This window comes from Typopeltis vanoorti, chromosome 23 (genome assembly GCF_054136105.1).
Source record: "Typopeltis vanoorti isolate ZY-2024b chromosome 23, IOZ_Tvanoo_1.0, whole genome shotgun sequence".
Classification (NCBI taxonomy): domain Eukaryota; kingdom Metazoa; phylum Arthropoda; class Arachnida; order Uropygi; family Thelyphonidae; genus Typopeltis; species Typopeltis vanoorti.
The window spans coordinates 29,267,820-29,411,998 of NC_143571.1; the positions used below are offsets into that span (position 1 = coordinate 29,267,820).

At 34.9% G+C, this 144,179-nt stretch overlaps 1 protein-coding gene across 1 annotated transcript; it reads left to right on the top strand.

Annotated features, from left to right (window-relative positions):
- Window positions 1-5,365: 5,365 nt before the first annotated feature.
- Window positions 5,366-117,826, top strand: CCT2 (chaperonin containing TCP1 subunit 2). Its single transcript, XM_090413212.1, has 10 exons — window positions 5,366-5,476; window positions 35,425-35,571; window positions 59,489-59,603; window positions 62,101-62,290; window positions 72,281-72,483; window positions 72,699-72,883; window positions 83,355-83,502; window positions 92,017-92,369; window positions 103,065-103,164; window positions 117,210-117,826. The coding sequence occupies exons 1-10, from the start codon at window positions 5,474-5,476 to the stop codon at window positions 117,377-117,379; spliced, it is 1,614 nt and encodes a 537-aa protein (XP_090269338.1). The 5' UTR covers window positions 5,366-5,473; the 3' UTR covers window positions 117,380-117,826.
- Window positions 117,827-144,179: the final 26,353 nt, after the last annotated feature.

The window sequence follows — 144,179 nt, forward strand, 5'->3', positions numbered from 1 at the left end:
CAAGGCGAACGAGATAGTGCTCGGGCGAACCGAGCGCTACTTCGTTTGCCCGAGCTTGTCCAGAAGAGATCACGGGTATCATGTATTGGCGATCACTGCAGATGCTCAGTCATAGGTCGTATTCAATGCGTAGCGTCTATTCTCATATCGTCTACTCAACTCCCCCCCCCCCCCCCCAGAAGATTATATCCTGAGTGCGCCACTGATCCCAGTTACCATATTTGATTCTGATAGCCAGGTTTCACTAATTCCAACAATCTTAGGCCACATCATATTCAATAAAGCAACGAACTCAACCCCTTTGTTTCTGATGCTCCTGGCATATTTGTCTTTAGACATAATAAATTACTCCCTAGCCTATTTTTATAATTAGATATGCAATCTATTTGACCTTGTAGAACTTTCTTTTCCCTCCCAAGGCATACTTAAAAGGTCTGATATGCCTAAAAAAAAAACAGAGAGAGAGAAAGACTAGCTACAAGATGAAAATACTAGTGAAGCCAGAACATGCGAATGTGTAATTCTTGATGAGAGAGAAAAAAAAAAGCCTAGAAATTACGATTAGGAAATCAGATAATGGCAGTTGTCTACTATTTATGTATTGGTAGGATTCCATCATTCGCTGGTATCCTACCAATACCAGCAAGACTGAGTGCAACTAGCGTCAGGGACGAAAAGTGGAAACAAACTGCTTATAGATCCTCAAAAGTTAGAACTAAAAGCGCCCTCTCCCAGTGGAATGAAAAGGTGTTGGGAAAATTTTTTATTTTTAAAACATCATTAATTACTGTAATTATTTCACTGCAATTCACACTTCACCATGTGGGTCTACACGAATTATCCCAGGAGCGTCTTACGATTGTAGATGTGTGTGTGTTTTCATGGGACCGGTTTGTCTGTTCTAAGGGACAAAAAATCCGATTTTTCGAGTGAAAAAACCCTCTTCCCCCATATGAGCGCGGCTAACTTACCTTTAGTGAAAGAAACCAGATGAAATTTACTCGTGTCATGGACGGGAATCGAAACCAGGTCTTTCCGACAAAACGGTTTTGTCTATACCGACTGAGCTAAGGAGGTTCACGAGAAAAAACACTCTTTTTTTTTCTTTTTTTTTGTTGTTAAATAGACTTATTTCTAGGGCAGTTATGTTACTTTATTTGTAATAATATGTATCATTTATTTTATTGATTTAAATATTTTGCATACAAAAGTTCATTTTCATAATTCCTTTATTTTTTATAAAAAATGTCATAGAGGTTCAAAAAAAAAATTATGTAGCATTCCTCATAGAGCCTGTGTAGCTCAGTGGATGTGGCGTTTGCATACCACGGCGCTTGGCCGCACGAAGGAAGACTTGGTTTCGAGTCTAGTCGGCGACTAGAGGAAATTTTTCTAAGCCTTTTTTCGACCGGTTCCCGAGTTAGTCGATCTCTGGCACGGGCAAGCGGGTTTTTCCTCCCGGAAACTCGGGTTTTTCGTCCTGTAAACTCAAGAAAATCGACCGTAGAACCCACATTATTTCAGACATTAAATATATTGTGTTAGGGACCACGAGATGGCGGCACATTTGAGCCGTCTCTCTTCACTGTGTACCGTTTAATTAGTGATAGCCTTGGGCCATCTGTCTCTGATTGGGTACCAGTGGAGATTGAACTGCCCACTCAGTCTCCAAAAAGTTAGATAGGGCTAAATGGCCTCGCCTACTCCCGTATACGGGAATAAAAAGGTGTTAGCTGATTTTTTTAGCATTCCTCATTCTCAAAAAGTTTAAGAACCACTGCTCTATATCAGTAGTGTTCAACCCGTCATGATCGACAGGTCGATCGCGGAGCGATTTTTGATCGATCTCTTGTTTATTCCTCCTTACAAATTTAATTAAAACTGAAAACATAATATTTTATTTATCATTATTTTGTATTATTTTTTAATTTTCTTAAATGTATTGCTATTGTTTATTTATTTTTCGTTAAAATTGTCAAATCAATAATTTTCTTATAAGTCTGGGTAAATGAATTCATTTGGATCAGTGGAAGTCAAACAGCGAGCCGAGTGAATACGATTATAAGCAAAGCACATCGTTTGGGTTTCGTTTATAATCGTGTTTACTCGTAACTATATCACACACTTCCCACTACCCACTGTTAGAATTTCAGTTGCTCTAAATGTATCATTGGATTTATCATTATTTTGTTCGTTAATTGATAAGTTATAAACAGTTTTTATTTTAATAAAATATTTAAAAGTTATTTTTTTTTTTAATTTGAGGATAATCATGAGTGTATCAAAGAAATCGAAGACGTATCATTTTCACAAGGAATGGGAAATGGATTATTTCTTTACAATGGTAAATGGAAAATGTCGTTGTTTGATTTGTAATTCATCTGTAGCAATTCCAAAAAAAAAAAAAAGGTAATATTGAGAGACATTTTCGATCGCTACATGCAAAATATGACGAACATTTTCCCCAAAATTCCGAAGTACGTGAATCAAAAATTATAAATTTAAAGGCAGGACTTTCTGGACAACAAAATATGATTTCGAAAGTAAGAAATAAACCAATATCAGCCACTATTGCATCTTTGAAAGTGTGCCATTTATTAGCAAAAGCAAAAAAGCCTTTTACTGATGGAGAGTTAATAAAAGAATCGTTTCTTGCAGCAGCAGAATCTTTATTTTCTGATTTAAAAAAAAAAATGAAATCATTTCGAATATTAAAGATTTACAACTTTCCAGAACAACGGTTATGAGAAGAGTTGAAATTTTAAGTGCCGATCTGAATAGTTAGTTAATGTCAGACATTCGCCAGTGTGTTGCGTTTTCATTACAATTTGATGAATCAAACGACTTCACTGATACTTCTCAATAAGTCTTCCTCCCTAGTCCTTTCCAATAATGGTACAATTTTCAAAAGTTCTTCTTTACTTGAATAATCCTGAAATACCATGCGAATAAATACCATTTTTAAATGGTATTTCAGGATTAATCAAGTAAAGAAGGAATTTTGAAAATTGTACCATTATTGGGAAGGACTAGGGAAGAAGACTTTTTTTCGGCATTTGATGAATTTGTGAAACAACACAAACCGCTTTTAAACTTGTGTCTATTACTGCTAATGGTGCTCCTGCAATGATAGGTAATAAATCAGGCTTCATTTCATTATGTAAAAACGATGACAAATATCCAGATATTTTAACGTACCACTGTATTATCCACCAACAAGTACTGTGTAGTAAAATATTAAACACAAAAGATGTTTTGGACATTACATTTAAAATTGTAAATTCTGTTCGAGGAAAAGTCCTGCAACTGCGGTTATTTAAATTACAGGCAGATGATGATAGGGAACTTCTGTTGTTCAATAATATTCGCTGGCTCAGCAGAAGTAAATTTTTAGAAAGACTTCTTATATTAATTAACGATATAAAACTTTTCTTGATGAAAAAGGAGCTATTTATCCACAATTGAGTGATAAAAGATGGTTGTTACACTTATCATTTTTAGTAGATTTCTGTACAAAATTAAGCAATTTAAATTTAGAGTTACAAGGTACAGATAAAAATTTAATTGACATGTTAAGTTCAATAAAAAGTTTTTAATAATAATACTTACTTTTATAAAGAAAAATATAAATGACCACGAATTTTGACATCTCCCATATTTATTAAAATTTTTTGAACCAAATCAAGAAATTCTTCGATGTGATTTAAAAGAATTTATTCGTGAAATAGAATTAGTTGAAGGAAGAAATAAATTCAAGGTTTAAAGATTTTAATAAAACTGAAATGATTGTATCTTTTATCAGTAAGAAAACTTGAACATCACAGAAATTTCAAATAAAATTAGTGGGCTGTTTGATATAAACCAAGCTGAAGTAGAACTTGGGATAATAAACATTCATAACAGTTTACATTTGAAATCAATAAACAATGAAGTCATTTGGAAGTATACACATGAAAAATTTCCAATATTAACTGATATTGCGCGAAAAATTCTGTCGTGTTTCGGCATACTTGTCAAAATTCCCTTTTTCAAATATGAACGTCATAAAAAATCAATTAAGAAACCAAATTACAAATGATCATTTGGATGATTGTTAATTTACCAGGATTTCCTGTAACTTGTGAGTTTGTAATCAATCTGTTGTTTTTTCTAACTTTGGTTTCCAAAATAGAGAAATAAATATTTTATTCCAATATATTTGTTTTATTTGTTGTATTAAAATAATTAAAAGTGATAAATAAATTTTTAAATACACAAATAAAGTTTTTAGTTTCTTTAAAGTTTTTAGGGCTGGGAGAGTGGGTCCTCCGAAGCGAGTGAGCGCATTTAACTGCATACTTGTGCGTAATCAGATATCAGGTTGGGGGAACGTGATCTTTATAAGATAGTAGATCGCCGAATAACTTAGTATTGGAGTCATACCTCAGAAACCAACATACAAAAACTACAAAGAATCCAGAACAAGTGCCTAAGAATGATCCTAGATGCCCCATGGTATCTAGGATCATTCCTAGATACCATGTGGCATCTAGGAATGATCTAGGAATAGATACCTAGATGCCGCTCGCATCTCCACGACTTAGCTGAGAAATTCTTTTCCAAGGCAGCCCTGCACTCAAATCCACTGATCAAACAAGCCAACAACTACAGTGAAGCAATACACTGCAAATACAGAAGACCAAAATCTATTCTACTACACAGCGAACATCACTAACTTCAGGCCCCAACAGGGCGAGCAGGTAGCTCAATAATACCTCATTCACAGTATCACTTACAGAGATAAAGGGGAAAAAGAAAAGCATTTTTGCTTCACCAATCCAGCCAGTAACGTTACGCGTAATAACTTAGTATACAAAGTTCTATTCATAGTAAAAAAAAGGTTGAAACACATATGCGCTATAACGTCCACTCACATAGTAATTAGAATTAGAAACACGAGATGGCGGTACTTTGTCATTTTACTCTTGTAATTCAGTTCGCTCTAATCGGCTACCAATCGAATTAAAAAAAAAAAAAAATTAGGTCTAAATAATATTACTTACTCCCTTTGGGGGAATTATTAAAAAGCATACATATGGTTTCTTTTTTATTCCTATTTTTTGTGTTTCAAATCCGAAAATCTTATAATTAAATGGTCGTTTTTGTTAACTAACATCATTCTAGAATGGCTCCCCACTCTTATAGAAATGTTAAATGACCCCCCCCCCCCCCCAAACACACACACACACACACACCAAGATCTAGAAATCAGTCTTTTTTTTTTTTTTTTTTTGTATTTATCCGAGGTTGTTCAAAAATTCCCAGAAAAGTAAATTCTTTTTCCAAAATTGATATCTGCAATTTTTTCCCCTAATTACAATATTTCATTTTAATTGCTAAAGAGGACGCTCTAGGAAACATAATTTGTGAAAGGAGTGCCGGTGTGGCCTGTTCAAATTCTTCGTATTTCTGTTAATTTATTAAAATAGAAACCATGGTAAGTGTATTGATTTGCAATTTTTATCAGTACGAACGTATATTTTTCATTTAACATGAATTTTTTTTAATCTACTCAATCCTGAAAGCAAAAAATTCATCAGATGTATCGCGTGGTCTCTCTTAGGCCTAAGTTCTATTCTTATACATGTAGCACAATGCGTTTAGAAAAACTTGTGGATCTAATTGTGGAAACCTTTCACTGTCTGGATCCTGTTAAAGAAAGTTGTATTTTGATGGGCCTGAAGAAAGTCATTTGCGTGTTTTTCAGAACGTCCAAGACAATTTAGAAATTTACAAGAAATAATTTCAAGCACCACTTTCTCACCTGTATTGTTGAAATGTCAAATACATAATTTATGTATTCATGTTTTAAATTAAAATTTGCAAATAAAAACATTTTGTGCAGCCTAACTAAGAGGTGGGAAGCTGCCCTTTATGTTTCATCTTTAAAAAAAATTCTTATATGGAGCATTTTCAAACAATAATGGCTTTGGATTAATTATATTTTAGAAAGTAAACTTATACTGTCTTCTCCGGGAGTTCTTTAAAGAGGAAAATAAGAATAACCAGTACAATTCAGTAGTTTATGTGCATAAATGCTGAAAGTAAGGTTAAATACAATTATATAGAATAAATTATTTAGCAAATGGATATCAGTAAGTTTGATCCTACATTATCCATATATATGTGATTGGGAAAAAAAAAATTGCAAAGCATGTTGTCTTTGTTGACTATGGAAAGGTTTTGATACATGAAAGTATATACTTGCTGAAGTTGATTTAAATATACCAAATCATCTGTTACTTTTTGAAATATACAAGAAATAGGAAATGGAAGAAAAGAAACAAGTTGTGTTTTGTACATTCTTATGCATATATAAAGAAAAAAAAAAAAGCTAATTACTCTTAATGTATGTATAAACAACATGCTGGAAGAAAAAACAACCCCTACGAATAAATCTAAATCAGTAGACTAAAAGAAAAAAATCAGAAAATTACCTTGCAGAAAACTAAGCAAAAAAAAAGTGCAACACGAATTGTCAAAAGAAAGTAAGTACATAAAAATATGTAAATATGAAATGAGAAAACATATTCAAGAAAAAAAAAAATTCTGTAAGTAGGGACATTACAGCCAAGGAAATGTTCTAAATCAACATTTATTCAAGTACCACAAAAGGAATGTACAGCAGATAAAATATTTAAATTGAATGAAAAATAGTATTGAATATCAGAATTGACTCATTAATGTAAAGACAAATTTAAGATGACCAAGAGTGTCTTGAACAGGGGCCACCATTCAGCCTTTCTTTAGATAAAATACTTACTGCATTTTACAATGTAGGTCTATAGTGTCATTTAAGTGGAGAATATTTTCATCTAAGTTCTCATTGAAATATTCATTCTTATCATCTTGTAAGTTGAAGATAAAATAGTTTTTAACAGTTTATTAATAGTATATAAAAAAAATTAAAATCCTCCTTTCCATTTCAGGTGTTTACAAAAAAACATGTATCCAACAATTTTGGCCATTTTACTGATTTTGGAAGTTTATTTTCCTCTTGGTTAGACTATAATAAATTTAATTTAATCCTTTATCCAAGTGTAAGCAAACACAGTTTGCACCTGAAGTATCTTCAGGACTGAGGCAACTCTTAATAATGGTGGACCAAGCTCTCATCACTCCTTGTCTCAGTATCTCCCATAATGCAAAGCACACCTCCTTGCAGACACATATATAATGCTATGCATTAAGGGAAGGGCCACTACCCAGACCGGTTTCGACCTTTATTGAGGTCTCGTCAGCGAAAGCCAGACCCAGAAGTGGTGATATTAAAGCAGAAGCAATGGAGAGGTCATATTTACCTATATGAGTTGCCAAAAGGTTTACTACCTTATTATTAAATTACTCTGGATTTACAGAAAGATGTTGGAAGTTTATTTTCCACTTAGTTAGACTATAATAAATTTAGATTAATCCTTTATCCAAGTGTAAGCAAACAAAGTTCCTCAGTCCTGAAGATACTTCAGGTGCAAATTTTGTTTGCTTACACTTGGATAAAGGATTAAATTAAACTTCCAACATCTTTCTCTAAATCCAGAGTAATTTAATAATAAGGTGGTTCACCTTTTGGCAACTCGTATAGGCAAATATGACTTCTCCATTGCTTCTGCCTTAATATCACCACTTCTGGGTCTGGCTTCCGCTGACGAGACCTCAATAAAGGTCGAAACCGGTCTGGGTAGTGGCCCTTCCCTTAATGCATAGCATTATACATGCCTGCAAGGAGATGTGCTTTTCATTATGGGAGATACTGAGACAAGGAGTGATGAGAGCTTGGTCCACCTTTATTACGAGTTGCCTCAGTCCTGAAGATACTTAAGGTGCAAACTTTGTTTGCTTACACTTGGATAAAGGATTAAACTAAATTTATTTTACTGATTTGTTTACAATATAAAAGGTGCATAAAATTCGTGGCTTAATGATAGTTGTATTTGTGATGTGGTCCTTTTTAAAGGTTAAAGATGGGAGGACACAGCTGTTGAACATGCTAGCTCTTATTTTGATATCTAGCTTAGGATCTGTGATTATGGATTTGATACAGTTAAAAGGGGTCCATGCAGCTCTTTTCTTTTTTGATATTTCTTCAGAAATATCGTTGTCCATGTTTATTGTTTGACCAAGATCAAACAATAAAGTCCTACCTTTTAAGTCGATTTTCCTTCAAGTGCTTTCCAGAGTACATGTAAAAAGGTTTGGTGATGTGACATCTTCTTGTTGCTTACCTCAGTTTATGGTGATAGTTATAGGGTCGTTGAATATAGTTATTTGTGTGGCGCTACCAGTGTTAATTTCTTTAATTAGATTAATATAGACTGGATTGATGCACTGTTCTACTAGTGCCTGTAAAATTGCGTTATGTTCTATAGTGTCAAAGACGTTTTTTAAAGTCAATAAATAGAAAGCAAAGAGGGATATGTATTCTTTGCATTGTTGACTAAGTTGGGTGACTATGATCTATTGTAGAATAATCGTTTTTGAATCTGCTTGTTCTTTACTATTATTTTCTTGATGGGTAGTTTTCATTCTGTTTGTTTTAATTTTTGTCATTAAAGAAAAAAATTTTCTTGAAGAAAAAGCCTCCTGACAAAAAAGCTTGACAAGTTCGATTCTGGTTGCCGACTATGGGAACTTCTTTTGCCAGCCTGGTTGGCCGAGTGGTTAGCATATCCGCTTTCCAGCCAAAAGGCTGCAGGACCTTGGGCATAGATGTTTGTTATTGTCTGTGAAAATCTAGTGGCTGTGGTGGTGATGGGCGGTAGATGGCATTGGTGTAGATGATGATGGTAGTTGCGGAGAAGAGAGTTGTAGTGTAGGTTCCCTCCCTCGTTGAGTCTTTGGACTCCTTGGAGGTGTCATTAATAATAATAATAATAATAACTTATACATATATGATAGCAGACATATAGGGTAATTCTTGATGTTGAAAGTTTATTTTCCACTTGGTTAGAGTATAATAAATTTAGTTTAATCCTTTATCCAAGTGTGAGCAAACAAAGTTTGCGCCTGAAAGTATCTTCAGGACTGGGTTAAGGTGCAACGAGTTGCCCTGGTGTGTACCACCTTAACCCAGTCCTGAAGATACTTTCAGGCGCAAACTTTGTTTGCTCACACTTGGATAAAGGATTAAACTAAATTTATTATACTCTAACCAAGTGGAAAATAAACTTTCAACATCTTTCTCTAAATCCAGAGTAATTTATTAAAAAAGGGTGGCACACCAATTGGCAATTCCTATAGGTGGAGATGACCTGCAAATGCTTCTGCCTGATATCTCGACTTGGGCCTGGCTCCCACTGAAGAGACCTCAATAAAGGTCGAAACCGGTCTGGGTAGTGGCCCTTCCCTTAATGCATAACAATAGACATATCCGCAAGGAGATGTGTTTTGCATTATAGGAGATACTAGGATAGGAGTGTTGGTAGCTTGCTCCACCTTTGCAACGAGTTGCCCTGGTGTTACCACCTTAACCCAGTCCTGAAGATACTTTCAGGCGCAAACTTTGTTTGCTCACACTTGGATAAAGGATTAAACTAAATTTATGGTAATTCTTGATGTTTTCTATGTCGCCTTTTTTGAAGAAAAGAATTGTTTCTTATGTCTTCCATTTTTGACAGTATTTCTTTTAGTTACCAAGTAAATCTTTTGGCCAGAGCTTTATCAAGTTGTGATCCTCCTTGTTGAATATTCTCAATTTTCATCTGATGGAAGTTGTATTTGGTTTCGTGTTTTTGAGTGCATGTTTTATTTCAGTTGGGAGCACTTCTTGTGTGGATCATATATGTTATCAAGTTCAGATAAAGGATATTTTGAAGTAAAAAAGTTATTGTAAACTTCTCGTACTATCTTTTCCATTTTTGTTCTGTTTGTGTGTCTTCTTGAAAGGCCAATTCCAACAGCACTACTAGATCAAGATGGAAGTCCATCTTGATCTAGTAGTGCTGTTGGAATTGGCCTTTTTATAGTTAATTCTCTTTCGACTCTTTTTAGATTCAGCAGCATTTATCAGTCTTTTTTTTTTCCCCCTGTAGGTTGATAGTCCTCTGGGATTTTCTTTCTTAATACTTTGCAAATAATTTTATATTCAAGTTTTGAGTTTGGTGTATCTTTCAGTTCTTTTCTCTCTTTTTTTTTTTTTAAGTAAATTCAAGGTTTGTATGGAGAGTCTTTCCTTTTTGGGGTGTTCTTGATTGACTTTAGAATTTTCCAGGAGCGTTTCATAATCCTTATCAATGTTGGTAATATTTCATTTTATTTGACCAACAGATTGTTTAAGCAAATCAGGATCTAAATATTTGAGTTGTTTTGCATGGTTTGAAATTGCTCATATTTTTTCTTCCTTTTTTAGTCAATTTGTAAGATGGCTCATAGTGGTCAAAGCTCTTTTTTGAATATTAATTATCATTATTCTGTGACACCTTGAAGGAGTCCAAGGACTCATTGCAGGAGGGCACTTCTACTCCACACTGCTACACATACTACATATCATACTGATTATCATTATTAAACTGCTTATTCATTCTGATCAAAAATATATATTGCCTGTGTAAACTCATTACTTAGAAGTATTCATATGCAGATTTTTTTTTTTTTTGTGCTAGAAGAAATTTCAGTTTTTTATTTTTATTTTTTTTCATTCGTTTCTTTTTTTTTTTTCTTTTTTTTTTTGGCAACTTGTAGATGTCATAACAACAGAGACTGCATTTAAAATTATTATATTTTATCATAAATTTCAGCCAAAATTATTTTTTTCCTCCAAAAAATATGTTTTATCAGTTGACGATTCTGTATCAGCTTATAATTAAATTTGTTTTAGTACAGCCAAGGTTCCTAGGCTGTACTAAAACAAGATCCATTATGTAAAGGAGAATCTTAGCAGATTATAGGAGAGTCAGTATCACAAAGCATGATTACTGGATATTGAAAGAGTTAGCTAAGGCTCATATTCAGAGATTACTGGATAGAAATATGATATGCTGTAGAGAGCACCAGAATTGCTACTAAAGTAATAAATTACCTTAGTAACAATGGAGGCTTTCCAGATGAAATGTCTGAGAAAAATAAATAAAACAAAATGGACAGAAAATAAAATAAATGAAACTGTAAGAGAAGACCTAAAATATACAGACTTATTAATTGAAAAGATCAAAAGAAGACAACTTCAGTGGTACGGACATGTTGAGAGAATGCCATCAAAAAGATTACCCAACCTTGCTCTGTATGCAAGAATAAAAGAAAAAAAAGAAGACCAAGAACTAAATGGATAACAACAATAAAGGTCAACTCTGGATTACAAACATATAGACAGCTCACTAGCCATGCAAAAAAATCGAGACTCCTTGAGGTTGTTGTGGAAACATGGAAGACTCAATCCATCCCCGACGGAAGAGGATAGTAAGTAAGTAATTTATTCGTTCACTTTCTAGAATAAATTGGAAATTGAGTTAAATAAAGGAAATGGTTGTCATATTTGAGATTTTTTATGTTGTAATATAGGCATTTAAGAGACTTCCACATAGAGATGTATTATGTGAATTGTAGCATACAGATATGGAGATAGATGTGAAGCTGGTGATGAGTTGCTGATAGACATCTAGTATGTGGATGGAGCAGAGGTTAGCAGAATATAGGTGATTTGAATTGTCAAAGGGCTCTGTGCTCAAGCTGCTGCTTTTTAATTTGTAGATTAATTATATTGAGGATGATACAAAAAATAATATCCAGATGTTTGCTAGTAATACTATGCTTGTGAGAGCATAAATAAAAATGATCTATAGATCCTCTAGAAGCAATTGAATCAATTGACATGGACAAAGGATAATGGTTCCCAGTTCATCATTGCAGATTGTGTAAGGTTTTGCATTATGAAATGAAGATTGCACTGCAAGAAATTGATGAAGCTAGGATCTGAGTTATAGTAGACAAGGATTTAAAGTTCCACATACATATTGCAAAAGTAGGCAAAAGAAGAATCATTTGAAGAATACTCATGAGTAGTGTTAAGGAAGCTATCATCCATCTTTATTAAGACTAGATATGAGTGTATGTGAGAAAATTTGAGCATAGTATGTTGTACATTTTTTACATATATATTTCTGTTTTTATATAGAAAGTGTTAAAAGTAGAAGGGGGGAAATTGTGTTTTTCTGGATGATGAATCATTAAGAACTAGTTTTTTGTTGAAATAACATTAGCAAATATTAAATTTGTGAGATATTAATATAGTTAACAGTGAAAAAAATTTGGGCTAAATAGAGCCTGATATAGTTATGTAATGACAAAATCATCAATAAAAAATATGAAAATAGGCAGGAACATTGAAAACTTCAGCTGCATTCTCTGGAGAACTCTATACTGGAATATTTTACTTATATAACAAGTAATATTTCAGCTATTTAAGCAGAGTTTTTAAACAAATTAAATATATATATATATATATATATATAGAGAGAGAGAGAGAGAGAGAGACAACAGAATAACCAAAGTAGGTTTTGTGGGGAGCCAGATATCATAATTTTATATAAAATCAATTTATATAGAATAAGAGAGAAATTAGCCAAAATACTAAACTAGCAGTATACAAGACAGTGTTCAAACCAGTTTTAACTTATGGAATCTGTCAGTTCTGGTAGAAATAAAATAGTTCAAAGACCGGAGACTATAAATATGAGAGTTATGAGACAAATTAGAGGAGCAAACAAATGTCATTAATTGCAGAATCATATTAAAAATGAAAATGTTAGGAAAGAACTTTGTATTGTTAGCATTCAAGAATTCAAGAATGTGTGAACAGAAATAATCTGAGTTTTCATCAGAGATGTCGTGAGGAATTTTGGCGCCTATGGCCAGGAAAGAAAATTGCATTCTAAAAAAAAAAAAAAAAACTTTAAAAATTTCAATTTTTGCACCTATGGCTGAGGCCACATTGGCCATAGCCTCACTACGCCTCTGGTTTTCATTGTCATTTAAACAGAAAGAGGGGAAAGGCTAGCAAAAAGGTGGACTGATATAGTCAGAAGGGCCATAGAAGATGGAAATTTTAGATCTGACAATATTTGAATACTTATAAGTGATAGACAAATTTGGAGGAGATTGTCGACAGGAGATTAGATAATCTAACTTAATTCTGTAGTACTGTTGCTTGAGGCTATATATCAGCAAATTGATGTTAAAAACATGATGCAGATAACAAAATTTTGAATATCGAACTTAAAAAAAAACTACATAACATACATTGGATTACAGCTAGTTGTTGAAAGTTTTTTCACTTGGTTATATTATAAGTTAAAGATGCCAAGAAATTATATTTTTGGTTTCATCCTTTATCCAACTATAAGAACAAAGTTTGCATGTGAAGTAACTTCATGACTGGGATACTTGTATATAGAGGCTTCACATCAATTGCCTTGGTAGGTTGAGGTTTTAGTAATAAAGTGGTATAAGGTATAGTAATAAACCTTATTACTATACCTTATATAGGAAAATATGATTTCTTCATTACTTCAACCTTGGTATCTCTTCTGGGTCTGTCTCGCACTGAATGAGACCTTAATAAAGGTCAAAACTGATCTGGGTAGTGGTGCTTCCCATAATGCATAGCATTATACATGTCTGTAAGGATATGTACCTTGTATGGGGTACAAGGCAATCGATGTGAAGCCATTAGCCTCTATATACAAATAGTGCAGTCGTGAGGTTACTTCATGCGCAAACTTTGTTTGCTTACACTTGAATAAAGGATGAAACCAAGAATATAATTTCTTGGCATAACATATAATATAACACAAATCACATATGCAGGTGCAAATATCACTCATAACACCACACCCAGGAATAAAATGGAGAAAAAACAACTAATCCAACTAATACCGAGACAGGTAAAATGTCAATAGAATCTATTGCAGAAACAAATGAAATGAAGAAAAACTAAAACCTCCAGGTAAAGAAACACCAGCAATAGTGTTGACATCAAGAGCAATAAATCCTGACATTAACAGAAAGGATGACAAAAGTGAACATCATAGTTAACATCAGTAATAATAAAAATACTGACATGTACAAGAAAATCACAAAAATTTACCAATCGCAACATACCAATGCAGATATCAAAAATGATAAACATAAGTTTTTCAAACTCCTATTTCCACATAATTTGTTACAGAAAATTATTATTACCTAACACCTCCAGGGGGTTCAAGACTCATCAAGGGAGGGGCACCTACTCTACAACTCTCTGTCTCCACCACTCCACCGACTGCAGCTACCTTCATCATCGACATCAATGCCATCTATCGCAGACCACCATCACTAGTATTTTCACAGACCATCGCAAACATCTATGCCCACCACGGGATTCAAACTCACAGCCTTTTTGGCTGGAGAGTGGATATGCTAACCAGGCCAGCAAGTTAAAACACATAATAAAATGAGACATAAAAGCATAATTTAACATATCAAGATAACACAAAAACATATGCAGTAAAGAAACAATCACAAACATTATTCTAGTAGTAAGACTTATACGTTGGTTAGACATAACTGGTAATTAATTTACGGAATTGACAACGCATATAAAGTAAATTAATTAAAGATAACTTTAATGAATCACTTCTATATTTCGGCAATGTCACATTGCCATCTTCGGGAACATAAAGATATGGTATGTGCACTAAGGAACTAACAAAGCAAATGAGGAAGAAAATAAGAACTAATTTTGTTCCTAAAGTCCTAATGGTGCCCTCTTGCGGGCTAATTTGGTAGTCGGGCTGAAGTTCTCAAAATGAAAGTCTCCCAAATTTGGGGCAGTTTCATGCACCCAAATTTGTTGAGGTTAGGAACGTTTTTTAGAGCTGCTGAAGATTCTTTGAATAGTCTTTCGTATTTAAACTTGCTGCGATGGATTATTTTTGTCTTCTTCCAACTTTTGTCTTCTTCGGTTGGAAGAAGACAAAAATAATCCATCGCAGCAAGTTTAAATACGAAAGACTATTCAAAGAATCTTCAGCAGCTCTAAAAAACGTTCCTAACCTCAACAAATTTGGGTGCATGAAACTGCCCCAAATTTGGGAGACTTTCATTTTGAGAACTTCAGCCCGACTACCAAATTAGCCCGCAAGAGGGCACCATTAGGACTTTAGGAACAAAATTAGTTCTTATTTTCTTCCTCATTTGCTTTGTTAGTTCCTTAGTGCACATACCATATCTTTATGTTCCCGAAGATGGCAATGTGACATTGCCGAAATATAGAAGTGATTCATTAAAGTTATCTTTAATTAATTTACTTTATATGCGTTGTCAATTCCGTAAATTAATTACCAGTTAAATCACAAACATTGCTACCAACACCCATCTCCCCCCCCTCCCCCCACACACTAAACACCGGAGGCTCTTGAAAAGTAATCTGACCAATAAATCATCATCCCTTCAGAAACAAAAGCATCCACAAATGTTGTCACCAAAAACCATGGCTTGGGGGAAATGACTAACCAATAGCAGGAATTGTAATAGTTTATGTTTTGAATCAGTATAATTCCTGCACACCATTTTGCATGTACATGCAAAAAATTCAGTTCCATTCCTCTCGCTCTCTCTCTCTCTCACACACACACACGAATGCTACAGAAACAATGTCACAGTCTCCAAGAAAAAAAAAAAAGTATAATGAATACTGCAATGAATGTAGTATAATACTACGTTCATTTGTGAAGGAGAACTTTTAACCAGTGAAGCTTGATAACTAAATACTGGTTGTCATTTGGTTGTGAATATACATTTTCCCTATTCATCATTTCTCCATCCTTCATAAAAAATAGGAATCATTCATACTCATAAAAATGTGCTGCCTCATCCAAAAAAATAATGAGAAGAAAAATGAAGAACTATAACTTCAACTGTACCAACTCACCCTTAATAGATATCCTAAACAACTAGTAAAAAAATTTCTATACTTCATTTAATTTATAGTATTGGGACCACATGTTTCTTAAACATAAAACAGATTTATTAAAATAAATAACCATATGACCCAACAAGTTTCGTTTTTTTTTTTGGTCGCATTTTTTTCCCATAAGTCTTTCTTGTCTTTTTGTAGTGTAAGTTTTCTATTCCTGATGATGTAAGTCTTATCACTTATGAAACTTATTAGGTTATATTGTTTATTTTAATAAATCTGTTTTGTGTTTAGAAACATGGTCTCGATACCAGAAATTAAATGAAGATTTGCTAACCCACAGAAAAATTCGTTTCGTGTTAATACTATTCTCTTATACCACTCTTTAGCCAAATCCTGATATGCACTATAGAGACTCAGTTTCAGTCCTTTATATTGGTAGGTTTTCAAGCAAAATTGCTGATCTTCTCAAATCTCATGATATCAGAGTGACATACAATCCTATTCTCATTGTACGTAGCCTCCTCTGCTCTGCCAGCAACTCCCCTTCCAGAATTCCTTGTTCCTGTGGCATTTCTTACATAGGTCAGACTTCTTGAAGTTTTGAGATAAGTAGAAGAAGAAAAGGAACATCTTATGGACATCACGCATAATAGAGAAGAAAAGATCAGCTTTAGCTCATCACCCTTCTTTTACACATAATGACATCAAATGGAAAGCTGTATGCCTTGTCTGGAAGACAATTTCCTCAAGTAAAGGAATAATCATGGTAACTTTTTTTTTCTCACAACTTTGCCAGTTTTTTTATTTATTCATATGGAGTTTCCTTCCTTTTTCTCCCCCATCCCTATTAGGGCGAGTTGAGCCCCCCTCATGGGAGATTAAGTATATTTATGGCTGTAGATATGTGTCTTCACGGAGCCAGTTTGCCTGCTTGCGGGATGAAAAAGCCAGATAAATTGGCAGAAAAAATCCTACTGACTGTGCCCAAGACCAGCTAACTTGGCTATCGCTGAGGAAGATCCTCAAATTCCTCATGTCTTCGATGGGAATCGAACCTGGTACACTCCTTCCCCAGTCATATGGTTGCGAAGCGCACAGCCACTAGGCTAACCGCACGGACAACTTTGCCAGTAAGAACCAAGGACTGATTCTAAACACCATTTGGAAATATTCTATCAGATTGCTTCACATGTCAGGGTTCATCTTTATAGCTAATCATCTAAAAACAGTGCTGGCATGTTTTTAGTGCAGATGACTCGTGCCACTATCAGCTTCATTTGTTAACTTGTTTATATTTGCTAGCCATACATATATATTTTTTTTACCTTTACCCTGAAGAAGTCACTTTATTTATGGTGAAACTAGTTGGTTTATTTTATATTTTTGTACATTAACAACCAAATACAAACCCAGTTTTTTTAGTCATCAATACTACATCTTAAAAATTAATAAACTTTGATTGCTAATCACAAAAAAAAGCTTCACAAAAAATTAACCAAACACCATTCTAAACATTGAAAACAAAATCTCATCATCATCATCAAATTCCTGATATATACCCTCAAGGGGTGTGCAGGATATGATAGTACTACATGAGCAATTAGATCATTACTAAATTCCTATCTACAATTTTCCTCAATCAATCTGCTACCTGTCAAGACTTCAACATTATCAGATCTTATATTTCTATCTTCTAAGGCACTTTTTACTGTATCAGTCCACCTATATCTTGGTTTTCCTCCGGGCCTTTTACCTGCCAACCTGGCAGAGAACACTTGTTTTGCTAATCTTTACTTTCCCATTTTGATTTAGTGACCATACCACGTGAGATTAGCTCTGCTAACTCATTCCTGGATGCTGACAATGTCAAGTTATTTCTTAATATCCTTAATATCCTTCCTCAGGACTCTCATATCTGCGATCTCTAGTCTTTGGTCAAGTGTTTTCCTTCTGACCTCTCAGATCCATAAGTTAAAATTGGCTTGAATATTGTATACAGCTAATTTAGTGTTTTTACTAATTTCTCTCTTATTCTATATAAATTTTTTCAGTTGACTTCCTACCATACTGGCTTTGTTGATTCTGTTGTCTATTTCCATATTTAATTTACCATCTTCACAAAATTCATGCTTAAGTAGCTGAAATGTTTTACCTGTTCCATACATTCTCCATTCACAATGCAATTGATATTTTCAATGTTTCTGCCTATTTTCATTGTCTTTGTCTTTTTAATGCTGACCTTCATACTATATATATTACAACAGTTATTCACTTTAGTCAGGGAATCTTGCAGACTTGTAGTAGATTTATTTAGAAGTATAACATCATCTGCATAAAGCAAAGAGCTGAGATTAACATCTCCAATTGTGATATCTGGTTTAATACCACTTTTCTTCATGATGCGATTCATATAGATCAGCGTTTCCCAGATTTTTCCTATGACGGAACACTTCACAAATCCTGAAATTTTAACGGAACACCTTGGTTATTTTGTAATGTATTAATAATTAATTATTAATTATCAATTAATCAATAATTAATTAATTATTAATCCATTACAATATTAATAATGATGGCATAATCATAAAGAGTATTAGTACACTTATATATGCAGTGTGACATGTTGACAAATATAAAATTACATTTAAATCAGTTATCAATCACTGGACTAATGAAATCGTGTAGCATATTGTAGTTTCGTCAGGGCAACATCATTAAGTTAATTTATGCTGATTTTCATACATATCCCATTCTGATCACCAAAAATTTATAATATTATTATAAGTTCTTACGAGTGACTGCAGACTTTTTCTCCTGTGTGCTGGTAGTTTTCCCCTCCTTTTGTACATCCTAGAGATCGCTTTGTAGGCTGGAGGTGGATGAATCACTATCTGTTGCGTCACAAACACCTTCAATAAGAGATTTCTTAACACCAAAATTAAACAAAGTCCCTTGTCTCTTATTCATATTAAAATTTAAATCTGTAAGCCTATTACTTTTAAAAAATCATGGCACTATGGTTTCGAAACAAGCACTTTCAACCTACAATACGAACTTGCGAAGTAAGTATCAGTATTACTAGATTTGAGAATCGGATACAGCCTACCTTGATCTTCAGTTTCAGTGGAAAAATTTTCTTTATACTTCCTTACTGATTGGTCACTAACATTTGCAACACAGATGTTATTTCGTTCAGTTTTGAGAACAGAGGATATGCTGCCCATTGTAGTAATCGGCTTGCAGGCAAATTTTATGACCCATCACAAATAGCGGTATTCCCTTTCCCAAATGTTGAAAGATTTCGATGTGTGGAAATTAACGATAATTCATGAATATTTCCATGTTTAAAAATATGCAGCTTGGTCACTGACATTTGCAACACAGATGTTATTTCGTTCAGTTTTGAGAACAGAGGATATGCTGCCCATTGTTGTAATCGGCTTGCAGGCAATTTTTATGACCGGCCAAAAAAAGCGGTATGCTCTTTTCCAAATTACTTCCATGTTTAAAAATACATGGCTTAGTCACTGACATCACGGAACACTTATTCACTTTCCGCAGAACACTGGTGGTCCGCGGAACACAATTTGGGAAACACTGATATAGATAATAACAGAGGGGATAATGTACATCTTTGTCTGACACCAGATTTAACTTTAAACAACCTTCCTGTATTTCCTTCAATTCTAACTGCTGTCTTACAACTCAAATAAAGACTAAGAATTGCTTGATATAATGCCCCATTGACACCATATAACTGTAGCATTTTGAATAACTTCTCTCTTGTCACCTTGTCATATGCCTTTTCCACATCTACAAAACTTAAATACAGATCATTGTTATATTCCAATGAGACTATGTTATGATTTCTCAACTGTCTGTCATAAAGTGAAGATCTGATCCTGACAGCCTCTATTTGGCCTGAATCCGCTTGTTCTTCATCATGCTTTTCTTCCACAATCCTTCTCAACTGTTTCTCAAGTATACTTCCATATATCTTATCAGGAACACTCAGTAGAGAAATAATCTCCTGTAATTCTCACATTCAGTTTTATTTCCCTTTTTATATATGGTTACTATAAGAGCTTTACTCCAATCATCTGGAATTTGTCCCTCTGTCCAGGCCTTCTGAACTATGCAGTCCAGCCACTGTAAGACTTTTATACCTCCATACTTCAACATTTCTGGTGGAATATCATGTACTCCTGCTGCCTTTCCACATGTCAGGCTTTTGATGGCTTTTTCTGCTTGAAGTATGGATATGTATTCCTGACTGCCTGTTGAGTGTTTTTTTACCACTGCGCTATCACTGCTTGTTTCATCTAGCAATTTTTCGAAGTAATTACTCCATACTTCAAGGATATCTTTTTCTCTTGTTTTCATTTCACCTTTATCATCTCTAATTCCTTTTACAGCACTCTTTCCTACATTTCTGAGCTTCTCCAACAACTTCCAGAATATCTTGCATCTTCTTGATATTTATTTTCTATGTTCTTACCAAAGTACTCCAATGACTTTTTACTAGTTTTACACAGTGTTTGGCTTTCTTACATTTGTCTCTGTATATGCTAAGAACACAAGCTGACTTATTTGCCAGAAACCTTTGGATATGCTTTCTTTTTTTCCTTCACTGCCTCTTTAACTTCCTGTGTCCACTATGGAGTTCTGATTTTTCTATCCTTACAGACAACCTCGCCACATGCCTCTCTGGCTGAATCAATCAGTGTTTTCTTTGGGACTTGCCACTGAATCTCCAAGGTTTGGTTCCTCTTCTCAAACTCTTTCATTTTTCCTTCAATCATGTTTGTGTATTTTAGTCTACAGTTCACATTCGAGAGCTGCTCAACTTTTCTTTGCTTTAAAACTTTCTTACATGTTCTGTTTTTCAATTTGAAATTCAATTTTATCCTGCTCAAGACTAAATGGTGATCACTTCGAATTTCAAATCCTCTGTATAGTCTGGTGTCCTGCACCAGGGTGAAAACATCACTATCAACAATAACATAGTCAATGAGACTTTTCTTATTCCTTGCCTCTTCTCTCCATGTGAATTTGTGCACATTTTTATGTGGAACATTGTTAGTAATAACCAATCCATGTCCTAAGCAGAAATCCAACAAGTATTTGCCATTATTATTAGCTTTGCTCTTTTCTCGAAATTTTTCCAATATATTTTTGTATGTCTGACAATGAAATAAATATCTCTATAAGCATAATGTGAATCAATCAAAAACATCACTTCCATGATGTTAGTCCTTGGAGAATTTTGTTGATTTTCCTGTTATTTTGTTGATTTCTCAGTTATTAGAGAGTTATTCTGTCATGTGAGAGCATGCTGAATTATTGGAGGATGTACTCTGCTTAGAAAGAGGTTAATGGACAGCCCATGGGCAAGGTGCATCGTGCCATGCAATGAGTTGTGTTTGTATTCGGTATAAATTGAAGGAATATTATGACCCCCCCACTTTCTCAAGTTAGTGCAGCTGTGTCCAGGTGAAATGGCTGCTAGAAGGGAACTAAGAGAGTTTGAAAGTGGCATTGTGATAGGATGTCATGTTGCAGGGGCCTATCTGTTTCGCAAATTGGTGACAAATTATGCCATCCCAAGTTAACTCAGGTTAAATCAGTGATACCATGCTGAGATGGAAGTGCAGGGAATCTACTGCATCAACTAGAACACAAATCAACTTAAAAACATTCAGAACTGAGACTCACAACATGAGTTTCCATGGTAGGACTGCAATTTGCAAGCCTCACTTTACCCAAATCAACGTCATCTTCACTGGTGCAAGGAGTGTGTACAGTGTGATGTGGAAGCTTGGAAAACTGTGTTATGGAGTGATGCACACTGCACCTCTATTGAATAGATGAAGGGTGTGAGGATGGCAGATGCCCAGTGAGCATTTCTCACCAGAGTGCATAACTCCAACTATGATATTTGGAGGTGGCAGTGTGATGATGGTATGGTCCTGTTTTACCTAGTTTGGCCTTGGACCTCTGTTTGTGGTGCCACAAACATTGAACTGTGAGAGGTATCTGAATATAGTGGACAGTGCAATGCTTCCCACTTTCTGGCATTTTTGTGGAACTGACCATTGTCTCTTTGAGCAAGGTAATGCAGTGTCATAAACCTACTGCCATAACTGCATAGTTTGTGGACATGAATGTCACCACACTTGACTGGCCTCCACAGAGCCCTGATCTCAACCCTATTGAATATGTGTAGGATGAACTGGAGCATTGGGTGAGGTCAAGGGATGTCTGTCCCACAACAGTCCTGAATCTCATTACATGCCTACAGGAAGAATGGTCCAAAAATATTCCCATTGATCGCTATCGTATGCTTGTGAAAAGTATGCCCAGCAGGATTGCTGCAGTCATCACAGTGAAAGGAGATCCTACATCTTATTAAGGTGGATGCCATGGCTGTTCGTCCCTCACACTCTGGTGTCCGTTGACTTCTTTCCAAGCAGTGTATGTGTAAGACAGAAAAACAAGATAATATATTGACAGTTTTTTAATTAAAAACAATATTTCATTCTAATTAACATAGAATTTCTTCAGGTGTAAGAGTGAAAAATGCTAGACAAAAGAGTAGAAATTAACAAAGGTGACAACTGCTATGTAGTTATATAAGTTTGATGATATTTCTAATTGTGTGTTGCATTGTTGAGCATGTGTGCATGTTTATGTATTCATGTACACGCGTTTGGCTCGGATGTTTTCCAGCAAGTTGGTACTTGCATTTATATTTAGATATTTTCAATCCAGTTCCATTTCTTAGGATTTCCAAATTCTTCTCTTGGTTATGTCATAGCAATGGTATAATAGTTGATACTTATCCCATAACACTTGAATATCTCAATATCGAAGGGTCAGCTGAACAGATGGCATATGATGACAAAGCTGAGACCTCACTTCTTTGATATTCAATATCTGGGATGTGTTTTCAATGTGTTGCTTGTTAGATTTTTCTGTCTGTCCATGATAAGATAACCTGCATTCACATCATAGCCAGTAAAAATTGGGATATTTTAGTGGGCCATGTCGAGGTTTTGTGGATTGGAGTGGTGATCTCAAACTGAATAAAGGGAGTGAATACTGTTTTGATTTTTTGTTTTCTAGGCATTTCTGCAAGTTTTATGGAAATAGAGTTAATATATGGAAGAGTGATGAAGCCTCCGCTTTCTTTGATGTCAGAAATATCGCAAATCTCGTGCTGGTAAAGCAGTCTTGAGACAATGCATTCGCTCGAACCATTTTCTAGAAAAGTATTTTTGAAATGTTGGAGTTCTTTAACCAGTTCATCCTTGTCAGTAATGAGGATGTATTCTCTTGTTCCTAGTGTTGAAATAATGCCCAATTTTTGAGGTTGAGTGATGGGAAAAGGCATGTAGTTAGTATGTGTAGGTTTGCAAAATATAGAAACTTTTAATTTACCAGATTCTTTAGTTAGTCGAAGATCCATAAATGGAAGTGAACCATTAGATTCTAACTCATAGGTAATTTTTATGTTAAGAAGTTGGCGATTGAGGTACTCATGGAAATTCAAAAGCGAAGATAATCCATGGTTCCAGATTAAGAATATATCATCAACTTACCCTTTCCATAATTGTGGTTTATGATGATATTCTTCTAGGGCCTTTTTTTGAATGCTTCTATATAAAGATTTGCTAAAACTGGTGAGAATATTTTTGCCTATGGCTAAACCAGAGTTCTGTTTATATGTTGAGTTTTTGTATGAAATACCTAGAATGGATACAATGTTTAAGAAGTGCCATAACCTTCTCTGAGAATTTATCTTGTAGCGAGACAGGAAGATCCTGAGTGGGAATGCTCAAGTGCTGTGTTCATCAAGGATGATGTTGCTGATAAAATTAAAACAAAATACAAAAATTTTTAACAAAGGACAGTAATTGTCCTGTTAGTTCCTTTAGTAGTTTACCTTGATGTTTGGCAAGAAGTTATGTCAGAGAATCTGTTCCTTCAACCACTGGGCATACCTGCCTTTTAATTTTGGGAGTCCTGTATATAGGCATGGAGGAAGAGGATGCAAGACCAGAGAGCTAATCTAGTATCTCTGTTAAACTCATAAATGGCTTTTGAAAGGTTGCTGGTATGATTTTGAAATTCTAGTAGGATCATGATCCATAATGGAATATGTGTTGGTATTAAGAAGTTGTCTAATTTTGTAGTCATATTCATCTGAGTCAAGAGTAACTATCTTAGGTGGAATGCAACATAGGGTACATGAGGATCAGGAGTCTTGGATTTCATTATCTCATCAGAGGATGCTATTCTAAATTATGTCAAATTTTCATCCAATTGGTTAAAGTGAACCTGAAGTTATTACTTGGGGTGGTGGCCAGCCATATGAGGACTTCTGTGAGAAAAGGATATATGTGGAACTAGAGGCTAGTGATCATGAAAAAAGTAGAAGACAACTTGCATCTAAGTTATTATTACATGGGTATCTCCATAGAGTTCAATGACTCATCATCCTTTATACTATATACTAACCTTTATACACACAATATATATCATACCTCACCTTAAGCTTATTCACTGTCAGAGCACTCACAAGCAGCACTAGCAATCTGTTCTGCTCATTTACCACTCTCCAAGCAAAAAATCTAGTCTGTGCACTCCTAAACAACTTTCAGGGATTACCCCTATTTCACTGTCTCTCTCTCTCTGTCTGTTTGACTTATAAGTTTCTATCATGTCCCCTTTTTTCTCTCTACCAACTAAACTTTGCAACCCAAACACCTTCAACCTATCCTCATAGGAAGCATTTCACAGACCTGTCACTAACTTTATCACTCATCTCTGAATCCTCTCATCCACCACCTGATCCCCAAGAAACTTGGGTAACCAAATCTGTGCACAGGAGTCAAGATGCAGTCAAATCATAGGCATATAAAAAGGATAATAAAGTCTCTTATCTTTAGCATGTTTTTCCAACATCCAAATAATCTTTTGAGTTGCTAACATTTGCTGTATGCACTCTGAACTTCAACTGCTTGTCCACCATAACTCCCCCAAGTCCCTATCCTCATCAATTTCTTGCAATCCAATTAATACACAACATGTAAGCTTTTCAACCCAAAGTGCATAACTTTATGTTTTGCAACATTAAATTGATAACTAGTTTCCTTTGACCACAATATTAAGTTATTTAAATCATCCTTTAAGATATCTACATCACCTTCACCAACTATTGTCTTTCCCAGTTTTGCATTATCAGTAGGCAACCAAATATCCCCACTTAAATCATTCTTTAATCATCATCATCAGTAGCCAACTAAATTTCTCCACTTAAATCACTGCTCTTTAATGTGTATATCATTAATATACACATTAAAGAGCAGTGGCACTAGTACAGAGCCTCGAGACACTCCACTAGTCACTTTCATTCTCCTAGATTCCACTTGACCATATACTATTGTCTGGTGTCTTTTCCCCCTTCATCTATACCACCACCATCATATCTATTCCCAGTTTGCTCCAACTTTTGAAATAGTTTTCCATGTGGTATTCTGTCAAATGCCTTTGCAAAGTCTAGCAGAATCGTGGTGTACAACCATATCCCTTATCTAATTCTGCTTGCACTGTATATGGAATGAGGAATTGGATGGGAGGTTTAATGGAATATTTACAGCACTAGGAAAGGATTAAAAATTAATTTTAATGCTTCCAGTATTTCATTTCAATCATTGAGACATCTTCAGAGATTATAAATAACTTGTAACATACGCACAAAGACAACACAATACTAAGTGAAACATGTGGATTACTCTAAAGTCCTGTCTTACTCAAAAATATGTGGCTTTCCAACTAATTATAAAATATTTTCCAATGGAGCAGAAAGAAAGAGAGCTCTAATACTTGTGATCAACCCTGAAGTCGAGGCAATATTAATTTCTCAGCACACAGCCACGGGGACTCAGTACTTATCGAAATTACGTACAGTGAAATTAAAACTTTTGCTGTGAGTATGTATCTAGACTATCATACTGACATAAAATATGACTTAGAAAAAATGGGCAACATTGGATTTTTACCATCAATCACAGCCTAATTCTTGCAATGAATAGTAACACTCATTCAGTTTTATGGTTTAATGAGAGCACAAACAATAGAGGTAAAAATCTGGAAGCGTTTTTAGCATCAAATTCCCTACACATACTAAATGATGACTGTAATATCCCATCATTCAAAAATACTAGAGGAAGCAGCTTCATTGATCTGACAATAGCAAATGACGCTATTTTACCCTGGGTTTCTGAATGAAGATGTGAGGAAGAGAAAAGTTGTTCTGATCATTGCATAATAAGTTTCATCATCAGTAAGAAAAATTTAAATGGAAGACACAAGACAAAACTTGCATTAACATCAAGTACAAAGCCAATCTAGACATTTGTAAAAGCATTAAAAGAGAATTTGCATGCCTAATCTCAGAGCATCACTTTAATGGAATCAGTGAACAACAGCTTAGACAAGAACCTAGCCATCTGGACATCTGCACAAGCCGACATAGACTTCCTTGACTCTGTGCTTTCATCAGCTCTGAAAAAATCCAGTGATCAAATACTCAGAACAACCAAATAGCTAAACATCAAGAGAAGAAAATCAGTATCTTGGTGGAACGATGAACTAACAGTCTAAGAATGTGTGTCAATGCACTCAGACGACTATATCAAAGAACATGCAATGATCAAGGTAGAAAGAGTAGGAGACAGAACTACTATAAAGTTAAATATAGCTATCAGCTCACTAGGACTGTTGTTCGCAGGTCTGGTTTCCTGGTTTCCGTTGTGATTCTGATATATTGGAGAGAGTGCAAAGGTGAGTGTTAAAACGATATCAGGATTATGGAATACTGATTATGAAGACAGATTGCGAATTTGTAGACTGCAGACACTAGCAAACAGGAGAAAGGAGGGGGGGGTGATATGATTGAGACTTGCAAACTTCTGAAAGGGTCATACAGCATTTCAGTTGATGGAATTTTTCAATTAATGTAGGGTGGGGAAAGGACAAGAGGGCATCCTTGATAGCTGAGAATGAATGCCGCTAAGAAGGGAATGGGGGGCTAGATTTTTCTCTCATAGGGTGTTGCATGATTGGAGTGGATTGCCATTGGATAATGTGAGTGCAAGCAGTGTGAATGAATTCAAGAGTAAGTATGATAGCTGGTGTGTTTGTAGTATGTGGCCTCCTTCGATGAGTCCCTGACTCTCTGGAGATCTCTCTTAATAATACATGAATTTACTTTTGGAAGATACAACTGAAATTCCAACATTCATCCAGATTGCTATAAACGTCTGCTTTGCTGTAGTAGGTGGCCTCACCCAGCAAAGAAAACATATATTAAGTAGAAGGAAAGTGCTGACAGCAACGATTTCCCTATATACACTGACACAAGCAAAAATGAAGGAACGTCGGTTGTTCTTTCATTGCATATTACAGACAGTTTATACAAGAACGCTGCTTTAGACTGCATCCCTCTCTTCCAACAGCCAAACAGAACAACTTGCTATAGTTCATTCACTTACATATCTCCCAGAATTAGATTTCAACACCTCTCATCAAAAGACAAAAATAGATGGCATACAAAACCATATAGTGTTTGGTTTGGAATCTCACTTTAGAGGGATGAGAAATCAAGTTCTACTGGGTTAAGGTGCATACTGGGGTAACAGGAAACGAGAAAGTGGATCAGCTGGCTAAAGAAGTGGCTAGAAACAAGTTACCAAAAGTACTTGAAATATGCTATAAAAATGCTTGCAGTGGAAATAAGCTTAAACTTGTGGAAAAAAGAATGAAAAACATCAAAAAACTGATCAACAACAAAAGAATTTTTGCCAAGTATCAGAAGCAGACTTCTGAAAAAACATGGCATCTCACCAGGTTTATCCATGTTACTAATGGGACAAGGAAAATTAAGGCACCACCTATGCAGATTCCATATTCTGGAATCCCATCATGCAACAACAGACTGTTGATCACATATTTTTCTACTGTCAGCTACTGGACTCCATCCAGATGCCCCTAATACAATATGCCATCACTTCTGGAGACAAGGGTCCAGTGTCAAAACAGAGACTTATCCAAAAGTATTACTCAAAGTTAATTAATTTGGCCAACAAGATCAACTTCCAGTCATTGTAATGTAACATAATTTACTAATATTGTGGCATGAATTATATAGTCTAAATATATGTGTATATATATATATATATATATATATATAAAGATATAAATATGGATGCAAAGGTCAGAATTCGTATGTATAGATTTTACAATATAAATATGAATATTGATAAAGAAATATAAATATTACTATTTGGAATATCACTATTTGGAAGCTTCATGTAATATATACATTTTATGCAAATCTCCTGGTATGGTTAGTATCTCTCTCTCTCTCTCTCTCTCTCTCTCTCTCTCTCTCTCACACACACACACACACACACACACACACACACACACACACACACACACACACACACACACACACACACACACACACACACACACACACACACACACACACACACAGAGAGAGAGAGAGAGAGATGTATTTCAAATGCAGTGTATCTGTAACTTATTCTGCATAGGAGAAACAGGATACATGATTCCAATAAGAAATGAAAACAAATCACACATCATATTCCTTAATAATAGAAAATCAGACTATTCTGGTGTGTACTTTAAATGCCACCAAATTGTTTGAAAGATACATTTTCCTTACATTATACCAAAGCTGCTACAGACAAAAATTCAAAGAAGCTTCTGAGATACTAATCTGTCACAAGTCACAATGGTATTGACAGCCTAAGAATCCTAAGGATGTGGATGGCCTGTTTGCAACCCACATAACATCTGGCAAAAACATAATAAAAAAAAATATATATATATATAGGAATTTTGTTAAACCTTTAGCAATTATCAAAGGCTAAGACTTCAATTACAGAATAACCATATATTTGCATATTCAGAAACCAGTAAGAATCGACCTATAAACAATACTTAATTAGTGTGTTGGAAGTTTTTCCACTTGGCTTAATCCTTTATCCAAGTGCAGGCAAACAAAATTTGCATCTGAAGTAATTTCAGGACAGGGCAACTTGTATATAGAAGCTAATGACTTAATTATATATAACAAAGTGGGAAAACTTCCAACATCCATCTCTAATGCAGAGTATTTTAATAATAAGGTGTGACACCTTTTGGCTACTCGTATATGGAAATTTGACTTCTGCATTACTTCAACCTTGGTATCACCTCTGGGTCTGGTATCCACTGATGAGACCTCAATAAAGGTCGAAACTGGTCTGGATAGTGAACTTTTCCATAATGCATACATTATACATGTCTGTAAGGATGTGTGCTTTGCATTATGGGATACTAGTGTTCTTCAGACAAAAAAAATAGAACTCAATCAACAGAGCTCTAGAGGTAAGTCCCACCCACTAGCTATTGATGTATTTTCACTTATAAGTTGTATTTATTTATTCATTAATTTCTTCTTCTTCTGTCCCTCATTAGAAGTCAGGCTATGGTCAATGGTTGACCAAAGTAGTAATGCTATAGCATACTGTGGTGAACCATCATGTAGCTTGTGTCCCTCAGTAATATGTAAGTAGTCTTGGCGATGTTATATAAAGGTCAAAACATCAAATAGTTATTTTAGTTTAATGTTATTACTTCAACACAATAGTTGTCTCCATAATTTTTATGGAATGAGTGTTGATCACCATTTAACAATGAATGAAAGGGAATAAAATAATGTCAAAATCAGCTAACGCCTTTTTATTCCCGTATACGGGGAGTAGGCGAGGCTATTTAGCCCTATCTAACTTAATGTTTAGTTACATTTAGAATAATGTTTAGTTATAATAATAATAAACATTTAATAATAAACATTATAAAATAATGTTTAGTTACAAAAACAGTCAGTCATCTGATTGCTTGTAGATAAGAAAGACGCCTATCATAAGTTGAAAAGAATGACAATGACTTTATTACATGTGTGCATTTGACAATAATACAGAACATTAATTTTTGCATTGTAGAATGGGAAGTATTTATAAGGGCTTTTCAACTTTCAGTTTTCCTTCCCTCACACAGATTGAATGCCTTCATAATATGGTTGTGAGGATGTACATTTTCTCTTGAGTCTGACTTCTGTTGAGATTTGTGCTACATTGTTTTTCTGGAATACGATTGTCCTTCAGTGGTTGTTTTTGAAGTTAGTTGTTGTTGCTGTATTGCGTGTTTTGGTTACTGAGAAGACGGGGTCGGAATTGGATGCATAACGGTGGAAGAGAAGACGAAGATAACATAAGTTTTTATTATTTAGTTTTATTTTATTTATATTTAGTATACTTAAATGTTTTGTTTGTACTTTTACTTATATAGTTATACTTCCTTATACTTATTTAGCATTTAGTTGTAATAGTTCCTTGATACTATTTTGAATAATGGAGCGGCAGTTAAAATTGCAAATGGTGTATTGCCAAGTCCTCCCCCATTTAAGGACTCCATTTTGCATGATATCATACGGGATTTTGTAGCATTCGGGACTTTTGGAATGTATGCGTCCCAGCAGTTGTATATGTGGCAGGTGAGAGAAGGGGAAATATGTGTATGTGCAAAATGCAGGCAATGAGAGAAACTTGGTGAGTTAGAGATGACTATAATTGACCTTCTTGAGTCAGAGGCAGGAGATTCTCCACATAAAGAGATGAGTAGTATGATAGAGGGCAAGAAAAATATGAATAAAATAATGAGAGTGGGGGGTATGGAAAGGTTGAAAGATTGCAAAGTTTTCGGAGATGGTCTCAATTGGGAGGATGAATGGCAAATAAGAGTGGCTGACTTGCAGAGAGAGAGAGAGATGAGCAGAAAGAGCAGGTGGAATGTCTAGGGAATGAGATGAGAAGTGTAAAAGATGAGATTAGGCAAATGGAAGAGACAAATGCAAGGCAAATCAGAGTAGGAGTGAGAGAGAGCGTTATGGGAATGATAGATGAGGAGAGAATAGGAACAGTAGAAGAGAGGGAATGAGAGAGTTATGGGAATGGTAGAAGAGGAGAGGATAGGAACAGTAGAAGAGAGTTATGGGAATGGTAGAAGAGGAGAGGATAGGAACAGTAGAAGAGAGTTATGAGAATGATAGAAGAGGAGAGAATAGGAACAGTAGAAGAGAGGGAATGAGAGAGAGTTATGGGAATGATAGAAGAGTAGAGAATGGAAACAGTAGGAGAGAGGGAATGAGAAGAATGCAAGGGAGCACTGAAACCAGGGATAAAGTGATGTCAGGAAATCAGGTAAGTTGGGGAACACAGAAAGTGTTAGAGGAGAGAGAGTGAGGAATGCATGTGAGCAATCGAGGAACAGGGTGGTAAGAGATGTAATGTATGGGGACTCAATGATCCGTGATGTTCAAGATAGGATGCATGGAAGTGTATTTGCCTGGAGGAACGATATCAAGTGTGGCTATGGCAATTAAGAGGTGTGAAAGGGTGAATGAGATTATTGTGATGGTAGGAACAAATGACTTGAGAGATATGAGATTCTTGCTTGAGGTTGTATGAAAGAAGACACAGAGAGGAAAGATAGTGTGCCTGTTGCCTAGGTATGATAGTGATGAACTGAGCAGAAGAGCAGTAAAATTGAATAACATAATAGCTAGAATGTGTCAGAAGAGAGAATTGGAATATGTGGATGCTTGGAGGGCATTTGAGGACAGAAAGGAATTGTATGCGAGAGAGCGCTTGCATTTGAATGAGGAAGGACGTAGACATCTGGAGAGATTGCTGTTCTGAATGAATTGGTGTGTCAATGCAGGGAAACTAGAATGCTCAGGGTGGATGGTAGCAGGGGTGGCCTCTTGTGGGAATGGGTACTTGGAAGAAGGGGGACGACATCAGGTAATGCTGAGCCCAGTGGAGTCTAGAGGGGATAATGCTGGGTATAGAAACAGTGACATTTTTATGCTTTATACCAATGTATCCAGAATAAAGGAGAGGAATTGGTGGTGCTGATAGCATCAGCCTGGTCAAAGATTATTGGGATCACTGAGACGTGGTTGACAGAAGAGGATATAATAACAGGAATGGAAGTAGCAGGGTACAGTATTTTTCGGCAGGATAAGAAGGGAAAGCGTAGTGGTGGAGTACTGCTTATGATAAGTGATGACTTATGTCCTCTAAGAGTGGAGGCTTTGGAAAGCAGTGACACTAATGATTTTGAAAGCATATGGTGTGGGGATAGAGGTGGGCAAGACAGGATATTTAGTGGGGTGTTGCTACAAACCAAGGAGCACAGAGGGTGGGGACTAGGATATGTTTAGACAGTTGAGCTTGGCAAGTGCAAGAAGAATGATTGTTATGGGAGATTTTAAGGTACGTGATTATAATAGTCTTAGACATCAACTTGGGGAAGTTTCATGGAGGGAGGAATTGGAAGGCTGGGATATCATTAGTTCTTGGGAAATTGTGAATGAATATTTGTTAGCAGCAATAGTAAGCTGTATTCCACAAGTGAAGAAGAGGACACAATTTGGAGTAAAGTGGATGACAAACAATATTAAACATGAATTGCATGTGAAAATGAGGCTATGGAAGAGATAAGGAGACAGGTGAAGAGAAGATGCATGAAGAATATAAGACACAGGCCAGAAGAGTCACTAGTGTGGTAAGGAAGGCAAAACTGGAATATGAGAAGAGATTGGCCCTAAGATCCAAAGAAAATCCTAGGGAATTATTTAGCTATGTGGCCTGTAGGAGGAGAAATGATTGTGGAAGAATGACATTGTGTGGGATAAAAATGGGAATAGAGTGAATGATGCAGAGGACATATTGGAATTGTTCAATGAACACTTTATTGGAGTATTTCATCCTGGAGGAGTAAATTTTAATACTAGAAGGATAGGGCAGGTTCGAGGATTAGAGGTGCAGGAGGAGAATGTTTTCCAAATACTGAGTACTCTGGATGTTGGTAGAGCTGTGGGACTGGATGGTATTTCACCATGAGTTTTGAGAGAATGTGCTAAATAACTGACAGCTCCTTTGACCTAGCTTTTCAATGAAAGTCTGGCAACTTTCCCGTAGCCAGACTTTCCCTTTCCCGTAGAAAGAAGGAAGGTAAGATAGTGCCATTGCATAAGACCGGTAACAGATTAGAAGTGCCTAATTATAGGCCAGTTTGTGTGTCATAGTCGTTAAGATCTTGGAGAAATTAGCGAGGGACCGAATACAGCATTGGGCAGATGAGGGTAATGTTATCTGTGAGAGTCAACATAGATTTGTGATGGGGCGCTCTTGTTTTAGTAATATGCTAGCCTTTTATAATAAAGTTACAAGAGCAGTAGATGAAGGAAAGGTATATACTCTGTTTTCTTGGATTTAGCGAAGGCATTTGACAGGGTGCCACATGATAAGCTGATATTTAAGTTGCAGCACATGGGTTTGGATGTCAGGTTGGTCAGCTGAATTCAGGATTAGCTGTCCAATGGGTATCTAAGAGTTGTGTATGGTAGGGCATTTTCGAGGAGGCAGAGTGAGGTCCCACAGGGCTCAATACTGGGACCTATATTGTTTAACCTTTATATCAATGACATTTTCAGTAGATGTGGTGGCCCTGCAAGAGGATTTGAATGGGCTAGACAGATGGGCAAATGAATGGGGGTGTCAGTTTAATGCAGCATAATGTAAGGTCTTGAGGTTTGGGACACATCAATGGGATGCTTCATACTCTGTTGGAGGAGTTATACTGGAAGAAGTAGGGGAGACAAGAGATCTGGGATAGATGATTAATAGAAACCTGAAATTTAGGGGCTATATTGCAAAGGTGGTGAAGGTAACACAGTGGATTGCTGCAATAATGAGTAGGACATTGACCTACAGAGATAAAAGAGTTATCATTCCATTGTATCAGACCACACTTGGACTATTGTTCTCAGATTTGGTCCCCAGGATTTGAAAGGGATAAATTAACTGTGGAAAGGTTACAAAGGCAGATAACAAAGATGGTTTCAGGACTGTACAATGATAGTTGAGGATTGGCTGAGGGAATGCGGACTGCAGAGTTTGGTGGATAGAAGAAGGAGAGGTAAAATGATTGAGACTTTTAAACTGTTGAGAAGTGGGGTTTACAGGGTTGACACTAGAGAGGGCTTTCGCTTGGTTGAATAGCAGGAAGGATTGATGACAAGAGGGCCATCCCTGGAAGTTACGAAATAAAACTGTGAGCAAGAGGGTGAAGAGTGGTTTCTTTGCATGCGGGATGGTTGAACCATTGAATGCATTGCCTGATAGACTGGGAGAGCAAGAATGGTCAATGAGTTTAAGGAGTGGTATGATAGACTTTGTGTTTCCTAGGAGGGACTTCCCACGATGAGTCTTGATAGACTTTGTGTTTCCTAGGAAGGACCTCCTACGATGAGTCTTTTGATTCCATGGAGGCCTGAATAATAATAATAAAAAGGCCTAGGTTCATATTTTGTCTAAGATACAATGAACCTGTATAATAGCATTACAACAAAGATGACAATTTTAAATCTTCTTTTGAAAATGTAACAATGGCTGTGGTTGAAATGGCAAATCAGTTGGCTCTAGAACTCCTCTTGCTGAAGATGTAAATGAATTGCTGAACTTGCATGAAAAAAGGAAGCTTACCGCTGAAGAACTTATTGAAATAGTAGATCAAAGAACTGAAGAAGCAATTGAAGAACCTCCTATCCTACATTTACATTATGGAGGCACATAAAAAAAAATCGACTCTGGTCTAAAAAATTGGAAACTGATGATTGACATTTTTAGACAGTGGTGAAAGGTCCTAGGCATTGTCTGGAATGCCTTGTTATGATACAGGAAAAATTAACAACAACAACAACAAAAAAAAAGACCCCTTAGTTCTTAAGAAACTGCATGTAGATTTTTATTTTAAGAAACTCTAAACAGCATCTTTGTAAGATTTTCACTTATCAATATGTTTATCATTTCATTATTTATATCAGATTGTAAATCTGTCTGGGGGAGATCATACTGTATAATTATTTTCTGTTGTTACATAATGATTCACTCATGATCATTATTGAAATTCATTCAAAGTGCTGTTTAGTTTGGTGGCATTTCAGTGTGGTATCATATAGTTCAAACTATATTTCCAGGAATGCAACCTCAGTTCGTTATGGTGAGCCTGTAGGACTTGATTTGCGATGGCTCTCTTAACAGTTGTTTTTTCAAGAACTAGTTGTAAAAGTTTTTTTTTTTTGGGGGGGGGAACATACTGTATAATTATTTTCTGTTGCTATATAATGATTCACTCAGGGTTCATTATTGAAATTCATTCACACATGTTAGGATTTTTAGCATTGTTTGGAAATACATTTTGCTTCATATGGATTTGCGTTTCAAAATATTTTAAGTTTTGTATGTTGTTGCACATAGAATTTTCAGTTATTCATTTTTTATTTTATGTAGGCAGGTCAGTTTGCATCGTTGAATCCTGTACGCATTTTAAAGCTTGATGCAGAAGAGGAAAAGGCAGAAACTGCTCGATTGTCATCTTTTGTTGGAGCAATTGCTATTGGTGATTTAGTAAAAAGTACTTTAGGACCAAAGGGTATGGTAAGTATATGAGATGATAACTTTTATTAATGCAACTGAAATGTATTCAAACAGATTTAATCATGTACCTCACCTACTCCCATATACGGGAATAAAAAGGCGTTAACTGATTTTTTATTTTTTATTTTTATTTTTTCTTTCGTAAATATTATTATTATTAAGACAGACCTCCAAGGAGTCAGGAACTCATCGAGGGAAGCCACACTATTCACATCAGCTGTCATGTTCTTGAATTCATTCATGCCACTTGCACACACAACTTCCAACAGTCATCCATTCCAATCATGAACTACTCTATGAGAGAAAAATATAGCCCTAATCCCCGGGCCCGGCGCGAGACAGGGGCGGAATGGGCGAATGCCACAGGCAGAAAACTTAGAGTTTATGTTACAATTATACTGGAGGCAGAAAAAATTTTAAAAAATATTAAATTTATATATACATATTTATAAAGATAATTATATTTTATTCTAATTATATAAGCTCCAAATAATTATTTTTATTTTGATAATCCTTGGGACCAGTACTGTCAACAGTGTGTAGTATAGAGGCTGCCTGCCCATGGCTCTGCTTAACACTTGGGCACTCGCATCTGATCTGACACATACATGCTAATTGTTCACATGAATATTCTTTAACTTATCTATTGTATGGGTTGAAGGTCATGAGTAGTTGTGCGTGAGTATATTACGAGTGCTATTTTGCACTTTTGTTGCTTCAGTTTGGTTTAACACGTGTTATGTAAAGATTTGTGATATTTGACCCTGCAGAGGTCCCGGCAGATCTGACAGGTACTTGTTAATTGACATAGATATTTTATTGTATAGGTTGAAGGTCATGACTAGCTGCACGTGCATATGTTATGAGTGATATTCCGCACTTTTTTTTTTTTTTTTTTTGTTATCAGTTTGGTTGAATGCATTTTTTTGTAGAGGTTTGTGATATTTGATAGTAAATTGTATCTGAGAGATACCGTGAGCTCCGATGTCAGTATAGCTCATAAATATAAATATAAATGGCCAGATTATTCATATGCTGAACAACAATGTGAAAATATGAAAATATGGTGCTGAATATTTATTAGAAATCTCGTAATGCAGTTAGTGTCAGAACAAATAAAAAGGCGTTCAGAAATCTCTACAGGTGTGAATAGGCCTTTACACCTGAAACTTCATCAATTTCAGACACAATTTGAAGGAAATTCTAATGACGACATAGATATGGCTCCCTCGACAAACAGAAAAAGAAAAAGATGTTTTATGTGCTATGCATCCAAAATGAGTCGCTTATCAAAATATTTTTGCAAGCATTGTAAAAAGTATTATGCTTTCAACATCTCAATATTATTTGCGATGACTGTTATGACAGTTTTTTAAATTCAACTATTGAAGATTCTGATTAATTAATGTTAAATGCATTTGTTTAGTTTTATTTTCTTTCATTATCGATGTTGGCGTTATTTTGTAACAAAAATTTTTATTCTTTATATTTCTTTGTTTCAATAATTTCTAGATTGTAACTGAAAATAAATAAACCATCATGTATTACTGAAATAGAGAGCCAAAGGCTTATTTATCATACATGTCCTCTAGAACAGCGCTTCCCAAACTGTGGGCCACGGTCTCCTAAGTAGTTCTTTTTTTTTTAATCTTAAAAGAAACACATTTAATTTTTATTATTTCTTTTATGTTATTTTTTTATATTTTAATGGAAAAAATCACACATTGGTGTTCATTCACAAATTTTGCTTCCTGCATATTTTGGCACTTAATGAATGCTTATTATAAGCATTCATTAAGGCGTTGATAAGAAGCACAAAAAAGCTTACAAACGCAAAATCTTGAATATAAACTGTATTGAATATAAATACAATAAATATTATAGATTATAGTAATATATGTCTGTATTACGATTTTTTTTTTCGATGAGGGGGCCGTGAAATATTTTAATTTTTCAAAGAGGGGGCCTTTACATCCATAAGTTTGGGAAGCACTACTCTAGAAGATGTGCTTTACATTTATGGAAAATACTAAGGAAAGTGTTCTGGGGCTTGCTCAACCTTTACTATGAGTTGCCCATAAGGCACTACTTATGCTTGCATCTGCCGAAACTTTTAGTTTCTATATTTGGCTATGAAATAATGTTGGATTCAATATTCACTTAATTTGTACCATCATGTATTATATTTGCAGTGTTTTTTCTTTATGTTTTTTGCATTTTAGCACATACTAGTAATGAATGTATCTCTCATATATATAATACCGTGTCGTACGCTGCAAAATTACCGCTGTGAGCTCCTGAGTGTTAATAAGGGCACTGGTTCAGCTGTATTACAGCAACAATATTTTACAAAAATACAGCATTTAGTTTACTAAATAAAAAAAGGTGCCATTTCTCATTGACAGTTAAATATGTGCTAATTATACTTTATTAATAAAAAAATTATAGCCATATATACTAAAACTAAACATTTTAGAACCCACTTATGAGATACTGAAGGAAACAACCCATAAAGTATATATATATATATATAGACTTTTTATATATTTTTTAATATATATATATATATATATAGACTATATATATTAAATTATATTATGCATGAATTCTCCTCACTCCCTGCAGTAAACAATATGCCCTCCACAACAGCAACTATATTGCAGAAACACGAAAAACAATTACTTTTATTAAGTCACTGAATAAGGTTCACAGACATATGCAGACTGTGTAATATATTTCTCAACAAATAGTGCAATTACAGACCCAAGCAAAACCACATGTTGCCGATGCAACATAAGGTTTTGCTTGACACTATCCCGAATATATATTTCAGATATTATGGAAATCGGTTTAAGAGAATTAGCATTTCCATTCAATTATTGCTTTTTGTTTGGGGTGTGTGATCTTTTGTTAATACCACACCGATCATATGCACTTCTTAATAGCTGCTTTTTCTCTATTGGCCTACAGTCATGCACATCTTTCACTTCTCATTAGTAATTTGTCAAGGATTGTTCATTACGTATCCCAAGTCTTAAATTACTGGTAATTTTTGCTTGATATAATGGGAAAGAAGATATCTCTACTTGGGTAGATAATTTTGACATTGCGCACAAGGAACTGCTCTCGAGGACAGAAGAAGTGATGGAGAATAGAAGCTTCTTGGTAAGTCATACCCATTTTCAGTTTTTTTTCCTGAAAACTTTAGTTTCCGAAAATCCCCGCATATATCTCCCACCACGATTTTTTAGCTTTAATTTTGGAAAAAAAGTGCGAGTTATATTCGGGTAAATACAGTAATTTTTTTAGTTTTCAAATTCTTAATTATGGATCATTCGTTAAATACTGGATTTATAAAACGCACAAAAGAGAGCAATATAGCAGATATAGAAATAAGCAATTTCACTCCTCTCATTGAGGATAAATTATTTATATTAAGTAAAAATGTACAGTATCTTTATAAATTTCGTTCTATTAAAAATAAATCTTTTTTTTTTTTTTTTTGTTTAAATGTACATCTAAATCCAAATAAAACAGACATTTACAATCAAATGTATTTTTATTTATTAGAGTAATTATTTGGACAATAGATCAAGTGTTAAGTAATAAATATTTATTAAATCTTCAGGGTACAAGCACTGGTTAAAAAACATTACACAAATATGAATAACTGTAAAATTCTGATGATTATAGTTACTAACTGAAATAGCATTGCTAATGTTAACATTAGACATATCCGCAAGGAGATGTGTTTTGCATTATGGGAGATACTGAGATAGGAGTGTTGGTAGCTTGCTCCACCTTTGCAAGGAGTGTCCTGATGTTGTACCACCTTACCCCAGTCCTGAAGATATTTTCAGGCGCAAACTTTGTTTGCTCACACTTGGATAAAGGATTAAACTAAATTTATTATACTTTAACCAAGTGAAAAATAAACTTTCAAAATCCTTAATAATGTTGAGTTTTGTTTCCAAAGTCAATGTTTTTCTTTTCTTGTTAGCTGTAGAAGAATCGGACTTGCTTCTTTTGGATGACATTATTATTTTTTTGTGATAAAATTTTTATCAAGAACATAACATTAAACAATCACAAGGTTTGTAGACTATAAAAATTGTGTATGAATGGGGACCGCGCGAAGCACGTCAGTGCTTGTTCACGGCATGTGTGACACTGGTGAATGTGGTCTGCGCTTGAAAGATATGACTAGTGGTGAGGTGTGAAGCGGGACGGGAATACATACATGTAAGAAACTGCATAACTTCGGATTCGCGTAATTCGGGGTATGATTGTATTCATATTTATGTAATGTTTTTTAACCAGTGCCAACAGCTAAAGTTTGGTGAAACTAGTAGGTTTAATAAATATTTATTATTTAAAAATCGATCTATTGTCCAAATAATTACTCTAGTTAGATGATCAAGAAAATAAACATTCATTATTTTTATTTATTATTATTATTTTGATAAGGTACTTGGTAATAATGAAAATTAAAAAAGGGGTATACGGATATCTGAAGTTTCAGAAACACTGATCTATCCAAATATTTAGTCTGAAACATGGGTGTATATTACGCTGTTCGTTTTCTTAAATTCTGCTTCAAATTTGGATAGACGAAACAGCGTGATATGCACTTACATTTTTTTCAGCATCATTTCAAATTTGAATGTGAAACATGTTGATTTTTGATCGACAAATAAAATTTTAAAGATAATAGTTTATAAATTATAAACATATTAATCAGAGCCGCATTTGGCTAAAATGCCAAAATCGCTCGTGGCAGCATACTTTACATCTTACATTGCCCTCAATAATTATAGTTAACCTTTAATTATCAAATTTTCAAATTATTGTATAAATTAATTATTTATAGTAAAAATCTGTAAAGGCAACTGTTTTAAATCGACTTTTTAAAATAAGATTTAATTGTTTTAAAACTCTTAAAAATAATAAATTAATTCAAAATTAATAATTAATAGAAATAGAATAATTTATCAATAGGAAATTTATTGTCCTTTAGATTAGTAATTTGAAAGAGAAAAAGTTATCTGTAGCTACTTATCTCAAAAGGAAAAGAGAAAAGGAAGAGCAAGTAAAGAAAGCAACAAGCGATATAAGGAGATTTGGAATTTGTGTGAGCAAGGTGTGCTCACCTTGCTCATACAAAGGGAGTCAGGAGCCGGTTTTTTGCATGGAGAGTGGTGAGTGATTGGAATACATTGCTGAGAGTGTGGTGAGCGCAGAGACAGTAAATATATTTAAGGTCCGGTATGATGTGTATAGCTATGTGTATAATAGTAGACCTCCCACAATGAGTCATTGACACTATGAAGAAGTCAAATTTTTATTATAATAATAATAATTATACTGATGATGATAAATCTTTCACATATCCGCAAAGTTTTCTTACATGCCAGTTCGCTTTCCCTGTATTAATGTGCATTATATTATTAGCTTGCTGAATGAATTTTTAAGTTTGTAGTTAAATATGATTTATCTTAGTAATGATTTTTTAAATAAATTATTCATTTCATTTTCTTTGTAGCTATAGCCATGTTGTTTTTAACTTGTTATTTTACGAACTCTTGCATATATTTGAAATTGTGCCGATTGACTACTATATTGAGTTTTATGTTAATATTAAACAAGGTAATTTTTAATTTTATTTTGCTAATTTTTCGTCATCATCATCAAATTCCTGCCATGTACCCTCAAGGGGTGTATAGGATATGATAGTACTATATGAAAAAAATTTACATCATTACTAACTTCCTATCTACAATTTTCCTCCAAATCAGTCTGTTACTTGTCAAGACTCCAACATTATCAGATCTTATATTTCTATCGTCTAAGGCACTTTGTACTGTATCAATCCACCTATATCTTGGTCTTCCTCTGGGTTGTTTTGCTGCCAACCTGGCAGAGAACACTTGTTTTGCTAATCTTTCCTCGCCCATTCTGTTTAAGTGACCATACCACCTGAGATTAGCTCTACTAACGCATTCCTGGATGCTGACAATGTCAAGTTCTTTACTAATATCCTCGTTTATTTGTTTTCTTAATGCAGTAAAATCGGATAAAAATTATTTTGTAAAGGGGCTAGACTTGGCAAATGACGATTCAATTCTAAATTTTTTACTTTGTTTTGGGCCCATACTTTATGGAAAAAAAATTTTTTTATGATTTCAGAAACAGACAAAAATGGCAGAGAAACAAAATGAAAATCCTTTCTGGTCATCAATACAGAAAAAGACGAGCAGAATAACTTCTCGAATAACGAGAAGTTATTCAAGCTCAGCAAGAAAATCGATTGCAAAAATTTTTAAAATTATCAGAAACAAGAGTCAGTGAACGCGATGTTCCTGTGGAATCCCCTGTTGACAATGAGTCTGAAAATTCGAATTTGTGTTTAGATGATAATCAGTCTGTTGAGAAACATCTAATAGCTTCAAATACAAATACCTCAACACTAAATTACGAGCTTTATGGCCAAACTTGTCCAATTCAATAATGAATATATTAGTAAAACGAGGTCCTCCTGCAGAATCAAAAGAGACTTTTTTTCCACGCGATGAACATAATAGAAGTTTTCATGTATCGCATTATAATAGGATTTTGAGTAATGGAGAAACCATTAAAAGATCTTGGTTAATTTCTTCAAGTTCAAAAAATGTAGTATTTTGTTTCTGCTGCAAATTATTTTCTAATATTCGAACTATGAACTTAATTTTGGAAGGAAATAATGATTGGAAACATATGTCCCAAGTTCTTCAGCGCCACGAAAAATCTCAAGAACATTTTAAAATTTTGAAAAATGAATTGATTTGGAAAAGCGTTTAAAAAATGAAACTACAATTGCTCACCATTAACTAAAATTACTCAAAAAAAGCAAGAACACTGGATGCATGTTTTGAAACACATAATATGGGTTATTAAATTTCTTGCAAAAGAAAACATTGCATTCAGAAGAAGTTCAGATACTCTATATACAAATAATAATGGAAAATTTTTGAAACTGATTGAATTATTAGCTGAATTTGACAGCATATTACAAAAACATGTAGAATGCATAAAAGAACAATGAAATTCACATTCATTATTTAGGGAAATGTATACAAAACAAAATCATTAATATATTGAGTAATGAAATTAAAAAAAAATTGTATCTAAAATAATGAATGCTAAGTATATTTCAATAATTGTTGATTGCACCACTGATATTTCGCAGCAGGAGCAAATGTCCTTAATTGTAAGATATGTTTCTATAAAGGAAAAAAAATGTAGAAACCCAAGATATTATACAAATAGAGGAAAGATTTCTAGATTTTATTAAAATTAATAATACAACAGGAAGTGGTATGACTGACGTAATTTTAAAATTATTAGAAGAAAAAAACTTAAATATTCAAAATATCGGTGGTCAGGGATATGACAACAGGTCAAATATGAAGGGGAAGAATGCAGGGGTACAAGCACTTTTACAAAAATCCTAGAACATTTTTTGTTCTGCGTTGTACGCATTCCTTGAACTTGGTATTGAGTGATGCCGCAAGCTGCAATATAGATACAGTTTTATTTTTGACATTATTCAGTCAATCTATAATTTCTTTTCTTCATCGAGTCATCGATGGGAGGTTCTAAACCACATCCAAAATTTTACTTTAAAACCTTTATGCACGACAAGATGGGAAAGTCGTGTTGAAGCTGTAAAAGCAATATGAAATCAAGTAAAAGAAATACATGAAGCTTTAATTTTCGTCATAGAAGATGACAGCTTAATTGGGCAACAAGGCATTAAAACAAAATTGGAAGCTAGTTCGTTAGCAAAAAAAATTAATTCTTTCAAGTTTATATTTGGCACATTTGTTTGGTATGACATTCTAAATGAAGTCAATGCATCTAGCAAACAATTGCAAAATATCTCTTGCAATATTATGGAAGCCTTGAAATCATTAGATGTCACAAAAAAGTTCTTGACGTCATACAGAAGCGAAAATAATTTTTTGAAAGTTAAGACCCAAGCCCATAACTTTGCTCTAAATATTGGATTAAATGCTGATTTCCCAACTAACGATAGCACATGAACTCGACATGTAAAAACTCAATTCGATTATGAATGTCCTGACGAATCAATTACTAATTTTGAGCGACAGTTTCAAATTAATTTTTTTAATATAATTCTTGATTCAGCAATAACATCAATTACTGAGAGGTTTGAAAAGCTAAATAAATATGAAATCAATTTTTGGGTTTCTCTTTAATATTGGCAACTTAAAATTTGATTAATGATATAGTAAATAAGCTTGTTTCAAATTAGAAATTGTTCTGTCTGATGGTGATCAAGAAGATATTTCAGCAATAGATTTATTAGATGAATTAAAAATATTGTATCGGAGGATATCAAATAATTATTCTCCCAAAGAAGTGTTAAATTCTATTTGTGCAAATAACTGCATGTCTTTTTCCTAATGTATACACATCACTACGAATTCTTTTAGCAATCCCAACTACAAGTGCAGAGCGCAGTTTTTCTAAATTAAGACTTATTAAAAATTATTTGAGGTCCACAATGTCCCAAGAGAGATTAGATGGCTTAACCACTTTATCTATTGAAAGTGACATAGCCGAGACATTAGATCTAGAAGTAGTAGTCAAGTCTTTTGCCGAAATTAAGGCTAGAAAGGTTTTTTTTTTTTAAATAATTAAAACCGTTAATTCTTAATTTAGATTTTTTTCATATTTGTTTTGTCATATTTAATGTGATTTATGCAATATTTATAAATTGTGTTAAAATTATGTACTCATTATATAATAAACACAAAAATATTTTATTTATTTAATAACTATAACTATATATATATATATATATATATATATATATTATAGGAATTCATTTTTACTCGGTTGGAATATTATGGGAGAACTTTAATGACTGAAACCGAGAGATAAAAAGATGACAAGATATATTTAAAAAGATACTACTAGTTTACTAGTTTCGTTGAATAGATCAACATCTTCAGGTATCACAATCAAAGAAGTATATAAAAAAATTACAGAGACTTAAAATTATAATAACAGAACAAGTATAAAAAGACAGTAGCTTGTTTGAAAAACAAATGCGAGTATGAGTTCCAAACAAATGTATACTACGTGCTGTCGTGAGTGTGCCAGTACTGAACAGAAGCAACGTGTGCATCAGAGAGATTGTAACTTAGGCTGTTGTTGATATGAGAGGAATCTAGAGAAATTTCCCTAGATTCGACAATCTTTCTTTCGAGTTCATCGTAGCACACATAGATGTTAGAAGTTTGAGTCCAGTTTACAATGTGTTGGTGGCCTTCGTCTGAGTTAGCTGAAAAGAGAACGTGGCTAGAGAGAGCGCTAGCTCTAGTCCTGTTATAGGAGATATCTCTATGGTGTTCATCCAAACGTAGAAGGATGGATTTAGCAGTCTGGCCATAGTATGGCTTTCCACAATCACAAAATCTTGTACACTCCTGGAAACTGAGTAGGAAGATGTTTCTGTTTATGTTAGCTAAGTAATGAACGAAATTTTGGAAGCGTAGTGAAGCAAGTTTTGAAGTTAAATTTCTTGAGAATCTGGCCAGATTCTCAAGAAATTTAACTTCAAAACTTGGAGATTTCTCTAGATTCCTCTCATATCAACAACAGCCTGGGTTACAATCTCTCTGACGTACACGTTGCTTCTGTTCAGTACTGGCGCACTCGCGACAGCGCGTAGTATACATTTGTTTGGAACTCATACTCGCATTTGTTTTTCAAACATGCTACTGTCTTTTTATACTTGTTCTGTTATTATAATTTTAAGTGTCTGTAATTTTTTTATATACTTCTTTGATTGTGATACCTGAAGATGTTGATCTATTCAACAAAAACTAGTAAACTAGTAGTATCTTTTTAAATATATCTTGTCATCTTTTTATCTCTCGTTTTCAGTCATTAAAGTTCTCCCATATATATATATATATATATATAATTTTAATATATACATATACAATTTCGACCGAAGGGCGGAAAAAAAATCTTGCCCACATTCAAAAATTTGCTCGAGCTGGTGCTGCCTAACCCCCTTCTTGACTATATTCATTCTCAACTTCCATGGATGTCCTTGCATCCTTTCCCCGCCCTACATAAAATGAAAAATTCAATCTGCTGAAATTCTGTATAACTCTTTCAGAAGTTTCTATGTCTCAATCACATCACACTTCTTTCTCCTGTTTGCTAGTGTCTGCAGCCTGCAAATTCTCAATTTGTGTTCATAATCTGTATTACACAATCCCGATGTCATTTTTGACACACTTCTTTGCACTCTCTCTCTCTCTCTCTCTCTCTCTCTCTCTCCCCCCTCCCTCCCCGCTGTATCAGAATCGCCATGGAAACCAGGAGACCAGACCTGCAAGCAATAGTCCAAGTGAGGTCTCATCAAGGCCTTGTAAAAAGGCAAAATGACATCCTTATCTTTACATGTGGACATTCATTTCAGTATTGCAGTTATCTTTTGAGTTGTATTTGCAATCTTTGCTACATGGCTTCTGAACTTCAACTTCCTGTCTACTAAAACTCCAAGATCTTTAGCCTCATCAGTTTCTTCAAGCATAATCCCATGAATGTCATGTCAAATCCTTCCCAGTGTAATTAATGTACAGATTGAATAACACTGGGCCAAGCATAATCCCACCAATATAATACTACATTGGATATCTAATCATACTAAATTGAATGACTTTACATTTATTAACATTGAGATGACAGCCATTTTCACATGACCACAATTCCAGCCTATTCGAATCATTCTGTAAGTACTGCATATCAGCAGCACTCCTGATTACACTACCTATCTTTGGATCATCAGTTAATAGCAGAGTGTCACATGTCAAATCCTTCCCAGTGTAATTAATGTACAGATTGAATAGCACTGGATTAAGGACTGATCCTTGAGGCATACCACTGGTTATCTTGAAGATTCATCCCCTCCCCCCATATATCACTTTTTGATATCTGTCAGTCAGCCATCCTCTTATCCATGCTGTATTTTGTCAATTATGTCAAAAGCCTTAGCAAAATCCAAAGGTATCATGGTGTATCCATTCCCCTTGTCTAACTCAGTGGTAATATTATTATAGAATGTGAGCAAGTTGCTAAAACATGACCTTCCCTTAGTGAACCCATGCTGTTCATTGCAAAGTAGAGTTCTCTGTCATCCCATTTCTGAATGCAAGCCCTAACCAACCTTTCCAAAATCTTCACCACCACTCCTGAGGTACTGATTGGTCAATAGTTGGATTCGTTGGTCTTTGCACCACCTTTGTGCAATAGGATTACCATACGTTCTTTCCACTCCTGTGGAAAATCTTCCCTGTTCTGAGACTCAATTATATAGCCTGGTCAAGGGAATAGCCAGTTTAGCTGAACACTCTTTTAGCATTCATGCTGATATCCCATCAGTTCCTATTGCAGAATTCTTATTCAGTTTGTGCAACAGCTCTAGTATTTCCTATTCATACAGTGAAGAGGGAGCAGTGAGTTCTATGTTGCATATACCAGGTTAATAGCTTTTAGCAAAATGGCTGCTTATTAGTTGAACAATCACTTCTGCATCAGTCACCAATATATACCATTTGCATTCAGTAGAGTTATTCTTTCTTTTACTTGCAGCATAATGATTCTTTTGGGTTGGCTTTAACTTGCTGAGCCAGTTTCTTTTCATACTTGGACTTAGGTTTCCGTACAACACTTGTGACTCTTCTGGCCTGCTGTTTATAATTATCATAACTGACATCATCCTTATGTACACAATATTCCTTCCACATCATCATTTTCTTATGAATCTCTTGCTTAATCTCTTCTTTATTCTTTGAATTCTAGGGACACATTCTGATATTGTACCATTTAAGTATTTTTAAACACTTTCCATGCACTGTCGATATCCTTTCCATCCAATAACTGGTACAATGGCACAGAAACCAGCATACCCCTCAGGTGGTCATAATTTCCTGCTTTGTAGTTCAGCATGTAACCTTCATAGGTGGTACTCATAGTGTTTACACTCAATTAATTTTAATTGGTGAGATTAGTTTTGTTCTCTTATCAATGAATCTCTTTAGATGCAAATATACAAAAAAGGAAAAATTCAGAAAAATAAGGATATAAACATTTACATATGTAGTGATTGTTATTACAACAGGAAAAGATATATATTCTGACATTTTCATGAAGGTGTCACTATAGTGGCACCTTAATGAAAACGTCATTATCAAAGAGAATTAGTTTTATCAAAAAAAGCAGTAAAATTCAACTGGATTCATAAGTCATTGGACTTAAATCATCAGGAGAAAAGGTGTTATATTAAGAAAAAAAATTGAAAGTATAATCGCATGCATGCGCGCGCGCACACACACACAAAATATAAATTTCAACAGTCTGTAAGTCAATGTGTGCCACCTGTGTCTGCTTGCTTCAATTTTTCACTGGCCCACCATGTCAAAGAATCATCTAAATGATGATGACTTGCCACCCTGAAGGTACTGGAGACATGGCTAACCCACTGATCAAGCCAAAAATAATTTTAAGTAATTTTTATTTATTTTTATATAGTCAGGAAGCCCTGCTCTAGAAGCCAATCAGGAATCTTTTTCAAGCCTGGGCTTCCAATAAGCACTGCACTGATCTCGCACTGAGTGATGAAATACATCTCACATCTAAAGACAATCATAATCCATGTGTTTATTATTTATAATTTTTCATCTCTGTAAAGAGTCTGTTTTTTACACCAAGTGTTAAGTAATTTACACAAGTCATTGCACCAACCACCTTAGTGGTGCAATTACTTTTAACTCTCTTTCTTATAGAATCTGGAAAATCACTGACTCAAGACCAAATAAAAATATATATACATTTATTGAAACTAAAACATTATATAATACGTTTTAAATAAAATTACATAAATAACTACAAAATGTTCATCTGAGTCAGTTTCCTTGTTGGACACTTTACGAAGATATAAAATTGTAATACTTAATTTTCAAAACAACAAAATGTTCATCTGAGTCAGTTTCCTTGTTGGACACTTTATGAAGATATAAAATTGTACTACTTCTTTTCCATGGATCCCTTTTTTTATCCCCCCATTTAGCATATGATTTTTTTTCAAATATTTCTTCTGTTTCACTGGAGAATAAATATTCTTACCTCTCGCAGTTCAATTTGACACACAAATTACTAATTTTTGTACCAGAGAAAGAAGTTTCTTCTACTACTTTATAAACAATATATCTAAGCTTTTCATGTTAAGCCATTTTACAGTTTCAGATTTCAGCAATTCCATTGCTTTTTTTTCCCCACACAAAAATAAATAGATCCGGCATCCTTAAGACAGAAGACGAAAACTTTTCTTTCAGTGTTTACTTGAACATTAAATTAGAACATCAATTCCAATATCTTCTTTTATTTACTAAACACTTGTTGACAGTCTCAACTCTTCCAGTTTGAATATTCACAGTGCTGCAATTCCTTTTCAGAATCTTCTATTAATATTCTCTAGCCTGTTACATTTTCTTAAGAACTTCCTAAGAACAAAATTCTCTGGTTCCTTCTCTCTCTCTCTCTCTCTCTCTATTTCTTTTCCTTGTTACCCTAGTACCAAATGCTCTCTCTGTCAGCTGTCAATCACCAATCAATGTTCTCAAAATTTACTCTATAGGTTCTTTTTTTACACTATAAAATTTGGGTGTTTTGGACAGTCCTTCCTTTCCTTGGTATCATAGCAAATGTTTTTTTGAGATCTGCAAAGCTAAATTGAGGTCCTTGTTAGATTCTCACAAGGACCTCAATTAGTCTTAGTATTTTTTCCAAGTTATTAGTTGCTACATGGCAAACTATTTGGCAACGTTCTTTTCTAATTTTCACTTTTTCTCTCATTACAGATCATCCTCATCCAGTTGTTTCCCATTCTTGATATGATCTTGCATCTCCACCTGAGATCCATCCAAACTAATAAGGGCTCTCTTCATCTTTCATACTTTTTACTTAGTGAATCCAATTCTACTTTTTAATTTGGCTTTGTTGTGACATCTAAATATACTTGCATAAATTCTTGTTTAAATGAGCATGCTGCATGAATTTTTCCTAGAATACTCAATAAGGAATTCCTTTAATTGTCACTTTCAGTTTTATTTATTTATTTTTTTAATGTTACTCTTACCCACTTCGGGTTGTAAACCTTATTGTGCATTAGTACTGCAAGCAGGCTAAGAGGTTATTAATTTTTATTATTATTATTTTTTACATAATCGAGAAACCCTGCTCTAGAAATCAAACATGGAACTTTTTTTTTAAGCCACTTCAAGTCTCTAGTAGCCAGCAGTCTCACACTAGATGATAGAATTTATCTCTGCCTAAATACTTTCATAAAGCATCCATGCACTCAGCATGACCAAACGGGCCATACAAGAATTAGAAAGAGATCACTTACACAAAAGAAGGAAATATTTATTATAAAATGTTTGCCCATGTATCTTGGTATACAAGAGTGCACACATAACAGAAAATTGGTATTGTTAATGAAAATCTTGAGTTTAAATAGAATACCTATTCAAACAAAACAAATCAGTTAATTGCAATAAGGATTACTGTTTTAGTAACACGGATAATTACCTGGCATAGAGGAAAGTTCCCTTTCTTATAATTTTAAGGGTTTTTGTCTTCTGTCTTATGATGCTGGATCTATTTATTATTATATGGGGAAAAAAAGCTATGGAATTGCTGAAATCTGAAACTGTAAAATGCTTAACATGAAGAGCTTAGATATGTTGTTTATGAAGTAGTAGAATAATTTTCTCATCCACAAATCATCCTAAGCGTGCAGATATGTGTGGATAGTAATTTTTGCTCTTTTGGAAAGTTCATTTCACATATTTTGAAAGAAAACACACTGGTTATTATATTTGTGCTCAATTTCAACATTACCCTTATCAAAAATACCAAAATTCTGACACCATAAGAACTCTCATTCATTGAGTTCACTCTATTGATGTCGTGCTACATCAAGAAATAGAGCACATCAGATGCATTTTCTTATCTGATATTTTCATGAGTTGTTCATCAAAACCATAAACAACTATAGTGCTATCTTGCAAAGATACTTTAGTCCTTTTGGTATTCAAATAGATCCTGTAAGTTTTGTGAGATTTCTTCATTTCTAGATAAGGACAGGTGTTGGCTTTCGTGGTGTTTATCAGATCCCTTGCACCTATGGCTTTATCCTGCTTTGACCATTCTGGAAGATTCGCAGCCATTTGTCATGGAGACGAAACAAATTACATCAAGTACCATGAGTGAGGAACAGTCTGGATTTTCAGAATGTTTAAACACCTCTAAATATAGGTTTTTCTGTAAAAAGATCCAAGTTCTAATTAATTGCATTTATCCCCATTATGGAAGATAGTGTTCCTTTAATGTTTGTTATCCTTTATCATCTGCAAAACCGTTGACTTATTCATCATGATAATATACATATGCTAAAATAACGTGCAGAAAAAATAGTTTTATTTTTTTATTAGGTGGCTTTCATTTATTCACAGAAAATATTGGATAAATATTTGCTGAGATATTTCTGCATACATTTCATCTAGACATAGTTGAAAAATGATTTAAATAAGATAGATTATCCACAAATATTTTGATTCATGTATTGTGGATCATCATTAATGTAATATAGTTGAAATTAAACAATAAAGGAAGGCATATGAAGAATGAAATATGTAATCTCTCCTTATACAAGATAGGCAGGAAAAAACTGATATTATTAGGACCAAATGGTGTGTGTGTGTGTGTGATTAAAAAAAAAGGGTTATGTGTGCAAGTAATAAGTTATATAATTAAACAGTATAATTCTTAATAATTTTCCATATTTTTGGCATGTAGAGTCCATCATTAAGGTTAAGATTTGGGTCATGCCGAAGTACTTTGAACCATCTTTAAAGAGATGCTTGTGTTTACAGAAACATCTTTGTAGTAATTTGGCATCATTCCAAAGGATCCCATGCTCTGCTAGACCCAATTTTTTTCCATTTCTAGGAAGTAATGTAGGATTGATGTTCAAAAAGGCACATAGAAACATATTTACCTGCTTGTCCAAAGTGCAAACAGGCTGATTAAACTATACTGTTTAATTATATTTTTAGTACCCATTCTTTTTTTTTTTTTTTTTTTTTTCTAAATCACATGCATGTAAGGAGAGATTCCATCCTCCAATATTGTTTGTTTTTTAAGGGTGCTTAAGAGTCAAAGCTGTATAACTGAGAGGAGACCTCCACATAGCCTTTAAAGGAATGCGGAGAACCAACCAGAACGTCTGATCTAATGTCCAATCCTCACCTTCTCGTGGTGCATCCTGTTAGGTATCTACCTGGATACTGAACAAATGAGGATGGGCTGGCAATTTGAGATTTAGCCGACCAAATTTTATTCTTATTGACTTAAACCAAAATACAAAATGATGGTACAACATAACAGAATTTCATGCCGGCTGGGGCGTCGACCGGTTAAACAAGGCCCCATTGTTTTCACCAGGGAACCAGGGCAAACAGCGAAAAGTCAGCTAGTGGAACAAATATGAAAACACACCCCAACTTAACATCACCAGAGTTAAAGATCAGTACTATCAACAAAAGAAACCTGAATAGCAAAGAAATGGAACTAGCTGAGGAATTAGATAAGTACCAGATCGACATAATATGGGTGACTGAAACAAAAAAGACAAAAACTGGTAAGATCTTTCTGAACAATAAATACGAAATGTTATAATCAGGCAATGGTAATCGAGGAAAAGAAGAAGTAGCCATAGTATTCAACACTAAATATGAGACTAATCTTCTTGAATGGCATGCAGTCTCAAGTAGAGTGATGTTGTCAAATATCAGAATGGAGAACTGGACAATGAGACTTATTTGTGCCTATGGTCCTACAGAAGGTTCTACTAAGGTAGAAGTGGAGGAATTTTTTGAGGTTTTAGAGAAAGCAACCGACACAATGAAAAAGGAAAAGTTGGTCCTTGTTGGGAATCTAAATAGCAGAGTAGGAAATAATTGTCAGACATACAAAAATATTTTGGAGAAAAGAGCAAAGCTAATAATAGTGTCAAATACCTGTTGGATTTCTGCTCAGGACATGGATTGGTTATTACTAACACCATGTTGCAACATAAAAATGTGCACAAATTCACATGGAAAGAAGAGACAATGAATAAGAAAAGTTTCATTGACTATGTTATTGTCGATTGTGATGTTTTCTCCCTGGTGCAGGACACCAGAGTGTACAGAGGATTTGAAATTGGAAGTGATCACTATTTAGTCTTGAGCAAGATAAAATTGAATTTCATATTGAAAAGAAGAACATGTAAGAAAGTTTTGAACACGAATAAAAGTTGACCAGCTCTCAGATGCGAACTGTAGACTAAAATACACAAAGATTATTGAAGACAAAATGAAAGTGTTTGAGAACAGGAACCAAACCTTGGAGATTCAGTGGCAAACCTTGAAGAAAACCCTGATGGATTCAGCCAAAGAGGCATGTGGTGAGGTTGTCTGTAAGGAAAGAAGAAAGCATATCAAAAATTCCTGGCAAATAAGTCAGCTTGTGCTCTTAGAGAATACCGAGACAAATGTAAGAAAGCTAAACACCGTGTAAAATATTAGCTAAACAAAAGTCATGGATAGACTTTGGTAAGAACATCATCATCATCATCATCAAATTCCTGCCATGTACCCTCAAGAGGTGTACAGGATATGACAGTACTACATGAAAAAATTACATCATTACTAACTTCTTATCTACAATTTTCCTCCAAATCAGTCTGTTACTTGTCAAGACTCCAACATTATCAGATCTTATATTTCTATCATCTACGGCACTTTGTACCGTATCAATCCACCTATATCTTGGTCTTCCTCTGGGTCGTTTTCCTGCCAACCTGGCAGAGAACACTTGTTTTGCTAATCTTTCCTCTCCCATTCTATTTAAGTGACCATACCATCTGAGATTAGCTCTGCTAACGCATTCCTGGATGCTGACAATGTCAAGTTCTTTCCTAATATCCTCATTTTTAATATGATATTGCCATTGATGCCATCTGTTCACGCCTCTAATCTTTCTCAGGACTCTCATATCTACGGTCTCTAGTCTTTGGTCAAGTGTTTTACTTCTGACCCAGCTCTCAGATCCATAAGTTAAAATTGGTTTGAACACAGTCTTGTATACAGCTAATTTAGTGTTCCGACTAATTTCTTTCTTATTCCATATGAATTTATTCAATTGACTTCCTACCATACCGGCTTTGCTGATTCTGTTGTCTATTTCTATATTTAATTTACCATCTTCAGTAAAAATCGTGCCAAAGTAGCTGAAATGTTTTACTTGTTTCACAGGTTCTCCATTCACAACATAGTTGACATTTTCAATGATTCTGCCTATTTTCATTGTCTTTGTCTTTTTATTGCTGACCTTCATACCATATCTATTACAACAGCTACTCAATTTAGTCAGAGAATCCTGCAGACTTGTAGCAGATTTATTTAGAAGTATAACATCATTCGCATAAAGCAAAAAGCTGACATTAACATCTCCAATTTTGATATCAGGTTTAATACCACTTTCCTTCATAATGTGATCCATATAGATAATGAATAACAGAGCGGACAATGTACATCCTTGTCTCACACCAGATTTAACATTAAACCATCTTCCTGTACTTCCTTCAATTCTAACTGCTGACTTACAACTCAAATAAAGACTAAGTATTGCTTGATATAATGCCCCATTGACACCATATAACTGCAGCGTATTGAATAGCTTCTCTCTTGGCACCTTGTCATGTGCCTTTTCCAGATCGACAAAACTTAAATACAGATCTTTGTTATATTCCCATGCTTTTCAACTAATTGTCGTAAAGTGAATATCTGATCCTGACAGCCTCTATTTGGCCTGAATCCAGCTTGTTCTTCCCCAAGCTGTTCTTCCACAATTCTTCTCAACCGTTTCTCAAGTATACTTGCTTAGATCTTGCCAGAAACACTCAGTAGGGAAATACCTCTGTAATTCTCACATTCAGTTTTATTTCCCTTTTTATATATGGGTACTATGAGAGCTCTACTCCAATCATCGGGAATTCGTCACTCTGTCCAGGCTTTCTGAACTATGCAGTGCAGCCACTGTAAGACTTTTATACCACCATACTTCAGCATTTCTGGTCGAATATAATCTACTCCTGCTGGCTTTCCACATTTCAAGCCTTTGATGGCTTTTTCTACTTCAAGTATAGATATGCATTCCTGACTGCATGCCTGGTCAGTGTTTTTTATCACTGTGCCATCATCACTGCTTGTTTCATTTAGCAGTTTTTCAAAGTAATTACTCCATACTTCAAGGATATCTTTTTCTCCTGTTTTCATGTCACCTTTATCATCTCTAACTCCTTTTACAGCACTATTTCCTCCATTCCTAAGCTTCTTCAACAACCTCCAGAATATTTTGCCACCTTCTTGATATTTATTTTCTATATTCTTGCCAAAGTCCTCCCATGACTTTTGTTTAGCTAGTTTTACACACTGTTTAGCTTTCTTACATTTGTCTGTGTATTCTGTTAGAGTAAAAGCTGACTTATTTGCCAGGAACTTTTGATATGCTTTCTTCTTTTCCTTCACTGCCTCTTTAACTTCCTGTGTTCAACAGGGAGTTCTGATTTTTTTATCCTTGCACCTCACCACATGCCTCTCTGGCAGAATCAATCAATGTTTTCTTCAGAGTTTGCCACTGAGTCTCCAAGGTTTGATTCCTGTTCTCAAACTCCTTCATTTTCTTTTCAATAATCTTTCTGTATTTTAGTCTACAGTTAACATCTGAGAACTGCTCAACTTTTATTCGTTTTAAAACTTTTTTACATGTTATTCTTTTCAGTATGAAATTCACTTTTATCCTGCTCAAGACTAAATACTGATCACTTCCAATTTCAAATCCTCTGTACACTCTGGTGTCCTGCACCAGGGAGAAAACATCACTATCAACAATAATATAGTCAATGAGACTTTTCTTATTCCTAGCCTCTTCTCTCCATGTGAATTTGTGCACATTTTTATGTTGGAACATGTTGTTAGTAATAACCAGTCCATGTCCTGAGCAGAAATCCAACAGATATTTACCATTATTATTAGCTTTGCTCTTTTCTCCAAATTTTCCCAAAATATTTTTGTATGTCTCACAATCATTTCCTACTCTGCTATTTAGATCCCCAACATGGACCAACTTTTCCTTTTTCATTGTGTCAGTTGCTTTTTCTAGAGCGTCAAAAAATTCCTCCACTTCTACCTCAGTAGAACCTTCTGTGGGACTATAGGCACAAATAAGTCTCATTGTCCAGTTCCCCATTCTCATATTTGCCCACATTACTCTACTTGAGACTGACTGCCATTCATGAAGATTAGCCTCTTATTTTGTGTTGAATACTATGGCTACTCCTTCATTTCCTTGATTGTCATTGCCTGAATATAACATTTTGTATTTATTGCTCAGAAAGATCTCACCAGTTTTGGCCTTTTTTGTTTCAGTCACCCCTATTATGTCTATCTGGTACTTTTCTAATTCCTCAGCTAGCTCCATTTCTTTGCCATTCAGGCTTTTTACGTTGATAGTACTGATCTTTAACTCTGGTGATGTTAAGTTTGGGTGTGTTTTCAGATTTGTTCCAGTAGCTGACTTTTCGCTGTTCGCCCTGGTTCTCTGGCGAAAACAACTGGGGCCTTGTTTAACCGGGCGACGCCCCAGCCAGCATGAAATTTTGTCATATTGTACCATCATTTTTTATTTTGGTTTAACCAATAAGAATACAGTTTGGTCGGCTAAATCCCAAATTGCCAGCCCATCCTCGTTCGTTCAGTATCAAAGTAGATACCCAACAGGGTGCACCACGAGAAGGTGAGGATTGGACATTAGGTCAGAAGCCCTGGTCGGTTCTCCGCATTCCTTTAAAGGCTATGTGGAGGTCTCCTCTCAGTTATACAGCTTTAACCCTTAAACACCCCTGGTAAGAACATAGAAAATAAATATCAAGAAGTGGCGAGATATTCTGGAGGTTGTCGAAGAAGCTCAGAAATGGAGGAAAGAGTGTTGTGAAAGGAATTAGAGATGATAAAGGTGACATGAAAACTGGAGAAAAAGATATCCTTGAAGTATGGAGTAAATACTTTGAGAAACTGCTAAATGAAACAAGCAGTGATAACAGCACAGTGGTAAAAAATACTGACCAGACATGCAGTCAGGAATACATATCCATACTTGAAGTAGAAAAAGCCATCAAAGGCTTGAAATGTGGAAAGGCAGCAGGAGTAGATGATATTCGACTAGAAAAATGCTGAAGTATGGTGGTATAGGAGTCTTATAGTGGCTGCACTGCATAGTTCAGAAGCCTGGACAGAGGGATGAATTCCCGATGATTGGAGTAGAGCTCTCATAGTGCCCATATATAAAAAGAAAAATAAAACTGAATGTGAGAATTGCAGAAGTATTTCCCTACTGAGTGTTCCTGGTAAGATTTATGCAAGTATACTTGAGAAACGGTTGAGAAGAATTGTAAAAGAAAAGCTTGGTGAAGAACAAGCTGGATTCAGATGGCTATTGATGCCATTTGATCCTGATAGCCAAATAGTGGCTGTCAGGATCAGATCTTCACTTTACAACAAATAGTTGAGAAATCAAGGGAGTATAACAAAGATCTGTATTTTAGTTTTGTATATCTTGAAAAGGCATGTGACAAGGTGCCAAGAGAGAAACTGTTCAATATGCTATTATTACTTGTATTACTTGTTATTATGCCAATGGGGCATAATAACAAGTAATACTTAGTCTTTATTTAAGTTGTAAGTCAGCAGTTAGAATTGAAGGAAGTACAGAAAGATGGTTTAATGTTAAATCTGGTGTCAGACAAGGCCATACGTTATCCCCTCTGTTATTCATCTACCTGTTTATCTATATGGATCACATTATGAAGGAAAGTAGTATTAAACATGGTATCAAAATTGAAGATGTTAATCTCATCTCTTTGCTTTATGTGGACGATGTTATACTTCTAAATAAATCCGCTACAAGTCTGCAAGATTCCCTGACTAAATTGAATAACTGTTGTAATAGTTATGGTATGAAGGGCAGCAATAAAAAGACAAAGACAATGAAAATAGGCAGAATCGTTGGAAATGTCAACTTGCGTTGTGTATGGAGAACCTGTGGAACAAGTAAAACATTTCAGCTACTTTGGCACGATTTTTAGTGAAGATGGTAAATTAAATATGGAAATAGACCATAGAATCAACAACGCTGGTATGGTAGGAAGTCAATTGAATAAATTCATATGGAATAAGAGAGAAATTAGTCGGAACACTAAATTAGCTGTATACAAAACAGTGTTCAAACCAGTTTTAATTTATGGATCTGAGAGCTGGGTCAGAAATAAAACACTTGACCAAACACTAGAGACTGCTGATTAGAGAGTCCTGAGAAAGATCAGGGGGCACGAACAGATGGTGTCAAAGGCAATATCATGTTAAAAACGAGGATATTAGGAAAGAACTTGACATTGTCAGCCTCCAGGAATGCGTTAGCAGTGCTAATCTCAGGTGGTATGGTCACTTAAAACAGAATAGGAGAGGAAAGATTTGCAAAACTAGTGTTCCCTGAGATATTTTCTTGGCAGCAATAAGTCTTCGCTCTCTGTGTGTTTTCTGAAAAAATAAGCATTAAAGAATCGAGTTTTCAGTGTTGTATATGCTATTTAATATGTAAATGTGTTTAAAATATCTTACAATTTCCTGATAAATTTGAAGTTATATATATCATTATCATCACATATGTACTTTAATTAGGTATACATGATACTGTGCTGGTACCAGATGATTAAGTTTGCATTATTTAGTTATTTCCTATAAATAGTTTTCCTTCAAATTAGTCTGTTATTTATAAGACTATTACACTCTTTTTATATAATCTTTGTCAGGTAGCTTTATTTTATCCTCCTACATGTTTCGCCAATTTTTCTATTGGCATCCTCAGGGAATACAAACTAGTAAGCTAAAATGAAGGTTATAGACTAGGTTATAACTGATGGTTCTAATTGATACAAAAAATTGGTATTGTGCGTGTTAGACGTATTAGATGCACAATACCAATTTTTTGTATCAATTAGAACCATCAGTTATAACCTAGTCTGTAACCTTCATTTTAGCTTACTAGTTTGTATTCCCTGAGGATGCCATTAGAAAAATTGGCAAAACATGTAGGAGGATAAAATAAAACTACTTGACAAAGATTATAATAAAAGAGTGTAATAGTCTTATGAATGATTGTCAAGAAAAAATTCAACATAGTCTGTTATTTGTTGAAACTCTAATATTGTTAGATCTTATATTTCAGCCCTCTAAAATACTAAATTCATCAATCCACCTAGATCCTGGTCTTCCTCTGGGGCTTATTCCTGACGTCTGTTACCTTTCTTCACATGTTCTTGAATGCTAACAATGTCAGTATCTTCATTTTTAATATGATTCTGCTATTGATGCCATCTCTTCACTTGCAGTATTCTTCTTAAACGTGTCATATGTGTGATCTTATAGTCTTTTGATCAGTCATTTTATTTCTAACCAAGCACTCAAATTTATAAGTTATACTTGTTTTGAATAATACTATCTTTTGTCTATAGCTAATTTAGTGTTCTAGTGAATTTCTTTGTATCAATATAAATTGATTCACCTGGCTCACCTCCATAGCAGCTTTTCTTTTGTTATCTGTTTCAAAATTTAATTTGTATCTTATATATATAAATTTAGTTTTAGTTTATAAATTTTTCCCTTGATCTTTATAGGACAAAATACTGCTATGTGAAGGTCGTGAAGAAGGAAAGGTGGAAGTTACCAATGATGGAGCAACTATTTTGCGTTCCATTGGTATTGACAATCCTGCAGCTAAAATACTTGTTGGTGAGTAATTTGTTTGTCATTGATCTTTATTAGCCTTCATTGTAAAGGAGAGACTTTGCATATTAGGTGCGAAACAGATGTTTCCAGATGCTTGTAATTATTGGCACGAAAAAAATTATAATTGTTGTTTTTGTTTAAATTTAAATGCACTCACAACATTATGACCACTCAACTTGTTTCCAGCCAACTAGATTGCATGGTTTGTCCTGAAAAACAAGCTTTTTGGCAGCATCATGGTATGGGGATTGTTCTCATGAACATCGCTGGGTCAGTCCTCTCATCCTCATTAAACACACCTTGGCTGCTAATTTTTACCATGGGATTGTTTCATATCAGGTATTGTCCTAAATGATGTCCTAAATGTGGCCTGATTGGTCTAGACTTGTCCAGCAAGTAAATCTTACTTGAAAACACTCAAATGAATCAATTTCTCTGTAATTCTCTCATTAAATTTTATTTCCCTTTCATAGAATGTTTTGAACATTTCTGATGAAATATCATCTCCTGCTGCCTTCCTGCATTCAGGTTTTTGATGGCTTTTTCTACATCATGAATTGTTATGTACTCCTGATTTCATTCTTCTTGAATATTTTCTGCCACAGTTCTGTCACTTCTAAGTTTTTTCAATAATCTCCAGATGATTTTGCCACATCTGATATTTATCTTCTATATTCTTACCCAAGTCTTATCTGGACTTTTGTTTAGCTGCTTTTATTTTGTGCTTTGCTTTGCTTTCTTACATTTTTCTCTGTATTCTCTCAGAACACATGCTGTCTTACTTTCTAGGAACTTTCGATTAGACTTTCATTCTTCTTTTCCACGACTGTCTCTCTAGCCTTTTGAGTCCACCATGGAGTTCTGATCTTTCTATTGCCACTGAGTGTCCATAGTTGTATTATTATTATTATTATTATTATTATTATTATTATTATTCAAACTTCTACATTTTGCCTCAAATAATATTTGTGTACAAAAGTCTACACAGTTCATCTCTGAAAACTGCTAAACTTGGATCCTTTCTGAAACTTTTTTACATATTTTCTTCTCCATATTTATTCAATTTTATTCTACTGAAAACTGAATAATGATCACTATCTCCAGTAACATAGTCAGTGAGAATTTTCTTATTCCTTGTATCTTTTCTTCAAGTAAATTTATACACATCTTTATGCTGGAATATGGCATTAGTTATGACTAGTCCATGCCCTCAACAGAAGTCTTTTCTGTTCCAGACATATAGGAAAACATTTTTGATGTCTTGTAATCATTTCATACTCTGCTGTGTAGATCTTCAAGAAGGATCAACTTTTTCGTTTTTTGTCAGTTGCCCTCTCTCTCTCTCTCTCTCGCTCTCTAATGACTCAAAAAATTCCACCACTTCTTTTTTAAAAGAACTTTCTGTTGGACCATAGGCACAAATAAGACTCATTATCCAGTTCTCTATTTTGATGTTTGCCCACATTGCTCTACTTGATAATGCCCACCTTTCAAGAATGTTATCTTCATGTTTTGTGTTGAAAACTATAGCTTAGCTACTCCTTCCTTTTCTTGGTCATTATTGCCTGAATATAACATCTTGTAGTTGTTATTTAGAAGAATCTCACCAGTTTTTGTCTTCTTTGTTTCAGTAACCAATTATGTTATTATGCTATTTCTCTGATTACTCTGCCAGTTCCATTTCTTTTCCAGTGATACTTATATTTATATCTATCTTGAATTTTGCTGCTGTCAAGTTTAAGTTTGCTTCTGTAGCTGCCTTTATACTATTTACCCAGTTTGTAACAGCTGATTCCAGGAAAAGTCTCTCAAACTTGAAACTGAAAAAGTCTCAAGTTCGAGGGAATTTTCCTGGAATCAGCTGCAGCTCTTACTAACTACCCCAACCTAAACAAATATGGTTGTATCAGACTCCCCCCCCCTCATATGGGAAATCGTCATCTGCAGACGGTCAGCCCAGTGACCAAGAACTCCCAACTGAAGCCAGTAGGTGGCATAATTGTAAGACTCATTATCTATATTTTTCCAGTTTCTTCATCTTATTACTGAAGTGTGCCTGCATGCACATGTTTAATACAAGTGTATTTTCCCCTAAATGATGCTAACTTCGGCAAAATATAGGATAGTAAGTAAATAAGTTTATTTATTAACCAATACATTGTCAGCTTCTTACAAAATATACAATTCTTGAAGTTTAGCTTTTACTTGTATAGATATAGAATCAAGAAAGAAAAAGTTCAGTTACCTCTCACAAGAATGAACACAGGAATTATGTTTGTTATTGTGAATTTTCTTTGGAATGATGGTATGCCTATGGGGCTTTGGTTCAGCACTATAGTTTTTTAGTGAGAGTTGAATGTGTAATGCTTTGTTCTATAATTTTGAAAAATCGCTTGCTTTATAATAAATAACGTTTGTGATCTTCTAAGGCCAAAATAGTATATCTATCTCATTTTTTTATAAACAAATTTATTACTGTTGTTTTATTTCTAAATTTCAGACATTTCCAAAGTGCAGGATAATGAAGTTGGTGATGGCACTACATCAGTAACAGTACTAGCAAGCGAACTGCTTAAAGAAGCTGAGAAGTTGATTGCTATGAAACTTCATCCTCAAACTATAATTGCTGGTTGGAGAAAAGCAGTTGCTGAAGCCAAGGATGCTCTTACTGCATTTGCCAGAGATAACAGGTATTTTATAAAATAAATACATTAAACATGTTTGTGTATACAACATACTAATAAGATTCTTTAATTTCTTTTGTGAATCAGGTGATATTTTAAAATAGGGGTGTCTACTCAGAGTGCCTTCTGGTTACCAGTTAATATTTAGAGATTAGAGGACCTTTTAAGGGGAAGCTCATCATCATCATCAAATTCCTGCCATGTACCCTCAAGTGGTGTACAAGATATGATAGTACTACATGAAAAAAATTACATCATTATTAATTTCCTATCTACAATTTTCCTCCAAACCAGTCTGTTACTTGTCAAGACTCCAACATTATCAGATCTTATATTTCTATCGTCTAAGGCACTTTGTACTGTAACAATCCTGTATCTTGGTCTTCCTCTGGGTCGTTTTCCTGCCAACCTGGCAGAGAGCATTTGTTTTGCTAATCTTTCTTCGCCCATTCTGTTTAAGTGACCATACCACCTGAGATTAGCTCTGCTAATGCATTCCTGGATGCTGACAATGTCAAGCTCTTTCCTCATATCCTCATTTTTAATATGATATTGCCATTGTTGCCATCTGTTCATGCCTATAATCTTTTTCAGGACTCTCATATCTGAGGTCTCTAGTCTTTGGTCAAGTGTTTTACTTCTGACCCAGCTCTGAGATCCATAAATTAAAACTGGTTTAAACACTGTCTTGTATATATACAGCTAATTTAGTGTTCTGACTAATTTCTCTCTTATTCCATATGAATTTATTCAATTGACTTCCCACCATACCAGCTTTGCTGATTCTGTTATCTATTTCTATATTTAATTTACCATCTTCACTAAAAATCATGCCTAAGTAGCTAAAATGTTTTACATGTTCCACAGGTTCTCCATTCACAATACAGTTGACATTTTCAATGATTCTGCCTATTTTCATTGTCTTTGTCTTTTTATTGCTGACCTTCATACCATATCTATTACAACAGTTATTCAATTTAGTCAGAGAATCCTGCAGACTTGTAGCGGATTTATTTAGAAGTATAACATCATCCGCATAAAGCAAAGAGCTAACATTAACATCTCCAATTTTAATATCATTTTTAATACCACTTTCCTTCATAATGTGATCCATATAGATAATGAATAACAGAGGGGATGATGTACATCCTTGTCTCACACCAGATTTAACATTAAACCATCTTCCTGCACTTCCTTCAATTCTAACTGCTGACTTACAACTCAAATAAAGACTAAGTATTGCTTGATATAATGCCACATTAACATCATATAACTGTAGCATATTGAATAGCTTCTCTTTTGGCACCTTGTCATATGCCTTTTCCAAATCGACAAAACTTAAATACAGATCTTTGTTATATTCCCATGCTTTCTCGACTATTTGTCGTAAAGTGAAGATATCTGATCCTGACAGCCTCTATTTGGCCTGAATCCAGCTTGTTCTTAACCAAGCTTTTCTTCCACAATTCTTCTCGACCGTTTCTCAAGTATACTTGCATAGATCTTGCCAGGAACACTCAGTAGGGAAATACCTCTGTATTTCTCACATTCAGTTTTATTTCCCTTTTTATATATGGGTACTATGAGAGCTCTACTCCAATCATCGAGAATTCTTCCCTCTGTCCAGGCTTTCTGAACTATGCAGTGCAGCCACTGTAAGACTCTTATACCACCATACTTCAGCATTTCTGGTCGAATATCATCTACTCCTGCTGCCTTTCCACATTTCTAGCCTTTGATGGCTTTTTCTACTTCAAGTATGGATTATTCCTGACTGCATGCCTGGTCAGTGTTTTTTACCACTGTGCTGTTATCACTGCTTGTTTCATTTAGCAGTTTCTCAAAGTAATTACTCCATACTTCAAGGATATCTTTTTCTCCCATTTTCATGTCACCTTTATCATCTCTAACTCCTTTTACAGTACTCTTTCCTCCATTCCTAAGCTTCTTCAACAACCTCCAGAATATTTTGCCACCTTCTTGATATTTATTTTCTATATTCTTGCCAAAGTCCTCCCATGACTTTTGCATAGTTTTACACAGTGTTTAGCATTCTTACATTTGTCTCTGTATTCTCTAAGAGCACAAGCTGACTTATTTGCCAGGAACTTTTGATATGCTTTCTTCTTTTCCTTCACTGTCTCTTTAACTTCCTGTGTCCACCATGGAGTTCTAATTTTTCTATCCTTACAGACAACTTCACCACATGCCTCTCTAGCTGAATCGATCAGGGCTTTTTTCAACGCTTGCCACTAAATCTCCAAAGTTTGATTCCTGTTCTCAAACTCTTTCATTTTTTCTTCAATAATCTTTGTGTATTTTAGTCTACAGTTCACATCTGAGAGCTGCTCAAATTTTATTCGCTTTAAAACTTTCTTACATGTTATTCTTTTCAATATGAAATTCAATTTTATCCTGCTCAAGACTAAATAGTGATCACTTCCAATTTCAAATCCTCTGTACACTCTGGTATACTGCACCATGGAGAAAACATCACTATCAACAATAACATAGTCAATGAGACTTATTTCTTATTTCTTGCCTCTTCTCTCCATGTGAATTTGTGCACATTTTAATGTTGGAAAATGGTGTTAGTAATAACCAATCCATGTCCTGAGCAGAAATCCAACAGATATTTGCCATTATTATTAGCTTTGCTCTTTTCTCCTTTCCCAAAATATTTTTGTATGTCCAAAACCAAAATGAAAAATGATGGTACAACATAAGGGGAAGCTTCTGGAGGAAAATAGACATTTGAGGTTCTTCTTTTTAGAAGTTGGCACTCTTTGTTGAAACAATTTTGACATTATCAACTATTCCATAAGCACAGGCCTGCATAGAGTTAATAACATCATTCAACCAATATTTTATTATTATTTTTATTTATTTATTTGTATTAACAACATTGAGAACCATTATGCAAGAATTAAACAAAAGTAAGTCTTCTTCTACCCCTCCTTTTAAGATTAGTAGAATAGCTTAATAACTATTGAATGCACTATTTTAAATCCTTTTTGTGTGGTTTATATTTTTTTAATCTAACAAGTTGAAAAGAACAATAGAAATGGAAGGTATCACTAATTTATTATATTAAGAGAAGCAGTTTATTTTACCACATTTTTCATCATCTTTTATTTTACATGTTTGGAATATGTTTAAAAATGTGCATGGAATAATAGTCATTTCACTAAGTGGTTTTTCCACTTGTCTATGATTGGACTGGAATGCAGTGGCATTTATTTTTTTACCTTTGCCCTTTGGATGTCAGGTATCTCAAAACCTCAGTTGCTTTGGTTATAATTTCAAGCACCTAATCCAACCTGACATTGGCATATTGTTTTTTTGTCTGTAGATTCCAGTTTGCCTGTTTTGTGGTAAAATAAAGTTTTAGGGGGTGGGGATGCCATCTCATCTAACAAAGGGGGAAAATCCTTCTTGTTAACAGACAGGATTTTAATTTAGGTCATTAGGGGCTGCTTAAGGGTCAAAGCTGTATAACTGAGAGGAGACCTCCACATAGCCTTTAAAGGAATGCGGAGAACCGACCAGGGCTTCTGACCTAATGTCCAATCCTCACCTTCTCGTGGTGCACCCTGTTGGGTATCTACTTTGATACTGAACGAACGAGGATGGGCTGGCAATTTGGGATTTAGCCGACCAAATTGTATTCTTATTGGTTAAACCAAAATAAAAAATGATGGTACAACATGACAAAATTTCATGCCGGCTGGGGCGTCGCCCGGTTAAACAAGGCCCCCGTTGTTTTCGCCAGGGAACCAGGGCGAACAGCGAAAAGTCAGCTACTGGAACAAATCTGAAAACAAACCCCAACTCAACATCACCAGAGTTAAAGATCGGTACTATCAACGTAAGAAGCCTGAATGGCAAAGAAATGGAGCTAGCTGAGGAATTAGATAAGTACCAGATCGACATAATAGGGGTGACTGAAACAAAAAAGACCAAAACTGGTGAGATCTTTCTGAGCAATAAATACAAAATGTTATATTCAGGCAATAACAATCAAGGAAAAGAAGGAGTAGCCATAGTATTCAACACAAAATACGAGGCTAATCTTCTTGAATGGCAGTCAGTCTCAAGTAGAGTAATGTGGGCAAATATGAGAATGGGGAACTGGACAATGAGACTTATTTGTGCCTATGGTCCCACAGAAGGTTCTACTAAGGTAGAAGTGGAGGAATTTTTTGAGGCTTTAGAAAAAGCAACTGACACAATGAAAAAGGAAAAGTTGATCCTTGTTGGGGATCTAAATAGTAGAGTAGGAAATGATTGTGAGACATACAAAAATATTTTGGGAAAATTTGGAGAAAAGAGCAAAGCTAATAATAATGGCAAATATCTGTTGGATTTCTGCTCAGGACATGGACTGGTTATTACTAACACCATGTTCCAACATAAAAATGTGCACAAATTCACATGGAGAGAAGAGGCTAGGAATAAGAAAAGTCTCATTGACTGTGTTATTGTTGATAGTGATGTTTTCTCCCTGGTGCAGGACACCAGAGTGTACAGAGGATTTGAAATTGGAAGTGATCACTATTTAGTCTTGAGCAGGATAAAATTGAATTTCATATTGAAAAGAATAACATGTAAGAAAGTTTTAAAGCGAATAAAAGTTGAGCAGCTCTCAGATGTAAACTGTAGACTAAAATACAGAAATATTATTGAAAAGAAAATGAAAGAGTTTGAGAACAGGAATCAAACCTTGGAGATTCAGTGGCAAACTCTGAAGGAAACATTGATTGATTCTGCCAGAGAGGCATGTGGTGAGGTTGTATGCAAAGATAAAAAAATCAGAACTCCCTGGTGGACACAGGAAGTTAAAGAGGCAGTGAAGGAAAAGAAGAAAGCATATCAAAAGTTCCTGGCAAATAAGTCAGCTTTTACTCTTACAGAATACAGAGACAAATGTAAGAAAGCTAAGCAGTGTGTAAAACTAGCTAAACAAAAGTCATGGGAGGACTTTGGCAAGAATATAGAAAATAAATATCAAGAAGGTGGCAAAATATTCTGGAGGTTGTTGAAGAAGCTTAGGAATGGAGGAAAGAGTGCTGTAAAAGGAATTAGAGATGATAAAGGTGAAATGAAAACAGGAGAAAAAGATATCCTTGAAGTATGGAGTAATTACTTTGAAAAACTGCTAAATGAAACAAGCAGTGATGACAGCACAGTGATAAAAAACACTGACCAGGCATGCAGTCAGGAATACATATCCATACTTGAAGTAGAAAAAGCCATCAAAGGCTTGAAATGTGGAAAGGCAGCAGGAGTAGATGATATTCGACCAGAAATGCTGAAGTATGGTGGTATAAGAGTCTTACAGTGGCTGCACTGCATAGTTCAGAAAGCCTGGACAGAGGGACGAATTCCCGATGATTGGAGTAGAGCTCTCATAGTACCCATATATAAAAAGGGAAATAAAACTGAATGTGAGAATTACAGAGGTATTTCCCTACTGAGTGTTCCTGGCAAGATCTATGCAAGTATACTTGAGAAACGGTTGAGAAGAATTGTGGAAGAAAAGCTTGGTGAAGAACAAGCTGGATTCAGGCCAAATAGAGGCTGTCAGGATCAGATCTTCACTTTACGACAAATAGTCGAGAAAGCATGGGAATGTAACAAAGATCTGTATTTAAGTTTTGTCGATTTGGAAAAGGCATATGACAAAGTGCCAAGAGAGAAGCTATTCAATACGCTGCAGTTATATGGTGTCAATGGGGCATTATATCAAGCAATACTTAGTCTTTATTTGAGTTGTGAGTCAGCAGTTAGAATTGAAGGAAGTACAGGAAGATGGTTTAATGTTAAATCTGGTGTGAGACAAGGATGTACATTATCCCCTCTGTTATTCATTATCTATATGGAACACATTATGAAGGAATGTGGTATTAAACCTGATATCAAAATTGGAGATGTTAATGTCAGCTCTTTGCTTTATGCGGATGATGTTATACTTCTAAATAAATCCAATACAAGTCTGCAAGATTCTCTGACTAAATTGAATAGCTGTTGTAATAGATATGGTATGAAGGTCAGCAATAAAAAGACAAAGACAATGAAAATAGGCAGAATCATTGAAAATGTCAACTGTGTTGTGAATGGAGAACCTGTGGAACAAGTAAAACATTTCAGCTACTTAGGCACAATTTTTAGTGAAGATGGTAAACTAAATATAGAAATAGACAACAGAATCAGCAAAGCTGGTATCGTGGGAAGTCAATTGAATAAATTCATATGGAATAAGAAAGAAATTAGTCGGAACACTAAATTAGCTGTATACAAGACTGTGTTCAAACCAATTTTAACTTTTGGATCTGAGAGCTGGGTCAGAAGTAAAACACTTGACCAAAGACTAGAGACCGCAGATATGAGAGTCCTGAGAAAGATTAGAGGCGTGAACAGATGGCATCAATGGCAATATCATATTAAAAATGAGGATATTAGGAAAGAACTTGACATTGTCAGCATCCAGGAATGCGTTAGCAGAGCTAATCTCAGATGGTATGGTCACTTAAATAGAATGGGAGAGGAAAGATTAGCAAAACAAGTGTTCTCTGCCAGGTTTGCAGGAAAACGACCCAGAGGAAGACCAAGATATAGGTGGATTGATACGGTACAAAGTGCCTTAGACGATAGAAATATAAGATCTGATAATGTTGGAGTCTTGACAAGTAACAGACTGATTTGGAGGAAAATTGTAGATAGGAAGTTAGTAATGATGTAATTTTTTCATGTAGTACTGTCATATCCTGTACACCCCTTGAGGGTACATGGCAGGAATTTGATGATGATGATGATGATGGAGTTTATTTTACCACATTTTTCATCATCTTTTATTTTACATGTTTGGAATATGTTTAAAAATGTGCATGGAATAATAGTCATTTCACTAAGTGGTTTTTCCACTTGTCTATGATTGGACTGGAATGCAGTGGCATTTATTTTTTTACCTTTGCCCTTTGGATGTCAGGTATCTCAAAACCTCAGTTGCTTTGGTTATAATTTCAAGCACCTAATCCAACCTGACATTGGCATATTGTTTTTTTGTCTGTAGATTCCAGTTTGCCTGTTTTGTGGTAAAATAAAGTTTTAGGGGGTGGGGATGCCATCTCATCTAACAAAGGGGGAAAATCCTTCTTGTTAACAGACAGGATTTTAATTTAGGTCATGATGCATAGTAAAGCTGCTTGGTGGCAGAGGCATCTCATTAATCACACATTATTTTTAATAATTTTAATGGTATTGCACTTGTGATGATGATAATTGCATCCCTAAAATTGTAATGCAAAGAAAGATAAGTTTTTACAAAATTAAATTCTTTTGTGGAAATTCTGTTTGAATTTTTTTTTTTTTTTTTTGTCAATTAACAGAGACTGGAGCAAGTTATAAGTATTGTCATGAATGGTGAGATTACGAACTCTTTTTTCTTCTGAAAATGCTATATAAAGGTTTAGCTATATTGAACAGGAAACTTATTCAATAGTAACTCTGTTAATAATTCACCTCAGTTTACATAATGGATAGTACATGCTTGCTGTGGGAAAATATCTTAGGATGAATTTACAAAAACAAAGAGGGTGCTTAAGGGCCAAAGCTGTATAACTGAGAGAAGACCTCGACATAGCCTTAAAAGAAATGCAGAGAACCGACTAGGGCTTCTGACCTAATGTCCAATTGTCACCTTCTCGTGGTGCACCCTGTTAGGTATCCACCTGGATACTGAACAAATGAACGAGGACAGGCAGGCAATTTGGGATTTAGCTGACCAAATTGTAATATATTGGCTTAAACCACAAGTAAAATGATGGTACAACATGGCAGAATTTTATGCTAGCAGGGGCATTGCCCAGTTAAAGTAAAATGAGTTATTTCAGCCTTTCTTTGGTTCAATCTGGGAAAATTATAATTTCCCAAGTGATTACTTTTCCGATCTCTGTGTGTATTATATGGCTGTATTTAAAAGTCGTATCAAAATTCAAATTATCCATGTCTCACTCTAGTATTTGCCAATGATAATCTAATCCTTTTAAATCTAATAATTGTATGCTTCTCACTATGAAGCATAAAAACTCTTTGTGCTTCTCACATAAACAATGTGTGTAGAATAGCTATTATTCATTGGACCTTTAGCTTTCCATATTTAAAATTATATTAACTGATATATTAAATTATCCTAAATGAACTGCTTGGACCAATTAAGATGAGCTCTGATGCACTATGCACTCCTAAAACTGTCATACATCAATAAAAAGCAATGGTAAAATTTACATGAATTTTGTAGAGCAGGTTGCATAAGCCACATGACAGTGCACCTCAACAACTATGCCCATAGGGATATCTGTTGAGGTGTGGCTATTAAATAATGAGACTGGTTGCAAAAATGTAGTTTATTATTACAATTGTACAATTTAATTGTTATCCCCTCCTCTATCTATATACCATTGCATACAAATTTTCCATTGTTGGAAGCAGTGCTGCAAGTCATTAGGTGTTAACTGCTTCAGTAGGGTGTTGTTTTTCTCCTTTACCTCATCCACTGACTGAAAATGGATGCCCTTCAATGCAGATTTCAACTTTGGAAAAGGGCAAAAGTAGCATGGAGCTAAGTCTAGTCTGACGAGTAAGGTGGATCTTCTTATCAGCCAGATACTGCTTTACAGAAAGTTCAAAACTGAAAGCAATGCTGATTGTTTTTTTTGTTTTTTATATATATATAAATGGCATGGTAATGGTTGAATGGGTACCAGAGGTTCAGACATAACCAGCATTATTACCTTGAGGTTCTGGCCAAGCTGAGAGAACGGGTGAGGAAGAAGAGACCTGATTCGTGGAAGAACAACTCTTGGATTTTGGATTCTCCATCAGGACAGCACTCCAGCTTCCAGTGCACTGTCTGTAAAGCAGTATCTGGCTGATAAGAAGATCCCAGTGTTGGACCATCCACCTTACTTGCCGGACTTAGCTCCATGCAACTTTTACCTTTTTCCAAAGTTGAAATCTGCATTGAAGGCACCCATTTTCAGTCAGTGGATGTGGTAAAGGAGAAAATGGCAGCACTACTGAAGCAGATAACACCTGATGACTCGCAGCACTGCTTCCAACAATGGAAAATTTGTATGCAATGGTGTATAGATTGAGGAGGGGAATATATTGAAGGGGATAACAATTAAGTAGTACAATTGTAATAATAAACCACATTTTTGCAACCAGTCTCGTTATTTACTAGCCACACCTCGTATGTGTATATATATATATTTTTTATTTTGTCTTGAGTCGTAATTTCCTTTTATTAGTCGTAATTTATTTAACACTTGGTGTGAAAACAGTAAAGTGCAACTTTAAGGATACATTAAGTGTGCACATACACAAAAAAACAAACAAGTCATTTACACAAAACCAAACTTTAAAAACAAAGGTATGTAAATGTAAGTTCAATGCATTTTCAGTGCTGCTGTTGTTTCCTCATGTGCATAACTTAGGAAACAACAGCATCTAAAGTGGATTATTGATGTTGCATGTGAATTTTAATTAAACAATTCAATAATAACAGCAATCTTGAAAGATGATGATAAAATTAAAGAAGCAGGTAAAACTATCTGAGAATTAGAAAAACTTAATTGCATGAATTGAAGATTTAAATCAAAAATCAATACTTGTCCACATGTAAATAATAACAAATAAGGCTCTTAGTCTATAAAAAGTATTAAAAAAATCAAGCAATCAATAAAAACAGCAAAAAAAAAAACATGAAAAAACAGTATCTTCCATTTTACACAAAAATTTGCTTTTCACAGATTTCTTGGAATGCATCCTCTGCTTAAATGGGGATTACCATGTGTGGTTTAGTTTATAAGGCTGTGAAAATGAAATTTTTATGAAATATTTTTGCTCAGCTTGTCAATTTTTTTTCAGAACATGTAAACATTTTAAGTGTAGCTTTATGTTCTCTGATAAATATGGTTTTTATTCACATAATAGTGGTGATCCTGAAAAATTTCGAAAAGATTTATTGAACATTTCAAGAACAACATTAAGTTCAAAGATCTTATCCCAGCATAAGGAATTTTTTGCACAGCTAGCTGTAGATGCAGTTTTGAGGCTGAAAGGTTCTGGTAATCTGCAGGCCATTCAAGTCATCAAGAAGCTGGGTGGAAGCCTGACAGATTCCTTTTTGGATGAAGGTGAGAAGTACACACTTCCCATTGTTGCTTTTGAATGAATATGCAAATTTCTTAGTTGTTAATAAGTGATATTTTTATTTAAATGCAGTAACAATCACGGAAGGAACAGTTTAAAGTTATGAGAGAAAATAATAAATAATTAGCAATACATTTAATAAAATATTTAAGAAAAAGTACATTTTTCATAGATACTTAATGTTTGCTTTTTATTTTAGGTTTCCTTTTGGATAAAAAAGTAGGTGTAAATCAACCCAAAAAAATTGAGAAGGCTAGAATTCTCATTGCTAATACTCCTATGGATGCTGACAAAATTAAAGTCTTTGGATCTCGTGTTCGAGTTGACTCAGTTGCTAAGGTTGCAGAATTGGAATTAGCCGAAAAGGAAAAAATGAAAGACAAGGTACTTCTACTAGAAATAACTAACATTTTGTCTCATTCAGTTTGATTGTGCAGAATTTTTACTGTTATGTGCTCTTAAGATTTAGCTATGCCATACAATATGATTAATATTATTTCTTGGGTATCTCCATGGAGTCAAGGACTCATTGTGAGAGATTAACTCTAACCATTGCACATGCAGTACTCATCATTTATCGTATCTCTCCTTAAACTTGCTCATTGATGAAGTACTCACAACCATCACTGGAAACCTATTCCACTCATTCACACTTCTCCAGGCAAAGAAATCACGTCCTAACACCTTTGGTAACCATATTCTTATACAATTTCCATGGGTGACTGCTTGTTCTTTCTCTTAATGATAAAATCTCAGAGCTGAAGAACCACTTTGAAGCAGGTAATGTGCAGATTATATAAACATTCCATACATTTACTATTTGTGTTATGATATGTGATTTAAAGTTTACAAGAGAATAGCTGCCAAGGGATAGATATATATATATATATATATATATATATATATATATGTGTGTGTGTGTGTGTGTGTGTGTGTGTGTGTGTGTGTGTGTGTGTGTGTGTGTGTGTGTGTGTTCTCAACTGTTCCTCAAGTATGCAAGTATATACATGAGAAATGGTTGAGATGGATTGTGGAAGAGAAGTTTGGTGAAGAACAAGTTGGATTCAGGTCAAATAGAGGATGTCAGGATCAGCTTTTCACTTTATGATAAATTAGTTGAGAAATCATGTGAATTTAACAAAGATCTGTATTTAAGTTTTGTAGATCTCGAAAAGGCATATGACAAGGTGTCAAGAGAAAAACTATTCAAAATGCTATAGTTATATAATGTGAATGGGGCAATATATCAAGCAATACTTAGTCTTTATTTGAGTTGTAAGTCTGCAGATAGAATTGAAGCAAGTACAGGAAAATGGTTGATGTTAAATCTGGTGTCAGACAAGGATGTACATTATCCCCTCTGTTATTTATTATCTATATGGATCACATTATAACATCATCTATGCAGATGATGTTATACTTTTAAATATATCCAGTACAAATTTGCAAGATTCCCTGACTATTGAATACCTGTTGTGATAGATTTGGTATGAAGGTCAGCAATAACTAGACAAAGACAATGAAAATAAGGCAGAAACATTGAAAATATTAACTGCATCATGAATGAAGAACCTATATAACAAGTAAAACATTTCAGCTACTTAGGCACAATTTTTTGTGAAGATGATAAATTAAATATGGAAATAGACAACAGAATCAATAAAGTTAGTATGGTAGGAAGTCAGCTGAATAAATTTATATGAAATAAGAGAGAAATTAATCAGACCATTAAATTAGCTGTATACATGACAGTGTTCAAACCAATTTTAACTTATTGATCTGGGAGCTGGGTTGGAAATAAAACACTTACCAAAGACTAGACACCACAGATATGAGAGTCCTGAGAAAGATCAGTGGCAATGTCATATTAAAAAGAGGATATTAGGAAAGAGCTTAACATTGTTAGCATTCAGGAATATGTTAGTAGAGCTAATCTCATGTGGTATGGTCATTACTTAAACAGAATGGGAAAGGAAGGAAAGATTAGCAACACGAGAGTTCTCTGCCAAGTTTGCAGGAAAAAGAACCAAGGGAAAACCAAGATATAGGTGGATTGATACTGTAAAAAGTACCTTAGAAGATAGAAATATAAGATTTGATAATGTTGGAATCTTGATAGGTAACAGATTGATTTGGAGGAAAATTGTAGATGGGAAGTTTTTCATGTAGTACTATCATATCCTCCCTTGAGGGTACATATCAGGAATTTGATGTGTATGTGTGTTTTCTTACCTGAATTATTTTCTTCTGGCCTCTTCTAAAACACTTCGAGCAGTTTAAAAACTGATGTGAAACTTATAGTTTTATATATATATATATATTTTCTTGATCTACTCGGTTGTAATGATACATTTTAAACAATAAATTTTAAATGACTTTAAACCGAGATAAAATATTAAATTTTAATAATAATGATACAACTAGTTTCAGCCTTCTTCGGGTATCCACTAAAGGTAGAACACAGTAATAAAAAATTGAAGTTGAAGTTACAAAAAACTCAGAATTACAGGCAAAAAATGCAATACATGATTGACACAAAAACGTTGTATTTTTCAAGTTGTTCTATCTAACGTGCTACTGTTTGTTGCATGCGTGCTTGCAGGTTCTCATGAGCGCCAGTATTGAACAATTGCAGTATGGCTATCAGGGATGTTATAACTCAAATTGCTGTTCAAATGTTCAGGATTAAGGAGGATTTCTCTGGACTCCACGATTTTCCTTTCAAACTCATCACTACGGGGTGCTTAAGGGTCAAAGTTGTATAACTAAGAGGAGGCCTCCACATTGCCTTTAAAGGAATGCGTAGAACTGACCAGGACTTCTGATCTAATGTGCATTCCTCACCTTCTCGTGGTGCACCCTGTTGGGTATCTACTTGGATACTGAACGAACGAGGATGAGCTAGCAATTTGGGATTTAGCCGACCAAATTGTATTCTTATTGGTTAAACCAAAATAAAAAACGATGGTACAACATGACAAAATTTCATGCCAGCTGGGGCGTCGCCCGGTTAAACAAGGCCCCCATTGTTTTTGCCAGGGAACCAGGGCGAACAGCGAAAAGTCAGCTACTGGAACAAATCTGAAAACAAACCCCAACTCAACATCAACAGAGTTAAAGATCGATACTATCAACGTAAGAAGCCTGAATGGCAAAGAAATGGAGCTAGCTGAGGAATTAGATAAGTACCAGATCGACATAATAGGGGTGACTGAAACAAAAAAGACCAAAACTGGTGAGATCTTTCTGAGCAATAAATACAAAATGTTATATTCAGGCAATGACAATCAAGGAAAATAAGGAATAGCCATAGTATTCAACACAAAATACGAGGCTAATCTTCTTGAATGGCAGGCAGTCTCAAGTAGAGTAATGTGGGCAAATATGAGAATGGGGAACTGGACAATGAGACTTATTTGTGCCTATAGTCCCACAGAGGTTCTACTAAGGAATTTTTTGAGCCTTTAGAAAAAGCAACTGATACAATGAAAAATGAAATGTTGGTCCTTGTTGGGGATCTAAATAGCAGAGTAGGAAATGATTGTGAGACATACAAAAATATTTTGGGAAAATTTGGAGAAAAGAGCAAAGCTAATAATAATGGCAAATATCTGTTGGATTTCTGCTCAGGACATGGATTGGTTATTACTAACAATGTTCCACATAAAAATGTGCACAAATTCACATGGAGAGAAGAGGCAAGGAATAAGAAAAGTCTCATTGACTATGTTATTGTTGATAGTGATGTTTTCTCCCTGGTGCAGGACACCAGAGTGTACAGAGGATTTGAAATTGGAAGTGATCACTATTTAGTCTTGAGCAAGATAAAATTGAATTTCATATTGAAAAGAATAACATGTAAGAAAGTTTTAATGCGAATAAAAGTTGAGCAGCTCTCAGATGTGAACTGTAGACTAAAATACACAAAGATTATTGAAGAAAAAATGAAAGAGTTTGAGAACAGGAATCAAACCTTGGAGATTCCATGGCAAACTCTGAAGAAAACATTGATTGATTCTGCCAGAGAAGCATGTGGTGAGGTTGTCTGTAAGGATAAAAAAAAATCAGAACTCACTGGTGGACACAGGAAGTTAAAGAGGAAGTGATGGAAAAGAAGAAAGTGTAAAAATAATCATATTAAAAAATTCTGAATATTTTTACGTATTAATTTTGCTTGTTAGTTTTTGTTTTCATACACGCAGTGTCTGCACTTGTGATGTGCTCGTTACGAAAATAATATGTAAAGAAGTAAAAATATTTAAGTACTTACTAAATTGATTATTTGTATTATTTATAAGAAAGTTTGTTGTGTTTTTAAATGTTGAATTTTGTGTTTATGAAACACTTTCTTCAGCGCTGGTGGATACAGCGAGTCAGCCATATTTTTACAATGCGTAGTTTCTGACGTTGTTGAAGTGCGCATGCTCCCGGAGTGAACTTGATGTTTGATTGACAGCTGACAAGAAAGCGTTGCGTATCCAAGTTACAGTAGTAAACAAGAGAGCGTTCGGAAAGTTTTTAGAACACTGGCCGAGGAATATTCAAGTTGGGAGGAACTTGATTTTTTTGTGTGTGGGAGTTAAGAGGAAATTTCATATTGTATTCCGAAAAAGGAATAGTGGAAATAATATGTTTCAAGAAGGAATAAGTATAGAAGAAAAAGGAAATCTTGAAACTAAGTTTTTATAAACTGGCCGAGGAATATTCAAGTTGGAAGGAACTTGAGTTTTTTGTGTGCGGCAGTCAAAAGGAAATTTCATGTTGTATTCCGAAAAAGGAATAGTGGAAATAATATGTTTCAAGAAGGAATAAGTATAGAAGAAAAAGGAAATCTTGAAACTAAGTTTTTATAAACTGGCCGAGGAATATTCAAGTTGGGAGGAACTTGATTTTTTGTGTGCGGCAGTTAAAAGGAAATTTCATATTGTATTCCGAAAAAGGAATAGTGGAAATAATATGTTTCAAGAAGGAATAAGTACAGAAGAAAAAGGAAATCTTGAAACTAAGTTTTTATAAACTGGCCGAGGAATATTCAAGTTGGAAGGAACTTGATTTTTTGTGTGCGGCAGTCAAAAGGAAATTTTATATTGTATTCCGAAAAAGGAATAGTGGAAATAATATGTTTCAAGAAGGAATAAGTAAAGAAAAGGGAAATCTTGAAACTAAGTTTTTATAAACTGGCCAAGATATATTCAAGTAGGAAGGAACTTGATTTTGTTTTGTGTGAGGCAGTAAAAAGGAATTTTAAAGGGATCCTAAAAAATGAAGTACAGAACCTTGTAACTTCTGGAAAGAGCCTTAACAGGAAGAGAAAAAGACTATGAACATTTTTTTTGATTGTGAAAGAAAAGTGTTTTGTCTTAAGAGTAAGTTTATAATTTTTAAATAAGGCCTTGGATCCATATAATCTGTAATTGTAGTTATGTATTTTTACTAGAAGTGTATATATGTTGTTTTAAGTTTTATTAAATGTGTTTATTTTGTACTTGGTATTGAGTCAATGATTAGTTGGATTCTGAAAGAGTGAGTTAAAGTCATTGCACCAATTGGAGTGAACTCTTTGTGCAAATATAATAACATATAGGGACACTCGGAGTCAAAAATAAAAATAATTGTTAGTAAATGAAATATTATTTATAATACACATTATAAATAACAATGGTGCAGTTTATATAATAAATATTAAATATTAACAATGGCACATATTATAGGATAATCCATTAAATATTAACAATGGCGCAGTCGCCTACAGGATAAATAAATTCATTAAATATTAACAAAAGCATATCAAACGTTCCTGGCAAATAAGTCAGCTTTTACTCTTACAGAATACAGAGACAAATGCAAGAATGCTAACACACTGTGTAAAACTAACTAAACAAAAGTCATGGGAGGACTTTGGCAAGAATATTGAAAATAAATATCAAGAAAGTGGCAAAATATTCTGGAGGTTGTTGAAGAAGCTAAGGAATGGGGGAAAGAGTGCTGTAAAAGGAGTTAGAGATGATAAAGGTGACGTGAAAATGGGAGAAAAAGATATCCTTGAAGTATGGAGTAATTACTTTGAAAAACTGCTAAAAGAAACAAGCAGTGATGACAGCACAGTGGTAAAAAACAGTGACCAGGCATGCAGTCAGGAATACATATCCATACTTGAAGTAGAAAAGCCACCGAAGGCTTGAAATGTGGAAAGCAGCAGGAGTAGATGATATTCAACCAGAAATGCTGAAGTATGGTGGTATAAGAGTCCTACAGTGGCTGCACTGCATAGTTCAGAAAGCCTGGACAGAGGGACGAATTCCCAATGATTGGAGTAGAGCTCTCATAGCACCCATATATAAAAAGGGAAATAAAACTGAATGTGAGAATTACAGAGGTGTTTCCCTACTGAGTGTTCCTGGTAAGATCTATGCAAGTATACTTGAGAAACGGTTGAGAAGAATTGTGGAAGAACAGCTTGGTGAAGAACAAGCTGGATTCAGTCCAAATAGAGGCTGTCAGGATCAGATCTTCAATTTACGACAAATAGTCGAGAAAGCATGGGAATATAACAAAGATCTGTATTTAAGTTTTGTCGATTTGGAAAGTCATATGACAAGGTGCCAAGAGAGAAGCTATTCAATACACTGCAGTTATATGATGTCAATGGGGCATTATATCAAGCAATACATAGTCTTTATTTGAGTTGTAAGTCAGCAGTTAGAATTGAAGGAAGTACAGGAAGATGGTTTAATGTTAAATCTGGCGTGATACAAGAATGTACATTATCCCCTCTGTTATTCATTATCTATATGGATCACATTATGAAGGAATGTGGTATTAAACATGATATCAAAATTGGAGATGTTAATGTCAGTTCTTTGCTTTATGCAGATGATGTTATAGTTCTAAATAAATCTGCTACAAGTCTGCAAGATTCTCTGACTAAATTGAATAGCTGTTGTAATCGATATGGTATGAAGGTCAGCAATAAGAAGACAAAGACAATGAAAATAGGCAGAATCATTGAAAATGTCAACTGTGTTGTGAATGGAGAACGTGTGGAACAAGTAAAACATTTCAGCTATTTAGGCATGATTTTTACTGATGATGGTAAATTAAATATAGAAATAGACAACAGAATCAGCAAAGCTGGTATGGTGGGAAGTCAATTGAATAAATTCACATGGAATAAGAGAGAAATTAGTCGGAACACTAAATTAGCTGTATACAAGACAGTGGTCAAACCAGTTTTAATTTATGGATCTGAGAGCTGGGTCAGAAGTAAAACACTTGACCAAAGACTAGAGACCGCAGATATGAGAGTCCTGAGAAAGATTAGAGGCATGAACAGATGGCATCAATGGCAATATCATATTAAAACCGAGGATATTAGGAAAGAGCTTGACATTGTTAGCATCCAGGAATGCATTAGCAGAGCTAATCTCAGGTGGTATGGTCACTTAAACAGAATGGGCGAAGAAAGATTAGGAGAACAAGTGTTCTCTGCCAGGTTGGCAGCAAAACAACCCAGAGGATGACCAAGATATAGGTGGATTGATACGGTACAAAGTGCCTTAGATGATAGAAATATAAGATCTGATAATGTTGGTGTCTTGACAAGTAACAGACTGATTTGGAGGAAAATTGTAGATAGGAAATTAATAATGATGTAATTTTTTTCATGTAGTACTATCATATCTTGTACACCCCTTGAGGATACATTGCAGGAATTTGATGATGATGATGACTCTTCACTACAGCAAAAAATGTTTTGGATTTATCCCAGCAAACTGAGTGGCTGTAGATCGTCATGAAGGTTATTAGAGAAAAGAACATCACTGGATAGCGCAGATGAATGTGATCTTTTATAAGAGATGTCTCTCTTATACTCCTCAATACGCAGTTCAACAGATTTGTTAGTCTGTCCAAAATAAGGATTATTACAGTCGCACCATAACTTGTAAACGCCTGGATTGTTCAGATTATGATGAATAGGCTTCGGATGGCTTATAAGAGAATGGACTTTAGGGAGTGTAGTGAAAAACGTCTTGATGTTGTATTTTTTAAGGACTTTAGCCAATTTATTGGAGACTGAACTAATATAAAGTATTGAGATTCTACCTTTAAAATCAGTAGTTTCCTTAGTACGCTGCCTAGGAGAATCCAGAAGAAATTTCTTAATTGTTTTTTCAGAATATCCATTTTGTTTAAAGATAAGAGAAAGTTGTTCAATTTCTTTTTGGAGTTCATCTGGTTCATTTAAAAGAGATCGTGCTCTGTGTCCTAAGGTAGAAATAGTTCCAAGCTTTTGTGGTGGAAAGTGATGAGATTGACAGTACAGATATCTGTTAGTATGAGTTGGTTTTCGGTATATAGAGATTTTAAATCTATCAGAGCATCGTGTAAGAATTACATCCAGGAAAGGAAGGCAGTTATTTCGTTCTAGTTCGGCAGTGAATTTTATATTAGGATGCTGGTTGTTAAGATGTTGAAGAAAATCCATGAGAGATGTGTGTACGTGACTCCATATAATGAAAATGTCATCAACATGACGTCTCCAAAGTTTCGGCTTAAATGAGAAGGACGATATGGCTTTTGTTTCAAAATCTTCCAGGAAAATGTTTGCTAGAACTTGGGATGAAGGGTTGCCCATTGCTAGGCCTTGATTTTGTTTGTAAATGGAGATCCTATATATGAAATAGCCAGATTGAATATATAGGATCTCCATTTGCAGTTGTTCAATACTGCCGCTCTGAACCTGCAAGCATGCATGCAACAAACAGTAGCACATTAGATAGAACGACTTGAAAAATAAGTTTTTGTGTCAATCATGTATTGCATTTTTGCCTGTAATTCTCAGTTTTTTTGTAACTTCAGTTTTTTATTACTGTGTTCTACCTTTAGTGGATACCTGAAGAAGGCTGAAACTAGTTGTATGATTAAAATTTAATATTTTATCTCGATTTAAAGTCATTTAAAATTTATTCTTTAAAAAAATATATATATGTACACACACATGGGGGGGGGGGGGTCTGGAAAGTTCTGATAAACACCTAGAACAACTATGATATTAAAGCAACCGATATAACCACAAGAAAGAGCTTATCTTAAAACCCCTTAACTTTCATGTTTTATCAAATTGTAATAATTTGTTCTTTTTCTTTTAGGATATATAAGATCACATAAAATTAATTAATTTTTGTTCTAGGTGTTTATCAAAACTTTCCAGACCCCCCCCCCCCCCCCATATATTTATTTATTTTTATGTGGCTCCCACTCACGAAAGGTTTTTCTTAAAGCTATATTACATTTTTGTCCTGGGTGAGTTAGGATATTTTTTTTTTGATTAAATTTCTATTTACCGTATTTGCTGGCGTATAAGACGCACTTTTTTCTTTGAAAATAGGTCTGAAAAACAGGATATATCTTATACGCCGATACTCGTTATTTTATTACTTTCATTTCTGGAAATTTTCCCTGTTCCGAGTTACGCGATTTCTTTCTTGCTTCCTTGCAGTGTATGAGAGCATTCCAGTTACGTAGAGTTTAGTGGATATGCATGCGCTGTCATCGACGATCACAGCTGTGTTCGTTTAAATTTTCCAATTGTTATCGCAGTTGTTATGAACAGTGATAAATTTCTGTCGTTAAATTTTCTTCATTATTCTTGGCAAATTATGGCTGAAAAATGTCTGCATTGCTACAATATTGCATACAAGCTACGTGTGATTGTGTATGCTAAAGAATATGGAAACAGGGCTGCAGATAGGCATTTCGAGCCACCAACTGAGAAAATGATAAGAACTTGGCAGAATCAGGAAGGGGATCTACAAAAAAGCAACTCACAGTAAACATAACCTAAGATAAATTTCTGGGTTTTGAAGAAGATTAAAAGGTGGGTACTCTTTCCTAGTTTCATTAGGTATTTGTTGAAAGTAGACCTACTTATTACTTTATATTTGAAATACTGTAAATTCACTATAATATTCAGTGCTAAAGTTTTTTCCTAAAAAAATATGCAAAAAAAAGAGGGTGCGTCTTATATGCCGGAAAATACGGTATTTATTTATTTATTACACAGCCCAGAAGCCCTGCTCTAATGACCAAACATGGAACTTTTTCAGGCCACTTCAGGCTTCCAATAAAGCATGGTGGTTGTCTGAATGTGCATTGGAATTCATACCACCTAAAGACAATCACAAACATCCATGCCCAGAGCAGGATTCAAACCTGTGACCTGTTGGTTGGAGAGTGGATATGCTAACAGTATTACTAATGTTAACTAGAACTCAGAAAATCTTAGAGAAGTTCAATATGGGTGTTGGTTTATGGTTTGAGCACCTCTAGCAATAGCAGTGATGATGTCTTTTTGAAAGGACTTGGATTCGAATCTGATTTAGGATGTGAGGAATGTTTATAAGAGGCTTTTCAGCAGGTGAGTTAGCTGACAGGCTTTCTTTTCACAAATCAACCAGTAGATGTACTATAACAGCATAACAGACTACAGAGATAGAATTAATCATTCTATAATTACCAAGATTAGCTTCCTTTCATGTAACCATAATAGAAGATGGAGTAGAATTATTTATCAAGTTGTTTTTTTATTAGATTATTGAGTATTTATCAAGTATCGTAATCAAGTTGTTGCAAAAGTAGTTGCTTTAAGCAACTTATTTCACTTTTGTGTATATGTGATAAATATGGTGTATACAGCTCAGTCTAGAAAAGTCATACTTTATAGTCTTGTATATTTTATCTGCTCATTTAATTACATGGTTAAGTGTATATATTTTTGAGATCTTGGCATCTTTCATGCTAAGATATTATGAGTTTCCTTGTAATAAAAATGTTTTGTATATTTATGCATTTCTAGGTGGATATGATATTGAAGCATAATATAAATGTATTCATCAACAGACAGCTTATCTATAACTATCCAGAACAGCTGTTTGCTGACTCAGGTGTCATGGCAATAGAGCATGCAGATTTTGATGGAATTGAAAGGTTAGCCTTAGTAACTGGTAAGTGGATCCTTTACTTAAATCATTCATTTGATAACTGTTGAAGTAAAATTATTATACGTCTAAGGATAGGTAGAAATTTCCCCCTTCTTTTTTTTTTTTTAAATAGATTATGATGTCAGAAGAAAGTACAATAAAATTGCTTTAAATGAAATAGAATGTTGCTTAACAGTCAAAGCTAGATAACTGGGATGGGATTCAGATTGGATATTTGATCAGAAACTGACCATGGTTTCTGATCAAATATTGAATCCTCTCACTTCATGGTACATCACTGCATTTACTGGGCCACCTTGTTACTGAATGAACAAGGATGGGCTGGTACTTTGTGAATCACCAAACCAAATTGCATTCTATTGATTTAAACCACAAAAGGCCATGGTCTTCATCATGCTAAACAAGATTTCTTGGAGTTTTTGTCAGGAAATTATGGTAAATCATAAAAATCTAGCTGCTGGAACAAACTCAACTTTGGCAGAAGATTTGCACAATTAACAGTAATGTTTCTCAATGATATCGAGAAATATCATTGGAAAAAGAAATATGCAAATCAGAAATTTTTGACATAATTAGTATTGAAGTGAAGAAGAAAAATTAGGTTAGATATTGGTAAATGATAATTATAAGATGTTATATTCAAGCAGCATCAATCAGGGAAGGAGTAGCTATAGAATTTAACACTAAACATTGTGATAAACTTCTTGAATGGCATGCAGTTTTAAGTAGATCAATGTGAGAAGATTGCAAAATCAAAATTTGAACAGTGAGAATTATTTTTGCCTATGTAGACTTCTAAGAAGTAGAGAAGTTTTTCAAGACAAGAGAGAGGGGGTGAGTGACTAGCACACTAGGAAATGTTTTGGGAAAATTTAAAGAAAACATCAAACTAATAATAAGTATCCTCTGGAGTTTTCCTCTGGACATTGATTAATCATTATCATCTTTCAACATAAAGATGCATATAATTTCACATGGAGAGAAGACACAAAATATAAGTCATATTAACTGTATTGACTGGTATTGTTGATAGTGATATCTTCACTGATTCAGCATAAGTATCATTTTGAAAATTTCCTTGATTCTTTAATTCTTTTTAAAACATTTGTACACATTTTCAAATATCTACAAATGTTTTAAAAAGAATCAGTCACATGACTTTCAGAGAAGAACTATGCACACAAATATACAAATATTGTATATTTGTTGACTTGGAGATCAGAGGCAGAATATGAAGAAAATGTTGATTGATTCAGCTGGAAAGGAATGTCTCAAAGTGTAAATCTAAACTCTGTGGTAGTCTCAAGATGTTAGAGGCAGTCCTGGAAAAGAAATCATATCAAAAATTCCTGGTAAGTAAATCAGCAGGTATCCTGAGAGACAGAGAAGAATGTAAGAAAGCTAAGTTGTGTATAAAAGTAGCTAATTAGCAGTCACAGGAAGACTGCTGAGAATATAGAAAATATCCTGTAGATGACAAAATGTTTTGAAGGCTATTGAAAAAAACTTAGAAGTGGAGGAAAGAGTACTGTAAAAGGAATCATAAATGATAAGATAATAAAGATGACATAAAATCAACATGATCTGCATGTCTAGAATACCTATGAAAAATTGCTCATAAGATATATAGTTAAAGAAGATATTCAAGAGGAATGCAATCTGGAGAGGTTTGAGGAAGAAAAGGTCATCAGAAACCTGAAATGGAAAGGCAGCTGAAATGAATGACCAGAACTGTGTGGATATGGTGTATAAAAGTTTTCTGGTGGATTGATGTAACAGTCTTCAAGTATTTAAAAAAAAAGACGATACAAACTGAATGTGAATTAAAGTGGAATTTTCCTGCTGAGCATTTTACATAAGATTTGTGCAAGCATACTTGAGGTGAAGCCAAGAGAAACCTGGGGAAGAACAAGCTGGATTCATGTCATAGAGAAGATTGTCAGGATCAGGTCCTTTAAGACAGGCAGTTGGCAAATCATGTGATAATAACAATTTGGATTTAAGTTGTAGATTGAAAAAGGTATGCCAAGAAAATAGTTCTCCAAGAGATAGATTGCCAAGAGAATAGTTCTTTAAAAAGATACAGTTATGTTTTAAATGGGTAGGACATGACACAGCATAATATATAGTTTATACTTAAGTCAGTAGTAGGAATTGAAAGAGGAACAGTAAGAAGACAAAAGCACATGTGAAATACCATTGATGTGTGAAGGAAAATCGCATTAAATCTGATACAAAATCAAGATATTAAACACAACTCCATACTTTACACAGATGATGACATACTCCTAAATAAATCCAATAAAATTGTATATTAAATTTTATAAGCAAATGTAACAAATATGGCATGAAAATCAGCAGTATAAAGACAGATACTATGAAAATACACAGGAAAACATTACCTGATTCTCAATAGAGAAGCTATAGAGCAAGTAAAATGTTTCATCTGTTTAGGCAAAATATTAATGAAGATATCAAATTAAATGTGGAAATAGGCAATGGAATAAATAATGCTGGTATGAGTTAAATAAATTTATATGGAATAAGAGAGAAAATTTATGAAATTAATGAAAGTGGAGACAACATATATGATAGTTTGAGAAAAAAAAATCTGAGAATGGAAAGATGACATCAGTGGTAGCATGATGTTAAAAATGAAAAATATTAGGAAGGAACTTAACAATATTAGCATTTAAGAATGTGCAAGTAGAACTAATTTAAGGTGGTACGATCATCATATGAGAAATGGGAGAGGAAAAGTTAATAAAACAGGTGTTGGATGGCAGGAAAGTAACCCAGAGGAAGATGAATATTTACAGATGCAATTTAAAGTAAAATGACAGTTATCTGATGCCTATACAACCAACAGCTACAACATGCCGGCTTGGGCGTCGCCCGGATAAACAAGGCCCGTGATACCAATTGAGCGATCGGGGTTGGATCGAAAAGTGGGATACCGAAAGGAAACAGAAACTGAAACTAACAGAACTGTTATCAGTAGGAACATGGAATGTGCAGACACTCTGGATGTCAGGAAAATTAGAACTACTTCGTGAGGAAATGAAGAGATATCGGTAGGATATACTAGGATTGGCAGAGATGAGATGGACATCATCTGGAGAGATCAATGGATGCGAAGTAATATGGTCAGGACATGACACCATGCACGAAGCAGGAGTTGGCTTCCTTCTCAGCAAAAGAGCTCGAGAGGCACTGTTAGGCTACAAACCAGTTAATGAACGAATCATAGTAGCAAGATTTCAGTTAATATGTTGAATACATTAAACATATCAATAGTCCAAATATATGCACTCACATCTGACAGCACAGATGAGGATATTGACTTACTCTACAAAGATCTGACAGAGACAATAGAAACAATTCCAAAGCAAGATATGTTAATTATTGAAGGAGATTGGAATGCCAAAGTTGGAATAGATAATGATGGTTGGGAAAAAGTCATGGGAAAATATGGTTTCGGAGAAAGAAATGAACGAGGTGAAAAATTGTTAGAATTTGCTGTGGACCACGAGATGATGATCTGTAACACAAGATTCCAACAAAAGGAATGTAGAAAATGGTTGTGGCGATCAAATGATGGGAAAACCAAAAACATGATTGATATGATTATGATTAAAAGAAGATGGATAACATCAGTACAGCAATGTCAAACTTTTCAAGGAGCGGATATAGACTCGGACCATAGTTTAGTGATTGCAAACATCAAGATGAAATTGAAAAAGAAATATAAACCCCAACATCAGAATAGAAGAGATACAGCACGAATAAGTGAAGCAGAAATAGGAAGAAGGTACAGAACAGTGTTAGCAGAGAAACTTAAAAGTGTGGAGAAAGAAAAAAACTCGAATTTAAGAGTGAAAAGAGTAATGAAGGCGATAGAAGATGCAGTTGAAGAAACAGTACCAGAAGAAGAGAAGATCAAGAAGAAATGGATTACACAAGAAACACTGAAGTTAGTACAGAAGAAAAGAATGTTGAAGATAAGAAGGGATACATCAGAACAAATAGAAGAGCAATATAAAAGAAAGTGTAATGAGGTGAAAAAAGCAGTCAGAATGGATAAAATGAAAAGGTTAGAAGCCCAATGCAACAATATAGAATAGTACTATGGAGAGCATAAAACAAGGGAGGTATACAAAATGATCAGAACCATTGATAGAAAGTGGCAACCAAAACAGACCACAATTAAAGATGAAAAGGGCAAAGTATTGATGAATAAAGAAAAAACTGTACAGCGGTGGACAAGATACTAGTGAGTTATATGAAGAAAAACTAGATTCAGATAGCATTGAGAAAACTCACTGAAGAATTGAAGCAGATATCACCACCAGGTAATGAGCATGATATGGACATTTCAAGAGGAGAGGTAGAAAAAGCAATAGGACGGCTAAAACACAACGAGTCCTGGTAACGATAATATTACTGGAGAAATGATTAAATATGGTGGTGAAAGTATGGTTACAGAAATGCACCAACTATGCAATATGGTATGGAAAGAAGGGAAAATGTCAGAGGAGTGAGTGAAATCAATATTAGTAACATTATACAAGAAAGGAAATAAGCTAGAATGTAAAAATTATAGAACAATTGCCTTGATAAGTCACCTCGGTAAAGTGATGATGATCATATTGACAGAAAGATTGAGAACACAATTGGAAGCATACCTTGCAGATGAGCAAGCAGGATTTAGGAAGGATAGAACTACAGTTCAACAGATTTTGACAATGAGGTTAATAGAGAAAGCTAGGAGAAAAAACAAAAACATATATACTTGCTTTGTTGACTTTCAGAAAGCGACAGTATTGACCAGAAAGTGACATTAGCAGTTCTGGAATCCTATGGAATTGATAAAAAACTAATAGCTATATTAAAAGATGCTTACCAGAATGCAGTTGCAGCAGTTAGAATAGGTGATGATTTGTGGAAATGGTTTAAAACAAGCAGAGGTACCAGACAGGGAGACCCAATATCACCAAGCATTTTCATCGCACATCTAGAAAGAGCAATGGATAAAATGAAAGAAGATGCCAAAGGAATATCTGTACATGGAATGATAATTAACAATCTGAGATTTGCAGATGATATTGTTATTATTGAAGAAGAGGAAAGAGAATTACAAAAAACACTGAAACTGTTAAATGAGGAAGGGAAAAGATTTGGACTTGTTATGAACTTTGAAAAAACAAAGACAATGGTATTTGGTGAGAAGAACATGAAACAAAAGATAGAAGTGGATGGAACTGATATAGAAAATGTAGAACAATTCACATATTTGGGAAGTAAACTGACATATGACTTGGACTGTAAAAAAGAAATAAAGATCAGGATTGCAAAGGGAAGAACAAATCTGAAGGCCATGGATAACATCTGGAAAAGTAAAGTGATCAGTCTGCAAATAAAACTAAGAGTATTGGAAACATGCATCTTCAGCAGTGTACTGCACGGATCTGAAACTTGGGTAATAAATAAGGAATCAAGAAAAAGAATTTTGTCATTTGAAAGAACTTGTTACAGGAAGATTCTAAGAATAGGATGGGTACAGAAAATCACCAATGAAGAGCTCTATCAGAAGATACAACCAAAACAGAATCTAATGCAGAAGATTATAAAACAGAAGCTGCAATTATTTGGACACATCTGTAGAATGAGTGAGGACCGGAAGATAAAGACATTTATGTTTGGTATTTTGGATGGTTTAAACAGAAGAGGTAGACCATTCAGAGAATGGATAGACGATATAAAAGACTGGTGTGGAATGGGTGTACAAAAACTGTGACACTGTGCACTGGACAAAGAAAGTTCGAAGAAGATAGTGAAACAGGCATCAGACATCAACGGGCAGTGAGCCCATGATTCGTGATGATGATGATGAAGTAGAACTAATTTAAGGTGGTACAATCATCATATGAGGAATGGGAGAGGAAAAGTTAATGAAACAGGTGTCAGATGGCAGGAAAGTATGAATATTTACAGATGCAATTTAAAGTGTCTGAGAACTAAGATATGGAACTGACAATATTGCATTCCTGACAACAGACTAAAGTTATTAAGAGTGTAAATACTTAATTATGTTGTGGTATCTTGTACCTCCCTTTAGGATACATATTGGGAATTTAATGATGATGCATACTATTCCAAAGAGTCTGCAGACTCATTGAACAAAAGCCCTTTTACTTAAATATTTAAAAATTTTAAATATTTAAGTATGGCTTTCTTTAAATATCCCAAAGATACACATTATTTAATGATAGCCCTTGCACATACTCACCATATGCCATGAAAAGAATCTGGATCTCCCATGCTTCTCACCGCACCTTTAGTCAAATTTCAGGAATGATCCTGAATTTTAAGTTTTACGTCCAATAGCCATAAGTCACAATACTTAAGTATTTCTATCCTATCTCCTTTCATCAGTCTCTCTTCTTCACATTTCCAGATCAACAGAGGATCTACTCATATATATCGCCCATCTCTGGACAAATGTCATGGAGAAGTTTGGTGAATCTTAAGTGGTTGCACTTGATATTTCTAAAGCTTTTGACTGGGTGTTGCACAAAGACTTACTAAACAAACTCGTATCATTTAGTCCTCTCACCATTCAACTGAGGTCTCTCTCTCTCTCTCTAATTTCTTTCTTGCATGGAATAAGAGAGCAATTTAGCCAAAACACCAAACTAGCAATATCTGAGAGTTGAGTTTGAAGCAAAGTACTTGATCAAAGACTAGAGACCACAGATATGAGGGTTCTGAGAAAAAATAGGGGAGTGAACCGATGGCATAATCATATTAAGATGAAGATGTTAGAAAGGAACTTGACATTATTAGCATTCAAGAATGTGTCAGCAGAGCTAATCTAAGGTGATATGGCCACTTAAATAGAATGGATAAAGAAAGGTTGGCAGGAACCCAGAAGAAGACCAAGGTCCAGGTGGACTGAATTGGTCAGAAATGCCTTAGAATCATGGAATGTTGGATATGACAATATTGGTAGATTGATTTGGAAGAAAGTTGTTGATAGGAGATTAATAATAATGTAAACTTAATCATGTAGTGCTGTCATAAGTAACCTGAAATTGATGATGGATTATATATTCCTGATATATTAACCTCCCTGCCGGCCGAGGTGGATGAAATAGTGAAACCAAATTGCACTTCTTATCCATGTTATTCAATGAGTGTTACAGAATCGTATCCAGATTTAGCTGGCTGTCTATAGATGTCATGGCCAGTTGGGGGTTTAATACATATCAGGAAACTGATTATGACCATTCAACTAATGCAGGGGTTCCACAAGTTCATTTCTCTCACCAACCTTCCTCCTTTTATATATCAATGACCTACAATTGGCCTCCAATCCAATACACAGTTTTCAGACTTTTTGCATCTGATTTGGACAATATTTTTCTGCTCTCTTTCTGGTGAAATGATATAATTGATATAATCCCTCCTCTCTAAATACAGTTTAGAAGTTCTCACTATCAGCAGTATGAATGTTGGCTAGCATGTTTTGTGTGAGGAATATGTAACATTCAGCTTCAATGCAGCCATATGTGGCTGCATTCAGCTTCAATGCAGCCACATATGGGGCCTGGTTAAAAAGTAGTCTTAGTTTTTAATAAAATATTTCAACAGGAAATGTAATCCCTAAGGAAGCTGGCTTAATACGATAAAAAATGTTAACAAACTGATACACACTGGTAAGGAAAAAATAATAGGTGAGATAAAAAAATGCGTGGCTGTGTTATATTGTGGTGGCTTTATAGTGCCATTCTGTAGAAGATTTTTTTTCAAAGTTTGCTAGTTAATGTTGACTGTCATTCTTGTTTCTGGTGGGCTCTTCATTGGGGGGGGGGGGGCTCTGTGATGCAGAATTTAATAGAACACCAAGGTAATGCATGTAGGTTTCATTTGTAAAGATTTTTTAAGAAGGCTACAGGTGGTATGGCCTTCTTAAAAGTCTCCTAAAGAACCATTATCTAAGTATTGGAACCTCTTAAGAAACTGACACCAGTAATTCTGCACAAAAGCCACATGCAGCATCTCAGGTCAAACCACTATGCAGAACATTTTTTAATAATAAACAAACTGATAGGGAACTGACTCTCTACTTGTTCATTCAGATCTCAATTTCAACATATATATGTTCCAAAAAGAAAACTGTGTGTAGTGTCTCTTGCACCGTTTTTCAGAATTAATTTTTCAGGTTATCTCTCAAAGCTCATGGTCTGGCATGTCTACCAAATTTCTGATACCATTTTCAACTAGTAATGCTTGAAAATGATGAGCATCTATGCAGTGATATATGCCACTCAGATTTAAAGTAGCATAATATTCATACAAAATTTCATAGAGTTAGATCATGTATAGGATGTTCAAAAGTTAACTGTTGAGTCAACAGACTTGATGGTCTTAGCATGCTTTCCTTATGGAAATTAAGCTAAAACCATTAGTTTATTAGAATACCATATATTTACTAATGCATTTTTATTATTATAGGTGGAGAGATAGTATCAACTTTTGGGAATCCTGAAAAGGTAAAATTGGGACATTGTGAACTTATTGAAGAGATTATGATAGGCGAAGATAAACTCATCAAGTTTTCTGGTGTTCCTCTTGGGGAGGCATGTTCTATTATAATCAGAGGTGCTACACAGCAGATTCTGGATGAAGCTGAACGCTCACTGCATGATGCACTTTGTGTCCTTTCTCAGACAGTGAGAGAAACCCGTATTGTGTTTGGTGGTGGCAGTTCTGAAATGTTAATGGCTAATGCAGTAACTCGACTAGCACAGAGAACTGCAGGTAAAGAATCCTTGGCTATGGAATCATTTGCTACTGCCCTACAGCAGGTTTGTAGTTTTGTTATTTAAAAAAAAAAAAAAAAAAAAGATAAGAAATTATTATACTTAAAATTCATCTGTTTAAATGCCTAGTTGCATATTTTAATCAATACATTAATATCAGTGCTTCATGGTATAAACAACACCAGAAAAACAAAATAAGTAATTGGTTGAGTTACTAATACTGGATTTCTAACCAGCATCTTCAGACTACAGATTACAACTGAGGTAAAACACACAGCATTCAACCAGGTTGTTGCAGAAATAGTTTAGATTGTAACTGAAAAGGAACTAATTTCCTATTAAGGTGTCTTCAGAGATTGGATAAAAATAAAGTTAATTCAGAGAAATCAAGCTAAATGTGGGTTAAAATCTGTCTTTCAGATCTTTGCTAAATGAAGGCAACCAAAGATCTGGAAGATTGAGGTTAAGGGAGTGCTTTCATAACTGATGCTAACTCTAAAAATAGTCTCTCAAACCTCTAGTGACTTCTTGTGCAGCTCAGAGGTTGTCCCTTTTCATTTAATCCTCTGTGAAGGACTATCCACAGTATGTCTGCTAGTCTGACTTGCTATAGCAGTGATCACAGATATAGTTTTCATGTTCTTGAAAGCACATGTTAAAATCTACTGGTCATATGCCCAAAGTAATCTAAGTTGCAGGCACATGGAGCGCTTCATACTCCAAAATGGACAAGCTGATGAAGCTGATCTTTTAAATTACAATTTGAATTGTTTTTGCAATCCAGTGAAATATTAGCAAGTCAATATATTTATTTTGATCCTCCTAGTTTATACTGTGAAGCAATGAATAACCACCATCACCCAAGTCTATCATTAATCTCCTTTTTTATATATATATATATATATAATATATGTTAAACATACCAAGCTATTTTAAACCTGGTTTTACTCCATTTCCCAAGTAAGCAAACAGACAAACAAGTCAAGTTTGTGCCTGCAAGTGTTGCAAGTCTAGCTGATCTTGCACGTAGTGCAAGACCAGCTTATTCCCAAGGTAGAATATTCATATATATATATATATATATATATATGAATCCCACTCACAAAATATTGAAAGTCTGTTGCACAATACTGCAGTCAAGCTAAGAGTCAGGTAATCTGGAAACGCTGCTCTACAAACTTTTAGCTGCATAGTGATCTCATGTTAAATGATGAAATTCATCTGTTGTCTAAAGACATTTACAAATAACCATACCTGCAGTTGATTCAAACCCACAGCCTATTCATTAGAGAATAGAAGCACTATCCACTTGGCTAACCAGGCCAGTATACTAACTTAAGATTACCAACTCTCCAATCAACAGGTTCCAAAATGTGCTCTCAGGAGGTATTTGTTTCATTTATTTATTTTATATGATTTGGAAACCTGCTATAGGCACTTTTTTTCAAGCCACTTCAGACTTCCAGTAAGTAAGTAAGTAGTGCAGTGGTCTCAAACTGCAAGATGGCTTTCATTTCCCACCAAAAGACATTGACAAATATTCATGCCCATGGCAGAATTCAAACTCCTGGCCTCTTAAGCAGACTGGCAAACATTTGTGAATGTCATTGTCTGTTGCATGTGTGTGTGTGAGAGAGTGGGACCATCCTGCTAATTACCTGAAGTGGTTTGACTTGAAAACGTTTATTGTTCGAACACTAGATCAAGGTTTCCAGATTATCTAACTCTTATCCACCTGTGGTATTAATGTACTGTAGGCCTACGACTGTTTTGTGGATGAGATTCGCATGAAAAAATTTATTTATGTACCTGTTTACATTTGCTTTCATTTGTGAAGGACAGAAGTCCTTTATCGAGTATTTAGAAAGATGGATAAAATGTCTATATTTCTTAACCAAAGAATGCAAACTTCTTTACACAAAGCATCCCAAATGAATTTGGATCATTCACCTCCTTTGCTGCCAATTAGAAAGAGCATTATCTGAAACTTAGTAAAATCTTACTGTAATTGAACTGTGTTATTTTTCTTTCGTTAAAGTTGCATGGTTCATTCTGTAAATGCTTACTTAGATTTATTACTATGTGAAATTAGTATTAGCTTTATTGTAATTCAGCATATGTAATGCAATTAACACTGTTGTAGATTAGTGTCTAGACCTAGTCACATTTAAGCATTAATAGTATGTAATTTACTTGAATAGTATTAGGATGACTCAAATTTGGTCATTTTTAACATTTCAAAAAATAACCAAGGGGGGGGGGTGAAGATACTAAAAATTTCTGTTTTCACAAAGACCTCGGTACATTTCTAACAAACATTTCTCTGAAATTAAAGGGATTTTTCAACTAAAGACTGAAAATTAATTACACACACACACCAGATATTATCAGAACAAACAGTTGTATTAATTACTGTGTACATGTTGGAATTCTGGTAGTTGTTGCTAACATATTCTGTGTTGGCATTACATGTATCATATGCCAGATCCGTGGTTATTAGATTTTTGATGAAAGCAAATCAAACTTAGTGTGGGATTAAGCCTTAGTTTTTATTACATTTAAAGTTTAATACACCTACAACAGCTCCTTTTATATAAACAAGATTTCAAGAATGCAATTACGTAACCTTACATCAAGAATGTTGCAAGGCAAAGTTGTGACATTGCTTCACAATTACGACATGAAAGTGGCTTTTTTTTTTTTTTTTTTTTTTGACAATGTATAAGATCTCGAGGCTCTTACCTCTTCCAAAACCTTCACATCCTCCCATGAAAAAACCAGGAGTTTACAACAAAATTTGCTGCTCTTGTGGCATTTTTTGCATAGACCACATGGGAAGGTCTCAGGAGATTTGTATGTCTGAACAAGTAAAAGATGTTGGCAGCATAAATCAGGTTTAGCCTTCCATACAACAGACACAGACAACCATGTAATTTGGCAACAAACAGAAATGATATATTGATCGTAATTGTTTTACAATGAAGTTTAAAGAAGTCTCAGAAATGCTCCATATTCCCACGCAATGAAATAAAAGCATAGGCTTACTCCTACACCAAGTTTGATCGGCTTTCATCAAAAATCTAACAACCACAGACCTGGGATATAATGCATCATGCAATGAAATGTGACAGGAACAACTAGCATTGTTCCAATGCATACATAGTAATTAATACAACAGTTTTTTAATATGTTTAGAAACATATGGTCTCAATTCCAAAAATTAACTGCAGAATCTTATGGCAACCTTAGCAAAATATACCCTCTCAACTTCGACTCTCTATCTACTACCATCTCTAAATCCCTAGCTTCATTGATTTTCTGGTGTATAGTTTCATCATTGTGGTACATGGCTTGTAATCAATTTATCTCAAAATGCATAACTTTACATTAAACTGACACCCATTATCTTTGTCCATACTGACATCCTATTTAAATCATCCTGCAAACACTCCACATGCCTTGATTAACTATAACTCACTCAATTTTGCATCATCAGCAAACAACTTATTTCCTTCAGATTATTTCATATATCATTTATATACTAATTAAACAGTAGTGGTGCTAGCACAGAACCTTGAAGCACACTACTAGTCAACCTACTTCCTCATGGATTCTGCTCCTTCATATACCACTTTTTGGTATCAGTTCATCAGCCACCCTTGCATCTACGTAACCAGGTGTCATATCCATCCCTATTTGTTCTAATTTGCATAGCAGAGTTCCATGTGGTATTGTTAAGAGATTGTCTCTATAAAGAATATTTTTATACTCCGAGTGATTAGTATTTACACAAGGGTTCAATTCCAATTGCTGCAAACACCTTGTTTTCACAATAACAAAATGTTCATAGTCAGTTTCTTTGTTAGGGCCTTTTCTGAAAATATCATTTTTTTTTTTTTGTTCTTTTCCATAGGATCCTTTTTTTTCTCCATTATATAGCACACAATATTATTCCTCCTACTGTCTCACTGAAGTATAAATACTTCTTATCTCTTGCAGTTCTATTTTTATGCACAGTTTACTGTACAAGAGGAAAAAAGTTTCTTTTACTGCTTCATAAACAACAGATCTAAGTAGAGCTCTTCATGCTACTTTAATTTCAAATTTCACCAATTGCTTTTTTCCATAGAAATTCCGATTAAGACAGAAGATGAAATTTTCTATTAAGCATTTTTTTCTCAAACATTCAATTAGAACGCCGATTGCAATATCTTCTTTATTTGCTAAATACTTGTTGACAGTCTCAGTTCCTCTAGTTTAAAACTTACAGTTCTACGATTCCTTTTCAGAATCTTCTATTAATATTCTCCCGACTCATGTAAAACCTAAAAACTTTCTATGAACAAAATTCTTAAACTTCCATTAGCTCTCTCTCTCTCAGTTGTCAATCACCAATCAAACTCCTCAGCAGGCATGCGCAAGCCATGTAAATGGCAAGCAAGAAGTTAAGTATAATGGCCGAGACGTTGTCTCCATAGCGTAGCGAGAATGTCTTTTCAAAACACAACACTTGATAGTTTTAAATTACAATAAAAAAATTGAAAGTGACACAACTATGAAAATCTAGTAAGTACACCAATTTTTCAAATGCTTTACATTTCCTTTCGACAATAATAGTAATAATATCAATAACGGACACATTGCAAGTGCCGATGTACATGTTATGAAACCAAAATTAATAATATATAGCATAAAAAATTTGTAAAAATATTCATAATTTTTATGAATTATAAGATTATGAATTAAACTATTATAAAAAGTTAGTAGATCACTGAGGCATGACCGACTCATCACAAAACCATGTTGCTTTTCATGGGGTATCATATTGTCATTTGCCCATTCTTATATTCTGTTTTTGCCAACTTTTCTAATTTTTGCCACCACTTCTGAGATGCTCATCATCATCGATTTCCTGATATATATCCCCAAGGGGTATTCAGGTCACTATGACAGCATTACATGATTAAGTTTAGATTATCATCATCTCCTATCAACAATTTTTCTCCAAATCAATCTATTACTTGTATGCACTCCAATATTGTCATATCTAACATTTCAAGTCTCTACAGTACTTCTGGCTGAATCAATCCACCTGGACCTTGGTCTTCCTCTGGGTCGGTCTCTTTCCTGCTATCTTGGCATCAAACACATGTCTAATCTCTCTTTGCCTATTCTATTTAAATGGCCATAACCTTAGATTAGCTCTGCTAACACATTCTTGAATGCTATGCTAATAACATCAAGTTTCTTTCTAATATTTTCATTTTTAATATTGGTGCCATTGGTTCACTCCTAATTTTTCTCAGAACCCTCAATATCGGTGGTCTCTATTCTTTGATCAAGTCTTTTATTTCTAACTCAGCTCTCAGATCTTGCAATAACTTAAAACTGGTTTGAACACTGTTGTATACTGCTAGTTTGGTGTCTTGGCCGCTCAGCTTTATTATGTGATATATTTGAATCTTTAGTGACAGTGCTTCTGTAATTAAATTAAAACAAACAGTTTTTATTGCAGCACAGTGATAAAAAAAAAACACTGACTAGGCATGCAACCAAGAATACATATCCATGCTTGAAGTAGAAAAAGTCATCAAAAGTTTGAGATGTGGAAAGGCAGCTGGAGTAGATGATAGACCAGAAATGCTCAAGTATGGAGGTATAAACGTTTTACAGTGGCTACACTGCATAGTTCAGAAGGCCTGCACAGAAGGACGAATTCCAGATGATTGGAGTAGAGCTCTCATAGTACCCATATATAAAAAGAGAAATAAAACTGATTGTGAGAATTACAGAGGTATTTCTCTACTGAGTGTTCCTGGCAAGATTTATGCCAGTATACTTGAGAAACAGTTGAGAAGGATTGTGGAAGAACAGCTTGGTGAGGAAAACAAGCTAGATTCAAGCCATATAGAGGCTGTCAGGATCAGATATTCACTTTATGACAAATAGTTGAAAAGTCATGGGAATATAACAAAGATCTGTAGTTAAGTTTTGTAGATCTGGAAAAAGCATATGACAAGGCCAAGAGAGAAGCTATTCAAAACGCTACAGTTGGTGTCAGTGGATCATTATATCAAGCAATACAGTCTTTATTTGAGTTGTAAGTCAGCAGTTAGAATTGAAGGAAGTACAGGGAGATGGTTTAATGTTAATTCTGGTGTGAGACAAGGATGTACATTATCCCCTCTGTTATTCATTATCTATTAAATAATAAATAAATAATAATAATGCTGTTATTCCTTTATGCATTCCTTATCTTGATTTCTTACATAATATGGAATGCAATTTGTCAGGACTTCCTAGTGAAGATGCCAACAAACTACGTTTTGAAGTTGCGACTGTTATTCAAAAGCAAATTACCTCCATGCAATTTATCAAATGCTGAAATTAAAGGTCTAACTTCTTTAAGAAAAGATAATACAATATCCATTTCTAAGGCCAATAAAGGAAAAGCTATTGTAATTATAAATAAGACTAACTATTAGACAAAAGTATCCAGCCTATTAGAAGACATCACGACCTACCAAGAGATCACTCGTAATCCTACTAATTTGCAAATTAAACAGCTAAATAAATTACTTGATGAGGTTATAAGTTGGGATCCGAACTACATGGATAAAATACGCACCTACTTTGGAAGAACCCCTCATTCTTCCTGTGCGACCTATCGTAAATTGCATTGACTCTCCAACTTATCGGATTGCAAAAGTATTATCATGTTCCTTAAGTGCTCTCAATGGTCATTCCAGATCCTATAAAAAAAAAAAAAAAAAAACCTCAAAAGATTTTCTTAAAAAAATCAAGGATATAAAAATTACAGATTCTGAAATATTAGTCAGTTTTGACATCATTTCTCTGTTCACCAATATCCCATTAACCAACACAGTCAATTCATTATATGAAGATCACCCTCCAGATATCGCAAGGATATTCGAATGTCATCCACTCAGGTTATTTCAGTTATTTCAAACAAAATCTACAAACAAATTGAAGGTACTGCCATGGGTAGCCCTGTCTCTCCACCTTTGGCAAACTACTATTTGAAACAATTCGAAGATACTATGTTCTCATCCATTTATCCTCAACCATCTCTTTGGTACCGTTACGTCAATGTTTTTGCTGTTTGGCCACACACTGAAGATGAACTTTCCATTTTTCTACGACGGATAAATAACCTTCACCACGCATCATTCACTATGGAAAAAGAAAACTCTGGTACTTTGCCATTTTTGGACATCCTCCTTACTAGAACGTCTTCTGATACCTATCTACAAGCGTCTTTCGAAAACCCACTTTTACTGGCAGATACATTCACAAAAAAGTCTGCGCACCACATTTCTCAAAAATTTGGCATTCTTAAATCTCTAATTCATAGAGCACATAAAGTTTGCTCTTCCCCAATAATCTTACAACAAGAACTTTCCATCATTAAATAGTTAATGGAATCAAATGATTACAACTCCAATCAAATCCAACAGATACTCGACTCTTATGTTCCAACACCTACAGTTTCTTCAACAGTCTGCAGAGTTCCTATTCCATACATTCCAGGAATCTCAGAACCTATAGGTAGAATTCTGAAAAAGTATCAATTGATTCCAACATATATTCCTATCAACAAAATTTCTTCTTTATTACCTTCTACAAAGGATAAACTGCCTTCTCTATCTTTGGCTGGCATTTACCAAATACCTTGTGAATGCGATGTCTCTTATTTTGGACAAACTGGTCATTCTTTGAAAAAAATAATAAAAGAACATCAATATTATATTGATTATAACAAATCTCTGAAGTCTGGTCTGTCACAGCACAGTATTGACTCTACTCATAGTGTCCAGTGGGATAAAGCAGTTCTTCTCCATAGATGCAGATTCAAATATGAACGCTTATTCAAAGAAAGTTGTGAAACTATCTTACACCGATTGAATTTAAATAGAAATGACTGTTTGTCTCTCTCAAAGATCTCGGAGACTTTTATCTTATGTAAAAAAACTATTTATCTTAATAGATTAAATTTGTTCCTAGCACGGTAACAATTGTATTTTAATAGGTGATCCACCGAACATTTCCCTGTATTCCATTCCTATTACTGTTACAGACACTGAAGATGTACTATTATTTTTAGTACAAAATATCTGTCTTTTTACTAATTAAAGATTTTACTGTGGTTTTTACATGTTACTTTATTATTTAATTACTATGCCACAGGTTCCACTAAAAATCAGATTCATTATCTATATGGATTACATTATGAAAGAAAGTGGTATTAAACCTGATATCAAACTTGGAGATGTTAATGTCAGCTCCTTTGATGTTATACTTCTAAATAAATCCGCTACAAGTCTACAAGATTCCCTGACTAAATTGAATAACTGTTGTGATAGATATTTTTTGAAGTCAGCAATAACAAGGCAAAGATAATGAAAATAGGCAGAATCGTTGAAAATGTCAACTGCATTGTGAACGGAGAACCTGTGGAACAAGTAAAACATTTCAGCTACTTAGGCACGATTTTTAGTGAAGATGGTAAATTAAACATGGAAATAGACAACAGAATCAACAAAGCTAGTATGGTAGGAAGTCAACTGAGTAAATTTATATGAATAGAGAGAAATTAGTCAAAACACTAAATTAGCTGTATACAAGACAGTGTTCAAACCAGTCTTAACTTATCGATCTGAGAGCTGGGTCAGAAGTAAAACACTTGACCAAAGACTAGAGACCGTAGATATGAGAGTCCTGAGAAAGATTAGGGGCCTGAACAGATGGCATCAATGGCATTATCATATTAAAAACGATGATATTAGGAAAGAACTTGACATTGTCAGCTTCCGGGAATGCATTAGCAGAGCTAATCTCAGGTGGTATGGTCACTTAAATAGAATGGGCGAGGAAAGATTAGCCAAACAAGTGTTCTCTTGCCAGGTTGTCTGGAAAAAGACCCAGAGGAAGACCAAGATATAGATGGATTGATAGGGTAAAAAATGCCTTAGAAGATAGATATATAAATATAAGATCTGACAGTGTTGTAGCTTTGACAGGTAACAGATTGATGGTGAAGGTGAAACTATTACAACAACATTTCAACAGCTCCGATGGAATTGAAGGAGGTACTGCAGGAAAAGTGCCATAGGAAACTGAGCCGAGGCATGTTGCTTTTGCAGGACATCACACCTGCTCCCATTGCTCATGAAACCCAACAGACAATACCCAACTTGAGCTTTCATTGTCTGCCTCATCTGCCCTATTCGCCAGACCTCCATCTGACTATTTCCTATTCCCAAGTTTAAAGAAACATTTGAAAGAAACAAAATTTACCACAAATGATGAAGTTATATCAGCAACTGATGACTGGTTTGTGTAACAAGCAAAAGACTTTTTTTCTCAGAGGATTGCAAATGATGCAGTAGCATTGTAATAAGTGTATAACACTTCATGGAAAATATTTAGGATGATGTGTAAGTTACATGGTCCTACCTCGATTCCTTCATGGTGATTATCACAACTTTTCAGCACATCTTTGTAGGAGTTGTGGAGATGGATTACTTCAAAGTACGAGAGCCACATATATGGATTGTTTGAGGACTGCATATATTCAAATAGAGATGGAAGTGAACAACTTACAGAGAGGATTGAGGCATGTGCTTTGAAATAGTATTGACATGTCCAGAGAATGTGATGAGAATAATGAATCTTCCCCTCCCCCCCAAGGAGAAAAACAAGGACTCCATATGGAGAGGGACTGAGAGCGATGTTGAATCAGTTTTTGTTTGTAAAGCAAAATAGGGAAAAAAATAATTACAGTCGACTCTTACTATAGCAGACACCACTATAACAAACTACTGAACAGTCCTGACTCATAAATACAATATTATGCTAAAAGAAATTCACTATTGAACTATCTGCTATAATAAAATATTCCTGTGATCTCCAGGAGTTTGCTATAGTGAGAGTCAACTGTATATATATCTAAATGTGCAGTTGCTCCACTCTGGCTGAGTAGAATTTAATAAACTCTGAGATTTAGGTATATCCATGTATTCAGTTTTCATTTTAATTTGATAATTTTTGTCAAAATTAGGCAAATCAAATTACTTGTTATGGTGCATAAGTTAAAAACAGGTTAAAGTTTTATAAACCAGACTTTGACACATTTATCAGTTGTTTTTTAGAAATAACTTTGAAAAAGAATTTGGTCACCAGACACATGATAGTTCAACCTCCAATTATAACAGCTGATAGAGTGATATATGGTCACATATGTAGTGCATTGTCTTGATTTTCACTCTTAGGTCAAAGACTGACTGATATTCCTTTTTCCACTATAATTGAACCTTTTTATTATCAGAATGATTAAAAATTATTCTCTCTTATGAATGGTATTATATGAAATTAGCCTTTTGGATATCTTAAAATTATCAAGTGATTTCAATTTTGATTCCAGTAGCTATTTTAATGGAAGTCTACAATGTAGACCTTCATTAAAATATAAATCTCTGTTAATTTTTTTAACGAATATGTCACTATATAACTGCACTGTTATGAAATGTGCTATTTTATGATTTCCTGTTTCATTTTATCACTTCATTTAATGAATATTACATCATGCAGAAGGAAATTCATCGTTTTTAGTTTATTTGTGTGAGGTTAATGGACTCTTTCAATGAGTACAATTATCACAGTAGAAAATTTATAGTTTTGAAATTTCCAAAAATATTTATAGGTGAGTTTTATTTGCAGATACCCACAATTATTGCTGATAATGCTGGTTATGATAGTGCCCAACTAATTTCTGAGCTGCGAGCAGCACATGCTGAAGGAAAGCGTTCATATGGACTAAGTAAGTTCACTCCTTTTACATTGTTAAAAAAAAAGAAAATAAAATGAAATGCTCTGTTATTATTATTATTTCAGGCAACTCCAGGGAGTCCTTAGACTCATTGAGGGAGGCCCTAAACATCATGTCCACACAACTATACGACATTCTCACAGTATCTATCATACTTTGCCTTGAACTCGCTCACCGTCATAGCACCCACAACAGACTCTGGCAGCTTATTCCACCCATTTACCACTCTAAAAGTAAAGAACCCAGCTCTAACACCCCTGCTAACCACACTCTTGCCCAGCTTTCATAGGTGTCCCCTAGATCTCCCACCACCAGTCTTGATCTCAAAAGTATCCTCTGAATTAATCCTATAGAAACCCTTTAGCAATTTGAATGTCTCAATCATATCTCCCCTTTTCCGCCTATCAACTAATTTCTGCAACCCACAAATCTTCAACCTGTTCTCATATGGTTCATTCCATAGACCTGCTATCATCTTAGTCACTCGCCTCTGGATCCTCTCCACCTCCTCCCCACCAAGAAGGAACCCAGGTGACCAAATCTGGGCACAGTAGTCAAGATGAGGTCTTATCAAGGCTCGGTACAGAGGTACAATAACTTGCTTGTCTCTGCTCGTCAAGGTATTTTTCAACAACCAAGTGAGTTGATGAGCTGATTTTGCTACTTTTGCAATGTGCCCCCTAAACTTCATCTCCCTATCCACCAACACTCCCAAGTCCCTGGCCTCATCAATCTCCTGGAGTACAGTTCCACCAATGCGATATACTGCTGCTAATCTTTTCACCCCAAAATGCATAACCTTACATTTTGTCACATTAAATTGACATCCATTCTCCTTAGCCCAGAACTCCAATCTATCCAAATCATCGTGCAAGATTTTGACATCTTCTGCATTCACTATCACCCTACCCAACTTTGCATCATCAGCAAACAAATGAACTGTTCCTCTTAGATCCTTCCCTATATTGTTAATGAACAGATTAAACAGCAGTGGTCCAAGAACAGAACCCTGTGGCACACCACTAGTCACAGACCGTCTTTTGGACTCTACTCCTGAATAAACTATTCTTTGATATCTCTCCGTCAACCAACCACACTATGTTGTAGTTTACGGATTAGAATTCCATGTGGTATCCTGTCAAATGCCTTTGCCAGGTCCAGCAGTATCACTGTAAACCCATTACCCTTATCCATTTCAGCCGTCACCTTGTTATAAAACTTGAGCAAGTTACTGAGGCATGATCTACCCTTCACAAAACCATGCTGTCCACTGTACAGTATCTCATTTTCATCAATCCATTCCTGTATTTTTCCCTTGACTACTTTCTCCAAGACCTTGACAACGACTCCTGATATGCTGATCGGTCGGTAATTTGCAACCATAGTCTTTGATCCTCCTTTATGCAGTGAAACTATTTTCCCCTCTTTCCACACTTTCGGGACTAAACCAGACCCGAGACTCAGATTAAACAACATGGTCAAGGGCACTGATAATTCCTTAGCTGCTTCACATAAGATCTGTGCCGGTATACCATCCAGTCCCACAGTTGTATTCACATTAAGGTTCTGTAATAGACTATTCACCTCCACTTCATTCAACACAATTCCCATATAAACTAATGGTTCCTTCATTTTTTCAATGTCACCACCTGGATGATATACTTTTGCAAAGTGCTCACTCAGTAACTCCACTATATCTACTGATTCAGTGACCTCCTTACCATCGTCATTCCTTAAAATCATTTTGCCATGTACAGTTTTTTCTTGCTTGCAGCATATTGAAAGAACTGTTTGGGATTCTCTTTAGCTTGCATAGCTAGTTTCCTTTCATAATCCGCTTTTGCTTTTTTTTTACCACACTCGTTACCCTTCTGGACTGCACTTTATAGCGTTCGTGTGCCTGCATGTCACTCCTTTCTTTAAATTCCCTCCACAGTTGTTTCTTTTTTTGCAGCTCAAGATTAATGGCGTTATTCATCCATTTAATCCCTACTTGTTTTACTATTCAGACCCTAGGTTTTACTAATCAGCCATAACCTCCTGTAAATGCTCCTTGACCACTTCCCATGCCATATCGATGTTCAGCCCTTGCAGTTGTATATGCAATGGTACTGATCCAAGCAATCTCCTAAGCTTGTCATACTTGCCAGCATGGTAATTCCATATACACCCTGTCTTAATCGAAAATTCCACACCTTTAGCCACCTCCCAGGTCAAGACCTTATGATCACTCTCACCAATAGGTGGCAATATGGCCATATTCATTATAGTCAAATTGTGAGATGCTATTACCAGGTCAGGCACTCTCACACCCCTAGTATTTTCAATTACATGCTGTCTCAGATAGTTATCCATTAATAATTGAATAAAATCCATTTCCTTCCTCATTGTGTCCTCTCCTCCTTCCAATCAATGTTACCATAGTTGAAATTCCCCATAATAATTAACCTCCTTTCACTCATTTCATCAATTTGTTTATGCATACTATCTCCACCATCTATTCCATCACCTGGTCTATAGCAGCACCCAACTGTATATTTTATTCTGCCAGTCTCAATCTCTCACCAAATAGCCGCAAATGAGCTCCTTTTACTATCCTGCGATACAACTTCAATTCTCCTTGGCTGCAGTTCATCAGCTATCATCGATACCCCACCCCCCCATTTTATTCTGTCTGTCCCTCCTAAACACACTATAACCTACACATTCTATCCCACTAACTATATCATCTTCCATCAGCCATGTTTCACTAATGCCAATAACCTGTGGCCAAGAAGAGTCAAGCAAGGCCAAAAATTCTTCCTTCTTGTTCCTAATACTCCTGGCATTAGTATACATGAAATGCAGTGATCCCTTTGTCCTGCCCCTATCTTGGTGCATTATTCTAAATGTCCCATTCCCATTTTTTGTCCTTAGTACTGGCTTGGATACATTATATACATTCTTATTACACTCAGCTGTCTCACTAATGTCTGCATATCCACCCCCCCCCCCTGGTAGTTCTAGTTTCCATGGTTCTGCACATCCATTTTCACTTCACACTTTTTCCAGTCTCCACATACCAAGTCCATTCAAATGCAGGCCATCCATCTTGTATAAATCATTTCGCCCATCAAACGCATTCCACACCACATTGTCTGCATAACCTGCGCATAATGTCATTTGCGATTATGACCCTCCTTCTAAACTCCTCTCTGTCATACCACGGCAACAGACTCACCATTCTAACTCTGTCACTCTTTTCTTTCGCTACCTTTAACAATACTTTCAAGTCCTCTCTCATAAAAAAATTTATCTCTTTTCAATTCATTCGTACCCACCACAACTATCAATTCTTTCACCCTCTGTTTTTGCGCCCTCCAAATTAATCTGTTATCTCTCAAGACTTCAGTATGGTCTGATCTTATATTATGGTCTTCTAAGCCACACTTTTTACTGCACCAGTTTACCTAAATCTTGGTATTTTTATAAATCTTGATGTTGGACTTTTTTTTTTTGTGTGATTTTTAATCTGGTAAATAATAGCCAGAGAAATGGTTACTCTGTTTACCTCTTCACTGTTACTCTGTCTACCTCTTCACATTGCACATCTTTACATTTACATCTATTAAACAAGAACTTATTCCTGTAAATCAATCTGATCAGTGATATTTAGTTGTCTTAATGACACTCAATTTAGAATCCTGTTATTTTAAGGTACCCTAACGAAAATATTCATGCACATAGACACATACTATTCAAATTTTAATAAATTGAGGCTTTGTTCTCTAGATTAATGTATATTTGGGCAATCCATAATTTTAAAATTAAAATAGTTTTAGTAATAAATTATATTTCACTCTAGCAAACTCTGCTATTACAAACTCGCTCACTGTAACAAACTGCTGAAAAGTCCATACAGGTACATATGCTAAGAGAAATTCACTATAGCTAACTATCTGCTATAAAAAAACATTCCTGTAGTCTCTATAACTGCTTAGTGAGAGTCAACTGTAATCTGGTTTTATTAAACATTGCAGCTTTACAAATTAATTTAAACTAATTCCTAAGTGTAATTAAATTTATTGACATTGAACTGTGTGTGTGCATGTATGCATTAAGCAACAAACCTGGTTTGGAATTGTTATGAAATATAATCATCTTCATCAAATTCCTGATATACCTTGCAGCAGTGTACAGAATATTGTGACGGTACTGCATGAAAAATTTATACCATTACCAACTTCCCATTGATAATTTTCCTCCAAATTAATCTGTTATCTCTCAAGACTTCAATATGATCTGATCTTATATTATGGTCTTCTAAGCCACACTTTTTACTGCACCAGTTTACCTAAATCCTGGTATTTTTATGGATCTTTTTCATCCTGGCAAAAAATACTTGTTTTGCTAATCTTTCCTCTCCTATTCTGTTCAGTGACCATACCCCTTGAGGTTAGCTCTGCCCACATATTCCTGAATGCTAACCATATCTAGTTTCTTCCTAATATCCTCATTTTCAATATGATTCTGCCACTGATGCCATCTGATCAATCTTTCTCAAAATCCTGATATCTTCAGTCTTTGATCGATCAAGTGTTTTATTTCTAACCTAGCTCTTAGATCCATAAGTTAAAATTGGTTTTGATTGCTAGTTAAGGTTTCCATGGCTTGATATATCTATTCTTTTGTGTCTGGCAAGTACAAGGCACAGTTTTTTAAAGCAAAATATGACTTTATTGAATTACTGGTCTCATACATTTTTGTGTACTTCTTCCAATTAAACACATAGAACAAAAATATTCAGAGAAATTTCTGAATTTACAGCTATCATTAAATCTATGCACGTAATTGTTGAATTCTATGTATGGCATTTTTGTAAGTTGGTGGTTTTCTTTGGTGATGTGAAATGCCTTTCTTTATTTATATGCCTGTTTTTTTCTTCACATCCTTGACATATTCTTTTTAATAGATTTTTCCAGATCAACCTGTCTGTCCAACATAGCAAATGAACAATACAGATAAAATTTTCATTATTTTATCTGTAGCATTTTTATTTTCATCCTCTTTTACCTTGCGGTGTCAAGGGTTTATATTAATCATCAGATCTCAAACCGTTCACAGGATAAGGTGGTCAACTCTACGTCCCGGTATATCCTATGTCCATAATATTGAGTTCTGAAGGCCAATTTGCCTGCTTTGTGGGATGAAAAACCCCAGGATAAACTGAGAAAAAACCTTCTGTCCATGCTCAAGACCGGCTAACTTGGCTATGGCTGAGGAAGATCCTTCAGCTCCTCATGTCACCGACGGGAATCGAACCTAGGACATTCCTTCCCCCAGGCATATGGTTGCAAAGTGCCCAGCCACTAGGCTAACTGCCTTTGTAGTCATCCTACTGTTGCATATACTCTGGAATATGTGACAGTCTATTTAAGATTCTGTTGATAGTTCTGAGATTGTATCCATTTTTTAGGAGAATGTCTTTAAGATATGCCATTTCTTTTATTATCATCACTCAAAATTGTAATGGCCCTGTCTCTGAAAGTTTTGATGGTGATGATGCTTTGTTTTTGCACTGGTTGGTGGTGTGATGTTACATGTAGGTATCATCCAGTATTGAACTCTTTTTTTTTTTTTTTTTTTTTTCTGTGGACTTCTACAGAAAACTGGCTTCCATGAAGATTGCCATGATTTTATACTGAAATGAGAATATCTGGGAATGGAAGAGATTTATCTTTTCTACTTTTGATGTAAATTGGATTTTTCAGTTTAAACTTTCAGGAATTCTGTAAAATTGTGGAGAGTTTCTTCAGAGCCTGATCAAATGACAAAGATATCATCGACATACCTAAGCCACAGTATTGGTTTGGTGTGGTACATATTGATGGCTGTTTGTTCAAATATTTCCATGTACAAAATTGCAAGGTGTGATGAAATGGATGTATCCATGGCTAAGTTTTCTTTCTCTTCATAAGAGGTCCTCAATGTTTGAAGAGTTTGACAGTATCAAGTGGGAAAACATCTTTTAAAATCAATATGGTGTCTTCTTTTGGAACATTGATAAATAGGCTTGGGATGTCCAAACTCACCATCATGTCTGTGAGATTCAGTTTGATGTCTTATTTGATTTATGAACCCTGAAGTTTTTTGATATATGTTTATGTTTTTCCTACATATTGAAATGGAGAATGGATTAATATTTACAAAGGTAATATTTTGGTGAATGTTATCATCTATTTATATCTACTTTACATCTACTTTAGGTCTAAGTGGCATACCCTCCTTGTGTATTTTTGGAACACCTTAGATAAATGAAATAACAGAATGTTTTAAAGTGATCTGTTCTTTGATTTCCTTAGACCAGTTAAAAAGATCTCTTATTAAATCATCAGTTTTGTTATGAATAGCCTATGTAGGGTCACTGTCTCATTGTAAGTGTTGAGTTCATTAAGTAGTTCCTTCAGTTTCTTTTATCTTATTTATGTACATATTTTATCTAATACTGTAGTCACATTTCCTTTATGTGCTTTGTTCTCAATTTTTTTGAAGAATGCTCAGTCAGTGCCTTGCATTCAGCATTTTAGAAATTTCTAGCAGAGGTTTGAAATGAATGAGAATGGTTTCTGTGTGTGTGTGTGTGTGTGTGTGTGTGTGTGTGTGTGTGTGTGTGTGTGTGTGTGCATGCATGCAGAATCTCTTGAAATTTTATATAAATTCTTTGATATTTGCCATTGTGTCAACTTTAGCTATGTGCTCTTAGGCTAATGTATTTTGCTCCATTTGAGAGAGAAATTATGTGAAGAAATATTGCTTACTGTTTTATCTACTGAGGACATTGCTTGTTGATTCATTTTTACTTTCTCATCATGAGATTGGTGAATTTTTTCTCTAACATGATCATCTGTTTTGCATCATTTTCTGTCTCAGTCAAGGTTAGTCTATCCATTAAAAGGCATAAATCTTTTGGAAGGTGTATTACTAAATGCAAATGACAGTCATATAGTTTTTTATCCATTTCTGCTAAAACATATTGGGTGCAGGATATTCCTTCTTGTAGAAGTGCTAGTGATGATCTTTTTTTAGATATATGTTAGATTTCCTAGTTCTAAATTGATTTTTTCATTCTTGGGATACGGATAATATTGTTATTACTGCAGATTTTAAGGAATTTCAGCCTGTTAAGAAATCTTTTCTGCTTAATATGCAAATCCTGAATACATCTAGTTTAGTTGTTTTGACTTATTTCTGTCTTATTCCATGTAAATTTTTTCTTTTGTCTATTTCCATATTTAATTTGCTATCTTCACTAAAAAATTTTCCTAAATAGCTGAAATATTTCACTTGTTCTGAAGGTTCTTCATTCAGGATGCAATTGATGTTCTCATTGTTCCTGATTTTCATAAGAGTAGTTATTCAATTTAGTTAAGGAATGTACAGACTTGTACTGGATTTGTTAAGGAGTATAACATCATCTTGTTAGATCTGAAACGGGCGACCTCGCTCTAAATGAGGTCACCTTTCCAGAGTCTAACAGAAGATATCCATAAATGAGCATACTTATCATTTGGCACAATTTAACTATGTCTTAAAAGAAATAACAACTGGCAAATTAGAATAAGAACTGTTTGTATTGTAGTTAGTGTGTTTATACTTTAATGTAACTGTAGTAAATGAGATAATTACTCAATTTTGTCTTTGTATTGCAATTAATTATGAATTCATTAAATTTGTTTGTTACCTTCTATGCTTGCTTTTCTGACCATGCTGACTGACCTAGACCCTTCATAAAAATATGAACCTGGTGATCATATACATGCGCTGGGATATCCTAAGTAAGAGAGGAAGGGGGAGCATGAATGCAAACAGACAAAAGGAAAACCTACGGCTTCTGATTTCAAGCGAATTATATTAGTAGCATCTGATGCTCTATAACCATCCTCAGTGAGTTTGACTCTGTCCTTAAAGCCCAGGCTGGCACAAGAAATAAATTTGTCTGAGCAAATGTGAATGACTTATAGAGATCAGGGAATAGGTATTTTCTGGGGGCCCAAAATTTAGAAATTGTCAGACAAGCAGTAAGATCATATACTCAGTGTTAGACAAACGATTTAGGGATATATAAGGATCAAAGATAGCAGACAGAGGCCAATATATATAATAAGGTAAGGGAAAGGGTAGTGATCATTAAATCAAGATAGCATTATACAAATGAGAAATAAAAACAAGCCATAACAAATGGCGCAGTTGACAGGATGTGTTTGATCTATTAAAAAGGGAATAAATTAATCAAACACAGTGAAGTGGTGTCAGTCACACATGAGAAGAAAAGAAAGGATTTTAATTTTGGAAGGGAAAGTTTGAAATTTTGAAAAAAACTTTGTAAGCAAAAAGGATAACCATGTCGCTACCAACCAGTACAGAACTAAGTAATTTAGAATTCCTTAAAATGGTGGGACCCCATCAGATTCTCCCTCAGTACTCTGGAGAAGATTCTGATGATATAGGGTTATTTTTCAAATACGCTGAAGAGTTTAGGAGGGTGGGTAGATGGAGCAAATTCCAACTTCTAGCCTTGCTTTGCGGCACCTTGATAGGGAAAGCAAAGAAATTCTTCCAAACACATCCCATTCTAGGAAGGACCCTAAGTTATGAGAAGTTTAGAGAGATACTTTACCTCAAATATTCAAAAAGGGAAGGGACTAATCAAACGCTAAAAAATTTATACAAGTGCTTGTAGGAGAAAGAGGAGAGGGTAACTAACTTCCTTAACAGGGTATTGTCACTCACTCATGAATTAAAGGACTCACCTGAGGAGGAAGCCCACATTGATTGGTTAGCACTCCAACAATTCCAATCGGGGCTCGTACCCAGATTGCAAGACAGTACCTGCGTAAGAAAGGCAAAGGGCCTAGATGAGTGTTTTGAAGTAGCTAAGGAAAGGGAGTGGGTGTTGGAAGAGTTAGATCAGCCCCATGAGATGAGGAAACTAATGACAAGAGAATCAGAGGAAGGAGATTCCAAGGGAGACGAGGATCCGTTGAACACAAAATTAGGATGCAGAGCGTCACCCCATCACAAATCTGAAAACACACCCCAACTCAACATCACCAGAGTTAAAAGAGCGGTACTATCAATGTAAGAAGCCTGAATGGCAAAGAAATGGGCTAGCTGAGGAATTAGATAAGTACCAAATCAACATAATAAGGGTGACTGAAACAAAAAAGACAAAAACTGGTGAGATATTTCTGAGCAATAAATACAAAATGTTATATTCAGGCAATAACAATCAGGGAATTTCACTAAAAATCGTGCCTAAGTAGTTGAACTGTTTTACTTGTTCCACAGGTTCCCATTCAAAACACAGTTGACATTTTCAATGATTCTACCTATTTTCATTGTCTTTGTCTTTTTATTGCTGACCTTCATACCATATCTATTACAACAGTTATTCAGTTTTTTATCAGGGAATCTTGCAAACTTGTAGCGGATTTATTTAGAAGTATAACATCGTCCACATAAAGCAAAGAGCTGACATTAACATCTCCAATTCTGATATCATGTTTAATACCACTTTCCTTCATAATGTGATCCATATAGATAATGAATAACAATACTAACAATTCTTCCTTCAATTCTAACTGCTGACTTGCAACTCAAAGACTAAGTATTGCTTGATATAATGCCCCATTGACATCATATAACTATAAACATGTAGTGTCTTAAATAGCTTCTCTCTTGGCACCTTGTCGTATGCCTTTTCCAGATCGACAAAACTTAAATACAGATGTTTGTTATATTCCCATGCTTTTCAACTATTTGTCGTGAAGTGAATATCTGATCCTGACAGCCTCTATTTGGCCTGAATCCAGCTTGTTCTTCGCCAAGCTTTTCTTCACACAATTATTCTCAACTGTTTCTCAAGTATACTGGCATAAATCTTGCCCGGAACACTCAGTAGGGAAATAGAAATACCTCTGTAATTCTCACATTGTTTTATTTTCCTTTTTATATATGGGTACTATTAGAGCTCTACTCCAATCATCAGGAATTCATCCCTCTGTCCAGGCCTTCTGAACTATGCAGTGCAGCCATTGTAAGACTTTTATACCACCATACTTCAGCATTTCTGGTCAGATATCATCTACTCCTGCTGCCTTTGTGCATTTCAAGCCTTTGGCTTTTCCTACATCAAGTATGGATATGTATTCCTGACTGTATCCTGTGGAGTGTTTTTTACCACTGTGCTATCACTGCTTATTTCATTTAGCAATTTTTCGAAGTAATTACTCCATACTTCAAGAATATCTTTTTCTTCCATTTTCATGTCACCTTTATCATCTCTAACTCCTTTTACAGCACTCTTTCCTCTATTTCTAAGCTTCTTCAACAACCTCCAGAATATCTTACCACCTTCTTGATATTTATTTTCTATGTTCTTGCCAAAGTCATCCCATAACTTTTGTTTAGCTAGTTTTACACAGTGTTTAGCTTTCTTACATTTGTCTCTGTATTCTCTAAGAGCACAAGCTGAGTTATTTGCCAGGAACTTTTGATATGCTTTCTTCTTTTCCTTCACTGCCTCTTTAACTTCCTGTATCCACCATGGAGTTCTGATATTTCTATCCTTGCAGGCAACCTCACCACATGCCTCTCTGGCTGAATCAGTCAGGGTTTTCTTGAAGATTTGGTTCTTGTTCTGAAACTTTCATTTTTTTTTCAATAATTTTTGTGTATTTTAGTCTACAGTTCATATCTGAGAGCTGCTCAACTTTTATTTGCTTTAAAACTTTCTTGCATGTCATTCTTTTCGATATGAAATTCAATTTTATCCTGTTCAAGACTAAATAGTGATCACTTCCAATTTCAAATCCTCTGTACACTCTGGTGTCCTGCACCAGGGAGAAAACATCATTATCAACAATAACATAGTCAATGAGACTTTTCTTATTCCTTGCCTCTCTCCATGTCCTGAGCAGAAATCCAACAGGTATATTTCATTAATATTAGCTTTGCTGTTTTCTCCAAATTTTCCCAAAACATTTTTGAATGTCTGACAATCACTTTCTACTTTGCTGTTTAGATCCCCAACAAGGACCAACTTTTCCTTTTTCATTGTGTCAGTAACTTTCTCTAGAGCCTCAAAAAATTCCTCTACTTCTACCTTAGTAGAGCCTTCTATGGGACCATAGGCACAAATAAGTGCCATTGTCCAGTTCCCCATTCTGATATTTGCCCACATCACTCTACTTGAGACTGCCTGCCATTCAAGAAGATTAGCCTCGTATTTAGTGTTGAATACTATGGCTACCCCTTCTTTTCCTTGATTGTCATTGCCTGAATATAACATTTTGTATTTATTGCTCAGAAAGATCTCAACAGTTTTTGTCTTTTTTGTTTCAGTCACCCCTATTATGTCGATCTTGTACTTATCTTATTCCTCAGCTAGCTCCATTTCTTTCCCATTCAGGTTTCTTATGTTTATAGTACCGATCTTTAACTCTGGCGATGTTGAGTTGGGGTGTGATTTCAGATTTGTTCCAGTAGCTGACTTTGCTGTTCGCCCTGGTTCCCTGATGAAAACAACAATGGGGGGGGCCTTGTTTAACCGGGCGACGCCCCAGCCGGCATGAAATTTTGTCGTGTTGTACCATCATTTTGTATATTGGTTTAAGCCAATAAGAATGCAATTTGGTCTGCTAAATCCCAAATTGCCAGCCCATCCTCGTTCGTTCAGTATCCAGGTATATACCCAACAGGGTGCACCACGAGAAGGTGAGGATTGAACATTAGGTCAGAAGCCTTGTTCAGTTCTCTGCATTCTTTTAAAGGCTATGTCGTGGGCTTTGCAAGAGGACTTGAATATACTGGCTGAATAGGTAAATGCTTTGTAAGTCAATTGATGAAAGACAGAATTCCTCAATAAATTAGAGCACGTAAAGCCACAGTAAATGATACTTGTGTAGAAATGAAGATATAAAAATTTTATAGTGACTACACTGTATATCAAAGCTTGAACCGAAAGTTGAATTTCTTATGCTTGGAGTAGAGCTATCATAGTATTCACCTATAAAAATGGAAATAAAATAGTTTGTGAATTAAACATGAATTTCCTTACTCAGTGTTCTGAGTAATATTTATGCAAACATACTTAAAAGTGGGGGGTGGCTAAGGCAAATTGTGGAACAGAAACATGCGGAAGAAATTCAGGAGTCTTGATTCAGCATAAATGGCAAATAAGGCTGTCAGGATCATATGTTTACTTTAAAACAAAGTCAAGAAATTGACTATTTGGTTTAAATGTGTTATATGTATAATAAGTATTTTTGTTTAAATTTTTTTTTTTTCCAGATCTTGAAAAGGCATAATGCCAAGAGAAAAACTATTCAAAATGCTACAATTTTATGCCCTAAATGGTACATTATTCAGAGTAATATATACATTCATTCTATATTTTAAGGTAAAATTAGATGTTAGAATTGAAGTGGATGCAAGAAGATGGTATGATTTAAAATCAGATGTTAAAGACAAGGGTGCACACTATTTACACTATTATTTACTATTTATATGGATTACATTATGAAGAAAACTGGCATTAAGTCCAGTGTCAAATTTGGAGATATTTATTTCAGCTCTTTACTTTATTCAGATGGTGTTATGTTCCTAAATAAATTCAGTACAAGTCTTAAGGATTGTGTTACTAAATTGAATAACTGCTGTAGCTTAGTGTGATAATCTCAATAAAAAAGACAGAAACTATCAAAATAGACTAAAAACATACACACGTAACCACAATAATAAGATTTTTTAATAAGTAGATATTTTGTCCTAAGTATCATAGGACATTTTCAGTACAGTTAATTCAAACAATACTAGGAATCACATACAGTTAGGGCACATGCTTATAATGGAAACCCTCTATGCGTGCAATAGCGTGTTATAGAATTAAATTAAATAAAGTTTTAATCCTATAGCATGCTACTGCACACATAGAGGGATTCCATTTTAAGCATGCACCCTAACTGCATGCAATATCGTGTTATAGAATTAAATTAAATAAAGTTTTAATCCTATAGCATGCTACTGCACACATAGAGGGATTCCATTTTAAGCATGCACCCTGACTGTGTGTGATTCCTGGTATTGTTTGAATTTATTCAAACAATACCAGGAATCACATACAATTTTGAATAAATACTGTACTGAAGATGTCCTATGATACTAAGGAGACAAAATATTTACTCATTAAAAATCTTATTACTGTGGTTACGTATATATGTTTAGTCATGAATGCTCCACCAGTTTCATTATACAACAAATATCAAAATAGGTAGGGTCATTGAAAACATTTTTCAGTCCCCATTCCCAATAAAGGTGTAGAACAAGTGAAATATTTCAGTTATTTAGGTAAGAAAAAATACTCAGAACAGCCAAGCTCTAGGTGGATTGAGATGTGACAAAAACAGATTAATTGGTAAGAAAATTATCAGTAGGAAACTATTACTATATTAGTACTCAGAATGTATTATACTGTATGTCCCACAAGGATACATATATGTATCCTTGTGGGACATATTTGCATTTTGCATTACATATTTGATTGTTATTAAATTAAATTCATCAACATGGTTTCGTTTTGGTTTAAATTAAAATGCACACCACCATAATATGACCTTCAACTTTCATTTTATGCTGAAATGCTATTGCTTTCATATGTACACAGTAAAAACTATCTTTAGCTGTTACTGTATTTTCAAGAAATGCAGTAATATTTCTTGTAATACAGTGAACTTGTATTGCAGTAGTTATTTGTATTCTCATCATATTTACACTCTTTGTTTTGCATCAATCACAACTTAACTAACCATGAAATTCACATATATATGATTCATGAAATACATTCATTATTACTTGTTTTTAGTCGTGACTGTAATATCAGGCATTATATCTTTAAACAGTTTGGGGTTTTTTGCTAGACTGTTTTCCATCAGACTGTTATTTCATTTTGGAAAGATATATGATAATGCTATTTTCAATTTTTTCTCCCTTCGTTTCAGATATGAATGAAGGACAGATTGATGATATGGAACAACTAGGTATCACTGAATCTTATATTGTCAAAAGACAAATGTTACTGAGTGCTGTTGAAGCTGCTGAAATGATTCTTCGTGTTGATGATATTATCAAATCAGCCCCAAGAAAACGTGTACCTGATCGTAGTCATTAAATGTGAATCTTTTGAATGCTTTCTTTAGAAACAATAATGGAATGATCTAATTGCTCTTTGATACCTGCCAGTATGAAAATAAAATGTTTTATTTTGTTTGAGAGTGATTTCATAAAAAATTTGGTATTATTTTGTACATGCATTTTTGTTTATAGCAGTGTATGCTGAAAAATAACTTTTTTTACTACTTGAGGAAAGCATAAAAGCCATTACTGTTTATATTAAAAACTTTTGAACGGTTATTTGAAATGGTTTAGCTTTATTTCTATATTTGGAATGAGCTATTAAAGCAGAGTAATATGTTTTCTTTATGAGCTGCAATGCCGCACCCTGCAGTTTATACAGTGCATTACTACATTGAACATTCCATTTGTTCAAATGTTTTGTAATGTTTATGGTATTTTTTTATTATATTTATAATAAATGCTTTATATCTAGAATCCCTGAGCTGTCTCTGCTTGATTAAATTTGTTTTGATTTTGTGACAAATTTTTTTTCATTCTTCCTAGAAATATATATATATTTTTTTTTCCTGTGGATTACTGTTTTAATTATCACTTACTGATGTAATTCTAAAAACATTCATACAAAAAAAGTTACATGATGGAGGGATGTGAAGAACAGCTAACAGATACATCCTGTTATAAAATTTAGGAAGAATGTTATATTAATGATATGATATTGTGAAGATACAAATTTCAGATGGGTCAGTAGTGGGACCAAAGTAGCCATGATCACTTCCTTCAGGAAACCAGAGAAGTCTGTTTTGAGAATAGACAATATAAGAGACTTAAGAGATGCTAAATATAAAAGTCAATTTCTGTATCACTCAAATGTCAGTCCATTACAGATTCTGTTATGAGAATCTTGAGGCTTCATGTTAACAAGGTAATGTGCACATCATTCATCGAGATGCTTGGAATATGCTATTAAATAGTTGATTAATATGCTATTAAATACTTATGGGTCTTTGGTCAACTCTTACTTAAGAAGTCCTGACCAAAGACCCATAAGTATGATGCAATGCTAAAAGAAATATTAACTATGGCAAACTTCCATTATGTTGTACCATCATTTTTTATTTTGGTCAGTGTTCAAACCAGTTTTAACTTATGGATCTGAGAGCTGGGTCAGAAGTAAAACACTTGACCAAAGACTAGAGACCACAGATATGAGAGTCCTGAGGAAGATTAGAGGCGTGAACAGATGGCATCAATGGCAATATCATATTAAAAACGAGGATATTAGGAAACAACTTGACATTGTCAGCATCCAGGAATGCATTAGCAGAGCTAATCTCAGGTGGTATGGTCACTTAAATAGAGTGGGAGAGGAAAGATTAGCAAAACAAGTGTTCTCTGCCAGGTTAGCAGGAAAACGACCCAGAGGAAGACCAAGATATAGGTGGATTGATACGGTACAAAGTGCCTTAGGTGATAGAAATATAAGATCTGATAATGTTGGAGTCTTGACAAGTAACAGACTGATTTGGAGGAAAATTGTAGATAGGAAGTTAGTAATGATGTAATTTTTTCATGTAGTACTGTCATATCCTGTACACCCCTTGAGGGTACATGGCAGGAATTTGATGATGATGATGATGAACTTCCATTATTGCAAACCATTTCTGTGGTAAATGGTTGATATATTGCTTTTCATATTCTGTTTTTGCAAAGTTGAACTGTTTTATAAGAACCTTTCACTTGTTATTGAATATGTTGCAATGATAGTTATTCAGATACCTCTTTGATGAAGTTGCTTTGATGCTATCACACAATGTTTTTTTTTTTTTCATCATGTTCATTTAGTTGCTCTCTTTCTTGTATATCTTTAATGTGTTCACTCAGGAATTTTTTCCACTTTTCGTGTTCATCTGATCTGCATAACAAATTCCAGACACAGTATATCCTGTAAATCCAGCTTTGCAACAAAGCTGGATTTACAGTTTTATCAAACAAAAAAAAAAAAAGTCACCTTGTCTGCTGCTAACAGTGATGAGGCAGCTTTTGTGATCATAGTATAGTGAAAGCAACTTTTGTGTAACTGTTACAGCACCTTTATAGTTGCAGTTTTCTTAACTGTTGGATTTCTGCCCAGATATTCTTTCTGTAATTAACTGCTTTCATATTGTAATCATTTTTAATTAGATATCCTTTAAGTATTCAAGCTCTTGTTTTTTCTTTCTTGTCACTTTGATATAGCATGTTGTCTACTGATTATGATGGTAATGCAGGTTTCTCTATTGGGTAGCAGTTTGTAGGTAGTGTCCCATATTTTTCTTTCAGTATGATGCATATGTTGGTTTGAGATAGCATTATGCCAAAAAATGGAAGCGTTCTGTTTTCTTTCAGGGTAATAGGTTCTAGAATGTATGTTGCTCAAGCGGGAGGATAAACTCAAAGTTCTTTAGATAATATACTACATGAAGAAGATGACACTATATGTGTGATCCACTTTTTTTGCGTGTGTGTATGGTATTCTTCCAAAGGATTTCATGTAGATATTTGCAATATATTTCATTGCCAGATAAAGGTGGTTACACCATATTAAGGATGCTAACGCTTCCTCTGCTTATAATTTATCAAGATATTTATTCAAACTATTAGTTCAACACATTGCATGGGAGAACTTTGCAGGCTTATTGGCTAGTCTGGATAGGATTCATTTGTTCAGTATCATGGATGAAATTGCAACATTGATGCATGAACTATTTTTTCTTGATACCACCATTAGGCTCTTCCAGCATATCTTGATGACATGTTTGATTTTTGCTAGTTTTTAAAGCATGCATACACAAGGGAATTTCCAAAAGTATTGTGCTCATCATGATAGCTCCCCACCCTAAATAGATATATCGGGGAAATAAAAAAAAAAAAAAAAAAGATAGTTTGAAGTCTATTTTATTCACATCTACTCTTTCTCAACATTTCCTTTCTTTCAATACACTTTTTACTTTGCATAACAAATGTTACAAAACCGATGTAAAACTCCAAGTTGTTTTTGGAACTGTGTCTCTCTCATCTCTGCTTTAATTTGTACACCATTTTCAAAATAGATACCTCTGAGATGCATGTTCAATTTAGGAAATAACCAGAAATCTAATGGAGCCAAGTAAATCTTCTTCTATCAAACTTCAAGTTATTATGTTATAAAAGCAGTAGCTGTTCCTTGGCACGAATGACCAAATAGCCAGATTAATTTGTGTTTTAACTTTCTCGTGGTTTTATGTTTTTTTGTGAACTTGTTGTCGTATTAAAACAATCAGCATGCACTTTCTGGGAAAAGATTGTTTTGAACTTTTTGGTTCTCATTGGGTTGATGATGTTTAGACCTATCTCACTGAAAAAAGCATTGTCTTCCCTTTGGCAGTGTTGAAAAAATTAGTAACAAATTTCTACATTCGTTTAACTAGTCAACTGATGTGGCATTTAATATGCACACATTTTATTATAGCCCACTTCTGTAATCACTTGGTGACCTCATGCTAATTAAGTGTTCAATTTTGATTCTAGTGATCTCTGACTTATTTACCAATTTTCTTTGATTAACTGGCTGGTTTGCTGTTTGTAGAAGTCATTAGTCATCAGTTTTGGCTATCCACTTTTGCTATTAGTCATTAATGTTAACTGTTTCTTGTTCTTTGTGTCTAGCAGTGTACAGTACTGACATCTACAATTTATTATAAAAGAAATGTAATTAGCAAAAAATTTTGATAGCATTCACATTTTTGTATATTAGAAATTTGATTACTGAGCTCTGTTTTACATACTTTAACAAACTTGTAAAAAGAGCATCCGTTAATTATGTGGTAAAAGAAATGCAACTTTGTTTGTATGCCACTGTATATTAAACTGTAACAGAGAGATGAAGCAACGAAACAAGATTAGACACATTTCAAGGCCATTTAATCTCCAAGTACTATGCACTCATAGGTTTGATTCTAATACAAATCAAAATTTAAAATGTTATGAAAAATCATTAACAAAATCGTTAAAAAAAATGCCAATCCCACCTCTGCTCAGTTTCCCCACAGCATTTTTCCTTCAGTTCCTTCAGAGCTATTGAATCAACTTCTGACGTAACAGTTTCACCTTCTTTGAAGTACTTGGTAAGGATTGCATCATCCATATGCCAAAACACAATGGCAAGAATCTTCTCTGTGGATGTTTTGATTCAGAGTTTCTTTGGCAATAGAGAACCTTTGTGTCTTCGCTCCATTGACTGTTGTTTTGTCTCTGGGTCATAGTGATGAAGATATGTCACAGTATGAGCCAAAAAATTTGCACCTGATTTCTCAAAATCCCTTGAGATGACAGCACACGTTCTCTCTCTTGGTCAGCATTCAAACATTTCGGGAAATTGTTTTGCTGAGAGCTTCTGCATGCTTGAAAACATTGATGCAGTGCATGCCATGATCTTGATGATAGATTCTTCACAGTGTTTTTGGCTGGTATTCGTCTATCATCAAGATCATGGCATGCACTGCAATGTTTTCAAGTGTGATTGATGTGGAAGGTCTTCCTGACCTGGCACATCTGTTGTCTCAAGATTCCCAATTTTAAATGTGGCCACCCATCTGGCAACTGCTGGATATGCTGCGGCACACTCCCCCTGAAGCCTCGCACAAAGTTTGGTGAATCTCAGTTGCAGACTTTTCCTGCAGAACTAAAAACTTGATGTCAGCCTGCACCTCTGTGTCTTTGAATTTCTTCAAAACCTCTGACATGTCTTATATATCCTGAAAGAAAAGGAACAAATTATTACAATTTGAAAATGGAGGTTAAAGAGTTTTAAAATATGTTCTTTCTTGGGGTTCTATCAGTTGCTTTAATATCATTTTTGTTCTTAGTGTACAACAGAACTTTTCAGCCCTCCCCCTCTTAAATGCATGTCTGTTTTGGTCCTCTGATTGTGCAAGAATTGTATACAATAGGAATGAAAATAGTAGAATCCATAGTTTAGGATTGGAACTAACTACAGTATATAATATTTAGTTAATCACTGAAGTTCATCACCCATATTCATTTCTAAATTTTTGTACTGTTTAAAGGATAAATCCTACCTATGATAGGTGGGAGTGAAGAGTAAACTCCTGTTCATGATACAACTGTAATAAATGCTTAATGTCCAACAGAATCGTGCTCTGCCACATTTTTCCCCCTCAAGGGAGCAGGCAATCAGTCTCCATACTGGGTCATCAGTAGTTGTTCACATCTTCCAACAGTTCATAAGCCTATGGGTGAATAAAGAATACATTAGAAAACTGCTGCCATCTCATATTCCTAAATGCTAAGGGATATTTTCTCATCAGTTCATTGGCCAGTTTTTTGAGTTGCAAAATTAAGAATTGGGAAAAAATATTTGAATGTTTCCAAGATCAGCTAACTCAGGAAATGACTGACAAGAAAGAAGAAAAGGACTACAGAAAGTTGTTTTATTTACAATGAGAATTGAATTTACAGTAGTCTGGTAATCTAGCATTAATTATGGAAGTTAGGTTAGCACATAACTTTTTTTTTTTTTTAATGAATTCCACTACAAAAAATATTGGAACTTATCATACATTGGTACTGTGGGTGAGCTAAGGATTAGATAATCTAGAGTATGGGCATGGAACTTTTCAAGCCACTTCTGAACTTCATTAAGCAGTCTTGTAATAGGATGAAATTCATCTATCAGCTAGAAGAACAAACACAAACATGTACAATGGGATTCAAACCACAACCTGTTGGAGAGCGAGTGCTGTCCACTTGGGGCCACCACCAAGTCAGCAGAAAAGATGTGTTCTTTTATATCTCTCTCCATGTCCTATTAAGTTAATGTAATTCTTAAAACATATTAAGGAAATGATGTTATCATCAAAATAACAGAAAATTATCCAGGCAGTCAGGGAATTTAAAAAAAAAAAAAATAAACAAAAAACATGCTTTTCATTATGTGAAAATCTGGCTGGAAATTTCATCTACAAAAGGTTCCAAGCCTGTGTCCCAGCAAATAGTACTGTGTGTGCATGAGGATGAGGATGGTACATTTATGCATAAGGTTTTTCATAACTTGTGTGCCAAGTTTTAAAAGGTCGAAAAGAGCACATAGTGTGAAAAGTGCTTTAATTTAATATAATTCTTAGAGTAGTTTTAAGTATATAGTCAGTTTGCATCGTTATAAATATGCAAAGTGTTTGTGTAGCCTCTTGGTAACTTCAGTGATGCTAATCAGCAAGTAATTTATAGCTTCAGTTGTAGCCACCAGCTAGAGTATGGAAGTTATGGTGCAGATAAATAGGTTCTCTCACTTTAGAAAGTCAAGTTTTCAACCCTGTAATTCTGAAACAATTCAGATTTGCATGATTCATATATAATAATATAATAGTTTTTTTTTTTTTTAACAATTCCCATATGAGATGTAACACCTATAGCATTCTGGTACTATGTTTAGGTGAGAGATAGGGAGAAACCTGTTAATATTTTTCTGGAAGCAGTGGAGCTGGAGTTGAGGAACACTTTGTAAAGAGTTATTTGGAAGAACACATTGCTTCAGTGGGTTTGTAGTAAAAAAAATCCACTAACACATTTTATTCCCCAAAGAGAGTAGTAGGTGAGGCTATTTAATCCTAACTTTTGGAAACAAATGAGCAGCTGATCTCCACCCTTAATCAGTGGCTCAACTTTATCAGTGATTTTAATTGCCATCTGGGGAGGAGAATATTGCAGACAACTGCTGCCATCTTATGGTCCTTAACACTTGTTTAAAATAACATGAATTCTACAGATGATTTTCTTGAATTTACGGGGTGAAAACCCCTTCTTATCCATGAGCCAGAGATCTATTGACTCAGGAATCAGTCGAAGAAAGACAGAAAAGTCTAGTCAGCTACTACAATCGAATTTAGAACAGTGTTCAGGCAGCTGCTGATTGCGTTTTAACAAACAGTGGAATGCAGAGGAATAATGGGTGCCTTATCTTTTAATAAAGCTTGAAAAGGTGAATAGAATTCAGTGTAGAACCACTATTTGCTTCAGTGGTTGAAGTGAGAGGGGAATCATTGATCAGCTGAACCGATTTCCTCTGTACAGCGTAAAATGTTTCGAAAATTAAAATAATGCTTTTACGCGAAAGCAGACGTGCCATTCAGTATCGATTCTACAGTGTGTGTGTGTGAGTGAGTGAGTGATAATGAAAGTTTGTAAATGTGTGAGGTTTGATGAATGATGACCAAACTCGATGAAGCTCTGGTTCTTATAGCATTATGGAGTGCACAGTGTTTTGGAAACTAACCCAAATTGTCTGAGAAAACAAAGTAGTTATGTAAATTGTTTTGTTTTCTTTTACTGAATGGTTTCCATTGGTTGTGTGAAAAACTAAACCAGATTTTTCTTTTTGAACATCTTAAAAATGCTCTGACGTACAGATCTCTCTCTGGAATATCCTGTTAGCAAATGCCTATTAACAGCATATCAAATGGCACACGAACAGTGTGGATAACTGGTTTCTCGAGGAGGGAGGTGAAATGATAAAATCTCGCAGTTTCTTTGAAGTTACGACATAAAAGTGGCTTTCATCACTTCACTTTATATCTCCAGATTCTTAGAGCTTGTGAAATCTCATATCCCATTCAAGAAACCAGAGGAGGCCTGCAAGATTCACAGTGCTGCGTTTACTATTGTCAAACAGTACGTTCCCTAGAGATCTGTGTCAGAGCATTTTAAAGATGAGAAAACAAATCTGAGTTAGGTTTTTGCGCATCCAATGGAACTAACTCATCGAGTACTTTGACAAATACAGAAATCTTTACAATAAACATAATTGTTTTATCGGGAAGGTTGAAGGTTCTGAAATGCTGTGCACTCGTGGACAGTGCAATAAGAACTAGGACATGTCATCCTGCACCAAGTTTGGTGTAGGGCGATGTGCCTTGGTTCGCCAGAAGTTTCTTTGTGCTGATATGGTGTGGAAAGTGCATTATCATGCAAAAAAAAAAAAAAAAGCCATAAATAAATTGCCATATGTATCCTTTTTTTTTTTTTTTTTTGCCAAGAAGTGACTTGGTACAAATTTTTTATGCATGATTAGTCACAAAAGAATGCGATCTGCATGGTTTCTGGACCTGATTTACAGTTTTTTTTCAAAAAACATTACATGATTTCAGTATTATAATGAAATCTTCCCCAATAATGATTAGAAGATCAGGTTTAGCATAAGACGTTTGCGCATGCTTTGTAGACATCTAGTTGTCCAAATTTTCCTCATCATGCAAAGTGTGGCTTGAATTTCTGCTACCGAAGTCTGGTAATTATTGAGCATATGCAATCGACTGTTTCTTGTGAATTAATTGCACACTTTCTCCACTAATTTTGACTTGGAGGCTGTTTTTAATTGTCTACTGAAGTTCATTTTCCACAAGGAGTATTATTTCCATAAATTATAACATTTCATGGATTCCCAGCTTTACAGAAAACTTCATGTTCACACATCCTATTATTGGGTTTCTAACAGCGCAATGAAACAAGATTGCATTCCGAATCGGTTACGATTCAAGTGATGCCAGTGTCTAATCACATTTCCAGAATAATATTCATATATGTATGCATATTTTGATTTTGTTTGTTTTTCTATTCATCGGTTCCTTGTAATACTGTGCCATGGGAGTATACAATAAGAAAGGCTGTTTTTTTTTTGTTTGTTTGTTTGAAAAACATGACAAGGAGAGGGAAGGTCGTATAACAGGGCAGCAGAAGAATTAAGTTAAGAAAAAATATTCAGGAAAAGTGAGGCAGAGGATATGGACAAAATACAGTAGTGTTTATTACGTGCCTTAAGATATATTTATAATGTGAAATGTCTGGAAATTAGTAAGACATCAAGCAAGTATATATTATGGTAAACTTGGACTATAGAGATAGAGATGAGAAGGAAGAACCATTTGGGGATTATAAGGTGAGAATAATTATCGTGTTCATAATGGTGGGAGGGATTGGATATGATAACAGATGTTACTGTAAAATAAAGATCATCCTACCTCTTAGCAGTTGTGTAATTGTAACATATGAGGTGGGAATGTGCTGGAAGTTTCTCGAAAATAATACGTTTAGAAATACAGAGCAGAATTAAATGAAAGGAAAGAGACTTGAATATGGAATGGGGAAAAAAGTTTAGCCCTAACTTTTGAAGAATGGGGAGAACAGCCAGTTTCTATCTTTAGCCAAACAGATAGCTGTCCTAAGACTATCTGATTTTAATAGGCTTCCAGTGAGGAGAGTTATGGAAGTAAACTGTCACCATCTGGTCACTAACTCTGTATTGTCTGAAACAGTGTGCAGTCTATGGTCGATTTTCTTGCGTTGTGGAATTAAAAGTTTCCAGAAGGGAAAAAAATCCCACTTATCATGCATGAGATCTTCAATCTCGGGAACCAGATTGACTAAAATCGAATTTGTACCAGTCTTTCTTCGGGCTACCTAGCGCTATGGATGCATATGCCATTTCTACATGACTATTCAGATTTTGAATGCAAATCAAAGAATATTTTTGAAAAGAGCAATGTTTGATATTCTCACTGTTAGAAGGGTAAATAAAGTGGTAGTTAAATGAGCAGCAACTGCATTAAAAAAAGCTGATGTTGAGAAAATATAGAAAAAAGAATGTTGAAGTGATCCATGATAGTACAGAATGCTGTATGTATTACATGTATGTAATACATGTATTAGATAGTACATGTCTGGAAATAAAAAGACGAGCAGAGTAAGGAAAGCAAAATCAGATTATCAGAGGACATTAGCTGAGTAGGTTGAATATATATATATAAAGAAGAGATTATGAAAAAAAATGATCAATGTAAATGACAGTATTGTGATTGCTGCAAAAGTAATTCATCGTTGAATCACCAATTCTATTCAGGTAAAAATGATGATATATTACCTGATACTGGGAAGGGAATGGATGTTGGATGAGCTGGAAGCCTTAAAAATATTGCAAAATCTAGATGTAAACTTATCATTAGAATAGAAGAGAATATCAGCATGTGCGTTGAAAACGAAAATACAGAGGAATTAGTGCTATATTTGACAAAATCATTTAAGCTTTAACTTTGGAACAATGGAAAAATGTTGAGAGTTAAATAGTCGAAATGCATAAAATACACTGGTGTCCAAAAGCAAAGGACGAACTACATTTTTACCTCAGAAAAAAAAAAAAATCAGCTAGCACCTTTTATGTTCATCCCTACAGCCAAATGTGGACATAAATTTATTGCTGGCATACTAATCAATCATATTACACAAAAATGTGCGATATTGTTTATATATAAATATAAATACAAATTAAACTGCAAACGTTTTTGGCAAAAGTTACAAATTTCCTAAGGACATAGTTAAGGAATTAATGTACAGTACTTACAGAAAACTATGCAGAGAAACATTTCAGTATGGAATATGTTCACCTGGAAATGTGATTCAGCTCTGACAACATACCATGCTTAGCATCAATACATTGAGGAGTTCTGGAGGCAAACACTGGCCCAATCCTCCTTCAGAACAAGGATTATGTTTTTTGCAGGGAAATTTCGAGCAGCCATGCATCTCCCTATTGTGTCCCAAACCTCTTCTATTGGGTTCAGATCTGGGGAATGTGCTGGACACTCGATTCAATTAATATCCTGTCTCCAGAAGTATTTCCATTGCTCGTGTAAAATGTAAGGCACTGTCTCCCATAAAAATCAATTCTCCTACAGCACTCTGCAAAAATCGAACATGACGTTGAACTTCGTTCACCAGTCATAATCCCTTTTTCCAGCACTTGTAGCTCGGTGCATCCATTAAGCATAATGCCTTCCCACACCGTGATCCCAGCACTGCCGTATCTATCCCTTTCAAGAACACACTTTCACACCAGATCAAGGGTCGACTAGAATTGAAGAACTAAACCGACTTTCATCTGTAAAGAGTACATTAGCCCATTGGTGTCTTGTCCAATTTTTATGTATGCAACACTACTGAGAACGTGCTCTATGATGAGCTGTGGATAAAGACACGCTAACTACAAGTTTTCAGGCGTATAGGTCAACTTATCACAGACGTCTTGCAACAGTTTGTCTAGTATCTGTACCTGTTCTTGAATGGAGTCGACTTGCACCGTGGTGCGTCGATTACATTTCCCTGTTATTGCCAAAAATCTGTCTTCGTGTTCCGTGGTAGAGTATGGGCGACTTCTCAGAAAACATAATGAACATATTCCATTGGTTTGAAGCCCTGCCCATAACCTGGATACAGCGCTATGTGAGATTCCGACATCTCTGGCAATATCAGTAATTCTTCAAGCTTTCCACTAATTCTTCCTATCGGAAATCATCTAGATGATGTCTTTGAGACATTAGAAGACATCCACGTTTGCAACTTTATTTCTTCACTAAAAGAGCTTCCTTCAAACACAATTCGCTTAGTGCAGCCTTTTGCCTTCTTTTTATCCTGTTGAGTGCTACCACGGGATCCCTTTGCGCGCGACTGGAAAATTTGAATGTACCCGCTTTCTACTCAAAATCCTCAGTTATACAAATTGCCTCAAGGTGATTCGTGTGAATTTGCGGTTGTAATCTTCAGAAATATCGTGCTTAGGTTTCGGACATCAGTGTAGATTAGTAGAGTGGGAAGAGGAAAATGAGTACTGCCAGTTTAATGCTGCCTAGTGTGAGGTTTAATTCATTGTATATGGATTAAATAGACTGAAATATATACTGATGCATATGTCGCAGCAGTCACAAGAAAGCTGCAACATTTTTCTTTATGTGGGAAAGACTTGGTTTTTGAATCCCATGTAGAATAATGATCCTTTGTGAGGCTGTCCAAATGAAGATGAGTTAACCGATCTCATACGGAGATAGATGCGTTTTTTTATCACGAAACTTGTGTTTGAATATTTCTAAATTTGCTTTGGTCATAACTGCATCTAACCCATACTAGTGGAACTTTGCTTCAGGAGATTGAAGACATGAGGAATGTGGATGTAATAATAGACAGAGGGTTGAAGTGCACAAAGCAGCCACTAAATTAGAAACCTTTATGCGGATGTATGTAAACGCCACTTACGCAACGTATATGCAAAATACTTAGTCACATGCATCACCACATGTTCTAGGCAACTATTTAAGAATGCTTCTGGTCCGTAATCGCCAATAGTGTTGATCCCAATAGGAAAAACAAAGGATCTTTCGGAGTTTGATAAAGGGCTTATTGTGGGTGCCCAGCTGACTAGAACTACAATTCTGAAAACAGCAAACAGAGCTGAATGGTCAGTGAAAAAATAGCCGATATTGCTATTCTAAGACGTGTAACTGTTGTCCTAAGAGAGTCTGTCAGGAACGAGATTGCCTCATCTGAGAAGGCTTGTTTGGACAAACAGAACTTCCTGTGTGCAACAACTGACCGAAGCATTTAATGAAGATTGTTCCCGACTTATATCTCACCGAACTATGCGCAAGGAATTAAAAAAGATCGGTATTGGAGGTTCAACACTTTCGGTGGCCGATATGTGTATGTTGATAATGATTCTGATGAGTAGGAATAAAGAATTCATTTTGATTTCTTCAAGTGGACTACCAGTGGACATATTTGATTACCTTGATTTCAGGGAAATGTAGAAACACTGGAGTTCATGCAAATGCATAAAAGTTCATCAGAATTGTGAACTATTGAATTTGAGGAAAGTTTAAAGGAGTGCAGATTACAGTTTGTGATTATGATTTTTGTTCAAATTTAAATCTTCGAAAAATTGAAGTTTTTTTTTTTCTGTCTCATTTAATGGAATTGAATGAGACAGAATAAACTTCCGTCAGTGATCCTTTAGAAAACATGAAGATGCCTGAAAAAATAATGATAATAATAATAATAAATAAATAAATTAATTAATGAAATAAATCCGCTAATGCCTTTTGTTCAAAGCAAGCACGTGAAACCATTTAAACCGTAATTAACTGTATGAGGAATTGTCGGCTGCCAATTTTCACCCTCGGGTTTCACTGGGATTTCGATCAGGGCTACTAGTTATTTCCATAGGCATCTAGGGAGGGGGGAGTGTCGGAGACTTCCATTTCATAGACTACATATTAGTCTATGAAATGGTTTGCGTTCTACAGTCGTTGTTCTTGATCTGCGCGGGGTTAAAACCCAACTTACACTTGCCAAATATTGACTGTCTTCGGATCACGATCAACAACAACACCAACACCACCACCACCAACAACAACAAAAATAAAATAAAATAAAGTTCCCTACTTGGTGACCACAGTCGAACTATTTAATCTTTCTTCTTATTGTGGCTATGAAAGCAAACATCGTTTCGTTTTCATCGGGTTCTGAAGCACTCTAATAATAATAATAATAATAATAATAATAATAATAATAATAGCAGGCTGTGTAGTACTTGTATTAATATTTTTTTGTGTTACAAGACAATATTTCACATGGAAGGAATTTTATATCTTTATTCACAGTGAAGACTTAATTAGTGGCCATTCAGGTTATTGCTTAGACCTATAGTTCCAGAGCTGCCTAAATGTTTGTTTTATTTCCATTCATTTTGTCACTAATTTAAAGATGGATGAGTTGGACATGGTTATTTTAAAATTATCTTGAACATTCTTTTGTCACTGTTGAAAGCGACTTTTGTCGCTTCTATTGCAGGGTCCGCGTGTTACGTAGATACGACTCTTGTTAGTATAACCCTCATCCGGCCTGTCTCTGAGGGAAGGGGGGGGGATGTATTTTTGACTGTAGCAGCGTGTGTCCACCGGGTTACTAATTTTTCTGCTTGCGGGATGAAAACCCCTAGATAAATGGGAAAAAACCCTGCTGTCCATGCCCAATACCGGCTAACTTGGCTATGGCTGAGAAAGATCCTTAAACTCCTCACGTCGTCGACGGGAATCGATCCTAGGACACTCCTTCCCCAGGCATATGGTTGCAAAACGCACAGCCACTAGGCTAACTTTTTTTTTTTCAATAACCATCTTTTATCCCCTTTAATAAGATCATGATCTATTTACAAGACAGAAGTGAACTTATAAACAAAAAGGCAAATTAAAAACTCATTACAATGAATATGAATAATAGATTCATTGTAATGAATAACAGATTCATTACAATGAATCTGTTATACAAAATTTATAATCTGCTTATTGTAAAATTCCGACAAGGAAATTTTTTTTAATACTACTTCGTGCATTAAAACTTAAAATAGTAATTTAATTCACATTTATAAATACATTTGAAAACAAAATTCGTTAATTACTACTATCATAGTTTCATTATTGAGATTTCTCTAACCTGACTTTTGTAAAACGAATTGAAAATAATATCACCCCAATTTAAAGAAGATAAACTAGAAAGACTTGAAAGTTGTCTAACAAACTGGCAGCATTTGTTATCAAGATCCTCTTCTAACAGGATCTTCCGTAATTACCTCAGGACTATAAATTACAAACATTTAACACTTCTGTAACTTGCATATACACTACCAAAAACAACGAAAAATTCCAATTCCAAAAACTAGAATGCTTCTCATTTTTATGTGAAAAATATACCGGTCAACTTAAAAATCTAAGTGAATGAAATAACTGCTGTACTTCAAAAGTTGTTATTTTCAAGATCGTTTCTGAATATGAAATCTTAGATCTTTGTCTAAAGGTTCTAGATTCGCAAGAATTGCGGAGAAAATAAATAAAATGGTTGAGAGGTATTGTGGATATATCCCATTCAACCAGTTAATGTTCTATCTCTTTAGGCAATACAAAACATCAACGCACTACATTTCGTGTTATAATTAAGCTTTGAAATTATGAAAATGAAACCAACATTTGGACTCAACATTTCGTTGTAAATGTCGTTGGGACGAACGACTACCTCAGTGTTATGTAGATGAGCATAACCAACCTCCCGTCTCATACTAACCAAATACTGAGCTATTGATAAAGCACAAATTTGTTTCTAGCGTTTCCCATTCACATGTAACTGATGAGATACGATATTTCATCGTATATTTTAAAACTTCTAAATTATAATTCTCCGCGCTTTACCAAGCCATAATCTGTATACAAAAACGTATTCAACTTGAAAAACATGGAAAATATAAACGATTCTAAAATCTACAAATTGCTTCTAAACACTAGAAAATGTACAATACTGATTATAAAAAAGATCTAACTTTTCACAAACCTAATATACGTTTGATTCCTTGGAATGGGACGATTATTTCTTTAAAATAATTCAAAAAAACTCCTGGAAAAATTTAGTACACTCATTTGTAAATAAACCCTTTCTTTCCGTACAGGAACATTTACTATTTTAGTCTTTCTCTTTGATAAAATGAAAATGTACTACCTTAGAAAAATAGTTTCTATTCGTAGCAGTAACACCTCACAATTAAGGTATTCCACGATTTCCATTAAGAGAGTAAGCGTTGAAATTAGTTCATTTAAATATCACCGAGGAAGAATTATTAAGTTGATATTGAATCTATTTCATTCAAAAACTGCTTATTGCACCCTTGAAAGATTTGATTAGTCCAGCTCTTGTATTGAAAACTAAAATAAAATTGGCAAAAATGTGCTTAGCAGAGCTTGATGGTTAGCAGCCTTGAGTGCTAACCATCAAGTTCAAAGTATGCAGATTCTGATATCAAATCAAACATACGTAATCGATATCACATATTTACACTGTCCTAAATTACAGGACACAGTTGTTCTAAAGTTGCGCTAAAAAGTCAACATCGAGTACTTTTATAGCACTATTTTTGACACAGTATTTCCTATCCAATTCATATTTGCTATCTTCATTATACAACTGCTGCATTCTGATTGACAGAGTTTTAGTATAGAAAATATCTTGTAGCTCGATCTAGAGTGTTGACACATAATAGTGTTAATATAATTCCTTTCTGTACAATGACAAAGAATACGATGCATTAACACCAGAAACATGTTAAAAATATACATGGGCAACAACAGTGAACGTATAAAAAATGTCAACTTCGTCGTAACGGACTGAAATTCGACATAAGCTAACCACCCGTAAATTGATACTGAACAGCAATAACTTCAGCTTTTGAAATGCTTTTTATGACGACAGGTATTTTTATAATGTTAAAGTAATTGCATTTGTATTAAGATGGAAAGACGAATGACTATTTCAAATTATTGACATTGCGGTAAAATTAGAAATCGATTTAATCAGTAATTATCGTGTATTCGCCTTCATATATCTCTTAACAGTGATAAACTCTACTTATCAAAAATAAAATATCTAGCTGAAGTTTTTTTTTTATCTCTCTCTCTTTCTGTTATACGTTATACGCCCATTCTATTTGTTACTTATCTCAATGATATCAAATAACACCTTACGAATAAACAAAATATTTTTTTCTATAGATAAAAGCGCCATCTTTTCAATTAATTTAATAACAAGTAGCTAAATCAAAAGTTATCAGTCATCGTTTGTCTTTATATGCTTTCGTAAAGGAACGTAGAAGCAATGCGGAATAAGGTGAGTGTTTACTAAAAGCGACAGAGTTGAATTAATTGAATTGAACTCTTCCTTAAATCAACTCAATCTACTTTGATTTATTCATTTTAAATTTATTCAAAAACATTGCAATGGAAAAACGTAAATTGCTATTCCATTATGTAAAGTTTCGGAAAGGTAATGAGCTGAGAATTAAGAGAGTCCAATGAAACAGGTAAGGAAGGTACAAGGAAAATGTAAGTCAAGTTGCTGTTTTCCTTCTTCAGGCCACCCCAGTGAGAACTTGCACGCATTACTGAAAGAATAATTAGCAAAACTGTTATACAATCTCCATAGTTCAGTTGGTATGGATCCCTTTGTTTAGAAATACCCGGGTTCGAATCCCGTCTGTGAGGAAAGGAACTTTTTTATCAGGTGATTTCAATCAAATGTGAGTTAGTCGGGAACTCAAAACAGGCAAACCAGCCCCGTGAAAACATGTATCTACAGACATAAGATACTAACTACAAGATGGTGGAGATTAAAACTTCACCATCTTACCTTTCTACTGCACATTATTGATCTCGGTTAGAGATCGATTATAGTCAACCTCCTTGCTGGAGAAGACACTTGACAGGACAGGACAGGAAAACTTATTTCTTTGCATGCTTAATATACCTCAACCGTTAAAGGCTTTGAGTTAATATTTATTAAATTACGATTATATATGCAATTCGATTACTAATGCCTTCTATGGAATATATGGAATTGCCTCGAGAGATGAGTGTATCGAAGATCACCTCCCCCCCCCCCCAACAAAAATATAGTATTTTTTGGTGCAATAGTATGTCAAGTACAATCTCTTCGCAGTGAAGCTAAATAATTTGTGCCATGCAGGATTATTTATATAAAGAGAATAATTTTAAGTATAATCTTTGCGCAACCTACAGAACAAATATTCCTTACACATGTATTCATCATCACTAGTACTTATTGGCCCTTTGACGGCCTACGACTCGACTCACCAAGTATTCTTCACTTTTCTAAACTTAGATATTAGGCTAAGTTGGTTAGCTTATGCCTATTTTGAATTATATTTTGTCTGTAAATTGCGTGTGTTCTTATGGGTAGTTTGTCCTTATGGGAGATGGAAACCCGAGTTTACAGGAGGAAAAAAATGCTTCCACTTCTGTAGGAGTCTCACCAACTAATCTTCATTACAAAAGCTCTTATAAGGGTTCTTCATATCCTTGTGGGATTTAAACCGATTTTTCCGACCAAAGAGCATTGTCGATTCCGACTGAACTACGGACGCTTCCAGAGCATCCATCAGTCTATTTTCTTCTGTATCCATATTCTGTATTATATTCTTCGGGGTGAAAGAAGACACTGAAAAATTTGAGAACAACAATGTGAATACGCAGAAGATACAAAATAGGAGTTAGATGACTCCAGAATAGACTGAACATAGTAGTGTGTGTGTGTGTGTGTGTGTGTGCGTGCGTGCGTGCAGTGTTCTCCTACATGACAGGAGAAAGCAGTTGTTAGACATAATTTTTATAATTTTTTTAACATACAATGAAGAGGAAAGCGACGCTATGGCAGCGATTATGAAAAGGCTGTACATAACTATTATTGTTAATATTATTATTATTACGTGACACCTCCAAGAAATCAAAGGACTCACCGTGGGAGAGCACACTACTCCACTACAACTCACCTTCTCCATTACTTAATCCTTCGCCTACGACACACTACCACCACTAGCACATTTGTCTATAAATTGCGTGTGTTCTGTTTAAGTATTGTCATAATGAATCCGAGGTAGATGGACTCTACCAACGTGTCTTCTTATGTATGACATCTTAAGGTTAGTGGTGTGTGACTCTAGCTGAAGTGTAAACCGTCAATTGAGTTAATCTCCGAAATTCTATTTCCATGTTTAAAAAAAACACTCCGAGTATGGAACTTGCTTATGCTGTAATAACTTCTTGTTCTACATGAGTTCATAACAACATAAAATAATAATCAATAAAAATAACAAAATGATGTTTATGTTAAGGTATAACTGACTATGAATTGTCTGATCCACTTAAATTTTGCTCTTTTAGAGAATAAGTCTTCATAAGTCTTAACAATATAGGGCAATACAACTCTTAAGATCTCGTTTTATACATGCATTGCATCTGCCTTATTTCCATTTTGTTTGTTGGATAAAAGACTCCAGAACCACTAAGAATAATGTACAGTTTTAAGTTTGTATGACCTCATTATAGATTATTATTATTTTAGCAAAAGTAAGCATAACTTAAGTAAGCATAAACGGCAAGCATGACTTTTACAGAAGTATTTTTCTACTACTACTGCCTAATGTTTTATTCATAATCCATCGATAGTCGATGCACCTTAAAATTAACGTGAATTTGTTGTTGAATAAATTATCACAATTTAATTCACATTACTAATTCTCAGCCCTCCTGAGATTTGCCAATGAATGACCGAATTATATGAACTTCAAAATGATTCTGAAAGTTTCTATCAGAAGACGACGGAGATTAGGGAGAAGAAGAAAATGAAAATTCACTTCTCTCAACGCAAGAAAATAAAATAAAAAAAAATCATTATTTGAAAAGTTTAAATTAATGATTTTTATTGGCGAATTCAGATTACTACAGTATTAAGCAAATTATTTATACATATCATGATGCATTACTGTGAGTATTAATGACGGGTTCTGAGAATAACGATAAAAGTTGACGAAATTAATGTGATGTGGATCCTGGCTAAAATAATAGGCAAATCAGGTCACCCTATCTTTCATCTTGAACGAAACAGTAAAAAGGGCAAGGATTTCTCAGGGTGTACTTTTAACAAGATTTCTTGGTCTAAATTCTGAATATCTTTTAATCTAGCCTCAATATTATAAGTAGTTCATTCACTGAACATGGCCATCTTGACTAGTGTTTACTTCGACGGTCCAAAATATCTGGGATATTTCGGACAGTGGAATTTTTTGCACATTTTTTGTGGTGTTTTGCACAGGCAAAGCAAGTTGGATGTTATTCTCCTCAATCAGATCTGTTATGAGTTATGAGAGCGCCTCCGTAGGTCAGTCAGTGTAGACAAAGCGCTTTGGTCGGAAAGATCTAGGTTCGATTCCCGTCCATGACGTGACCTTTATCTGGTCTCTTTCGACTAAAGGTGACCACCATATTAAAAGCGTGAAGGAACTTGAAAAATACCACTTTTGGTCTTGTGGTTTAGATGTTCATTATCCTTCCCATCGTACTAAATGTCGGTTTCCCATATTTCGTGGTTGGGATATTTCCATTATAAAAAAGAAAAACAAATAAAATAGAATAAAAAAAAATAAGATGTAACTGCAGAAGTCTAGGAATATTCAGTGGTATGGACATACTAGAGCCAAGTTTTTCCCTCCTTTCATGATGACATTCTTCTGCATAGTTTGCATTCCATGTCTAAGGGTGACTTCCAAACAATTAGTTCCTAAGAAAAGATGCATTCGAAGAAAATCTTTCCCAACAATCATTAAATTTACTGAGTAAAAAAGTGATGAACACAACAAAACGCACTGAGCGAAAAATTCCAAAAAATCTTTTGCCGTGCTGCTGATAGATACAAGCTTTTATGTTTTAGACCATAAAACATAAAATGATGAGTCCAGATGTACCATTTGTTGTTGAGATCCAAAAAAGTAGCTTAGACACTTCACATCGTACTCATCAGAAAACTTCTAATCAACATCAAAGCAGCTTATCTCCAAAAATGCAACAATGCACTTCGAGATAAAAATTCCTCATATCTGAATGGGGCTTAGGTCAAAATCTCAAGCTTCACACTGTCTACACTATGGTCAACACCATCTGTAAAGTAAAGTAAATAAATAAATAAGAACACTGATAGTTCATTGTGTAGCCCAATGGTAGTGGCGTTATACAAATAAGAATGTTCTAAGTTGCAATCTAGTCACTGGTAAGCAGGACTTTTGTTTTCCAAGTTTCTCTTACAAGCGTTAGTCAGTCTCTCTTCCGATTAAATTTTATCTCATGGAAATGGCAGTTTTTTTTTTCTTTTTATCGAATAAATCAACTGTAGAACTCACACTATTACAGCCATTAATACGAGTCTTAGGAATTAGAACCACGAGATTGCGGTAATAATGGTCTCTCGTACACTCTTGAAAAGCTTTGATTTACGAGGAGATCCACCTACTCTCTTTGGGAAATAAAAGGCGTTAGTGATTTATTTATATTTAAAAGAAACATTAAAAAATAAAATCAGACTTTGAAAACGCGAAATGCGAAAAAAAAAAATATTACTACTCGACTACGGCTCCATCACCAACTTTATAGGGCCTTGCCCTTTCGCTCTTCCACTTCCCTCACATCCAAACAGTATCATTGGAACATTACCCAAAGATAAGGCTAATTTCTGGGCATCGCTCTTCAACTGTTGTATTAGATAAACAAGAAAAACATTTGCAATTGAATCACGAAGAACTTTCACCATTCTCACTTCACAGCCAATCTCATCAATCGCAGACCATGTTTCTGCAATTGATGAGATCAAACAACCAATCTGAGAAACTCATGCTGTAGTCGCTCTTCACATTTCCAAGCACTTGATTAGGGTTGTCATAGTGGCTTCCTCGCCAGTCTATCTCTTTTGTTCTACCATCTATAATTTAAGATCGATATTCGCCAATTTCCTCTCTGGCCATTCATCGTATATCATGATGCAGATGGTTTCCTAATATTTCTCTATCAATGACCAAGCATCCGCCATAGCCCTCTGCTTTCGCCCCACACCCTTCCTCTAATAGAGTAATGACATTCTTTCACTAATTTGAAATCCTTTCCATAGTAGTGCAGGTGACAGTCCACGCCATTCTTCGTCTTCATGCGATAAACCTTATAATAAACAACTGATTCAAGATTTAAGATGTTCCGTAACCAGTTCTTACAAATTGATCTCTTGGCCATTACCAACGGAGTGAAGACCATCCATTCAGTTTCAATGTTATCAAAACATTATCATTTCTTATTTCTCGTAAGATAGACTTACTCCACTCGAACTTACTTTTGACAATATTCAAGTCTCAATCAATGGTCAAGTCGAAATCAAATTTCTCTTTTAGGGCTTACTTATTTACTTCACTTTTCTTGGCACAAAAAAGCATCATATCCATTTACTTCTCTGTCCCAGACTTGGTTGCCTCTTCCATTCAAGAACTGCTGCCTTATCTGTACGACTCCTAAACGTATATATATATATTCCAGATCAGTTACAACCGTTCTCGCACTCGGGATGGTGCAGGAACAACGTTCTTAAGAATGCTTGATGGTACCCAAATGCTATCTATCCACTGAATAGATGACTCCATTTCACTCTCTCTCTCTCTCTCTCTCTCTAAATCGGAAGAAGAAAACAGGGCATTGCACCCTTCGATTGGCAATGATCTGTGTTCGATTCTCGTGGCGAGAGAAATCTTTAAGTAGACTTTTTCAAATGAAGTTGAGTTAGTCGATCTCATACGGAGGTAGCAATGTATTTCTCCAGGAATCTCGGGTTTCTCATCCTGCGTTCAGGAAAATCGGCCATGAGAGAGCGTACAATTTTATTATTATTATTATTATACAGTTCCCTTGTTCTGGTCCCTCTAGCCAAGTACTGAAACATTTTCCCTGCATTAATCCTATAAAAAACGTTAAGCTACTCAAATGTTTCTATCACATCCCCTCTTTTTCTCCTATCAACCAACTTCTGCAATCCGCACACCTTCAATCTATCCTCATAGGACACATTCCACAGGCCACTCACTATCTTGGTCACTCGCCTCTGAATTCTCTCCATCGCTTCCTCATCCCCAAGAAACCCGGGAACCAGAATTGAGCACAGTAATCCAGATGAGGACATATCAAAGCCTTATAAAGAGGAATAACAACTTCCTTATCTCTACTTGTTAATATGTTAATCAATAAGCAAGTAAACTTATGAGCTATCTTAGCATACTTAGCAAAATGTCCATTGAACTTTAACTCTCTGACTACCCCCTTCCAACTAAATCTCTAGCTTCATCTATTTGCTATAGTATAGTGTCATCAATGTGATACACGGCTTGTAATCTGTTTATCCCCAAATGCATGAGTTTACATTTCTCGACATTAAACTGATACCCATTATCTTTTGAGTATACTGACATCCCTACTTAAATCATCCTGCAAGTTCTCCACATCGCCTTGATTAACCATTACTCTACCTAATTTCACATAATCTGCAAACAACTGAATATTTCCTCGCAGGTTATTTCCTTTGTTATTTATGTACATATTAAACACCAATGGCCTCAGCGCTGAATCTTGCGGCACACCACTAGTCACCTATTTTCGCCTCAATTCTGCCCTACCATATACCACTTTTTGATATCTGTCCAGCAGCCATCCTCTTATCCACTTAAGTAGTGTCATATCCATCCCCATTTATTCTAATTTGCTAAGAGTACCATGTGGTAGTACCAAGGCATGAACCGATCCTTCACAAAGCCATGTTGACCCTCATGCAGTATCATACTTTTATCTACTCATTCTTGAATTCTCGTTTTTTTCTAGTACTTTTACCAACACGCCTGAGATACTGATTGATCTATTATTTGCCACTGCAGTCTTAGAACCTCTATTATGCAAAGGAATTATTTTGCCCTCTTTCCATTCCCTTGGGACTCTACCAGAGCTACGACTTAAATTAAAGAGCCTTGTCAAAGGCATTGCGGTTCAATTGCACATTCTCGCTAAATTCTAGCTGATATCCAATTTAGTCCCACTGTATTTGCAATGAGATTCTGCAATATCCCAAGAACCTCCTATTTATCCTCCTCTGTTTACACATTAGTGTCTGTCACATAGGTTAAAGTAGTGCATTCACCAGGAATATATTCCCTTGCCAAGTGGTGATTGTTGCCAATCTCCTTCTAGGAGATGACACTTGAAGAAGCCAAGTGGTCACTCAGTAAATTAACTCTTTTATCCTCTTGTGTCTCCTCATGACCATCGTCACTCATTAAGGTTAATCTTCCATAGTCATTCTTCCTCTTGCCACATAACAAAAGAACTTTTTGGGATTTTCTTTGTCCTGCTTAGCTTGAGTCTTCACATAATCTGATTTTGCCTTCATTGCAATACTGATTATCTTTCTTACCTGAGCCTTGTACTGTTCTTGAGTTTGCTGGTCTCCTTTCTCTTTATACACCCCTACAGCATTTTCTTCTTCTGCAGTTTGTGCTTAAAGATATTACTCATCCATTTAAATCCTATCTGATTAATCCTCCTTACCCTAGGTATACAATTTAATACTGCTTCCTGTAGATGAAACTATCTCCCATGCACTACTAACATACTTACCCTGCAGTATTTTATGCCATGGCGCACAGATTTAAGTTTCTTTCTAGGCTTGTCGTAATTACCTGACTCGTAGTTTCACATATACCCCTTCTTGATAGAATATTCTCATGATTTACAATCTCCCAAGTCAAGCCCGCATGGTCACTTTCACCAATTGGAGACAGTGCGGTCACCTTGGTTATGGATAGCTCTTCTGAACCTGTGACCGGTTCCAATATTTTCCCCTCTCTCACATGCTGCCATAAGCTTGTCGACCTGTACTCATTGTACTAATTCGGCGATGCGTGTCTTCCAGATCATCTGTGAAACTCCCTGGCCTATTGCAACAACCAAATGTATATCTTGTCTTAATGGCCTTAATTTCACACCAGATTGTTTAAAATGAATAACCACCCTCCTGCATGTCTCCCATTCTTTTTGGCTGCAATTAATCTGCTGTCATCAGCAGTACCCTATGTTCTCTATCTTCCCTGAAAATACAAACCCTCCACATTCAATTCCTGTAACTACATCATCTGCTGTTAGCCAAGTCTCGCTAATGCCTATTTGCGAGGTTGCACTAACCAATGCCAAAAACCCCTCCCTCTTGTTCCTGATACTTCTGGCATTAGTATATAGAAACTGCGGCTTCTCTTTAGTCCCTCCCACACACCTTTACTTCCTGAATTGACTACTCTAATCAATATTTTAGATTCCACACTTTTGGTCGCTCTCACACTCACTCGCCTCACGGGTGCATTCACACAAACTCACCTGCTCCCACCTTAATTCTCAAGTTTTCCTGAATTTGCGCTTCAGCATGCTCGGTGAAGCTCTCTCTCTCTCCAAACTCTCTCCAGACACTAAAACCATTTAGATGCAGTCCATCAGCATTGTACAAATCCATCTTTTCGTCAAACACAATTGCTTTTAATATATATTAAAAGCAACCAATTTTTCTACAGCTGCTTCTATTATTAAGATATTTTTATGAAGTAGGACACAATACTCAGAACGATTATTAAGCAACACAGCTATGCTTCATAGTAATCCCAAATGATTTCATTACTAAATACTGAAGAAATCTGATAACTATTTCTGCTGTTATTAAATTCAAACGTATTGAATTATTCTTTGAAAGATTTCAGTTTTTATTAATCCAAATTTTTCATTAATTACCGCTGTGATTAATGTCATTTAATATTTAATTTTAATTTTAATTAATTCATTAATTATGCAACGCCCTTTTAAATCAATATGTCTTATTTATCATCACTATGACTGATGATAAATAAGATAATCAATTCATTTATTTGTATTAATCTTTATTTTCTGATTTCAGCGAATCCTAGTGATGCTCGTGTTGTTGATTTTGCTCCAGTTACTTATCCAGGGGCAGAGCCAGTCTTGTCCGTCTAAAATTCTAATAACGCCAACATGTGCATGTCTTCGTACCACCCTTGGTCTTAAGGTCACTTGTAATAAAGTTCCCTGCATTTCAAACCTGACCACACCTTTAAAGATGTTTAAAAATAAAACTGTTTCTTTGCTCGTGATAAGTAATTCGAAAATCGACTATTTACCTTCCTCATACTTCGACGGACTTACGATTAAATCTATTTTTTTTAACTTCACTCAAATTAATTACATGGGAACTTTCACTCAACCTCCTTTTATGGGTCTGGAAAATTCCTTGGAAACTCTGAAGTTCTCCAACTGCTTTAATAATTACGATTATCCTCTTAACCGACTCGTTCTTTTTCACCTCGTGAAGCTACAAAGTCTGACCTTGGAAGCGAACACCTTTAGAGAAATTTCCAATGAATGGTTTGAAAACGGACCTTATAGTCTGGAAGAGCTATACATCACCGGAAATACTATGGAAAGAGTAGGCGACAAGGCGTTCAACTCACTTGATCAACTTAAAAAACTCTCTTTAACCGGAAACAAGATTAGTACCATCTCCAGATCGATGTTTCCAGATCCTTCTAAACTAATCTCCTTGGATCTAGGGTAAGAATTTGCACTGAAACTGTGTATATAATAGTTCGTTTTCATTTAATGCGCATTGTGAAAAACAAATGATCAACTGAGTGGACCAAAAACTGATGGCTGAAAGTAGTTTGCTTTGGTCACAATTTTTTTAAAATAGCTTTTAAGCATCAGCCGCCTGCATAGAATAATAGAATTTGTTGTTCCCTTCTGTATAAATTTCATTCTTCTACTTATTCTACAAAGGTTACATTATTCAGTCATTAAATTTCGTTATTCTACTTATTCTAGAAACAAGAAACGCTACCAAGACATTAAAGTGAGTTGAAATTAGCATGAGTGGGATAGGAGTTTCTTCAGAAGGATAAAAAAAAATGAAAACTTTACACCTGTGGGCAAAAGAAATTTTAATGAATGAATTATATTCAACCTTATAAACAAAACACACAAATTTTAATGAATGAATGGCTGGATGAATGAATTTAATTAATACAATGTCATAAATACCTAAACACTACATACTTCTGACAGTCTCCAATCGGATAATCAATGGACTGGGTCTGGTGAGTCTGGATCATCACTCTCTTGAAGTCCTTGGGATGATAGGCGGATGATCTTCAACTTTTTAATGAAACAGTCGAGACTCGGCTGACGGGCAGCATTCTTTCTCTCTCTCTCTCTCTGAAGTTCTTTGTAGCAAGTCAAAGAATTCTGAATTTCTCTCACAACTTTGGCGCTTCTAGTCTCATTAGGATCATTTTCTTCAATTATTCTGATGGTACTGTCACTGTGTTTAAAAATTCAGTCATTTGTTTTGTTGAAAGCTGTTTGATGGGCTCAGCAACAAAAGGCTCTGACTTTCATCATTCATGTTGTTTTCATTTCCAGAAGATCTTCATTAGTAAGCTCTGATTGAGTGGGACTGGA

Excerpts from the sequence above, each read along its gene's own strand:
- CCT2 (XM_090413212.1), top strand. Across the intron at positions 62,291-72,280 it reads GCATTTGCCAGAGATAACAG|TGGTGATCCTGAAAAATTTC; the intron begins GTATTTTATAAA and ends TTCACATAATAG. Across the intron at positions 72,484-72,698 it reads AGATTCCTTTTTGGATGAAG|GTTTCCTTTTGGATAAAAAA; the intron begins GTGAGAAGTACA and ends TTTTTATTTTAG.